This window comes from Vipera berus, assembly GCF_964194415.1.
Source record: "Vipera berus genome assembly, chromosome: 4".
Classification (NCBI taxonomy): domain Eukaryota; kingdom Metazoa; phylum Chordata; class Lepidosauria; order Squamata; family Viperidae; genus Vipera; species Vipera berus.
Genome location: NC_138206.1, coordinates 4,054,257 through 4,181,189, shown reverse-complemented (window position 1 = coordinate 4,181,189; position 126,933 = coordinate 4,054,257). Strand labels below are relative to the sequence as shown.

The 126,933-nt window shown below is 45.9% G+C and overlaps 2 protein-coding genes across 2 annotated transcripts; both read left to right on the top strand.

Moving 5' to 3' along the window:
• The first annotated feature begins 17,927 nt into the window (after positions 1-17,927).
• Positions 17,928-100,668, top strand: CAPN5 (calpain 5). The gene is made up of 13 exons (XM_081327827.1): positions 17,928-17,981; positions 32,528-32,704; positions 55,588-55,719; positions 75,103-75,311; positions 83,155-83,347; positions 85,897-86,090; positions 87,774-87,851; positions 89,265-89,460; positions 91,578-91,700; positions 93,009-93,205; positions 94,468-94,589; positions 95,467-95,603; positions 96,953-100,668. The coding sequence occupies exons 2-13, from the start codon at positions 32,543-32,545 to the stop codon at positions 97,133-97,135; spliced, it is 1,926 nt and encodes a 641-aa protein (XP_081183953.1). The 5' UTR covers positions 17,928-17,981; positions 32,528-32,542; the 3' UTR covers positions 97,136-100,668.
• On the top strand, positions 64,194-64,676 carry OMP (olfactory marker protein; the record flags this gene model as incomplete). The annotated part of the gene is made up of 1 exon (XM_081327656.1): positions 64,194-64,676. The coding sequence occupies one exon, from the start codon at positions 64,194-64,196 to the stop codon at positions 64,674-64,676; it is 483 nt and encodes a 160-aa protein (XP_081183782.1).
• Positions 100,669-126,933: the final 26,265 nt, after the last annotated feature.

Here is a 126,933-nt window from a genome sequence, read left to right as displayed (position 1 = left end):
GCAGGCTGCTAGTCCTCAAATCTAGTTTTGCCAGTTTTTCCGCTAGGTCTGCCCTCCGGCAACAATTAGTTACAATTAGACAACGGTTCACCAGCTGCCTAATTCTTTGCTTTCTCGGCCAAGGAGCCATCAGTCTTCTAGATCTGCTCCATTAATTACTATTATTATTATTATTATTATTGAAGCTGCAGTTAACACAATATTCAGCAGACGCGCTTCTTCCCAAGTCTTTCGTTTGGAATTGTGCAATGTCACACATAACCATCGGGATTTTCCTCCTGAAATCCGGGGCCCTTAAGATTGTGGAAAGTCCATAAATTGAAATGAATGTACGCTGAAACAGCACAAAGTACCTGCCATGTTAATCCTATGCCTTAACAATCCACCACTGTTGTTGTTGTTTTAAGTGAAATTCACCACAGGTAGTCCTCAACTTACAACAGTTTGTTTAATGACCGTTTAAAGTTACAACAGGGCACCTGGAAAAAGCGAGTTAGGACCGTTACGGCCGTTGCAGCATCCCCAGGGTCACATGGTCAAATTTTAAGCCATTTGGCAGCTGACTCGTATTTAGGACGGTCGCAGCGTCCCGAGGAGGGGGGGTGTCTCACATGATCCCCTTTTGCGACCTTCTGACCAGCAAAGTCAATGGAAGAAGCCAGATTCACTTAACAACCGGGTTACTGATTTTAACAGCTGCAGTGATTCACTTAACAGCTGTGGCAAGAAAAGTCGTAAAATGGGGCCAACGCTCACCTATAACAAATTTCTCGCTCGGCAACTTAAATTTGGGGCTTAATTGTGGCCGTAAGTTGAGGACTGCCTGTACTTAACGTGGAAATATGAAATTCCTCCGTCTGGCCCCACTAAAATTGCCCTTGGTATTCCTTGGATGAAAGATTTGGGTTTGTTGGTTTGTTTTTAATAATATTTTATTAATTTTCCAATTTTACATTTTAAGTATTTAAAAAGCCACGTGGTGACTGGGTTAATCCATAGTTCAATAACAAAATCCTTAGTACAAATCAAAGAGTTGGAGTTTTGAAGCTTGCTAATTTCTCCCTAGGGACGTGGTGGCTCAGTGGGTTAGGACGCTGAGCTTGTCGATCAGAAGGTCGGCAGTTTGGCGGGTCGAATCCCGAGTGCCGCGTAGCAGAGTGAGCGCCTGTTACGCGTCCCAGCTTCTGCCAACCCAGCAGTTCGAAAGCACGTAAAAATGCAAAGTAGAAAAATAGGGACCACGCCGGTGGGAAGATAACAGCGTTCCGTGCGCCTTTGGCGTCTAGTCATGCCGGCCACGTGACCACGGAGACGTCCTCGGACAAGCGCTGGCTCTTTGGCTTTGAAACGGAGATGAGCACCGATCCCTAGAGTTGGAAAAGGCTAGCACGCATGTGCGGGGGAACCTTTACCTTTTAATTTCTCCCTCCGCCCCCCCAAAAAACCTAGTTACTCTTAAGACAAGAGGAAATATGGCTTTTCTTCTATAATTTGGACCCCCTGATTTACTACCAGATTTACTAAGCTGTCCCTGCAATTAATTCTAGGAACAACATAGGTAATCCTTGACTTACTACCATTCAGGGTTACAGCAGCACTGAAAAAAGTGACTTTTGAACTGCTTTTCACACGACTCGCGGCGTTTGCCTGATCAAAAACCAGATCCTTGGCCACTGGCTCGTGTTGATGACGGGTTGCAGTGCCCCGGGGTCAGGTGATTCCCCTTTTGCGACCTTCCGACAAGCAACGCCAACGGGGAATTCACTGGCGCGACCGTGTTCCTAACTTAACAACCGCAGCAATTTGCTCACTTAACAAGCGTCTCGCTTAGCAACAGGAATTGTGGGCTCAGTTGCGGTTGTAAGTCGAGGACTCCCCGTACAATGTTAATCACACACCTTGTTGTTTTCTTTTTTCCTTTAAAAAATAATAATAAAATGCACTCCTTAACAGGGAACTATGAAATTCTTCTATCTGGCCTCATTAAAATGCTCTGTGCGTTCCTTGGGAGCTTGCGAGAAAGTGTTGGGTTTTTGAGGCGACTTTTAACTGCTCTGCCCCCTCCCCCAAAGCCCCTTACCCTTAAGAGAAAAGGAAATAGCTGCTTATCTCCTGTAATTTGGACCCCCTAATTAATAATAATAATGTTGGAAGGGACCTTGGAGGTCATCTAGTCCAACCCCCTGCTAAGGCAGGAAACCCTATACCATTTCGGACAAATGGCTGCCCAGTCTCTTCTTCAAAACTTCCAGTGTTGGGAGCATTCACCACTTCTACCTTCACCACTTCTACCTACGTTCACCACTTCTAATTTACTACCAAAGTAGCAGACACTGAGCTGGCCCCTGCAATTAATGCTAGGAACAATAGAAGCCGCACTGGGGGGGGAAAAAAGTGACTTTGGAGCTCTTTTCACACTTAACGACCGTTGCAGCATCCCCCAACGGTCCCGTGCTCAAAATTCAAAGGCTTGGCAACTGGCGTGTACTTAACCACGGTTGCCCCTGTCCCTGGGGGGGGGGGGGTCAAGCCGATCCCCTTTTGCGACTGTCTGAGAAGTCAAGTCGAACCGGGCAAACCAGATAAACGTAACCGCTGCAAACCGCACGATTCCTCCCCCAAACGAAATGGCTGGCTGCATCGAAAGGAAGCGCTCGCCATTTCCGCGCACTTGCTTGCCGAACTGGATCGTCTTTCGAGTGCGGTCCATTGGATCTTAAATAAGCCAGATCTCGGCCCTTCCCGGTAGGGCTAGTCAGGAAACGGACACCCCCCCACACACACACACACATACACAACAGATGTGGCTTGAGCGACCTAACCTTGAAGTATTTTATTTTTTTTCTTCCTTTCTCCTCCAGAAAGGAAAATCAAGGCGTTGACAATCTTGAACTTTTTTTTTTCCTAATGTCCTCTCCTCTTTTATCTTGGGCTTAAATCGTGTTTTGCTAACTGGCTCCAGTTTCCCCCCCCCCCAAAATAAGACCCAATCACAAAATAATCCCTAAGCGTGATTCTTTTTTTTTCTTTTTTCAGGACGCTCTTAATATAAGCCCTAACCCCCCCCCCAAATCAGCCCCAGTTAAGAGGGTCAGCCAGACGGACGCATTTAGTACCGTATTTCCACCCACCCCCCAAAATAAAACCTAACCGCAAAATAAGCCTTAAGGCGCCTTTTGGAGCAAAAATTAATCTAAGACTCGGTCACATTTTTGAAATCAAGTGCTTCTCAACCTCAGCAACTTTTAAGCTGCATGGACCTCAACTCCCAGAATTCCCGTTTTGTCCACGGATGTGCGCAAGATGAAATAGGAGGTGGTGATCCACTTCATTCTGTTCAGAGAAACACTTCAGCTCTGCAGCTCGGGACACTTAAATCCTATGATGAGCCCAAGCCAATCAAACCCACCAGAATAGAGCTGGAAGGGGCCCTTGGAGGTCATCTAGTCCAACCCCCTACTAGACCACGCCAGGCAAGTGGCTGTCCAGTCTCTTCTTAAAAGCCTCCAGCGTTGGAAGCACCCCACCGTCTTCTGGTGGCAAGCCTGTTCCCCTGGTTAATTGTCCTCGCTGTCGGGAAGTTTCTCCTTAGTTCCAGGTTGCTTCTCCCCTTCCATTAGTTTCCATCCGTTGTTTTTTTTTTCTCATCTTGCCTTCTGGTGCTTTGGAAGAAAAGAAAAAAAAAGTTGAAAATAAACCAGTTAAGTATATTCTTGGCTGTTTCTGTTCGATTAGAATTTCATTTCTAAACTTCGGAATTGGAACCTATTGGAAGGCTTTTAAAAAGCTAGCATCGTCTGGGGCGGGTGGGGGTGGGGGGCAAACTTTATAATGCACTGATTTTGAAATAGTTTACTTTGAAACACAAGTCTGGATTCAGGCTGCCAAAAGGAATAAGCGATATCTTTTTTTCTTTTGTTTTTAATGGAAAGCAACCAAACCATTATTTTGTGTGTATGGTTTTTATTTAATCTAGATCTGTGGAGGTTGTGGGTTGGGTTTTTCTGTTTTTTTTGTTTATCCTATTTTCCAGGTAAATTTTCTGTGACTGAATTATGGAAACAGCAGCTAACTGTGTGTGTGTGTGTGTGTGTGCGTGTATATATATATATATATATATATATATATATATATATATATATATATATATATATATATATATATATATATATATATATATATATATATATGAGACTGAATTATGGAAACAGCAGCTGTGTGTGTGTGTGTGTATGTGTATATATATATATATATATATATATATATATATATATATATATATATATATATATATATATATATATATATATATATGACTGAATTATGGAAACAGCAGCTAACTGTATATGTGTGTGTGCTGTATATGTGTGTGTGTGTATATATATATATATATATATATATATATATATATATATATATATATATATATATATATATATATATATATATATATATATATATATATATATATATATATATATGAAGACCAATGTAATAAATAATGTGGAAGCATTTTGATACATTGAAATATTTCTATGGGATTCGTCTTACCCGTATCTATAGATACAGATATCCAAAGTCAACCTCATGGTTTTTTTGGAGAATAATGTATTTAATCTGTTTATTCTTAAAACATTAATTATGAATTTATAGCCAATCAACACAATTAAAGGACTTCTGTTTTTAATAAAAAAATTTCATTGTGGTCTCTTTTTCCCTTTTCCTCTAGCACCTGCACTATGTGCTATATCTTAATATAAATTAAATTGCACTGAATGTAACTCCGTACACAACTAGCCATCCAGTTCAATAGTAACAACTGCGAGAGGGATCTCGGAGTCCTGGTGGACAATCCCTTAAATAGGAGCCAGCCGTGCGCTGCAGCTGCCAAAAAAAGCCAACACTGTCCCAGGTTGCAGAAGGATAGAATCAAGATCAGGTGAAGTGTTAATACCACTTTACAAGGCCTTGGTAAGGCCACACTTGGAATACTGCATCCAGTTTTGGTCGCCACGATGTAAAAAAAGATGTTGAGACTCTAGAAAGAGTGCAGAGAAGAGCAAGAAAGATGATCAGGGGACTGGAGGCTAAAATATTATAAGGAACAGTTGCTGGAATTGGGGATGTCTAGTTTAATGAAGAGAAGGATGAGGGGTGGACATGATAGCAATCTTACAATATCTCAGGGGCTGCCCCAAAGAAGAGGGAGTCAAGCTCTTCTCCAAAGCACCTGAAGGCAGGACAAGAAGCAGCAGATGGAAACCAATCAAGGAGAGAAGCAACCTGGAACTAAGGAGAAACTTCCTGACAGTGAGAACAATCAACCAGTGGAACTCCTTGCCTCCAGAAGCTGTGAATGCTCCAACACTGGAAGTTTTTAAGAAGAGACTGGCCAGCCACTTGTCTGAAATGGTATAGGGTTTCCTGCCTAAGCAGGGGGTTGCACTAGATGACCTCCAAGGTTCCTTCCTACTTTATGATGATGATAATGATGATGATGATGAATGAGATTGGTGGCCATAGAACTAATTAAGTATGACCAGTCGGTTAACAACCATTCCAAGTTACGACAGAACTCCTAAACTTACTTATGACTAAGTTTCAAAGTTAGGACAGCCACACATGCAAAGGCACACACAAACATCTGCAATCATGTGATCACATCACTGAGATAGTCCACATTTTTTTTACCCTTCCAGGCATTTCCTTCTGGTTTAGGGCAAAAATCTCCCCTTGAGTAAAAAAAATGGAGTCATTTAAAAGACAGCAGTGTTCTCTTAATGACGGTGACGTTCGATTAGCAGTTCCGGTAACAACCCAGGAAAAACGTCCAAAAAAAAAAAAAGGACCCAGTCACATGATGTCTCAACTTATGACCACAATAATTTGCAATCATAATTCCGGGCTGTCTATGGAGATTTTCCATCATCCAGGTTGCAGTTATCCCAAATATGGGTTTTCAGGAGGCAACTGGACTTGCTTGTTTTTCTTTGAAGACGTTTCGCTTCTCATCCCGAGAAGCTTCTTCCACTCTGACTGGATGGTGGGGAATGAAAGAATTTATTTATTTATTTATTTTTGGGACTTATATGCCGCCCTATCTCCCGAAGGACTCAGGGCGGCTTACAACAATAAAAAACAACAATACAAAAATTAAAAAAGAATTAAATAGCCCCAAAATAAATTAACTACAGTTAAAAATTAAATATATTTATATTCCTTGCAGAAAAACTGGTCATTTGCATCCTTTTAGAGAGTCGTTGAGGCCACTTGGAGGTTTATCTGTGTCCTCAGGGTCACCTGAGTGGTCCAAATGGGTGATCGATCGATCGATCTCCAGTCTATAACACCGTCCTTTCCGCAGTCCCAAGTAGGCTCCACACCCATTTGCACCACTCAGGTGACTCTGAGGACACAGATAAACCTCCAAGTGGCTTCAACGACCTTCTAAAAGGATGCAAATGACCAGTTTTTCTGCAAGGAATATAAATCCTCCCATTCCTCACCATCCAGCCAGAACCTGAAGAAGATTCTGGGATGAGAAGCGAAACATCTTCAAAAGAAAAACCGGAAAGTCCAGTTGCCTCCTGAAAAAGCATCTTTGGGATAATTCTGGGCTCAGTACATGCTGGTTACCAAGTGCTTGAAATTTTACCCTGTGACCCTGGGGATGCTGCAAGAGTCATAAATGGGAGGACCACTTTTTTCAGTGCTGTCTCTTAACTTCAAAGTCAAGGACTACCTGTATTGGGGAGAGCTAGTATCTTACTCTCTTGTTGTCATCTGCAATTACGTGCAATTACAGTTCAAGCTTTAGCATCCCGGTTTTACTTCACGGAGTCCCAACACTTAAGTCAAGGCTGCCACCTGCTGGGATGGGAAGTTTGAATTTTGCAGTCCAAAAAACGAAGTTCGGAAAGGACTCGTTGAACAACTACTGCCTCGCTTAGCAAAGGAAACGCCGGCCCAAGGCAATCTGTAAATGAGTCACACCCAATTTTATGACCTTTTGCCACAGTTGTTAAACGAATCCATGAGGTTCTTAAGCAAATCCGGCTTGCCCTGTTGACTTGGCCTGTCGGAAGCCGGCTGCAAAGTTTACAAATGGCGATCACAAATGCACGCCGGTTGTCAAGCATCCAAATTTGGATCACATGACTGTGAGGGAGGCTGGGATGGTTGTAACTGTGTGGAGAAATCATAAAAATGAGAAAGGTGGAAAGAAAGAGAATGACAAGGTGGGTGGGTGGGTGGGTACATGGATGGATGGGTAGATGGACAGGTGGATGGATGGATAGCTGGGATGGATGGGGGGATGGATGGATGGGGGGATGGATGGATGGGGGGATGGATAAATGGATGGTTGGATGGATTGGGGGATGGATGGGATGGATGGATGGATGGATGGGATGGATTGGGGGATGGATGGGATGGATGGATGGATGGGGGATGGATGGATGGATAGATGGATGGATGGATGGGTGGATGGATGAATGGGTGGATGGATGGATGGATGGATGGATGGGTGTGTGGGTGGATGGACAGGTGGATGAATGGATGGATGCGTGGATGGATGGATGGATGGATGGATTGACGTGTGGATGGATGGATGGGTGGATGGATTGGGGGATGGATGGGATGGATGGATGGATGGGGGATGGATGGATGGATGGATAGATGGATGGATGGATGGGTGGATGGATGGATGGATGGATGGATGGATGTGTGGATGGACATGTGGATAGATGGATGGATGAATGGGTGGATGGATGGATGTGTGGGTGGATGGATGGGTGTGTGGGTGGATGGACAGGTGGATGAATGGATGGATGGATGGATGGATTGACGTGTGGATGGATGGATGGGTGGATGGATTGGGGGATGGATGGGATGGATGGATGGATGGGGGATGGATGGATGGATGGGTGGATGGATGGGTGGGTGGATGGATGGATGGATGGATGGATGTGTGGATGGACATGTGGATAGATGGATGGATGAATGGGTGGATGGATGGATGTGTGGGTGGATGGATGGGTGTGTGGGTGGATGGACAGGTGGATGAATGGATGGATGCGTGGATGGATGGATGGATGGATTGACGTGTGGATGGATGGATGGGTGGATGGGTGGATGGATGGACATGTGGGTGGATGGATGGCTGGGTGTGGGTGGATGGACAGGTGGATGAATGGATGGACGGGTGGACGGATGGATGGTGTGGGTGGACAGATGGATGGGTGGGTGGATGGACAGATGGATGGACGGGTGGGTGGATGGACAGGTGGATGGATGGATGGATGGATGGATGGATGGATGGATGGATGGATGGGGGGATGGATGGGGGGACGGATGGGTGGGTGGGTGGGTGGGTGGATGAATGGACAGATGGATGGGTGGGTAGATGAATGAATGGACAGATGGATGGTTTGGTGGATGGACAGGTGGATGGATGGACAGACTGACTGACTCAGTTCCTATAGTGTTGATTGCACCATTAGAAGATCTAAAGGACCAGGTTGGGGACACCTTTTCATGGAGAAAATCTATCTGGTCACTAAGAGTTAACATTGACCTTATGGCCCATAATTAACAAGGACAATGGCGCTGCTTCTACACTGAAACTCCTCCATGTTGCCTGTGCTGTGCCTGTCAAGGTTGGCATTGACCCTGAGGAGTGGGCCTGTACTTGGAGGTCTTCCTGGACTCATGGCTCCTGCTGGATCAGCAATGGAAGACCTGGCAAGGGGTGGGGGCTTTGCCAAATGGTGGCTAGCATTCAGGACACTGACCGTGGTGGCTCACATGCCCATCGCTACATGGATAGACTACTGCAGTGTGCTGTACATGGTGCTGCCTTTGAAGATCACCCTTCAATTGGTGCAGAATGACTCGGGTGCTCATGGAAGCTTCTGACACCTGTTTTGCAGCCCCTAAATTGGCTTCCTACCAGCTTCAGAGGACCATAAAGTCCTGGTTTTAACCCATCCGCTCTTTTATGGCCAGGGTACCGTTGGGACGTCATCTCCCCAGTGGAATTGGTACCCGACCATTTCAATCATGCTGGAGAAAAGGAGCTGGGAGGTCAAGGTACTCTGAGGGTCGTTGACCTGGACCTTGAGAATGGCCTTCCCCAAGAAGAGGGTTGCGAACTTCTTAAGATGGAGTCAAGGGATTGAATCTTATGTTGTAGGATGGGGGTCTTCAAACTTGGCCACTTTAAGACTGGTGGACTTCAACTCCCAGAATTCCTGGCTGAGGAATTCTGGAAGTTGAAGTCCACAAGTCTTAAAGGGGCCAAGTTTGAAGACCCCTGTTGTAGAACCTCAAGTTGTAATTTGGCATCCTGGTTGGAATGTTTAGTGGCCAGGAGGGGGCAGTAGATCCTCAGTAGTTCTCTAAGGTGTATTATTTTGTCTTTCTTTCTTTTCTTTCTTTCTTTTTTCTTTCTTTCTTTCTTTCTTTCTTTCTTTCTTTCTTTCTTTCTCTTTCTTTTTCTTTCTCTTTTTTCTGTTTTTCTTTCTTTTTCTTTCTCTTTCTCCTTCCTTCCTTTTCCTTCTCCCTTCATTCCTTCTTTCCTTCCTTTCCCCCTCCCTCCCTTTTTCTTTTCAACCCACGCCTTCCTTCTTTCTTCCCTCCCTCCCACTTTCTTTCTCTTTTTCTCCTTCCTTCCTTCCTTTTTTCCTTTTCCTTTCCTTTCCTTTTTCCCCCCTTTTTGTAATTTTCTTTTTTTGTCACTATGTTAGATATCATTAATATTGGCCCGACTCTTTCGGAACACATGGACAAATCCTTTTGTCCTCTTCCCAGAGAAATCCGCAGGGAGGTGTGATTTCCGGGGCTCTGCCAGCTTCCCACAAAGACTCCGTGGGGAAGCCAGCAGGAAATCAGACGTTCTTCCCACTGCCTTTTTCCTTACTTGTGATTCTTCTGTTTGGCTGTTTAGATAAGGAAATATCTCTGAAACAACAACCCAACAGCTGGGTAATGTTGGACTCATCCCCACCCACCTCACAGGGTGATTGTTGCAGGGTAAATATCAGGAGGAGGGAACATTAGGTGTGTTTGCTGCCTTGAGCTATTTAGAAAAATAAGCTATAAAAACGAATAAATAATGCTCACTGATTTGCACATTCTAATTTCTCTGTTTTCTCCCATGAGTTTACTCGTCTCATCCCGGAATTGTGGAAACACACAAAACAGCACCGATACGAAAGCAAACTTATTGTCTTTAGGCATCGACATCTTCTGAAATTCTCCACTTTCATTTCTGCTCTTTCGTCGGCTGATTTTCGGCAAAACGGCATTTATTTTTCGCCTTTCACAGCTGGATTTCTTCAAAACTATCAGGAATCGGTTGGATTATTGTTATTTTTTCCCCCCAGCCAATTGGCAATTTTTCCCCCCAAAGAAACCCCAGAACTGAAACCTTTTCCAGTCGTGAAGCGACGCGATGAAATGTCTTCCATTCCTTGAAGGAATTACTTCTTTGGAAACCCTCAGTCGCTAATCCTCGACATACAATCACAATTGACACACATATATATACACACACATGGGGAAGCTCTCTCCGATATTTTAAGAGAAGGTAATCGACTATTAAAACTACATATTTCTGCTGAAGCGAACAATCCTTTCTTTATATATTTCTTCTCTGTTTCTTCACTCTGTTCTTTTTTCTTTCTTTCTCTCCCCCCCCCCTTTTTATTCTTTTCATTTTCTTTCTTTGGTATCGGCGTCTACCTTTTTCTTCTTTGTGATTTTTAATCAAGTTACTGTAAGGTTTCCCACTTAGCCTCACAATTGCCCCAGCGCTACTCAGGAATTGAAAAGAGCCGAAAGAAACTCCTGAGCCGAGGTTTCAAACAAAGAATTACACCTTTGTTTTGATCAAAACAAGGACACGGTGGCTCAGTGGGTTAGGATGCTGAGCTTGTCGATCAGAAGGTCGGCAGTTTGGCGGGTCGAATCCCGAGTGCCGCGTAGCAGAGTGAGCGCCCGTTACTCGTCCCAGCTTCTGCCAACCTAGCAGTTTGAAAGCACGTAAAAATGCAAGTAGAAAAATAGGGACCACTCCGGTGGGAAGGTAACAGCGTTCCGTGCGCCTTTGGCGTCAAGTCATGCCGGCCACATGACCACGGAGACGTCCTCGGACAAGCGCTGGCTCTTCGGCTTTGAAACGGAGACGAGCACCGGCCCCTAGAGTCGGAAACGACTAGCACGCGTGTGCGGGGGAACCTTTACCTTTGATCAAAACAGAGAGGGGCTAGCCGGTAGAGGAATGAAGGCAACAACCAGGAAAGATGTCTTCCACCTTTTATACCTTTCCAAAACAAAAAGATCAGTTCTTTGTATCAGCCACGAAAAGGGACAAAAAAATAATTCCAAGATGACGACTCGTACACAGCAACCCAGGCTCCATCCGTAACATAATAATAATAATAATAATAATAATAATAATAATAATAATAATAATAATAATAATTATTATTTATTTATTTATTTGTTTTATATACCGCCCTTCTCCCGGAGGACTCAGGGCGGTGTACAGAGCAATAAAGTAAGAATACATTAGATAAATAATTTTAAAACCCAAATCCATCAGGCCAGGCCGGCTTGTTGGAATAGATAAGTTTTAATAATAATAATGTTGGAAGGGACCTTGGAGGTCATCTAGTCCAACCCCCTGCTAAGGCAGGAAACCCTATACCATTTCAGACAAACTTCTTTTCCCCCCTCCCCTTTAAAATGAGGCTTTTATTTTTCCAATATAGGTAAAGCATTTATTTGCTCAGGCAATTGTCTACAGAATAATGATTACAAAATAACAAAACTATAATCCCACGGTAAGGTTACAAGTATCAATATAAAATGGTTACTATATATAAAATATCGGCTAATGTCAAACTTATACCGAAACCCGTAAGCCCAGTAAAATCCTTTCATTGCTATTAAAACAAGAAAGGAAGGCTTCTAGGCTAGGGGTAACTGGTGTGGGTTCTCCCCTGTGCAACCCAGAGATAAGAAACGGCAGTTCAAACCACGATAAACTCTACTTCCTGGCCTGCTTCAGATCAAAGAACAGGCAAATTAACATAACGTGAACCTGAAACCGCTTGGCAAAGCATGTAAGTTATGCAATGGGATTCCACCTTGATTTCTCACACCGATTATATATATATATATATATATATATATATATATATATATATATATATATGCAAATTATTCAAATTGCTAATAAAGAATTTGGGAGGCTAAGATGATCATTTCGAACTCTTTTATGTTCTCATCAGTTAGTCATACCCTTTATCTGAGATTCGAACCCGGGCTGATTATATATCAGGCAGTGTTTTAACCTCCTGAGCCACAGGTTCTGTCTCTCTTATATTAGCTGGAAGGCAAGGCAAATGTATGTTTAAGTATTTGTCAAGGCTTTTTGAATCTCAGATAAAGGGTATGACTAACTGATGAGAACATAAAAGAGTTCGAAATGATCATCTTAGCCTCCCAAATTCTTTATTAGCAATTTGAATAATTTGCACAAATAATGAGCTGTCATAAGTTGACTAGTTCCTGTGGATAAGCCCTGAGTCGGGCCAAAACAGGAATGAAAGAGTTAATTAGCAAGGTCCATTCAAAAAGCCTTGACAAATACTTAAACATATATATATATATATATATATATATATATATATATATATATATATATATATATATATATATATATATATATATATATATATATATATATATATATATATATATATATATATATATATATATATATATATATATATATATATATATATATATATATATATATATATATACACATACATACATATACATACATACATATATACATATATATACATACATATATATATATATATATGTGTGTGTGTGTGTGTGTGTGTGAGATATGTTAACTCTTAGATTACCTTGGGGTATAATAACATGGGGCAAATCTTTATTTCCTGTTTTCAGCCTTATCTCAAAGGCCATCGAACAGGCTGTAGTCACACCGGACAGTTCATATATTTGTGTAATTTACACACACACACACACACACACACACACACACACATATATATATATATATATATATATATATATATATATATATATATATATATATATATATATATATATATATATATATATATATATATATATATATATAGTTTCAAATGTTAACTATTTACATATATACACAACCTCTTATGCAATACAGGGAACTAAAACTGCTATTAGGCCTAAGGTTAACTGGTTTCTATCCTCCACACGTGACATGACGGAAGGATTTTCCTGCTCATTAACTCTTTTAATTTTTTTACCCCAGATTTCTTGGAAAATGCAAGGAGTCCCCGACTTACAAGAATTCATTTAGTGACCACTCAAAGTTACGACGGCAGTGAAAAAAAAAGGACTTACGACCGCTTTTCACCGTTACAACCTTGGCAGCCTCCCCATGATCAAAATTCAGAGGCTTAGCCACTGACTCACATTTACGACGGTCGCAGAGTCCCAAGGTCAGGGGTGATCCCCTTTTGCGACCTTCTGACAAGCAAAGTCAATGCGGGGTGGGGGCGGGGGTGGAGCCAGCTTCACTTAACAGCCGGGTTACTAACTAATGAGCTGCAGTGATTCGCTTAACCACGGTGGCGAGAAAGGTTGTAAAACGGGGCAAAAGTCACTGAACGAATGTCTCACTTAACAAAAGAAATGTTGGGGTCGTTAAGTCGAGGGCTACCTGTACATGATGTGCAATCATGTATTTGCAAAGAGAGTTGCAAAACACCTGAAGGCAGGACCAGAAGCAACGGATGGAAACTCATCAAGGAGAGAAGCAACCCGGAACTAAGGAGAAACTTCCTGACAGTGAGAAAAATTAACCAGTGGAACCACCCGCCTCCAGATGTTGTGGGTGCTGCAACACTGGAGGTTTTTAAGAAGAGATTAGATACTTACTTGTCTGAAATGGTATAGGGTTTCCTGCTTGGGCAGGGGGTTGGACTAGATGACCTCCAAGGTCCTTTAAAACTCCGTTATTCTGTATTTTAAAACATATTTAGAGCGGCTATTATTTTTTCCATATCCTCCAGTTAGACAGCCAGTTTGGTTAGTAGTTAAGGCACAGAAAGCTAGAAAGTGGGAGATTGTGAGTTCTAGTCTCACCCTAGCAATGAAAGACAATTGGGTGACTTTGGGCCAATCACCAGGAGGCTTGTGAGTTCTAGTTCCACCTTAGGCGTGAGAGCTGGCTGGGAGACTTTGGACCAATCTTTCTTTCTCTCCTTCCTTCCTAGGTCAGTAAAATGGGGACCCAGATTGTTGTGGGGCAAATAGGCTGACTCTGTAAACTGCTTAGAGAAGGCTGTAAAAGCACTATGAAGCGGTATATAAGTGCTATAGCTTTCTTTCTTTCTTTCTTTCTTTCTTTCTTTCTTTCTTTCTTTCTTTCTTTCTTTCTTTCTTTCTTTCTTTCTTTCTTTCTTTCTTTCTTACTTTCTCTCCTTCCTTCCAAGATCGGTAAAATGGGGACCCAGATTGTTGTGGGGCAAATAGGCTGACTCTGTAAACCGCTTAGAGAAGGCTGTAAAAGCACTATGAAGCGGTATATAAGTTCTATTTCTTTCTTTCTTTCTTTCTTTCTTTCTTTCTTTCTTTCTTTCTTTCTTTCTTTCTTTCTTTCTTTCTTTCTTTCTTTCATTCTTTCTTTCTTTCATTCTTTCTCTTCTTCCTTCCCAGATCGGTAAAATGGGGACCCAGATTGTTGTGGGGCAAATAGGCTGACTCTGTAAACCGCTTAAAGAAGGCTGTAAAAGCACTATGAAGCGGTATATAAGTTCTATTTCTTTCTTTCTTTCTTTCTTTCTTTCTTTCTTTCATTCTTTCATTCTTTCTCTTCTTCCTTCCAAGATCGGTAAAATGGGGACCCAGATTGTTGTGGGGCAAATAGGCTGACTCTGTAAACCGCTTAGAGAAGGCTGTAAAAGCACTATGAAGCGGTATATAAGTTCTATTTCTTTCTTTCTTTCTTTCTTTCTTTCTTTCTTTCTTTCTTTCTTTCTTTCTTTCTTTCTTTCTTTCTTTCTTTCTTTCTTTCATTCTTTCTTTCTTTCATTCTTTCTCTTCTTCCTTCCCAGATCGGTAAAATGGGGACCCAGATTGTTGTGGGGCAAATAGGCTGACTCTGTAAACCGCTTAAAGAAGGCTGTAAAAACACTATGAAGCGGTATATAAGTTCTATTTCTTTCTTTCTTTCTTTCTTTCTTTCTTTCTTTCTTTCTTTCTTTCTTTCTTTCTTTCTTTCTTTCTTTCTTTCTTTCTTTCTTTCATTCTTTCTTTCTTTCATTCTTTCTCTTCTTCCTTCCCAGATCGGTAAAATGGGGACCCAGATTGTTGTGGGGCAAATAGGCTGACTCTGTAAACCGCTTAAAGAAGGCTGTAAAAGCACTATGAAGCGGTATATAAGTTCTATTTCTTTCTTTCTTTCTTTCTTTCTTTCTTTCATTCTTTCATTCTTTCTCTTCTTCCTTCCAAGATCGGTAAAATGGGGACCCAGATTGTTGTGGGGCAAATAGGCTGACTCTGTAAACCGCTTAAAGAAGGCTGTAAAAGCACTATGAAGCGGTATATAAGTTCTATTTCTTTCTTTCTTTCTTTCTTTCTTTCTTTCTTTCTTTCTTTCTTTCTTTCTTTCTTTCTTTCTTTCTTTCTTTCTTTCTTTCATTCTTTCTCTTCTTCCTTCCCAGATCGGTAAAATGGGGACCCAGATTGTTGTGGGGCAAATAGGCTGACTCTGTAAACCGCTTAGAGAAGGCTGTAAAAGCACTATGAAGCGGTATATAAGTGCTATTGCTCTCTCTCTCTCTCTCTCTCTCTCTCTTTCTTTCTCTCCTTCCTTCCATCCATCCAAGATGGGTAAAATGAGGACCCAGATTGTTGTGGGGCAAATAGGCTGACTCTGCAAGCCGCTTGGAGAGGGCTGTAAAAGCCCTGCGAAGCGGTACGTAAGTCTAAGTGCTGTTGTTATTGCTAGAAAGATTTCTCTTCTGTGGGAGCTCCCGCTTGCAAGTGTGGACCGCAGCAGCAGAAACACCAACCATCCCTGGAGCTGAAAGCATTTTAAATCCGCAGCCGATTCCTGAGATGGCTGGATCCCTGGTCGATCCACCCAGCAACCCACAGCGCACGAGGTTTCTTCGGCTGGAGGGACCGATCCTAATCCCGTCTACCCAGTGCTTTTTTTGTAGAAGAAAAAGGTGCCGGAACTCACACATGTCATACAACCCGCCTTGCCTACCCTACAAGGTTCCATCCAAAAAAGGTGCCGGAACTCCGTTCTGAGCGTTCTGTGAGAAAAAAAGCCCTGCGTCTACCCCCTACAGCAGGGGTCTTCAAACTTGGCCCTTTTACGACTTGCGGACATCAACTCCCAGAATTCCTCAGCCAGCGTGCCTGGCTGAGGAATTCTGGGAGTTGAAGTCCGCAAGTCGTAAAAGGGCCGAGTTTGAAGACCCCTGCCCTACAGCTTAATGAAAAGGAGGAGCAGGGGTGACCCCATAGCTGCCTTCCGATATTTGAGGGGCTCCCCCAAAGAAAAGGGAGGGGGGATGTCAACCTCTCCTCCAAAGCCCCTGAAGGCGGGAGAAGAAGCCCACGGATGGCAACTCAGCCAGGAGAGAAGCAACCCTGGCATTAAGGAGAACCTTCTTGAGAGTGAGAACAATTTTTTTTATTTAATTTTAATTCCATTTATATCCTGCCCTTCTCCGAAGACTCAGGGCGGCTTACAAGCTTAGCAGTAGTGAATTAACGAACCAGTGGAACCCCTTGCCTCCAGAAGCGCTGAACGCTCCCACACTGAAAGCTTTGAAGAAGAGACTGGACAGCCGTTTTTTCTGGAACGGTACAGGGTTTCCTGCCTGAGCAGGGGTTGGACTAGATGACCTCCAAGGGCCCCTTCCAACTCTGTTACTCTACGATTCTAAAAACTCAAGATCCAGATCCAAAGGCACCAACCACTTAAGCCAGGGGTTTTCAAACTTGGCCCTTTTATGACTTGTGGACTTCAACTCCCAGAATTCCTGAGCCAGCCATGCTGAGGGGAAAGGGAGAGGTTTCCAAGCTGAGCCATGCTGGCTCATAAATTCTGGGAGTTGAAGTCCATGAGTCATGAGGGGGCCAAAGTTCCCCCATGCTGGCTGAGGAATTCTGGGAGTTGAAGTCCACAAGTCATGAGGGGGCAAACCGCCCTGAGTCTTCGGAGAAGGGCGGGATATAAATGGAATTAAAATACAAAAATACAAATGCTGGCTGAGGAATTCTGGGAGTTGAAGCCCACAAGTCATGAAGGGGCCATAGTTCCCCCAGGCTGGCTCAGGAATTCTGGGAGTTGAAGTCCACGAGTCATGAATGGGCTAAAGTTTCCCCCATGCTGGCTGAGGAATTCTGGGAGTTGAAGTCCACAAGTCATGAGGGGGCCATAGTTCCCCCAGGCTGGCTCAGGAATTCTGGGAGTTGAAGTCCACGAGTCATGAAGGGGCTAAAGTTTCCCCCATGCTGGCTGAGGAATTCTGGGAGTTGAAGTCCACAACTCATGAAGGGGCCATAGTTTCCCCATGCTGGCTCAGGAATTCTGGGAGTTGAAGTCCACGAGTCATGAGGGGGCCATAGTTTCCCCATGCTGGCTCAGGAATTCTGGGAGTTGAAGTCCACAACTCATGAGGGGGCCATAGTTCCCCCATGCTGGCTCAGGAATTCTGGGAGTTGAAGTCCACAAGTCATAAAAGGGCCAAGTCTGAAGACCCCTGATTAAGCGCTCTCCACCCAGACACCTTCCTCCCCCCCCCCGTGGATAGGGAAGCGCAAGCGCGGGCTGTCGCCCCTCCCCCTGATCCAAGCCCCTCCCCTTTAAAAATCCAGAGTTGCGGAGTGGCGCTGGTGGTGGGAGAGCTTCTGCTGGGAACGAGGTGAGGTTCGCTGATTGTGGGTTTGTGTGTGTGTGTGTCAGTGATTCCTGGGGAGCCTGGCAGCAGCGGCGCCCGCGGGCGACGTCTTGCAAAGCCGGAGCTCCCTCCGCCGTCCCCAGTTGCAGAAGACGGGGAGTATAAAGCTGGTTTAGCCCGAGGCTGCCGCGCTCAGCTGGCTTGCGGGGGATCGAGTGGATCCAGGCGTGCATTCCCAGCTCTCGCAGACAGATCCGGGTGCAAGGATTCCCCCCCCCCGTTTTTCTTCTTTTTCTTTCCTCCTCCTCCTCCTCCTCCTCCTCCTCCTCCTCCTCCGCTTGGTTTTCCTTTGGGTTTTAATCTTGCAGCCCTGGGGGGTTTCGTTCCCTCCTTCCGTTCGCTGCTTTTGGGGGTGTCTCTGCTCCGGGATTTGGGGGGGGCGCGTGCAATTGAGGCTTGCCAAACCACGGGCCATCCTGGGTTGCAAAGGAGCCGCTTTTGGTTTGCTGGCAAAGAGCCTGAGATTGCAGCTTGCAGGTGTGCAGAGTTGAAAGGAAGGCGGGGTGGGGGTGGGGGGGTGAGAAATAAACTGGGTTTGGGAAGAGCCTCCCAAAGGGACCTCGGCTTCTTTATTTAAAGAGAAATGTCAGCCCCCCCCCCCTCTTTAGCTGGCCGGCTTCCGCTCTTTTCTTCGCCCTTCCCCTCTTCATTCAATGCTCTAGTCCCTGTGGCAAAGTGGGGGGGGGAGCTGTTTGGCCAGGAGGAAGGAGGAACTTGTTGGACCTAGCCCCAACCTCCTCCTGAAGCAGCCTAGTTCAAACAAGTTCCTGGTTTTCTGCTGGCCACCACTTTGCCACAGGGACTAGAATCTTGAATGGGGGGGAAAAAATAAGGGCAAAGTGAGCAGCAGAAGTCTGAATCAAATGATGAATCAAATGAATCAGAATAGGAGCTGGAAGGGACCTTGGAGGTCTTCTAGTCCAGCCCCCTGCTCAAGGAGGAGAAGGTATACCACGAGTGACTATCCAGTCTCTTCTTGAAAACCTGAGTGATGGAAGGACCCACAACGTCTGGTGGCGAGCTGTTCCACTGGTTAATTGTCGGATAGGAGTAGTAACTTTAAAAGGACCCATCTTATGCCTGCTTGGGCTGGGCTGGTCCTTTTCTCTAATGCTAAACTGTGGTTTGTAAGCCATGGTGGCTGGGTTTACCCTTCCCGGCCGCTAAGCCATGTTTGGAAAATCACAGTGGGACTTGTTGCGTTGCGTGAGATCAACTGTGGAGTTGTGCTTTGATGTCAAACAAGGGACCAGTCCTAACTTCCCATTTTTGTAGGCTGGTTCCTTTTTTCCCCCCTTCAAATGCCATCGCTTTGTTGTTTCGTTTCTCTTCCCCTTCCCTAAAATCTCGCCAAGTTGCTAGAACTCATGAGATAAAGCATCAAGGATATAGATTAAAAAAAGTCTCTGCCTGAACAGGGGATTGAGATCTAGATGACCGCCAAGGTCCTTTCCAACTGTCTTAATCTGTATTCTCAGCCTTGGCAACTTGAAGATGGGTGGACTCCAGTTCCCAGAATTGTGGGAGTTGTAGTCCACTCACCTTCAAATTGCCAAGGTTGAGAAACACCAATGTCGATACGCAGGGGAATTTAGGAAAACCTTGTAACAGACTTGCCAATCAAAGGAATAGGGTTTCCTCTTCCTTGTTGGAGATTTTCACACAAAGGCTGACAAGTCATCTGTAAGTAGGGAATCCTGTATGCAAGGGGCTGGACTTGATGACCTTTGAGGTCCTTCCAACTCTTGGATTCTAGGAGAAATTGAAAGAGCTTGCCAAAAGAGCAGTGATGGAAAAAATACGATAAACCTCTCCAGGTATCTGAAGCAAGTGAGAGAGAGAGAGAGAGAAAGGAAGGCCAAAAGCTAATATAAATATGAAATATAAATAAATAAATTTTATTTTCTTTCAGGCTATTCTGCTTTAAGATGCAGGAAGTCAGATTCCAACTTTTTTTTTTAAAAAAAAGACAAACCTGATCAAGGGTGTGCTGAGCTGTCCAATCTTTTATAGATGTCTCCGTGCAGAAACTGGTCAGCATCTTGATGGGCAGCCATCCAATCTGATTCCCGTTGAGCAGGAGGGTGGATTAAATGGCCTCTCGGAACCCAGCCAGCCGTACGATTCTGTGTTTAGCCAGCGTGAAATCGCTTGTGCATAAAACATTGGTTCTTAGCATGGTTTGCGTGTCTCGGAGGCAGAGTGTACGGGTGGCTGGTGCCATGTATAAATAGGTACACAACTTTGAATAAATTGGGCTTGCAGTAGGAAGTGCTGCCTCAGCCTGAGTTTTGCCCCATATTACAACTTGAAGTGAATCATTGCAGCAGATAATTTAATCTTTTTAAATTTGTTTTAACGTTTGTATTGACTTTCTTTTAAATGCCCTGTAAACCGCCCTGAGTCCTTCGGGAAAGGGCGGTATATAAATCTAAATAAATAAAATAAATAAGTAAGTAACCCAGTTAAGTGGCTCTAGCGTCACCCACTGACATTACTTGTGAGAAGGTCGCAAAAGGGGATCACATGACCTTGAGATACATAAGTATGAACCAGTTGCCCAGCATCTGAATTTTCAGCACATGTTCATGGGGATGCTGTAAAGCAGGGGTCTTCGAACTCGGCCCTTTTATGACTGGTGGACTTCAACTCCCAGAATTCCTCAGCCAGGAATAAAAGGGCGGAGTTTGAAGACCCCTGCTATAAAGGTAACTGAAAACTGGTGATGTCACTTTTTTCAGTGCCGTCGTAACTTTGAATGGTCACTAAATGAAGTGTAAGTCAAGGACTACCTGTGGTCCTCGATTTTGCTGAAAACGTGACATTTCTTAGGCTGGATCAGCTTTTGCTGTCCCCTGGGTAATTCACATCCAAGTGTCTTACAAATGACTTCACCGTTAGTCCTCTATTTATGGCTGCCCTGGCTGGTAAATATTTATGGCTTTAGTAATGGAACAGCAGGGAAATTTACTGTTTCAGCTTATCAGAGGACGTGCAACTACTAGCTGCTAATCCTTCTTTGTGGATCCAGCTCAGGACATTGGTTTGCAATGGGAGCAATTGAGCTGTAGGCCTTGCATTACAACCTCAAATGAGCTCAAAATTTCTGTTGCTCAGCGAGTTTTATTCCATTTTATGACCTGTCTTGCCAGAGTTGTTAAGTGAATCATTGCAGTTAAGACAATAACGTTGGAAGGGACCTTAGAGGTCATCTGGTACAACCCCCCCTGCTCAGGCAGGAAACAAATGGCTGTCCAGTCTCTTCTTAAAAACCTCCGGTATTGGAGCATTCACAGCTTCTGGAGGCAGGTTGTTCCACTGGTTAATTGTCCTCACTGTCAGGAAGTTTCTCCTTAGTTCCAGGTTGCTTCTCTCCTTGATGAGTTTCCATCCATTGCTTCTTGTCCTGCCTTCAGGTGCTTTGGAGGATAGCTTGACTCCCTCTTCTTTGGGGCAGCCCCTGAGATACTGGAAGACTGTTATCCTGTCCCCCCTCGTCCTTCTCTTCATTAAACTAGACATACCCAATTCCAGCAACCATTCCCTATATGTTTTAGCCTCCAGTCCTCTAATCATCTTTGTTGCTCTTCTCTGCACTCTTTCTAGAGTCTCAACATCTTTTTTACATCGTGGTGACCGAAACTGGATGCAGTATTCCAAGTGTGGCCTTACCAGGGGTTTGTAAAGTCGTATTAACACTTCACGTGATCTTGATTCTATCCCTCTGTTAATGCAGCCTAGCACTGTGTTGGCTTTTTTGGCAGCTCAAAATCCTTCTCACAGTTACTACTATTGAACAAGGTACCACCTATACTAGTTAAGTTAGTAACATGGTTGTTAAGTGAATCTGGCTTCCCTGTCATAAATATGAATGAATTGCCAAGCATCCAGATTTTGATCATGTAACCATGGGGATGATGCAATGGACGTAAGTGTGAAAAACTGTCAAAAGTCACTTTTTTCAGTGCTTTCGCAACTTCAAACAGTCCCTAAACAAATGGTTGTAAGTCAAGGACTACCTCTGCAGGGAAAGGACGAATACAGGTAGTCCTCGACTTACGACAGTCATGTGCTTTACATTTTGATACTTGACAAGTGGTTCATATTTATGACTGTTGCAGTGTCCTGGGATCATGTGATCCCTTTTTGTGACCTTCTCACAAGCATGGTCAGTGGGAAGCCAGATTCACTTCACAACTGTGGTACTAATTTGACAGCTGCAGTGATTCACTTAACAACTGTGGCAAGAAAGCTCGTAAAATGGGGCAGAACTCACTTAACAAGTGTCTAGCTCAGCAAAATAAATTTGGGGCTCATTGTGGTCGTAAGTCGAGGACTACCTGTAATTAAATTCCTTTTCCCATAGGAGATATATCAGGTTGCGTGTATATCTGCACCAGGATTTCTTAACTTTGGCAGTTTTAAGATGGATGCACTCCAACTCCCAGAATCGATTGGGTTAGGGCTTTCTGGGAGTTGATGTCCACACATCTTTATAACAATCAGTGGAACAACTTGCCTCCAGAAGTTGTGAATGCTCCAACATTGGAAGTTTTTAAAAAGAGATTGGACAACCATTTGTCTGAAATAGTATAGGGTTTCCTGCCTAAGCAGGGGGTTGGACTAGAAGACCTCCAAGGTCCCTTCCAACGTTGTTTTATTCTGTTCTGTTCTGTTCTGTTCTGTTCTACTCTATTCCCATTCCATTCCATTCCATTCCATTCCATTCCATTCCATTCCATTCCATTCTATTCTATTCTATTCTATTCTATTCTATTCTATTCTATTCTATTCTATTCTATTCTATTCTATTCTATTCTATTCTATTCTATTCTATTCTATTCATCTTAAAGTCGCCACAGTTGAGAAACCCTGGTGCAGATACACAGAAAACATGAGGAAGGCAATGAGCTTGACACCCAGCAACATTTACAAAGTCACATGTGGTCTGCCCTTGGACTGGATTCAAACTAAGCCAGGTTTCTATAACAATGCTTTCTCAAATAAGCCACCGTTGACTGGATTCCTCTATTATTGCATAAGTCATAAGTTACGCTTCAGAAACCACAAGAGGAATGTGTGCTTAGTAGGCCTGGGAACTTAAACAAAGTCAATCCCAGGATAGTTGAGTCTAATGTGTGAGCAAACTGCCCTATTAATGCTATACAGGTAGTCCTCGTCATACAACCACAATTGAGCCCAAAATTTACGTTCTTAAGTGAGACAGTCGTCAAATGAATTTTGCCCCGTTTTACGACCTTTCTTGCCACAGTTGTTGAATGAATCACTGGAGTTGTTAAATTAGTAACATGACCGTTAAGTCAATCTGGCTTCTCCCATTGACTTTCTTGCCAAGGTTGTTAAGTAAATCATTGCAGTTGTTAAGTGAGTCACATGGTTGTTAAGTGAACCTGGCTTCCTTATTGACTTTGCTTGTCGGAAGGTCGCAAAAGGGGATTGCACAATCCCAGCGATCACGGCAACCGTCATAAATATGAAACCACTTGGCAGGCATCTGAATTCTGATCACGTGACCCTGGGGATGCTGCAACGGTCATGGGAAAACTAGTCACAAGTCACTTTTTTCAGTGTCTCTGTAACTTTGAACAGTCACTAGATGAACTGTTGTATGTCGAGGACCTTGCAATTCCTCTTCGTTTGAAAAAAAAAATCTCATTTGCAAAATTTGTCAGAGCAGGGCAAGTGACATGTACTCATTTGCATCATTGCATGAGGATGCCATGACTTGTGTGACAAGATTGGAGATGTATTGGGATGGTTTTAATAAACGAGATCAACCTGAAAATACAATCCTCTCTTCCCCAAGATAATTTTATTTATTTTTTTGAGCCTCCGTGCGTTTCTTCCTTAAAATTTCTCTTGGCTGAGTTGATTGGTAGTAATAAGGTTCACACATTAGGCTAGCTAGGATATGTTGGTTTGATTTGGAGTTGAACCCAGCCATTCTGGTTTAGGGGCCAAGGCTTAGGCCTTAATTGGATTCACACGATATTCATAAACAAGTCAGTTATACCTAAATAGTTTAACCCACTTTATTAGTTTTAACTTTCGTTCATTGGGAGCATCGCTTAGAATACTGTGTGATCTGGCTGTCTGGAAATCCAGAGGGTGGCTTAATTCAGGAACCAGGTTAAGTGTGTTGTGTGAATGCAGCAAATATGGGGCCAGACTGATGAGTTTTGCTAAGTCACGGAATTTTCCTGACAATTAATCAGTGGAATGGCTTGTCTTCACAAGTTGTGGGTGCTCCATCATTGGAGGTGAGGTTTTCAAGAAGAGTTTGGAGAATTATGTGTCTGAAATGGCATAGGGTCTCCTGCTTGGGGGGGGGGGTTGGACTAGATGACCTCTGCAAGGTCTCTTCCATCTCTGATATTTTGTATTCTTTATGGTTTACTCAGTGACCCATGGTTATTGTCAGAGAATTGTGCAGCAAATGGAGTCAGAGACGCTGACACAAAGTTGTAGTTTTATATAAATAAATATATTTTACATTTACATTTAGAGCAAACAAAATAGGCACATCACTACATCATGAGGTAAATCACAGAACAACACAGAGCACACAGAACAAAAAGGCGGGAAAAAAGGGAAACTCCCCCTTTACACCTAGCAACCAATCATAACGTAGATTGCCTCATGCAGGAGCCCACCCTCTCCAATCAATCAGCTGCAACTGTGTTCTGGCCCATTATACATTTTACTCTTCCAACTATTTAAATATCTTAACAGTTATTCAAACCTCAGCCTGATTCACCTACTATGTTAAACCAAGCAAACCACTTTTGGCCTTGTGTGATGTGTGAATTGACCCCAGAGTCAAACTGCTGCGTTGCTGTTTTTTTTTCCTCATGAGCATTTTAAAGAATCGGGAGATCATGAGGACTAGAAGCATTGTTGGCCCGCCTTGTTTCCTTGTGGTTGAAAAACGGACAGTTTGCTCAGCGGCGGCTTTCATTAACCCGGATCTGCCCTGAACACCTGTGTGTGTGTGTGTGTGTGTGTGTGTTTTCCTGCCAAAAGAGTTTCTCTAGTTTGAGTCATGGTTTTCTTATTTGCAAAGCTTTGCAAAGTATCGGGGAGGAACCTCGCCCCTTTGAAGGGAAAAGGAGAGAAATCTGCGTGCCTCGCCTTTATTGACCTATGTTTACAGGCACTCCGCGACTTACAACCTTTCATTTAGCCACCATTTAAAGTCACAGTGGAAACTGAAAAAAAAGTGACTTGTGAGCCTTTTTCACACGTAGACTGTTGCAGCATCCCTGTGGTCACGTGATCCAAAGTTTGGGCAACTGACTCATATTTATGACCGTCGCAGTGTCCTGGGGTCATGTGATCCCCTTTTGCCACCTTCTGACCGGCAAACCCAATGGGGGAAGCCGGATTTGCTTAACCCCCTTGTGATCCCCATTTATGACTGCAGTGATTCGCTTAACAACCATGGCAAAAACAGGTCATAAAGCGGGGCGCAACTCAGTTAACAACCGTCTTTCTTAGCAATGAAAATTGTGGTTGTCGGTTGAGGATTACCTGTATTCCATAGGAGGAGGCAGAGAGGAGAATTCTCCCTACAATTCCCCCCCCACCTCCAAAGTCAATGTTTCATTGAATTATACGTGGCGAATAAAAATATATTACAAAATTCAGATTTCTCTGTATCATCGTGACTCAACTGGGGAGATTTTTCTCTGCTGGAGCCACGTTATTTCAGCCAAGTGTTTTGACAGCACGGATGGATTAGAAAGTTTCAGAAACCAGTGGAGCAAGAGGGATTTGCAGACAAAACTATTTCTTTTTTTGTGTTTGTGATTATTGTGTTTCTTTTACGGCGTTTAGTGTCCACCCTAGTCCAAAGAGACTCTGGGCGGGGTGCAGGGAAAAGATGCTGACATCATAGCAAAAATCCACAATGCAGATGTGGTATTGTAGAAGGAGAGCTGTGTTGCAGGTAGTCCTCAATTTCCATTGCAAAGCAAAGTGGCTGTTAAAAGATCTTACTATCTTTTTTTGCTGTAATTAAGGAAATGGATAGGATAGGATAGGATAGGATAGGATAGGATAGGATAGGATAGGATAGGATAGGATAGGATAGGGCTGGAAGGGGGCAAATGGGGGGAAATCTTTGCCATCCAGTGGAAGTAAATCAATTTTTTGTGCTTTCTGTAACGAATGTAGAACATAGAACATCAGAGTTGGAAGGGACCTTGGAGGTCTTCTAGTCCAACCCCCGGCTTAAGCAGAAGGCCCCATATGGACATTTTTAAGAAGAGACTGGACACTCATTTGTCTGAAATGGTATAAGGTTTCCTGCCTGAGCAGGGGGTTGGACTAGATGACCTCCAAGGTCCCCTCCAACTACTACTACTACTACTTCTTCTTCTTCTTCTTCTTCTTCTTCTTCTTATTATTATTATTATTATTATTATTATTATTATTATTATTATAATTATTATTATTATTATTATTATTATTATTATTATTATTATTATTATTAATTTATTTATTTTTATTTTTATTATTTTTATTTTTATTTTTATTTTTATTTTTATTTTTATTTTTATTATATATTCTGGATAAATAGCTGTCCAGTCTCTTCTTAAAAACCTCGAGCGATAGAGCACCCACAACTTCTGCAGGCAAGCAGTTCCACTGGTTAATTGTTCTCACTGTCAGGAAGTTTCTCCTTAATTCCAGGTTGCTTCTCTCCTTGACTAATTTCCATCCATTGTTTCTTGTCCTGCCCTTTGGTTAAAAATGAATCATGTAGTTGTTAAGTGAATCTGGGTTTCCTCTTTGATTTTGCTTGTCAGGAGAAGATTGCAAATGGCTTTCTGACTGCAGCTGTTGTACATACATGCTGATTTGATCACAGGTTGTAATGGTTGTAAGGATGAGGACAAGTTGTAACTTCGAACAATCACTAAGCAAATGGTTGTAAGTTGAGGACTACCTGCAATCTAGGAGAGGTCAAAATTAGGAGGAGAATGGGAAACCTATTCCAACGAAGACGTTTTATTCAAAGGGGTGCGCTTTTGTGAGCGGCAGCTCCCTCCATCAAATGCATGGGGAGGCAAGAGCAATAATTTTTAATCTTGGCATCTGTAAGGTGTGAGGAGGAACTAAAGAGCTTCTTGATGCGGGTGAAGGAGGAGAGTGCAAAAGTTGGCTTGAAACTCAACATTAAGAAAATGAAGATCATGGCATGCGGTCCTCTCATTTCCTGGCAAATAGATGGGGAAGAAATGGAGGTAGTGACAGATTTTATTTTCCTGGGCGCCAAGATCACCGCAGATGGGGACTGCAGCCAAGAAATTAAAAGACGCTTGCTCCTGGGGAGGAAAGCCATGGCAAATCTAGACAGCACACTAAAAAGCAGAGACATCACCCTGTCAACAAAAGTGCGTATAGTCAAGGCTGTGGTCTTCCCAGTTGCATTGTATGGCAGTGAAAGCTGGACCATAAGAAAGGCTGAGCGCCAAAGAATTGAGGCCTTTGAACTATGGCGCTGGAGAAGACTCCTGCGAGTCCCTTGGACTGCTAGGCGATCAAACCGGTCAGTCCTAGAGGAGATCCACCCTGACTGCTCTTTAGAAGGCCAGATCCTGAAGCTAAAACTCAAATACTTTGGCCACCTAATGAGAAGGAAGGACTCACTGCAGAAGAGCCTAATGCTGGGAAAGATTGAGGGCAAGAGAAGAAGGGAACGACAGAGAAGGAGGTGGCTGGATGGAGTCACTGAAGCAGTAGGCCTGAGCCTAAATGGACTCCAGAAGATGGTAGAGGACAGGAAGGCTTGGAGGAACGTTGTCCATGGGGGCGCGATAGGTCGGACACGACTTCGCAACTAACAACAACAAAGATGTGAGGATTTCAGCTCCCAGAATTCCCCAGTCAGCTGAAGTCTACGTATCTTAAAAGTTGCCAATCTTAAGAAACACAAGTCTCGAAAGCAGTATGGTGGAGACATGGTTCACATCAGTTGCTCATTGTTGCAGGATGCACATTTTTGGGATGGGGTGGGGGATATTAAGGAACCCACTCAGGGTTAGAATGATGGGCCATTGACTGCTAACCCAGTCAAGGAAGTAAAAATAGTAGAAATAAGGCAAAGAAATTGATGGTTCCAGGATAAAACATCTCACCCACCCATATTTTTTTTTTAAAAAATTAATGTTACTTTTGAAAGTTAACACAGGCATTTAACAAAAATTCCCAAACTATAATGAGCAAATTTTGCAAGGGCCTGGAGCCACCCTTTTTTTTAAACCATCTGCATTGCTGCAAAGTAAATAAGGATAGTCCAAAAAAATCCATTTAGCTGAGCAGATCTGCCCAGGTGCTGACATACATACTTTTTGCATGTATTATTAGGTTGTCAGTTTTATAGGGACGTGGGGTCTGCTTCTATTTTTCCCCTAATATATAAATTTCCTAGCAGTGCAGACCATTTCTAGCTGTGAACCGTCTTCTGATCTAGAATATTGCAAATCCTTTATCGTTTGTGCAGGAGCCAAAATTCTTTTTTTTTTTTTGCCGCATTGAAAATGAAGCCTGGGAATAATGGCTTCTGTTGTATTCATCTCTTTGGGTTTAATGCTGGCTAGCTATCTTGTTTTAGGTGATATGTATTTTTACTTCATAATGTGATATTTTAGTTTTACGCTGGCGCAGGGAATTGACGCTGCCTTCCAATTCCATTTTTCTGTTAATACCATTATAGCAATGCATGTTGCATTCTGTTATTTTATATTTGTTATCTCTTGTTTTGTTTCCTCTGTTCGATTACTTTTTGTGTTGTATTTTTTTTCTTTTTTGCAAATTTTTGCTGGTCATTAACTGAATAAACAGTCCTCTATTTACGGCGGGTCGCTTTGCAAACCACAGCTCAGCCCATAATTTGGGTTGCTAAGCAAGACAGTTAAAGAGAGTTGTGCCCAATTTTAACCACCCTTTTTTGCCACAGATGTTAAGCCAACCGCTGCAGTTGTTAAGTAAAACATGCAGTCCTTAAGCGAATCTAACTTCCTCCTCTGACTTTGCTCCTCAGAAGCCATCTGGGAAGGTTGCAGATGGCAATCGGATGATCCTAGAATGTTGCAATCATCGTAATTGTATTTAGGAAGTCCTTGATTTATGTCCAGACCAGAATTTCCATTATTAAGCAAGGTGCTGGGACTCGGTGAGGTTAGATTAGCCCTATTTGCCTGTAATCCTTGACTTACGACCACAGTTGACCCCAAAATTTATGTTGGTAAGCAAGGAAGTTGTTTAGTGAGAGTTCTCCCCTCCCACACCATCACATTTTACAACCTTTTATGCCACTGTCGTTAAGTGAATCATGCAGTTGGTAAGCGAATCTGGCTGTCCCACCCCATTGACTTTGCTTGTCGGAAGCCAGCTGGGAAGGTCAAAAAAGGGAATCTCATGATGCCAGGACAATCCAACTGTCAGACCTACATGCCAGTTGTGAAGTGTCTGAATTTGGACCAGGAGGATGCGACAACGGTCGGAAGTGTGAAAACCTTCCCATTTGCCAGTCCCTTTTTTTTCAGGCTTCTGTAACTTTGAACAGTCACTAAAACAAATCGTGGTTAGTACCCATGGCGACACTGCCGCCTCACTTTCTCTTTCGCCCCAAACTCTTCCGTTGGGGTGGACCTGATGATCTCGTTGAGGCCGGAGGAAGGTTTTTTTCACCTGTTGTTATGAAGCCATTTCCTGCTGGGAAAAAGTAATCCCTCAGGAAAACGTCGGCTTAGATCCAAGCAGCCTAATTTATTAAATCAAGGGAAAAGGAAGGGGATTTAAATCAGCAACGAGCTGATTCAATAGCAAAAAAAAGTGACTTTCTGCACATTCTCTAAGTTTGCCCAGGACGCTTTTCAAATGATCCCTATAAGGGGCAAGTCTTTGCCACCCAGTGGCAGTAAATCAGATCATTTTTTCTGTGCTGTCTGTAAAGAACGTAGAACGTAGAATATCAGAACTTGGAAGGGACCTTGGAGGTCTTCTAGTCCAGCCCCCTGCTCAGGCAGGAGACCCTATACCATATCAGACCAATGGCTGTCCAGTCTCTTCTTAAAAACCTCCAGTGATGAAGCACCCACAACTTCTGGAGGCAAGCTGTTCCACTGGTTAATTGTTCACACTGCCAGGAAATTTCTCATTAGTTCTAGGTTGGACTTCTCTTTGCTAACATATGAAAGAAACCAGATTATCAAATTGCTTTGTTTTGTCCTTGAGGATGTTTTTGGAGCTTGAAGTCCATTCCAGGTTGCTTTTCTCCTGGATTAGTTTCCATCCGTTGTTTCCTGTCCTGCCCTCTGGTGCTTTGGAAATTAAGTTGACCACCACCCCCCTCTTTGTGGCAGCCTCTCAAATACTGGAATACTGCTACTATAGTCTCCCCTATTTCTTCTTTTCTCCAGACTGGCCATACCCAAGGTATCTGTATTCTATTTTTTTTCCTCCTTGTGGTTTTGTCTTGTTGCAAATTGTGATTCCCCTATGAAGAAGGTCCAAAGAGCAAGCAAGAAATGGATGGGTTTTTTTTCTTGAAATGGACATTCATTCCATCGGCCAAAATCACTGGACTAGATCCAGGCTGGAGAAGAGCAGATTAGAAATCCACTAATGCTCTTTGTTAAATCAGGAAGCGTTGATTTCAAGTTCTGGAAAAGCAGCTCTTTTTTAATTTTTTTTTTAATTTTTGTTCCTTCCTCCTAAATTAGTTTAGTGGAAAAGAGCACCATGGCTGCATGCACGCAACAACATTAATTGTGCAGGTAGTTCTCGACTTACGACCGACCGGTGGTTTAGCAAACCATAATTGAGGCCCAGATTCCTGTTGCTAAGCAAGACAGTTGCTAAGTGAGCTTTGCCCCCATTTTACTAGCTTCCTTGCCATCGTTAAGTGAATCACGGCAGTTGTGAAGTTAGTCACAGGGTTGTTTAGCGAATCTGGCTTCCCCCATTGACTTTGCTTGTGAGAAGGTCTCAAAAGGGGATTGCCTAACCGCGGGACGCTGCGACCGTCGTAAATATGAGCCAGTTGCCAAGCGTCTGAATTTTGATCACGTGCTGCAACGGTCATGTGAAAAATGGTCCTAACTCACTTTTTTCAAGACCGTTGTAACTTTGAACGGTCACTAAACGAATAGTTGTAAGTCGAGGACTTACCTGTCTTATGACTTTCCTCTCACACCAAGGAAAAGACGACAACCTGGTTTCTGTGATCGGCCTCTGTTGATCAGAGAGATAATTATTATTGGATATTATTGAATGTTATTGATCCGTGGCCAAATCAAAGAAGCCTCAGGAGGTGATGATATTTAAGAACAATGTAAAATTCGAAGAGCATTTGGAAGGCAGATATTGCTGGGTAGCTGAACGTGTGATTTATATAATGGCTTGTCGATCAGAAGGTCGGCAGTTTGGCGGGTCGAATCCTGAGTGCCGCGTAGCAGAGTGAGCGCCTGTTACTCGTCCCAGCTTCTGCCAACCTAGCAGTTCGAAAGCACGTAAAAATGCAAGTAGAAAAATAGGGACCACTGCGGTGGGAAGGTAAGAGCGTTCCGTGCGCCTTTGGCGTCTAGTCATGCCGGCCACATGATGACCACGGAGATGTCCTCGGACAAGCGTTGGCTCTTCGGCTTTGAAACGGAGATGAGCACCGGCCCCTAGAGTCGGAAACGACTAGCATGCATGTGCGGGGGAACCTTTACCTTTACCTTTTTTAGAGGTGTGTACAAATCTTGACTCCCCACGAAGATTTCCAGAGTTGCTGCAGGAATATTGGTTCTGCTGGTGGGCAAAATGGCTGCGTTCATACATCCCTGTGCAAGTCAGAGAAAGGTCTTGCAGCTACGCAGAAAGCTCGGCTAATTTGAATCTGGGTTCGGTTTATTTTGTGGATGAATGCACAGTCCAAATCCAGCATTTATGGTCGAGTGTATTGTGCAAATGCACAACATGGTGCAGCTGCATCACCAAGGGGATGCTGTGTTTTGAGAACTCCGCCAACCAGATGAGGTTGCAGGATTAAATATATATGTATGACTGGGCCCCAAACCTGTTAGAAATTCTGTATATAGCCCTACAGAACACAAACAATGCACCGTCGACATGTGCTTTACTTCTCGCAGTTCAGCAGAAAAACACATGTGGACAGTGCACTCTGTGTCCCGTAGGGCTATATACAGAATTTTAACACAGACAAATGCTTGTCCAGTCTCTGCTTAAAAAAAAACCTCCAGTGTTGGAGCACCCACGACTTCTGGAGGCAAGCCGTTCCACTGATTGATTGTACTCCCTGTCAGGAAATTATGAGCCTTCTTTGGTGTCTAAAAATCATCTCGACTGCATCCGTCACAGATGGGCAGGATCTTCCCCATCCTTCTGTCACCTTCTGGACATGTTCAGAGTGCAACGGTTTTCCTGTCTGTTGCCTGTGAGTCTTCTTATTAAGGTTTTGCCTTCTCTCCTTCTAGGAGTGACGGGGAAGGATGTTCTCATCCGTGAAGCCATATGAAAATCAGCGGTACTCCTCTTTGAAGAAGGACTGTCAGAGGAGGAAAATTCTGTTTGAAGATCCGCTCTTTCCAGCCAACGATGACTCGCTCTTCTACAAGACTCGGATTCAAGGGATACAGTGGAAGCGACCCAAAGTAAGGCCAAGTTGGGGAGATGGGTCCTGAAATTTGTTGGGGTCTTCATCACTTGAGATGTTTAGTGCTCAACCACGCTTGATGGGACAGGGTCACGGAGACCTGTGAACTTGTCTTTTTCTCTCTCACTTCCTTCAGCCTTACATCTGGTTCCCTAATCGAAGGAGCTTGATCACAATCAGCAGAAGGGAATATTTGTAGCTCAGGGTTGAACTGTGTGGGGTCCCTGGTGCTCTCTGAGCTTGGTGGTTTTCTTGGGGACCTTTCATTGCCAACCTAGGTAACATCATCTGTACTAGAAAGGAGGGGGTTTTGTGGAGACAGAGAAAGGAGGGAGGAGGAGGAGGAGGAGGAGGAGGAGGAGAACTATGGGGTCCTTGGTGCTCTTTGAGATTGGTTGTTTTCTTGCAGTTCATTACCCTGCTAGGTAACATCAGTGCTAGAAGGGATTTCGGGGAGGAGGAGGAGGAGGAGGAGGAGGAGGAGGAGAAGGAAGAAGAGGAGGGGGAGGAGGAAGAGGAGGAGGAGGAGGAGAACTATGGGGTCCTTGGTGCTCTTTGAGATTGGTTGTTTTCTTACAGGCAGTTCATTACCCTGCTAGGTAACATCAGTGCTAGAAGGGATTTCGGGGAGGAGGAGGAGGAGGAGGAGGAGGAGGAAGAGGAGGAGGAGGAGGAGAACTATGGGGTCCTTGGTGCTCTCTGAGCTTGGTTGTTTTTCTTACAGGCAGTTCATTACCCAACTAATAACATCATCAGTGCTAGAAGGGAGGGGGGTTTCGGAGGAGGAGGAGGAGGAGGAGGAGGAGGAGGAGGAGGAGGAGGAGAACAGTGGGGTCCTTTACACTCTTTTGAGCTTGGATATTTTCTTGTAGACATTTCATTGCCCAGCTCGGTAACATCATCAGCGCTAGGAGTGGGGTTTGGGAGGAGGAGGACTATGGGGTCCTTGGTGTTGCAGACATTTCCTTGCAGACATTTTACCACCTAATTAAGTAGCATCATCAGTGCAAGTGAGTGTGGGATTTGGGTCCCTGTTTATATCCAGTAGTTTGACCCTCCAGTATAGGTGGGGATGTGGTTTTCTTCTTGAGAGTTTTCTGCTTGTTGGTTTGTCCAGTGTTAATCCTTGCTTCTCCAATTTTGGCCCTTTTTGCAAACTTCCTTGCCGCAGTCGTTAAGCGGATCCCTGCAGTTGTTAAGTCAGTAACACGGTTGTTAAGTGAATCTGGTTTCCCCCATTGACTTTTCTGGACCAGTAGGTCACAACACATGATCCCGTGATCCCCGGGACACTGCCACCGTCGTAAATACGAGTCAGTTTGCCAAGTGTCTGAATTCTGATCCCACGACCGTGGGGAGACAGAGACGGTTGTCTGAAAAGCATTTGTAAGAGGCTTCAAGGCTGTTGTAACTTTGGTCACTAAACCAGTGGTCGTACGTCGAGGACTACCTACCATTCCCAGATGTAGGCTATTTTGCAAGCTTCCTGGGAGAATGGCATCCCCTCCAGTGTCCCGGGGATCATGGGATCATGTTTTGTGACCTACTGTCCAGCAGGACAATGGGTCCTGCTGTTGTGATCTCCTTGGGAATCGCCCAGCCTTTTAATGCGTGGATTGCAAAGCCCGGATGACTGCATTTTTGTTTCTTGTGGGTTTTTTTTTAAAAAGAAATGATGCAATTGTTCATCTGAAAAGAGAAATGTCATCTCTCTCAGCTTCACCCTCCAGACAAAAATCATTTCAAATTCGGAGAGAACAACACAGCCCTTGTCTGGTTTTTGGTGGGGAATGTGAAGGCTGGGGGAAGAGAAGGTCCCACGTGAACAGACCGTAGTTTGATGTCAGGTCTAATTTAAGGAGTTTCTGCATCACTGGTACTTTCTCCGATTTGTTTAGCGTTCCTGCTGTTATCACGTTTTTAATGTTTTTACATTCTTGTGCTTAAGAGGTGGTAAGCCGCCCAGAGATGATGGGGGAGATATAAATTTAATAAATTTAAAGGACGAGGGGGGACATGATAGCAGCCTTCCAATCTCTCAGGGGCTGCCCCAAAGAAGAGGGAGTCAAGCTATTCTCCAAAGCGCCTGAAGGCAGGAGAAGAAGCAACGGATGGAAACTCATCAAGGAGAGAAGCAACCTGGAATTAAGGAGAAACTTCCTGACAATGAGAACAATTAACCAGTGGAACCACCTGCCTCCAGAAGCGGTGAATGCTCCAGCATTGGAAGCTTTTAAGAAGAGACTGGACAGCCATTTGTCTGAAATGGTAGAGTGTTTCCTGCCTGAGCAGGGGGTTGGACTAGATGACCTCCAAGGTCCCTTACAACAACAACTTCTTCTTCTTCTTCTTCTTCTTCTTCTTCTTCTTCTTCTTCTTCTTCTTCTTCTTCTTCTTCTTCTTCTTCTTCTTCTTCATCATCATAAATACATACATACATACATACATACATACATACATACGCAATATTTCCCCCCCTGTCCTTCCAATCAGATGCTTTCTTGGGAATCAAGAAAACAACTGCCCTCACCCCTAGGTAAAATGACCATTGGTTGGGAAAGGGCTTTGATGATCATTTTACAAAATCATTTTGTCCCTCCTTTGGTGCCCTGAAGGAATACAGGGAGTCCTCAACTTACAACGGTTCATTTAGTGACTGTTCAAAGTTACAATGGCGCTGAAAAAAGTGACTTAGGACCGTGGTTGTTTTTTTTTTTTGCGGCATCCCCAGGATCAGTTGATCCAAATCCAGACGCTTGGCAACCGGCTCGTATTTATGACGGTTGCTATGTTCCGAGGTCATGTGATCCCCTTTTGCGACCTCCCGACAAAGCAAAGGCAATGGGGAAGCCAGATTCACTTAACAACCGGGTTACTAACTTTTATCAGCTGTAGCGATTCGCTGTTACAATTGTGCTAAGAAAGGTCGTGAAGTGGGGCTAAGCTCTCTTTGCAAATGTCACACTCAACCACAGAAATCTGGGGCTTCGTTGTCGTCGTACGTTGAGGACTACCTGTAGAGAGGGGTGGAAAAAACCGGGAAGTTGTTCAGAAGGCGGGCTGCGGAGATTTGTGGTTTAGCGTCGCTTCTCCTGGTTCACACAATCAAATTCCACAACTGCCTTAGAGCTCAGTCGTTGGCTGTGACTGTGAACCACCGTGTGTGGTTAATGAATGGTGATGGATTGCCACAGTTCTCAAAAATTGCCAAATGAAAGGGAAGCTGGCTTGGCAGATAAACAGATTCGGAGTGACTTGCCACTGTTTACTCCAGAGGCAGCTCTCCAGATGTTCAACAGCTGCTGCTGTGTACCAAACTTTTTAATATTTTAAATATTGAATGCCTGAGGCCTGAGGCAAGGATTCGTTTCCCAGCATGGCTGGGTATGAAGTTCTAGAAAATGAAAACATTTGTACTGGGAGAGAGAGAGAGAGAGAGAAGGAGGAAGGAGGAAGGGTGGGAGGAGAAGAAGGGAAGGGAAAGGATTGATAGAGAGGACAGGAAGAAAGAAAGAAAAAGAGAAAGCGAGAGTGAAAGAGGAAGAGGGAGAGAAAGAGAGAGTGAGAAAGAGAGAGAAAGAGGGAAAGAAAGAGAGAAATAGGGGAAGAAAGAGAGAAAGGGAGAGAGAGAAAGAGAAAGGGAGAGAAAGAGGGAGAGAAAGAGAGAGGAAAAGGAAAAGAGAAAGAAGGAGAGAAAGAGAGAGACAGGAAGAGAAAGAGGGAAAGAGAGAGGGGAAGAAAGAGAGAAAGAGAGGGAGAGAGAGAGAGAAGGAGGAAGGGTGGGAGGAGGAGAAGGGAAGGGAAAGGATTGATAGAGAGGACAGGAAGAAAGAAAGAAAAAGAGAAAGCGAGAGTGAGAGAAAAAGAGGAAGAGGGAGAGAGAGAGAGGAAGAGAGGAAGAGAGGAAAAGAGAAAGAAAGAGAAAGAGTGAGAAAGAGAGAGAGAAAGAGGGAAAGAAAGAGAGAGAAATAGGGGAAGAAAGAGAGAAAGGGAGAGAGAGAAAGAGAAAGGGAGAGAAAGAGGGAGAGAAAGAAACAGAGGAAAAGAGAAAGAAGGAGAGAAAGAGAGAGACAGGAAGAGAAAGAGGGAAAGAGAGAGGGGAAGAAAGAGAAAGAGGGAGAGGGAGAGAGAGAGAAGGAGGAAGGGTGGGAGGAGGAGAAGGGAAGGGAAAGTATTGATAGAGAGGACAGGAAGAAAGAAAGAAAAAGAGAAAGCAAGAGTGAGAGAAAAAGAGGAAGAGGGAGAGAAAGAGAGAGAAAGAGAGGAAAAGAGAAAGAGGGAAAGAAAGAGAGAGTGAGAAAGAGAGAGAAAGAGGGAAAGAAAGAGAAATAGGGGAAGAAAGAGAGAAAGGGAGAGAAAGAAAGAGAAAGGAAGAGAAAGAGGGAGAGAAAGAGAGGAAAAGAGAAAGAAGGAGAGAAAGAGAGACAGGAAGAGAAAGAGGGAAAGAGAGAGGGGAAGAAAGAGAAAGAGGGAGAGAGAGAGGGAGAGAGAGAGAGAAGGAGGAAGGGTGGGAGGAGAAGAAGGGAAAGGATTGATAGAGAGGACAGGAAGAAAGAAAGAAAAAGAGAAAGCGAGAGTGAGAGTGAGAGTGAGAAAAAAGAGGAAGAGGGAGAGAGAGAGAGGAAGAGAGGAAAAGAGAAAGAAAGAGAAAGAGTGAGAGAGAGAGAAAGAGGGAAAGAAAGAGAGAGAAATAGGGGAAGAAAGAGAGAAAGGGAGAGAGAGAAAGAGAAAGGGAGAGAAAGAGGGAGAGAAAGAGAGAGGAAAAGAGGAAACGAGAAAGAAGGAGAGAAAGAGAGAGACAGGAAGAGAAAGAGGGAAAGAGAGAGGGGAAGAAAGAGAGAAAGAGGGAGAGAGAGAGAGAAGGAGGAAGGGTGGGAGGAGAAGAAGGGAAGGGAAAGGATTGATAGAGAGGACAGGAAGAAAGGAATGAATGGGAAGGAAGGAAGGGGTGGAGAGAAGGACTGGAAGGAGGGAATGGGAAGAGGGAAGAGGGAAGGAAGGAAAGAAGGAATGAGTGCATGGAGAGAAGGACAGGAAGGAGGGAATGGATGGGAAGAGGGAAGGAAGAAAGGAAGGGAGCAAAGAAGGAAGGGGTGGATGGACAGACAAGGAGAGAAAGGAAGGAGTGGATGGACAGAAGGAGAAGAAGAAAGGGAAAAGGGAAAAGGGCGGGAAGGATCTACCGTTATTGTATTCGTCAAAGAGAAAAGTTGAACAGATTCCAGAGTAGCAAAACATGCATGAAGTCCAAGAAAAGGGGTTGGGAACAGGAGCGGGAAATCAGGATCAGATCAGCAAAACTAAAACCATCCTGGCTTGGAGATACTTCAGCCTTGAAAACCAGCCTTCTCTCACACCCCCCACCCCCCCAGCAGATGCTTGGAAGATTTTGACACCTGGAAAGCAGCCAGCGGCAGGGAACAGTTTGAAGCCTTACAAGAGCCCAAACAAGGAAATTCAGGCCTGAGTGAAAAATAGCCCAGCAACGGTTGCTGGAATTGGGTATGTGTAGTTTAACGAAGAGAAGGGTGAGGGGTGACATGCTAGCAGTCTTCCAGTATCTCAGGGGCTGCCCCAAAGAAGAGGGAGTCAAGCTATTCTCCAAAGCCCCTGAAGGCGGGACAAGAAGCAACGGATGGAAACTAACCAAGGAGAGAAGCAACCTAGAACTGAGGAGAAACTTCCTGACAGTGAGGACAATTAATCCGTGGAACCACTTGCCTCCAGAGGTGGTGAATGCTCCAACACTGGAAGCTTTTAAGAAGAGATCAGGCAGCCATTTGTCTGAAATGGTATAGGGTTTCCTGCCTGAGCAGGGGGTTGGACTAGATGACCTCCAAGGTCCCTTCCAACTTTATTATTATTATTATTAACTGTGGACAATTTGCAATAGATTGACAAAAATGTCCCCCCCTTCCTTTCTTATAAGAAGGGAACAATGATGAGGTCTAAATAAAACTGCTTTTAAGCCGCCTTGGATCCTGGATTATTTCCTTCATGCACAAATCTGGGCAGATTTTTTTTTTCCTCGGAATTAGCAAAATGGCTTCCGTTGGCCAGATGTTCTTTCCGACTTGGAAACTAATCAGGGTTGGACTAGATGACCTCCAAGTTCCCTTCCAACTACTACTACTACTACTACTACTACTACTACTACTACTACTTCCTCTTCTTCTTCTTCTTCTTCTTCTTCTTCTTCTTCTTCTTGTTATTATTATTATTATTATTATTATTATTATTATTATTATTATTATTATTATTATTATTATTATTGATAAGCTTGTAAGCCGCCCTGAGTCTTCGGAGAAGGACGGGATATAAATGGAATTAAAAATTATTATTATTATTATTATTATTATTATTATTATTATTATTATTATTATTATTATTATTATTATTATTATTATTATGGAGAGAAGCAACCTAGGACTACAGAGAAATTTCCTGACAGTAAAAACAATTAATTAAGGAAAGGATTTGCTTCCAGAAATTGTGGATGCTCCATCACTGGAAGTTTTTAAGAAGAGACTGGACAACCATTTGTTTGGAATGGTATAAGGTTACCTGCCTGAGCGAGGGGTTGGATTAGAAGACCTCCAACGTCCCTTCCGACTCTATTATTCTGTTATATTCTGTTACTTGTCCTATTGTAGCATCCTCTGAGATCTCCTGGTGGTCTCCAGTCCAAATAGTAATCAGGTCTGGCCCTGCTTCACTTTTTAAAATCAGCCAAAATCCACTCAGGCCTACACTGAATTAGCCTGCAAAATCAACTGCTGAATTTTTTTTTAATCCCATTTATATCCTGCCCTTCTCCGAAGACTCAGGGCGGCTTACAATCTAAGCACAAATCAACATGCTTAGCAGTAGCCTTCATTCTATGTATATGCCTACTTATTAGGGCTTTCGGCCCCCCACAGCGGCATTATTACAAAGCTTATTGCCCCCAACAATCTGGGTCCTCATTATATTGTTGAGTTAAAAATCAACAACCATGCAGGTGTGGAGTAAATTGTTTTATTAGCTGCTTAGTACAGAATGCCTTAACTTTTTGAATCACACTTTGCTTTCCAGTGTAATGCAGGTTGTGAACCAGAGTTGATGGCTTGGCCTGTGCACAAAACTCATCCTGGTGTATTTGATCAACCCCAAAGGGTTGTGACGCGTGAAGGCATGAAAAGTTGTCCTAGTTCAGTGTTTCTCAAGGTGGGGCGACTTTTAAGAGGCGTGGACTTCAACTCCCAGAATCCCCCAGCCAGCCTCGCTGGGGAATTCTGGGAGTTGAAGCCCACGCCTTTAAAAGCTGCCCTCCTTGAGAAACCCTGCATTAGATGGTAGATCTAATTACGGTAAGCAGAAAGAAAAAAAAAAGGCAGATTCAGAGTTGCTGTGTTTCCTCCAGCAATTTTAGAAAAAAAGATCCAAGGCGAAAGATTTATTATTATTCTTAAACCCTTTCTTAGTACCCTAAAAGCAGGGTTGGCTTTTAAGGGAAGTTCTTCTTCAACAGAGCCTACCAGCGCTTGAGCTTCACGGTCTCAGGTATGCAGAAAATCCGGTCGGACCTGGGGCCAAAGGCTGCAAAGAGACAATCGATTGCTAGAAATGAATTCCTGGTAAAAGTTCATCTGCCTTTCCCAGGGGTTGCCAAGTCCATTTTTCTCAGCTTCAGGCTGACGGGGGGAACCAACAACCAACTGGACCGAAAGTGCATCTGTTGTCTCAAGAGATTGCAGTTCTACATTATATTCAATAAAGAATAAGCTTGCTCCATTAGACAAGGGGCGCTTCCCGGATTAAATGTGATGATAAGGTGACTTCCAAGGGCAGAGTGAGTTTCTTGGAAGTCCTTTATTTTAGCTGGTTTATCAAATCCAGAATGAGCTGCCCGGAAGTGTGTGAGCTTCTCGTGGAAGCCCCTTGTTTCAGTTGGTCTACTAAATCCAGAATGAGTCGTTTGGAAGTCCCTTGTTTTAGCTCGGCTACCAAAGCTCAAAGGAAGGACTCACTGGAGAAGAGCCTAATGCTGGGAAAGATGGAGGGCAAGAGAAGAAGGGGACGACAGAGAATGAGGTGGCTGGATGGAGTCACTGAAGCAGTAGGCGTGAGCCTCAGTGGACTCCAGAAGATGGTGGAGGACAGGAAGTCCTGGAGGAACGTTGTCCAGGGGGTCGCGATGGGTTGGACACGACTTTGCAGCAAAGGAGGAGGAGGAAGAGAAAGAGGAAGAAGAAGAAGAAGAAAGATGGAGGCAAGAGAAGAAGGGAACGACAGAGAACGAGGTCGCTGGATGGAGTCACTGAAGCAGGAGGCGTGAGCTTAAAGGGACTCCAGAAGATGGTGGAGGACAGGAAGGCCTGGAGGAACGTTGTCCATAGGGTCGCGATGGGTTGGACACGACTTTGCAGCAAAGGAGGAGGAGGAAGAGAAAGAAGAAGAAGAAGAAGAAGAAGAAGAAGAAGAAGAAGAAGAAGAAGAAGAAGAAGAAGAAGAAGAAGAAGAAGAAGAAGAAGAAAGATGGAGGCAAGAGAAGAAGGGAACGACAGAGAATGATGTAGCTGGATGGAGTCATTGAAGCAGTAAGCGTGAGCTTAAATGGACTCCAGAAGATGGTGGAGGACAGGAAGGCCTGGAGGAACGTTGTCCATGGGGTCGCGATGGGTTGGACATGACTTCGCAGCTAACAACAACAACAACCAAAGCCAGAATGAGCTTGTTGGAAGCCCCATGTTTTAGCTGAGTCTATCGAATCCAGAATAAGCTGCTTGAAAGTAGAGGGAACTTCTTATGGAAGCCCCATATTTTAATTGGTCTACTAAATCCAGAACAAGCTGCTCGGAAGAATTCGGAATAGAATAGAGCTGGATGGGACCTTGGAGGTCTTCTAGTCCAGCCCCCTGCTCAAGCAGGAGAACCTATACTGTCTCAGACAGGTGACTGTCTAGCCCAGGGGTCAGCAGCCTGAAACAGTGAAAGAGCCACTTGGAACCGGTTCCCTCACAAAAGGAAAAACTGGGAGCCGCAAAAAATGTGTGCACATGCGCGTACATGCGCGCATGCACAGAACAGGGTTTTGACTGAAGAGTGGAGCCAAGACGAGATATGAACCTACCCTGCATATTTGAATTGATTGGTTGAACTTTTTTAGTCCCACTTCTTTTTTTTTTTTTGGACTGCACATAGCAGAGGACTGGGAGCCGCAGGAGACGGCTGAAAGAGCCGCATGCGGCTCCGGAGCCGCGGGTTGCAGACCTGTGGTCTAGCCTCTCCTTAAAAATCTCCAGTGATGGAGCGGCCACGATTTCTGGTGGCAAGCTGTTCCACTGGTTAATTGTCCTGATTGTCAGGAAGTTTCTCCTTAATTCCAGAATGAGCTTCTTGGAAGCCTCTTATTTTAGCTCGGCTACCAAATCCAGAGTGAGCTTCTTATGACTTTTTATTTTAGTTGGGCTACCAAATCCAGAATCAGCTTCTTGCAAACTGACAGATTTTAGCAGGGTTACCAAAGCCAGAATTTACAGCTTTCATTCAGTACTGGGGGGAAAAAAGCAATGTAAGATAAAATAAAATAAAATAAAATAAAATAAAATAAAATAAAATAAAATAAAATAATAAAATAAAATAAAATAAAATAAAATAATAAAATAAAATGATAAAATAAAATAAAATAATAAAATAAAATAAAATAAAATAAAATAATAAAATAAAATAAAATAAAATAATAAAATAAAATAAAATAAAATATAAAATAAAATAATAAAATAAAATAAAATAAAATAAAATAAAATAAAATAAGTGAGGAACAGAAGCGGAGAAAATACGAGACGCCTGGCTTCCTCAAATTAGTTTTCTTTCCTCGTTCCAATTTGGGCTGAATTCCAAGCAAATACTCTGATGGAATTTAAAGCTGTCTTAAGGATTCAGCTCACGGCTTTAGAGGCTGGCGGATATTTTATTGGTGGAAAACTGATAAGTTGCAGCTTGCTGAAGGAGGCATACTACATTTAATCCCCAGCTTACAACCATTCGTTTAGCAACTGTTCCAAGTTACAACAGTGCTGAAAAAAGTGATTAACGATTGGTCCTCACGATTTTGACCGTTGCACCATCCCCAGGATCAACGTTTGGAGGCTTGGCAAACAGCGTGCATTTACGAAGGTTGTAGCATCCCAAAGTCATGTAATTACCACTTGCAACCTTCCAAGCCAGATTCCGACAACGAAAGGGGTTGTCGGATTCTGTTAATGACTGCGTGATTCACTTAAGAACTGCAGTCTTAAGTTAGCCCAGGGGTCTTCAAACATGTCCCTTTTATGACTTGTGGACTTCAACTCCCAGAATTCCTCTGCCAGCATGGGGGAACTATGGCCCCCTCATGACTTGCGGACTTCAACTCCCAGAATTCCTCAGCCAGCATGGGGGAAACTTTGGCCCCTTCATGACTCGTGGACTTCAACTCCCAGAATTCCTGAGCCAGCATGGGGGAACTATGGCCCCTTCGTGTCTCGTGGACTTCCAACTCCCAGAATTCCTCAGCCAGCATGGGGGAACTATGGCCCCCTCATGACTTGCGGACTTCAACTCCCAGAATTCCTGAGCCAGCATGGGGGAACTATGGCTCCTTCATGACTCCTGGACTTCAACTCCCAGAATTCCTCACCCAGCATGGGGGAACTATGGCCCCTTCATGACTTGTGGACTTCAACTCCCAGAATTCCTGAGCCAGCATGGGGGAAACTTTGGCCCCTTCATGACTCGTGGACTTCAACTCCCAGAATTCCTGAGCCAGCATGGGGGAACTATGGCTCCTTCATGACTTGCGGACTTCAACTCCCAGAATTCCTCAGCCAGCATGGGGGAACTATGGCTCCTTCATGACTTGCGGACTTCAACTCCCAGAATTCCTGAGCCAGCATGGGGGAACTATGGCTCCTTCATGACTCCTGGACTTCAACTCCCAGAATTCCTGAGCCAGCATGGGGGAACTATGGCCCCTTCATGCCTTTTGGACTTCAACTCCCAGAATTCCTCAGCCAGCGTGTCCCCCTGCAGGGCCGAGTTTGAAGACCCCTGAGTTAGCCTCTTTATCACGTGACCCCCGGGACATTACAACTGTCATAAATACGAACCAGTGGCCAAGCACCCAAATTTTAATTCTACGACCGTGAGGAGGCTGCAGCGGTCGTAAGTGTGAAAAACAGTCATATGTCATTTTTTTCAGTGCCCTCGTAACTTTGAACGGTCACTAAATGAACAGTTGGAAGTTGGAAGACTGCCTTCTCTAATTATACCTATTTTATAAACAATTCAAGGTGGGGAACGTAGCTAATACACCGTTGTGGCAAAATGTGTGGTGTGAAGCGACACAACCCTCCACAGCCTATTTTATCCAGAGTTCCAATTATTTTTTTTTAACGCCCCAAACTTAGTTGGAAATCGAGGTCGAAAAGCTGGGTTTGCCGCATTTATTGTGCAGTAGCTTGTAAGTCTGCTTGGCCCCGTCCTCTCCTCAGCAATGCTGGGTTGTCTTCAAACTTGGCTGCTTCCAGGCTTATCTTGAGGCCCCTGGATGGAAAGCATCCCGGCTTCTCAGCAATGTTGGGTTGTCTTCAAACTTGGCTGCTTCCAGGCTTATCTTGAGGCCCCTGGATGGAAAGCATCCCGGCTTCTCAGCAATGTTGGGTTGTCTTCAAACTTGGCTGCTTCCAGGCTTATCTTGAGGCCCCTGGATGGAAAGCATCCCGGCTTCTCAGCAATGTTGGGTTGTCTTCAAACTTGGCTGCTTCCAGGCTTATCTTGAGGCCCCTGGATGGAAAGCATCCCGGCTTTGTTGGTTGACTCGACTTGGGGGTAATAAACTTTTCCTTGCTTTCTCCTAGCAAAACGTTGCTTACAATTTATGACCCGTGAAATGGATTAGCTCAAGAAAGGAGTGACCTGTAAGCAAACACAATGGATGGCTTCAAACCAGGCGGAGCGGAGCCTGAGCAACTCTTTAAAAAGTCAAGGAGACGGGAGAAGCAGGCCCGTCCTTTGTAACTATCAAATTTATATAGCAGCATACAACAATAAATAAAAAACAGTACCTACCTAAAGACAGTCATTGTTAAAATTTAAAACAGATATCGTTGATTTTTAAAAACAAAAAAACGGGGATCCTTTGGTTCTTAATGCAAAAATGGTGTGTGAGAGAGACTCTGTGTGTGTGTGTGTGTGTGTGTGTGTGTGTGTGTGTGTGTGTGTGTGTGTGTGTTTGTGCCTGGATGCCTATGGCTCCTTAGTTAGTGTATTTATAAAGGGCACGCTGGCTGAGGAATTCTGGGAGTTGAAGTCCACAAGTCATGAAGGGGCCATAGTTCCCTCATGCTGGGTGAGGAATTCTGGGAGTTGAAGCCCGCAAGTCATGAAGGGGCCATAGTTCCCTCATGCTGGCTGAGGAATTCTGGGAGTTGAAGTCCACAAGTCATGAAGGGGCCATAGTTCCCTCATGCTGGGTGAGGAATTCTGGGAGTTGAAGCCCGCAAGTCATGAAGGGGCCATAGTTCCCTCATGCTGGGTGAGGAATTCTGGGAGTTGAAGTCCACAAGTCATGAAGGGGCCATAGTTCCCTCATGCTGGGTGAGGAATTCTGGGAGTTGAAGTCCCCAGGTCATGAAGGGGCCATAGTTCCCTCATGCTGGCTGAGGAATTCTGGGAGTTGAAGCCCGCAAGTCATGAAGGGGCCATAGTTCCCTCATGCTGGGTGAGGAATTCTGGGAGTTGAAGTCCACAAGTCATGAAGGGGCCATAGTTCCCCCATGCTGGCTGAGGAATTCTGGGAGTTGAAGTCCATGAGTCATGAAGAGGCCATAGTTCCCTCATGCTGGGTGAGGAATTCTGGGAGTTGAAGTCCGCAAATCATGAAGGAGCCATAGTTCCCCCATGCTGGCTCAGGAATTCTGGGAGTTGAAGTCCACAAGTCATGAAGGGGCCATAGTTCACCCATGCTGGCTCAGGAATTCTAGGAGTTGAAGTCCACAAGTCATAAACGGGCCAAGTTTGAAGACCCCTGGTTTAGGGGATGGGAGAGGCCTGGGCAGGCCCAGGGTAGGTTTTGCACTATGTCTCCCAGGGCATCCCCCACCGCGAGGCACCCTGTGTTCCTCTTAACAACCTGCACGTTCATTTAATGACCACACCCGGGAGAACAGGGATGGGGAGGGAATGTTAGTATGGCGATCACATGAACGCTTCACTTAATGGACATCGTGACTTTCAACCATAATGGGCAGGCTTCATTATGGTCGTTAGTCACGGATACCTGTCAGTATGATTCATTTGTGATTCCACTTTTTGAGGTAGAAAATAATGGAAACCCTGACCGTGAGGACAATTCACCAGTGGAACCACCTGCCTCCAGAAGCAGTGAATGCTCCAACACTGGAAGTATTTAAGAAGAGACTGGACAGCCATTTGTCTGAAATGGTAGAGGGTTTCCTGCCTCAGCGGGGGGTTGGGCTAGATGACCTCCAAGATCCCTTCCAACTTCTTATTCTGTTATTCTGGAAGCAATTAAGGAATAAAGGCTAGCTGTAGATTAAGAGCCAGTAGCCAACTTTCAGGAAAAAAAATAGAGAAAAACCACATTTGTGTCCCTGTGGTTGCCAAGAAAACGACATGGCTGAGTGTACGAAGACAGAAGAATCCAGCGTGACTCCGAAGAAATTTAATCTTATCTTTATGACCCGAGAGTTTGTACTTGACCGACTCCCGCAAAATAAACAAATACAGCAAAAGAAAAATCATTTCCTGCTAGGAAAAAAAAACCTGGCTGAAATACAGTCTGTGGTGGTGGAAAAGGAATTCTCTTTTCCAAGCATCTGGGTTTCATTAGCTGTTTGCGTTTTGTTTTTTTAACAATTAGCAATTAAGTTACTGGTCCTTATTGGGGTACAGATTTGCTCAAGCATGCAGGGTGCTACAGTCTTGGGGCCTAAATGGGTGAGATGTGCAAACTTCCCCCCCCCCTTTTGTCAAAATATAATATAAAAGAAAGCAGGGGAAATAAGAAGATCATTGTTGAAAGATCAGGATAAGAACAACAAAGATTAAACTTTCGCCTCTTTGCGGCATGTTTCCGGTTCAATTTATTTTCTGTTAGCCTTCGTCAGCCACTCTTTGAGGCACACCGATGGTCAGGCTTGTCCTTGTTTCCGCCTGCATGCTGGCTGGGGAATTCTGGGAGGGGAAGGCCATGCAAGCTGGTTGGGGGATTCTGGGAGTAAAATCCATAAAAGGAGAATATTTGTCTCTCAGGGCTGAACTGTGTGGTCCTTGGTGCTCTCTGAGCTGGGTTGTTTTCTTGCAAACGTTTCGTGACCCAACTAGGGAACGTCATCAGTGCTAGAAGGGGATGGGGTTTGTGGAGAGGAGGAGGAGGAGGAGGAGGACTGTGGGGTCCTTGGTGCTCTTTGAACTTGGGTGTTTTCTTGCAGACGTTTTGTGACCCAACTAGGTGACGTCATCAGTGCTAGAAGGGAGGAGGAAGTGGGGTTCTTGGTGTTCTCTGAGTTTGGTGGTTTTCTTGCAGATGTTTCAGGACCCAACTAGGGAACATCATCAGTGCTAGAAGGGAGGGGGGGTTTGTGAGGAGGAGGAGGAGGAGGGGGTGGGGGAGCAAGAGGGGGAGAAGGAGGAGGAAGAGGAGGAGGAGAATTGTAGGGTCCCTGGTGCTCTCTGAGCTGGGTGGTTTTCTTGCAGACGCTTCATCACCCCACTAGGGAACATCATCAGTGCTAGAAGGGAGCAGGAGGAGGAGGAGGAGAACTGTGGGGTCCTTGGTGCTCTCTGAGCTTGGTTGCTTCCTTGCAGATGTTTCATGACCCAACTAGGTAAGATCATCAGTTCTAGAAGGGAGTGGGGTTTGTGAGGAGGAGGAGGAGGAGGAGAACTGGGGTCCTTGCTGCTCTCTGAGCTTGGTTGTTTTCTTACAGGCAGTTCATTACCCAACTAGGTAACATCCTCAGTGCTAGAAGGGAAGGGGGCTTGTGGGGAGGAGGAGGAGGAGGAGGACTGTGGGATCCTTGGTTCTCTCTGAGCTTGATGGTTTTCTTGCAGATGTTTCATGACCCAACTAGGTAACTTCATCAGTGCTAGAAGGGGAAGGGGTTTGTGGAAGAGGAGGAGGAAGAGGAAGAGGAGGAGGAAGACTGTGGGGTCCTTGGTGCTCTTTGAACTTCGTTGTTTTCTTGCAGATATTTCATGACCCAGCTAGGTTACATCATCAGTGCTAGAAGGGAGTGGGGTTTGCTTTCCATCTATATACAAGTGGCTTGCTTGCAGAAGACAAACCCCACTCCCTTCTAGCACTGATGATGTCACCTAGTTGGGTAACGAAACATCTGCAAGAACACCACCCAGCTCAGAGAGCACCAGGGACCCCACAGTGAAGGTCCTCCCTGGGGAATTCTGGGAGTTGAAGTCCACCCATCTGAACGTTGCCAAAGGGCTGAGAAACAAGCACTGCGCTAGACTGTCTTTCCTGATTGATGATCCTGAAGGAGATTTTAGCTTGGCAGCGTCCCTTGAAATAATTTCTACTCTTGTAATGTCTCCTTAATGAAAAACAGACTCTCCTGCCTGAGCCTCCCAAATGGAATTTCTCATCCGTGTTAGCTACCCTCATTTTGCTGTGCGACATCTGGCGTGATGTGAGCCGGCAGGCTTTAATCGAACGAAATTGGGAGCATTTGACCCCAGGACGAGGGCGCCCTCTCGACAATCTCGGCATCCGTTCCTTTGCATCCCAAAAAAGGCTGCAGATAGTCCTTGACTTATGTCCGTTGCAGCAGCATCACCGTTGGCGACTTTCGGACCAGCAAAGTCAATGAGGGAAGCCAGATTCACTTAACAACCATGTTAACTAGCTGAACAACTGCAGTGATTCACTTAACCACTGTGGCGAGAGTGGTGGTAAAATGGGGCCAAACTCACTTAACTAATGCTTAGCAACTGAAATTTGGGTTCGGTTGTGGTTGTAAGTCGAGGACTTCCTGTAGTTAATTTTGATAGAGGCTCATACTTCACCTACAGGATAATAAGAGTAGGCTAGGCTAGGCTAGGCTAGGCTAGGCTAGGCTAGGCTAGAATAGAATAGAATAGAATAGAATAGAATAGAATAGAATAGAATAGAATTACAGAATAGAATTACAGAATAGACTAGAATAGAATAGAATTACAGAACAGACTAGAATTACAGAATAGACTAGACTACAATTACAGAATAGACGAGACTAGACTAGAATAGAATTACAGAATAGACTAGAATAGAATTATAGAAGACTAGACTAGACTAGGGACGCGGTGGCTCAGTGGGTTGGGACGCTGAGCTTGTCAATCAGAAGGTCGGCAGTTTGGCGGGTCGAATCCCGAGTGCCGCGTAACAAGAGTGAGCGCCTGTTACTCGTCCCAGCTTCTGCCAAGCTAGCAGTTCGAAAGCACGTAAAAATGCAAGTAGAAAAATAGGGACCACTCCGGTAGGAAGGTAACAGCGTTCCGTGCGCCTTTGGCATCTAGTCATGCCAGCCACATGACCACGGAGACATCCTCGGACAAGCGGCTTTGAAACGGAGATGAGCACCGGCCCATAGAGTCGGAAACGACTAGCACTCATGTGCGGGGGAACCTCTACCTCTACCTAGACTAGACTAGAATTACAGAAGAGAACAGAATAGAAGAGAATTACAGAAGAGAAGAGAAGAGTTGGAAGGGACCTTGAAGGTCTTCTAGTCCAACCCCCTGTTCAGGCAGGAAACCAAAAACCACACCTGGAGCACTTCTGAGTAGTTTCTTTATTGCTCTTCACCTACGGACTGAATCTTGCCGGACTAAAACAATTATCCACATACTTATTAGATCTACTTTGTGAACTGCTACGGAGGGTCCCGCCTTGCCCTCTTCCTGCCCACCAGACATTCCCAGCTCCATATTTCTTTGCCCTGTTGGAAAGCCACTTCGGACTGGGCAATAGAATAACAAGAGTTGGAAGGGACCTTGGAGGTCATCTAGCCCAACCCCCCTGCTCAGGCAGGAGACCCTATACCGTTTCAGACAAATGGTTGTCCAGTCTCTTCTTAAAAATGTCTTTAAGTGTGGCTGTGTGTTTGGGTGTTGTTAGCGATGTCCTTCAGTATCTGCCACCACTTCGGTGGCTTTTGCCAAGCTGCCGGCGCTACTTGGTTGTCTGTAAAGTGAAAAGGGATGAACTAAGGATTCTTTCAATCCTCTGATTTCTCCTTTCCCGCTTGCTAAATGGGGTGCGACGGCCGAGCGGTTAAAGAGACTGTCAGCTGGAGATCTGACAGCCCAGGTTCGAGATCTGAGCGCCAGGCCACAGGGTGAGTTCCCGTTCTATTGCTCCAGCTCCTGCCCACCTGGCAGTTGGAGAGCATGCAAATGCGAGTAGACAAATAGGCACCACTTCGATGGGAAGGTCACAGTCATCCATAAAGTGACGCTGGCCACATGACCACGGAAAATGGACTATGCTGGCTCCCTCAGCCAACAAACGGAGGTGAGCACCGCCCCCTAGTGTCGGTCGGACACAACTGGACGGGGGAACCTACTTTTTTACACATTTTGCTAAATGTGTCAGATTCCTACAGTGGCAGGTGGAAACCCGGGTTAGCTTTTGCAAAGCAATGCATTCCCAAGTGAGGGACGTTTGCTGGTGTTTCTCCCCTTAGAAACAAAACAAAGCAAACCCAATAAAAATCCAGTCACTTTTATCTGACAGATTTCCTGACAGTGAGAACAATTAACCAGCGGAACAACCTGCCTCCAGAAGCAGTGAATACGCCAGCACTGGAAGCTTTTAAGAAGAGATTGGACAACCATTTGTCCAAATTGGTATAGGGCAGGGGTCAGCAACCTGAAACAGTGAAAGAGCCACTCGGAACCGGTTCCCTCACAAAAGTAAAAACTGGGAGCCGCAAAAAATGTGTGCGCATGTGCATACATGCGCGCATGCGCAGAACAGAGTTTGACTGAAGAGTGGAGCCAAGGCCAGATATGCACCTACCCTGCATATTTGAATTGATTGGTTGAACTTTTTTAGTCTCACTTTTTTTTTTTGGAGTACACATAGCAGAGGACTGGGAGCCGCAGGAGACGGTTGAAAGAGCCGCATGCGGCTCCGGAGCCGTGGGTTGCAGACCTGTGGTATAGGGTTTCCTGCCTGAGCAGGGGGTTGGACTAGATGACCTCCAAGATCCCGTCCAACATTGCTGCTGCTGCTGCTGTTGTTGTTGTTGTTGTTATTGTTGTTGTTGTTGTTGTTGTTATTATTATTATTATTATTATTAATATTATTATTATTATATCAAGCTTCTTCTCAATCTGCTTAGTTTTTCTTCAAATTATTGGTTTCAGATCCTCTCTGCATTTGGGAGGTGCTTTCTTGGTAGAAGTTATCCAAACTATTTGTGATGCTGTCTGGAAGGGACCTTGGAGGTCATCTATTCCAACCCCCTGCCCGAGACAGGAGACTTATACCATCCCAGACAAATGGCTGTCCAGTCTCTTCTTAAAAACTTCCAGTGTTGGAGCATTCACCACTTCTGGAGGCAGGTTGTTCCACTGGTTAATTGTTTTAACTGTCAGGAAATTTCTCCATAGTTCCAGGTTGCTTCTGTCCTTGAGGAGTTTCCATCCGTTGCTTCTCAGCCTGCCTTCAGGTGCTTTGGAGAATAGCTTGACCCCCCTCTTCTTTGGGGCAGCCCCTGAGATATTGGAAGACTGCTATCATGTCACACACACACCCAGTCTGTTTCTTTTTCAGACGTGCCTACTTCCCTTAGCAATTCATCCTACAATTTAGCCCCCAGACCCCTGATTATCTTTGTGGCTCTGCTCTACATGCTTGGCTGAAGTTTGCATGAAGCCCTTTTCAGCTCTGCCTGAATTCGCAAGAGAAGGAAATTTTTGATGACTCACTGCTTTTGGAATGCATCTGCAGACGTTTGGTAGCCTTCAGTGTCATAGTGAAAAAGGAGCTTTCTCAACATCCTCTCCCAAATGGGGTGGTGGTGATTTTCCAGACAAGGTGGGGTGGGGGTGGGGGGGAAATTAGCAATAACTTGAGATTCTGCATTGTTGGTCTCCCAAAGCAGATGTTCTCCATTCTTGCCAATGCGCAGACCATGTTTTGCAAAGAGAAGAAGAAAATTAGGGGGTTTTTTTTCCCCCCTGCCCTGCAACCTTTCTGGAAAATGATTTATGACAGGACAAGAGGTCACTTAATGTTGGACAGAAAAGACATTGTTCTCCAATTCGTCATCGGTCGCCAAATTGCAGAACTGCATTCATTTCTGTTCTCCACCACCCATTCAGCTTCCCTGTATGTGCGATAATTAAATTATTCCTCCCCCCCAATACAACAATAAAAATTTAGAGGAAGTGGATTTAGCCCAGGGGTATTCAAACTTGGCCCCTTCATGACTCGTGGACTTCAACTCCCAGAATTCCTCAGCCAGCAAGGAGGAACTATGGCTCCTTCATGACTCGTGGACTTTAACTCCCAGAATTCCTGAGCCAGCATGGGGGAACTATGACCCCTTCATGACTCCTGGACTTCAACTCCCAGAATTCCTGAGCCAGCATGGGGAAACTTTGGCCCCTTCATGACTCCTGGACTTCAACTCCCAGAATTCCTGAGCCAGCATGGGGGAACTATGGCCCCTTCATGACTCATGGACTTTAACTCCCAGAATTCCTGAGCCAGCATGGGGGAACTATGGCTCCTTCATGACTCGTGGACTTCAACTCCCAGAATTCCTCAGCCAGCATGGGGGAACTATGGCCCCTTCATGACTCCTGGACTTCAACTCCCAGAATTCCTGAGCCAGCATGGGGGAACTATGGCCCCTTCATGACTCATGGACTTCAACTCCCAGAATTCCTGAGCCAGCATGGGGGAACTATGGCTCCTTCATGACTCGTGGACTTCAACTCCCAGAATTCCTCAGCCAGCATGGGGGAACTATGGCCCCTTCATGACTCACGGACTTCAACTCCCAAAATTCCTCAGCCAGCATGCCTGAGTCATAAAAGGGCCAAGTTTGAAGACCACACACCCCCCATTTAGCCCATGAAGATGGTTTTAAAGTGGGGAGGGCCGCTGCTAAGGAGAGGGAGCCTATTTTTGCAGTGTGCCGAGTCTGGGAAAGAAATGAAAGTAAAAAAAAAGCTAACAATCCTAGGCTGCATTAACAGAGGGACAGAATCAAGATCACGCGAAGTGTTAACACCGCTTTACAAACCCCTGGTAAGGCCACCCTTGGAATCCTGCATCCAGTTTTGGTCCCCACGATGTCAAAAAGATGTCGAGACTCTGGAAAGAGCAAGAAAGAGGATCAGGGGACTGGAGGCTAAAACATATGAAGAACGGCTGCAGGAATTGGATATGTCTCGTTTAATAAAAAGTAGGACTAGGGCTGATATGATAGCCGTGTTCCAGTATCTCAGGGGCTGCCCCAAAGAAGAGGCAGTCAAGCTATTCTCCAAAGCACCTGAAGGCAGGACGAGAAGCCACGGTTGAAAACGAATCAAGGAGAGAAGCAACCTAGAACTAAGGAGGAATTTCCTGACAGAGCAATTAGCCAGCGGAAGGACTCGCCTCCAGAAGTTGTGGGTGATTCGTCGCTGGGAGTTTTCAAAAAAAAAAACTGGGCAGCCATTCGTCTGGAGACCCCTATGGGGTCTCCTTCTTGTGCAGGAAGTTGGACTAGAAGACCTCCGAGGTCCCTTCCAACTCTGCTACTCTGTTATGAAGGGGTGGAGAGCCTTCCAGAATTTTATTTCCTTCCGTTTGCTGGTTCTCCCAAACTCGATTACCAGAAGCGTCTGAAGGAAATCCACAGGCTCTGTGGCCATCTGACCACCATCGCACCTGTTCTTCTGTCGTGGGAAACAGTCAAAAGATATACTGTAAAATAAGCTGGGTGTAATTTCCTTTCCTTGTTTTCCCCACCCCTTTGAAGTAAACCTACATTTCTGTCCCCAAACGGAAGGATTTTCACCCACCCACCCACAAACACAGACACAAAAATAGGATCGCCAGCCCCTGACTTATCCTTGATCAAAACCAGCGGGTTCCACACCAGTGTTGACCAACCCAATAAGCTTCCAAGTGCTAGCTCACTGCTTTACAACCTTTAACGACTTTTAAGGTGTGTGGGCTTCCGCTTGGGAATTCTGGGAATTGAAGTCTGCACATCTTAAAGTAGCCAAGGGTGAGAAATCATGTTCTGCCTCTCTGTAACTAGCTCTCCCAAGCAAGGGAGAACTGATATTCTGAGCTGCTACCTCTCCAGAGTCTTCTGGTTGGGATCTTCTCCTTTTCCTTCCTCCTAAAATGAGTTGATTGTACTCAAGATGCTGGGCCACCAAGCTGGGATCTTTTTGCACACAAAGTGGGCGAGATCTCCAAAGGGACCAACTTGCCATGTCTTTTGACTACCAGCTTTGTGCACCAGGCATGAAGGCAGACTTTCTAGCCACCGGCTGGATATCTCTGCTATGCAAGAAACAGAAATACATCCATTACATCACTGATCCAGGTGGAGCCCATTAATCTATACATTACTGGCTTCCACTTAAATGCCGTATATATCATTGGCTCAGTAAAGTGAATTGTTGGACTAGGACCACATCATTGACCCGGTTGAGTAAGTTCTTGGAACAGAATCATGTCATTGGCCCAATTGAGTTGGTTGTTGGAAGAAGACCACATTATTGACCCAGTTGAGTTGGTTGTTGGAACGGTACCATGTCATTGGTCCAGTTGAGTTGATCGTTGGAACGGGATCGTGTCATTGACCCAGTTGAGTTGGTTGTTGGAAGAGGACCACATTATTGACCCAGTTGAGTTGGTTGTTGGAAAGGGACCATGTGATTGACCCAGTTGAGTTGGTTGTTGGAAGAAGACCACATTATTGACCCAGTTGAGTTGGTTGTTGGAACAGGACCATGTCATTGACCCAGTTGAGTTGGTTGTTGGAATGGGACCATATTATTGACCTAGTTGAGTTGTTTGTTGGAACAGGACATGTCATTGACCCAGGTGAGTTGATTGTTGGAACAGGACCATATTATTGACCTAGTTGAGTTGGTTGTTGGAAAGGGACCATGTGATTGACCCAGTTGAGTTGGTTGTTGGAAGAAGACCACATTATTGACCCAGTTGAGTTGGCTGTTGAAAGAGGACCACATTATTGACCCAGTTGTGTTGGTTCTTGGAACGGGACCACGTGATTGACCCAGGTGAGTTGGTTGTTGGAACAGGACATGTCATTGACCTAGGTGAGTTGATTGTTGGAACAGGACCATATTATTGACCCAGTTGAGTTGGTTGTTGGAAAAGGACCATGTGATTGACCTAGTTGAGTTGGTTGTTGGAAGAGGACCACATTATTGACCCAGTTGAGTTGCTTGTTGGAACGGGACCACATTATTGACCCAGTTGTGTTGGTTCTTGGAACGGGACCACGTGATTGACCCAGTTGAGTTGATTTTTGGAACTGGACCACATCCTTGATTCAGTTAAATTTTTTATGGGAATAGGGCCACGGTCCAGTCTACTTTGCATGGTTGCTGTTGGGAGGGAGTGTTCAAATTTGAGGAGAGAGAGGGCTTTTATGTTTCCGTAAACTAGACCAAAAGCCGCGGCACAAACCTCTCGCCATCAAATAAATCCATCATGCTTTCTTCCCAGGGTCACGTGCCGAAGAGGAAGATTGGGGCAGAAATGACCTAAGGAGGTCTTGAACTTCCGCATCCACGCTTTCCCACGCCCACCTTCTCCTTGGCTTCCACGAGTAACCTGTTTTGCTTCTCTCCCTGCAGGACATCTGTGAGGACCCCCACCTCTTTGTGGACGGAATCAGCTCCCATGACTTACACCAAGGGCAGGTGGGCAACTGCTGGTTCGTGGCCGCCTGCTCGGTGTTGGCGTCCAGAGAGGCCCTGTGGCAGAAGGTAACCATTTTGGGAATTGTCGGGGGGAAAAACCCGATCGGCTTTGCTCCCGTGGCTGTGATGGCACCATGAACTCAGCGGTCGTGTGAACGGGGCCTTTACAGCTAGTCCTCCATTCACAACCACAGCCGAGCCTCGCATTTCTGTTGCTGAGCAAGATGGTGGTTAAGCGAGCTTTGCCCCATTTTACGACCATCCTTGCCGCAGTTGTTAAAAGAGAATCGCCGCAGTTCGTTAAGTTGGTCGCACGCTTCTTAAGCGAATCTGGCGTTCCCCCCCCTCCCAAAATCGACTTTGCTGGTCAGATGGTCGGAAAAAGCGGTCACTTGATCCCGGGACACGGCGACCGTCATAAATATGAGTCGATTGCCAAGAGTCTGAATTTGGATCCCGTGATCCTGGGGAATCCTGCAGTGGCCATCACTGTGAAAAGCAATCCTAAGTCGCTTTTTTTCAGCGCCGTTGTAACTTTGAACGGTCACGAAATGAAGTGTTGTAGCTTTATTTATTTATTTAATTGATTTTTATATACCGCCCTATTCCCGAAGGACTCAGGGCGGCTTACAGGGCGAATTAAAACAATACAAATAAATACAATTAAAATAGGATTAAAGTTGAGGACTATCTGCACTTTATAAGTAGGTAACTCAAGGCGGCCAATATTCCTAATGTTCCTTCCTTCTCCCCCCCTCCTCTTTTCCCCACAACAACAACCCTGTGAGGTGGGTTGGGCTGAGAGAAAAAGGGACTGGCTTAGAATCAGTGAGATGCATACAAACAAAAAAAAACAACAACCCCAGCATATTTTATTCCAGCGTGCACGTTCTCTAATATCCATAGATTTGCAAGCAAATTTCTCCCCTTGGGATGTAATCTTGTGCTCCTTTTCTGATGGGAAAACTTGTTGGGAAAAAGATGGATATTGATAAATGGTTGGGTTGCACAGTACTTTGCAAGTCATTTGAGGAAAATACCCAAGAGGCCAAATTTGCTTTTACTTTTCTTCTTCCTTACCTGGAGGGAACGTGCTGCCCTCTAGTGGATGACGGGTGAAATTCTTCCTCTGCAAAATGATACTGTTTGTGGGGTTTGGTTTGGTTTTTTTTTATAATACTTTATTGATTTTCTCATTTTACAATTGAACATTTAAAAAGCAACGGGATGACTGGGTTAATTAATAGTTCAATAGCATACGTAGGTTCTTTAGTATAAATCTCATGTTACAACATCAACTATTTCCTCTCTTTTCCCATTAATATCTGCTATCTCATATTGGGCTAGTACAGGGGTAGGCAACCTTGGTTCTTTTATGACTCGTGGACTTCAACTCCCAGAATTCCTGAGCCAGCATGGGGGAACTATGGTCCCTTCGTGACTTGTGGACTTCAACTCCCAGAATTCCTCAGCCAGCATGGCTCAGCTTGGAAACCTCTTCCTTTCCCCTCAGCATGGCTGGCTCAGGAATTCTGGGAGTTGAAGTCCACCAGTCATTAAGGGGCCAAAGTTCCCTCATGCTGGCTCAGGAATTCTGGGAGTTGAAGTCCACCAGTCATGAAGGGGCCATAATCTCCCCCATGCTGGCTCAGGAATTCTGGGAGTTGAGGTCCACAAGTCATGAAGGGGCCATAGTTCCTCCATGCTGGCTCAGGAATTCTGGGAGTTGAAGTCCGCAAGTCATGAAGGGGCCATAGTTCCCCCATGCTGGCTCAGGAATTCTGGGAGTTGAAGTCCACAAGTCATGAAGGGGCCATAGTTCCTCCATGCTGGCTCAGGAATTCTGGGAGTTGAAGTCCACAAGTCATGAAGGGGCCAAGGTTTCCCCCATGCTGGCTCAGGAATTCTGGGAGTTGAAGTCCATGAGTCATGAAGGGGCCATAGTTTCCCATGCTGGCTCAGGAATTCTGGGAGTTGAAGTCCACGAGTCATAAAAGAGCCAAGGTTGCCTACCCCTGGGCTAGTATAATTCTTATTATTATCAACTAAATAAAAGCATTTTTCTTACAGTTATCAATAATTTGTTTGTGGTTCTGAATTCACTGATGTATAAGTAGCCCTCAACGTATGACCACAGTTTATGAAAGAAAGTTGTTAAGTGAGTTTTGCTCTATTTTACGACCTTTCTTGCCACGCCGGTTAAGTGAACCACTCCAGTTGTGAAGTGGATCTGGCTTCCCCCTTTGATTTTGCTTGTCACAAAACGGGATCACTTGACCCCCGGGACTCTGCGACCGTCATAAATATGAGTCAGTTGCCAAGTGTCTGAAAATTTCGATCACGTGACCGTGGGGAATGCTGCAACAGTCATTAGGTGTGAAAAACAGAAGTCACTATTTTCAATACCATTGTAACTTTGAACGGTTACTAAACGAATGGCTGTAAGTGGTTCTCGTGGGGGGGGGGAAATGGAGGAGGAAGAAGTGTTGGATATATTCACTGCCTTGAGTTATTGGTAAAAAATAACCCAGGCTGGATACAAATAAAAAAAATAAACTATTAATTCATAGCCACGGGGCGCTGCAACCAATCGTAAAATGAGCGCCCGAAATGCAATCATGTGAACGTTGGGTGCTCGTGTTTGGGTGTATGTGTGTGTGTGTCTGTGTGTCTGTGTGTGTGTGTGTGTGTGTGTGTGTGTGTGTGCGTAGCGGTTGTAAGTTCAAGAATGGATCGTAAAATTGGGAGGGGGGAGAGGGTTGAAGACTATTGTAACCTAGAATGTTCATTAAGTGACCCGTCGTAAGTCGAGGACTAACTGTATCTTGCTTCAGACCCCCTTCCTCTACATCCTCACAGCCTCCCTGTTTGGTCCTGGGGGATCTTATTCAAGCAGAGGAAGAAGCTCCCCAGCGTCTTATTATTTGACGTCTTCCTTTTCCTCTCCGGACTCCCAAATCCCTTCAGGCTTGTTTGCTCCACGCTGATTTTCCGTCGTGGCCTTTTGAGCCGAAGGGGAGGGAAAACGCTCGACTTTCTCCTGGTGCCTGTTGGCCTGAAGGGAAAAGCTTGCAGAGCATTTATGAATGTGGATGTTTTGGAAATGGCTTGTTAGAACAGGTGGACCTCGACTTGCAACAGTTCGTTTAGTGACCAGTCAAGGTTACAACGGCACTGAGCAGGGGGTTGGACTAGAAGACCTCCAAGGTCCCTTCCAAGTCTGCTATTCTATTCTATTCTGTTCTGTTCTATTCCATATTTTCTATTCTATTCTATTCTATTCTATTCTATTCTATTCTATTCTATTCTATTCTATTCTATTCTATTCTATTCTATTCTATTCTATTCTATTCTATTCTATTCTATTCTATTCTATTCTATTCTATTCTATTCCATTCCATTCCATTCCATTCCATTCCATTCCATTTTCTGTTCTACTCTATTTTCTATTCTATTTGCAAGTCCCTTTTTTCAGTGTTGTTATAATTTCAAACGGTCACTTAACGAACGGTTGCAAATTGGGGGATACCTATGGTCAAAACAGTCATAAATAACCAAATTCCAGAGCTTCCACGTGTGCTAAATATCAGGGAAGGTTGACTAGATGCCACCAACTTGCCCACTGACTAGCTTGTCCGGCAACATCCATTGTGTGCAATGCAACTTAGAAATGAGTTGTTGTGCTTCTACAGCTGTGTTGCCATCCTCCGTTGCCTGGATCTCCAGAGAACCTCCTAATGAATGAAATTCGGAAGGTGGCACAGCGAGGGATTTTCATCTTTCCATGATCATATTCGCCAAGGGCTGTATCACGTGCCCTCCTCCGTTCATGAGACAATAATAATAATAAAGTTGGAAGGGACCTTGGAGGTCATCTAGTCCAACCCCCTGCTCAGGCAGGAAACCCTATACCATTTCAGAAAATGGCTGCCCAGTCTCTTCTTGAAAACTTCCAGTGATGGAGCACCCACGACTTCTGGAGGCAGGTGGTTCCACTGGTTAATTGTTCTGTCAGGAAATTCCTCCTTAGTTCTAGGTTGCTTCTCTCCTTGATGAGTTTCCCTCTGTTGCTTCTTGTCCTGCCTTCAGGGGCATTTTGAGAATAGTTTGACCCCCTTGTCTTTCTAGGAGCCCTTCAAATATTGGAAGACTGCTATCATCTCTCCCCTAGTCCTCCTTTTAATTAGACTAGACATACCCAGTTCCTGTAACCGTTCTTTGTATGTTTTACCCTCTAGCCCAGAGGTAGGCAAACCTTGACTCTTTTATGACTCGTGGACTTCAACTCCCAGAATTCCTGAGTCAGCATGGGAAAACTTTGGCCCCTTCATGACTCGTGGACTTCAACTCCCAGAATTCCTGAGCCAGCATGGGGAAAACTTTGGCCCTTTCATGACTCGTGGACTTCAACTCCCAGAATTCCTGAGCCAGCATGGGGAAAACTTGGGCCCTTTCATGACTCGTGGACTTCAACTCCCAGAATTCCTGAGTCAGCATGGGGGAACTATGGTCCCTTCACGACTCGTGGACTTCAACTCCCAGAATTCCTGAGCCAGCATGGGGGAACTATGGTCCCTTCACGACTCGTGGACTTCAACTCCCAGAATTCCTCACCCAGCATGGGGGAACTATGGTCCCTTCACGACTCGTGGACTTCAACTCCCAGAATTCCTGAGCCAGCATGGGGAAAACTTTGGCCCTTTCACGACTCGTGGACTTCAACTCCCAGAATTCCTGAGCCAGCATGGGGGAACTATGGTCCCTTCACGACTCGTGGACTTCAACTCCCAGAATTCCTGAGCCAGTATGGGGGAACTATGGTCCCTTCACGACTCGTGGACTTCAACTCCCAGAATTCCTGAGCCAGCATGGGGGAACTATGGTCCCTTCACGACTCGTGGACTTCAACTCCCAGAATTCCTGAGCCAGCATGGGGGAACTATGGCCCCCTCATGACTCGCGGACTTCAACTCCCAGAATTCCAGAGCCAGCAGGGGGGAACTATGGCCCCCTCATGACTTGCAGACTTCAACTCCCAGAATTCCTGAGCCAGCATGGGGGAACTATGGCCCCTTCACGACTCGTGGACTTCAACTCCCAGAATTCCTGAGCCAGCATGGGGGAACTATGGCCCCCTCATGACTCGCGGACTTCAACTCCCAGAATTCCAGAGCCAGCAGGGGGGAACTATGGCCCCCTCATGACTTGCAGACTTCAACTCCCAGAATTCCTGAGCCAGCATGGGGGAACTATGGCCCCCTCATGACTCGTAGACTTCAACTCCCAGAATTCCTGTGCCAGCATGGCTCAGCTTGGAAACTCTCCCTTTCCCCTCAGCATGGCTGGCTCAGGGATTCTGGGAGTTGAAGTCCACGAGTCGTAAAAGAGCCAAGGTTACCTACCTTTTCTCTAGCCTAAGCCTCTAATCTAAGGTTAACCTAATCTAACTAAGGTTGGTTCTCAGTGGAACTATCTTCCCAGTTCTTTCTCCTTCACGTTCCTCGCTGTCTTTGGGCCAGCTTTTTGGAGGCACTTGGTGGCGTTCTTCTTTCATTCAATCCAGATGGGTGTTTCTCCACTGGGGCTACTTCAAGAGGTGAGGACTTCAACTCCCAGAATTCCTGAGCCAGTCTGAGAGAAACTTTGGCCCCTTCATAACTTGTGGACTTCAACTCCCAGAATTCCTCAGCCAGCATGGGGGAAACTTTGGCCCCTTCATGACTTGTGGACTTCAACTCCCAGAATTCCTCAGCCAGCATGGGGGAAACTTTGGCCCCTTCATGACTTGTGGACTTCAACTCCCAGAATTCCTCAGCCAGCATGGGGGAATTATGGCCTCTTCATGCCTTTTGGACTTCAACTCCCAGAATTCCTCAGCCAGCCATGCATGGTGGACTCCACGTATCTCAAAGCTGCCAAGGTTGAAAAACACTTGCAGAATACTGACATTCCTTGACTTAACGACCATAACTGAGCCCAAACTTTCTGTTGTTAAGTGAAGTAAGTACGTTTTGCTCCAGTTTACGACCTTCCTTGCCACAGTTGTTAAGTGGATCACTGCGGTGTTTAAGTTAGTAACACAGTTGTTAAATGAATCTGGACACGGCGACCGTCCTAAATAGGAACCAGTTGCCAAGCATCTGAATTTTGATCATGGCACCCTGGGGATGCTGCAACGGTCATAAGTGTGAAAAACGGTCATTCTTTTTCCAGCGCCCACGTAACTTCGAACAGTCACTAAACGAGCTGTTGTAAGTTGAGGACCACCTGTAATGCAGACCTATCTGTCCTCTCTGGTGGGTTGATGTTCCTCTGGAGCTTTGATTATGGGTTTTGCCGATCGGATAGAGTTGTTGTTATAGAAATCACTAGGTAGGATATACAGGTAGTCCTTGACTTACAACAGTTCATTTAGTGACCTTTCGAAGTTACAACGGCACCGAACAAAGTGACTTACGGCCGTTTTTCACACTTACGACCATCGCGGCACCCCCGCAGTCACGTGACCGCTTGGCATCTGGTTCATATTTATGACGGTCGCAGCCGTCGCCAAGTTCACGTGACCCCCTTTGGCGACCTTCTCACAAGCAAGAATCAATGGGGAGGCCAGATTCACTTGAACAACCGTGTTACTAGTTGAACAGCTGCAGCTGTTCACTTCACAACTGTGGCAAGGAAAGTCGTAAAACGGGGCAAAACCCACTTCACAAATTTCTCACTTAGCAACATAAATTCTGGGCTCCGTTGTGGTCGTAAGTCGAGGACCACCTGTTTACTATATAAAAGCGAAAAGCTGAGGCTGTAGGTTATCACCTTATTCTGTTGCACTACCTCCTTCAAAATTCAGCCGCGTCAAAGCCTCCAATCCTGACCCCCCCCCCATTTATTTGGCAAAGCCGAAAGCGTTTTGCCAGCCACCGACTTAAGGTCGGACAAATCCCTGGGTGGAATTGCCGAGTGCTTTGTTTTCTGTAAACCATTTTTTTTAAAAAAATCCTGCAATGATCTGGAGCCAGAATCATTTGGCAGACTGCCTGGGTTCAGTCCCCATTAAGAAAAATATTTGCCACATTATGAATTTGGTTAATTGTATATTATGCATAATTTTTATTTAGAATATGATAATTGTAACTATAATCCTGTATTTAGCTCTGGGAAGTGGGGGGGGGAAGTGGGCGGGTTTGGGGTGGGGGGGATTTGGGGATATATTGTAAAATTTTGTTTTTGTAAAACTCTTTAATAATAAAAAAAAGAAAAATATTTGCAATTGCCTTCGTAAAAAAAAAAAGCTTTCTTCTCCTTTCTCTCGCCCTTTCACAACGGGGCTGGTTGGGAAGTATGGGAGTTGAATTTTTAGCCAGTCTTGAGAGGGCCAGCTTGGTGGGACGGCTGTTCCAAGTATCTTCCTTTGCCATTCAGACACAGCCACCTTTTTCTCCATCCCTGGATGGTTTGCAACACAGTCCTAGCCTGCATTAACAGAGGGACCAGAATCAAGATCACGTGAAGTGGTTAGTGCCACTTTACAAGGCCTTGGTAAGGCCACACTTGGAATGCTGCATCTAGTTTTGGTCGCCACGATGTTAAAAAGAGGTTGAGACTCTAGAAAGAGTGCAGAGAAGAGCAACAAAGATGATTAGGGGACTGGAGGCTAAACCACATGAAGAACAATTGCAGGAATTGGGTATGTGTAGTTTAATGAAGAGAAGGACGAGGGGGGACATGATAGCAGTATTCCAATATCTCAGGGGCTGCCCCAAGGAAGAGGGAGTCAAGCTATTCTCCCAGAGCCCCTGAAGGCAGGACAAGAAACAACGGATGGAAACTCAGCAAGGAGAGAAGCAACCTGGAACTAAGGAGGAATTTCCTGGGAGTGAGGACAGTTAACCAGTGGAACTCCTTGCCTCCAGAAGCGGTGAATGCTCCAACACTGGAAGTTTTTAAGAAGAGACTGGCCAATCATTTTTCTGAAATGGTAGAGTTTCCTGCTTGAGCAGGAGGTTGGACTAGATGACCTCCAAGATCCCTTCCAACTTTATTATTAAACTAATCAAGGAGAGAAGCAACCTAGAACTAAGGAGAAACTTCCTGACAGTCAGAACAATTAACCAGTGGAACCACCTGCCTCTGGAAGTTGTGGGTGCTCCATTACTGGAGGTTTTTCTAGAAGAGATTGAACAACAATGGTATGAGATCTCCCGCTCGAGCAGGGGGTTGGACTAGAAGACCTCCAAGGTCCCTTTCCAGCTCTGTTATTCGGTTAAGCCTCTCCCTACTTGGGGACGGTTGTTAAGCCAGGTTGTTAGGGCTGCTGATATCAAGAGACTTAGCTCAGGGAAACGATCGTAGCGTCGGTGAGCGGTTTGTCCCTCCCTGGAAAAATGAGACACCCAGAGGCAATCCCCTCGGGCCCCAGGTTGCTTAGCATCACTGGGGTGCTGGCGAGTGAGCGAAGACGCAGGAATTCATTTCCTTTTGCCTGCCAGACGTCTCAGACGCTCGTCAAGCCGTGCAGAAGCTCCCCGAAAGGAAGAGGCACGATGGGTTCCGAGGGGGCTGAGTTGGAGTTGCATTTGGTCCAGGATGTCCAGTTGACCGAGTTCATGAGGATCCGGGTGAAGACCCTCCGACAGAAGAAGGAGAAACCTCAAGACGGCGAGAAGCTCCTGCGGGACAACGAGTTTGTCTTCCGACTGGACTTCTCCCGTCAGCACGGTCTCCATTTCCTGCGCTGGAAGGTGGCCCTGAGCCAACCCGGCAAGGCCACCATCATCGGGACGTCTCAACACTGGACGCCGGATTTGACCAACCTCATGCGAAGGCAGCTCTTGGATCCGGTGGGGGTCTTTTGGAAGAAACCCGAGGCTCCCGAGACGGTAGAGTGCAACGAAGCGGACGCGCTGGAGTTTGGGGAAAGGCTGGTGGAGCTGGCCAAAATCCGGAAGGTGATGTATTTCCTGATAGCCTTCACCGAGGGTCTTGACCCGTCTCACCTGGAGTGCTCCGTGGTATTCAAAATCTGAATTCTTCTCCCAGCTCTCCTGGGTGGCCTTTTCTGCCCTGAAATATTCTTCCTTCCTTCCTTCCGTTTTCGGCTCTGCGGCTCCGGCAGTGACTTAGTTTTTGAACCAGGTGGGGTGCAGTTTTTGAAATACAGCATGAAGATCGTCTTCTTTCTTGACCTTTCTTTGGCCTTCAGCCTGACCTGATGCTGAGGACAGGAGGACTTAAGAAACACCTTGATCAAGGATATGTCAGGGGCTGGCGATCCTATTTTTTGGGAAAATCTGCTGTTTTGAAACTTCGGAAGACTTTCCCCCCTCCAGAAGTTTTTTTTTATTTTAAAAAAGATTCCATTTATATAGGCCCTCCATCTGGCTGTCGCCTCTCCCGACCAGAAACCCAGCTGTCTTGCGCTGGAAGGGGTCTTGCATCCCCTCTTTGAAAATTTGGAGCGTTTCCCTGCACTCCAGAGAAAGGGAAATAAGCCCGGCGGATTGTCTCAGAAGCCTACCTCGCAGGGCAGGATGTGAAGAAAACGGGCATATCTCGATATTCCTTCGATCCGATTCACGGCGATAATTTGCACGACGGTTCTCATTGCCGAAATCCAGGCTCCTGATAATTTTAATCTTTTTTTTCTTCTTTCTTTCTTTCAAAGTAAGCCCTAATTTTCATGGATGCCGAGAAAAACGTTGCTTTTTCTTAAATCAAAAGCTTTCCTAGCTTGTTTTGTTCTCTCCAGCACTGCCAACCCGCCATCAGTTCGAGCACGTTAAGCACGCAAGTATTAAAACGAGCGCCCTCTTTTTCCCTCTTCCTTCATAATTTTGCAAAAAAAAGAAAAAAAATTAGCACCGTTTACTAAACTGGGAAGTGAAGACCAGAGGTAACAGCTTGACTTTCTGGTAGATCCATAGCTAGATTTGGATCTGAGCTTCAGGATCTCGGGATCACTTCCATCCCCTAGTTTGCTTTTCCAAAAAAAAAAAAACAAGATTTGCCACCTCCCAGTATGAGTGCCCTGCTACACAGAGAATTAAATTCCTTTAAACGAAAAGCGGTGGGGTTTCCCCCCCCCTTTGTGCAAATCTGAGGTTTGAAAGAAGCTTTTTAAAACTTTTTCCGCTTGGTTGACGGAGTAGAATGGAAAGCTCAACACAACACGTTTGCCAGATGGGAGGAATGTTTTGCTTGGAGGCGCCCAAAACGTGGCTGCTTTTGCTGGAAGCCACTTGGAATAATACAGAACAGAGAATAACAAGAGTGGGGAGGGACCTTGCAGGTTTTCTAGCTCTAGTAATCACGTGAAGTATTAAGTACCGCTTTCTAAAGCCTTAGTAAGACCACATCTGGAATGCTGGATCCAGTTTTGGTCACCACCTTGCAGAAAAGATGCTGAGACTTTGGGAAAAGTTCAGAGAAGAGCAACTAGGACGATGAAGGGCTTGGAGACTAAAACATACCAAGAACAGTTGCGGGAATTGGGTAGGTCTAGTAGTTCAATGAAAAGAAGGACTAGCAGCATTCCAGTATTTGAGGGGCTGCCACAAGGAAGAGGGGTCCACCTATCCTCCAAAGCCCCTGAAGGCAGGACAAGAAGCGACGGATGGAAACTAACCAAGGAGAGAAGCAACCTGGAATTAAGGAGGAATTTCCTGACAGAGAACAATTAACCAGTGGAACAGCCTGCCACCAGAAGTTGTGGGTGCTTCATCATTGGAGGTTTTCAAGAAGAGATTGGACAATCATTTGTCCAGAATGGCATAGGGCAGGGGTCTTCAAACTTGGCCCTTTTATGACTTGTGGACTTCAACTCCCAGAATTCCTCATCCAGGCATGCTGGCTGAGGAATTCTGGGAGTTGAAGTCCACAAGTCATAAAAGGGCCAAGTTTGAAGACCCCTGGCATAGGGTCTCCTGCTTCAGCAGGGGGTTGGACGAGAAGACCTCTAAGGTCCCTTCCAGCTCTATTCTGATTGATTGATTGATTGATTGATTGATTGATTGTTCAACCCCCTAGGGGATAATGTTCTTTTTGTTGTAGTTTTGTTTTTGTTTTGTTTTTTTGCTCCTCTGAGCTTGGCCAAGTGCTTGGGACTTTTGATGACTCTTCCTTCTCACCCAAGCTTTGGGGAGCCCTTCCAAACGGAAGATCATGAAGTGGGACTGAATGCTGGAATCCACTGGAGTTATCCAAGGGACTTTGTTTGTTGGAGGGCCTTTCTCCTTATGAGCAGGTTCCAAAGTCCTAGCACTGATGATGTTAGCTCGTTGGGTCATGAAAGGTCTGCAAGAAAACCACCAAGCTCAGAAAGGACCAAGGATCCCACAGTCGTCGTCGTCCTCCTCCTCCTCCTCCTCCTCCTCCCCCTCCTCCTCCTCCTCCTCCTCCTCCTCCTCCTCCTCCTCTTCTCCACAAACCCCTTGTCCTAGCACTGATGATGTTCCCTAGCTGGGTCATGAAACATCTGCAAGAAAACCACCCAGCTCAGAGAGGACCAAGGACCCCACAGTCGTCGTCGTCGTCGTCCTCCTCCTCCTCCTCCTCCTCCTCCTCCTCCTCCTCCTCCTCCTCCTCCTCCTCCTCTTCTCCACAAACCCCTTGCCCTAGCACTGATGATGTTTCCTAGTTGGGTCATGAAACATCTGCAAGAAAACCACCCAGCTCAGAGAGGACCAAGGACCCCACAGTCGTCGTCGTCGTCGTCGTCCTCCTCCTCCTCCTCCTCCTCCTCCTCCTCCTCCTCCTCCTCTTCTCCACAAACCCCTTGTCCTAGCACTGATGATGTTCCCTAGCTGGGTCATGAAACATCTGCAAGAAAACCACCCAGCTCAGAGAGGACCAAGGACCCCACAGTCGTCGTCCTCCTCCTCCTCCTCCTCCTCCTCCTCCTCCTCCTCCTCCTCCTCCTCTTCTCCACAAACCCCTTGCCCTAGCACTGATGATGTTTCCTAGTTGGGTCATGAAACATCTGCAAGAAAACCACCCAGCTCAGAGAGGACCAAGGACCCCACAGTCGTCGTCGTCGTCGTCCTCCTCCTCCTCCTCCTCCTCCTCCTCCTCCTCCTCCTCCTCCTCCTCCTCTTCTCCACAAACCCCTTGTCCTAGCACTGATGATGTTTCCTAGTTGGGTCATGAAACATCTGCAAGAAAACCACCCAGCTCAGAGAGCACCAAGGACCCCACAGTTCTCCTCCTCCTCCTCCTCCTCCTCCTCCTCCTCCTCCTCCTCCTCTTCTCCACAAACCCCTTGTCCTAGCACAGATGATGTTCCCTAGCTGGGTCACGAAACGTCTGCAAGAAAACCACCCAGCTCAGAGAGGACCAAGGACCCCACAGTTCTCCTCCTCCTCCTCCTCCTCCTCCTCCTCCTCCTCCACCTCCTCCATAAACCCCCCTCCCTTCTAGCACTGATGATGTTCCCTAGCTGGGTCACGAAACGTCTGCAAGAAAACCACCCAGCTCAGAGAGGACCAAGGACCCCACAGTCGTCACAGTCGTCGTCGTCGTCGTCCTCCTCCTCCTCCTCCTCCTCCTCCTCTTCTCCACAAACCCCTTGCCCTAGCACTGATGATGTTTCCTAGTTGGGTCATGAAACATCTGCAAGAAAACCACCCAGCTCAGAGAGGACCAAGGACCCCACAGTCGTCGTCGTCGTCGTCGTCGTCCTCCTCCTCCTCCTCCTCCTCCTCCTCCTCTTCTCCACAAACCCCTTGTCCTAGCACTGATGATGTTTCCTAGTTGGGTCATGAAACATCTGCAAGAAAACCACCCAGCTCAGAGAGCACCAAGGACCCCACAGTTCTCCTCCTCCTCCTCCTCCTCCTCCTCCTCCTCCTCCTCCTCCTCTTCTCCACAAACCCCTTGTCCTAGCACAGATGATGTTCCCTAGCTGGGTCACGAAACGTCTGCAAGAAAACCACCCAGCTCAGAGAGGACCAAGGACCCCACAGTTCTCCTCCTCCTCCTCCTCCTCCTCCTCCTCCACCTCCTCCATAAACCCCCCTCCCTTCTAGCACTGATGATGTTCCCTAGCTGGGTCACGAAACGTCTGCAAGAAAACCACCCAGCTCGGAGAGCACCCAGGAGCCCACGTTCTCTTCGTCATTAGGGTGCTAACGAGAGAGGAAGGGACGCGTTCTCCTTATGCGCTGAGATTGTGGCTGCGGGAATAAGTTTGTGGTTCCTGAATTGCCGTGTGGAAGAGCGCATTAACTCTCTTGGGATTGGGTCCTTAGCAGCTTAAGGGAACACTGAACATAAAAGAGAGAAGAGAGAAAACATAGTTTGGGTGTGTAACTGTGTGTCTACGGCAGGGTTGTTTGAAACATCCCTTCCAGAAAATTGCTGGATTATTATCTTGGAACGAATGGAGTCCAGCATATGGATAAATTGCCAGGAGCCTGGAGTCATTTTTTGGGGTGTGTGTGTGTTTGTGTATTCCTTTATGCATGGCCTTCTGCTTAAAACTACAGCTAGCGCTCGACTTACTACAAGCCAGCAAGGCGGTCATTAAGTGAGCTGAGCCTGATTTTACGCCCTATCTTGCAGCGGTCGGTAAGTGAATCAGGCGGTCGTTAAGTGAACCCGTTTTTCCCCATTGACTTTAGTTTTCAGATGGCCAGCTGAGAAGGCCATCCTGGGATGCTGCAGCCCTCAGAATTAATAACATGCTTTTTGCCAGGCGCCGCCCCCCCATTTTGATCACCAGGCAATGGTCGTAAGTGCAAGGAGCGGTCGTAGGTCACTTTTTTCAGTGCCGTTGCAACTTTGAACCATTGCTAAACAAATGGTCGTAAGCTGAGGACTATCCGTAAAGGATGATAGTTTTCAGCCCTCTCTTCATGCCTCTTAAGAAGCCCAGGGATAACTGCTCGGGTCGCTCTGCAAGTTGAACCTTGGTAGTTGCCCTTCCTTCCTTCCTTCCTTCCTTCCTTCCTTCCCTCTTTCCTCCCTTGCCCATTCCTTCCCTCCCTTCCTCTTTCCTTCCCTTCCTCTCTTTCTGTTATCTCCTTCCTTCCTTCCTACCCTTGCTCTCCTTCCCTTCCTCCCTTCCTCTTTCCTTCCTTCTCTTCCTTCCTTCCTTCCTTCCTTCCTTCCTTCCTTCCTTCCTTCCTTCCTTCCTTCCTTCCTTCCTTTCCTCTTTCCTCCCTTGCCCATTCCTTCCCTCCCTTCCTCTTTCCTTCCCTTCCTCTCTTTCTGTTATCTCCTTCCTTCCTTCCTACCCTTGCTCTCCTTCCCTTCCTCCCTTCCTCTTTCCTTCCTTCCCTTCCTTCCTTCCTTCCTTCCTTCCTTCCTTCCTTCCTTCCTTCCTTCCTTCCTTTCCTCTTTCCTCCCTTGCCCATTCCTTCCCTTCCTCTCTTTCTGTTATCTCCTTCCTTCCTTCCTTCCTTCCTTCCTTCCTTCCTTCCTTCCTTCCTTCCTTCCTGTCTTCCTTCCTTCCCTTCCTCTCTCTCTGCTATCTCCTTCCTTCCTTCCTTCCTTCCTTCCTTCCTTCCTCTCTCTGCTATCTCCTTCCTTCCTTCCTACCCTCTCTCCCCTTCCTCTTTCCCTTCCTCTCTGCCATCTCCTCCCTCCCTCCCTCCCTCCCTCATTTTGCCAAACCTGACCTGTTCAATGAAAGCCGTCTGCTTGTATGTTAAGATGCGTGTTGCTAGAGCTGAGGGGCTTCTATTCATGCAGTTCCGAAAATCAACTTTTTCAAGATACGAAGCGATGTCTCTCTTAGGAGAAAAGTCAAGCTCAGAAGTGGTTGGAGTGCTGGGTTTTTCGTTTTTCGTTTTGAGGTGTGCAAGCTGCTCTGTCTGGCTTTTTTAGAATAAGTTTAGGAAGACAGTATTCAGCGCTGCTTGTCGTGTTTCTCATCCTTTGCAACTTGAAGACGTGTGGGGCTAGCATGGGGAATTCTGGGAGTCGTAGTCCACCCTTCTTAAAACTGCCGATGTTGAGAAACACGGGTCTAGACGCTTTGAAGGAGCAATAATATCAAAGTTGTTTTCACTTCGGAGACACGTAAACTGGTCCAGCTCTTTGACCACGTCAGATAAAGCAAACCTCAGAAAAAGGCAAAAAAAAACAACCCACAACCCACACGGACACATATTTGAAAGGTAATCTGCAGATTGCTTTACAGGTAATATAATTCAGCGTAATTATTACATTATTACTAATATAAAAACAGCAAACAACCTCCCAAGAACGAATATATTAGCCACCTGCACGTGTCTCTCATGTATATGACAAAATGTGTTCAAATTAGCCATAACAATTATCTATTGTATAATATTATGGGATCGATAACCAAAGAGAAACCTTGTGTCATATTTTGATCGGTAGAGGGGGGAAAAAAAGGCTTTTTGATAATTGATAAATTACAGGCGGTCCTCGATTTACAACCACAACGGAACCCATAATTTCTGTGGCTAAGCAAAACAGAATTGCTACGCGCGATTTGCCCCATTTTACGACCTTTCTTGCTTCAGTTGTTAAGTGGCTCACCGCAATGAGGCTTCCCCACTGATTTTGCTTGTCCGAAGGTCGCAACAGGGGATCACAAGTCCCCGGGACACTGCGACCGTCATAAATAGGAGCCCGTTGCCAAAGTGTCTGAATTTTAGTCACGTGACCGCCGGGATGCTGCAAAGGTCGTAAGTGTGAAAAAAGTGTCGTAAGTCACTTTTTCCGGTGCCGTTGTAACTTTGAATAGGTCACTAAGTGAACTGTTGTAAGTCGAGGACTGCCTTTATAGATGTCTTGAGTCCTCAGCTTAACGTCTTTAACTTAGATTTCCTTGATTACAATTTTAAACTCTCTTCCTGGATCATAACAAAGTCACATTCTTCTCTTTAATATCAGAGGCTTTTTTCTTTCTTTGTCCTGGAAAATAAAAATGGATTCTTGCGCTCTTCAAGTTTTCCACTGTACAAAAAAGCACTCTCTGAAATAAAAACGGGGGGAAAAAAGACAAATATTTCTGACTTGTGTTTCATTGCCGTGTTCACACGACGCGCCTTGCCCAAAAGATACAGGTCTTACTCGATCCGTCGTCATAACTGGGACCAGAAGCTCGGTCGCTAAGCAAGGTGGCGCTGTTAACTGAGTTGCACGCCCCAGTTTAAAACCTTTTTGCTTGCCACGGTCGTTAAGCGAAACACTGCAGCCGTGAAGTGAATCCTGAGGTGGCTTAAGTGAATCCAGCTGACCACTTGGACTTTGCTCGTGGGAAGGTCGCAAATGGTGATCATGTGACCCCGGGATGGTGCAACGGTCGTAAATACGGGTCGGTTGCCAAGAGTCCAAATTTAGACCACGGGGATACTACAGCCGTCAAAAGTGCGAGGATCAGTTGTAAGTCACTTTTTCCAAGGGAGTTGTAACTTTGAACGGTCGCTAAACGAATGGTTGTAAGTCAAGGACTGCCTGTAAACCAAATTAGAGCTTCAGATGATGGCTTAATTCACACTTTGCTGAGCCCTGGAATACCCAATGTAGTTGTAGCCTGGTTAGAATAACAACAACAACAACAATAACAACAAAAACAACAATAAAGTTGGAAGGGACCTTGGAGGCCATCTAGTCCAACCCCCTGCTCCGGTTTGTTGAACCCTTTCAGACAATATACAGGTAGTCCTCGACGTACGACCACAATAGAGTCCAAAATTTCTGCCGTTAAGTGAGACATTTGTTGAGTGACATTTTGCCCTGTTTTATTTATTTATTTATTTATTTATTTATTAGTTTTTATAAACCGCCCTTCTCCCGAGGGACTCGGGGCGGTGTACAGAGGAAGGAAGGTATACAGATCGAACAATAAAAATAATAAGAAACACTAATGAACACAAACTGGGACCCCAATTAACGCTATCATGCCAGGCCAGCCTGCTGAAACAGGAAAGTTTTTAAGTCGCGACGGAAGGTACGGAGGTCAGGGGCCATCCGGATTTCTGTTGGTAAGGTGTTCCAGAGGGCTGGCGCACCCACTGAGAATGCCCTCCCCCTGGGGGCCACCAGCCGACATTCCTTGAGCGGTGGCACCCTGAGGAGGCCCTCTCTGTGGGAGCGCACAGGACGGTGGGGTGCTGACATCGGCAGAAGGTGCTCCCGAAGGTAGTCCGGACCCATGCCATGTAGGGCTTTGTAAGTCATCGTTAGCACCTTGAACTTCACACGGAAGGCAGCCGGAAGCCAGTGCAGCGCACGGAGGAGAGGTGTGATATGGGAGTATCGGGAGGCTCCCAAGAGTGTCCGTGCCGCCGCACTTTGCACCAGTTGAAGCTTCCGAGTGGATCTCAAGGGCAGCCCCATGTAGAGAGCGTTACAATAGTCTAGGCGAGATGTCACAAGGGCATGGGTGACTGTACGTAAGGAATCCAGGTCCAGATAAGGCCGTAGTTGGCGAATTAGTCGAACCCGGGAGAAGGCCCCCTTGGTCACAGCTCCAATGTTTTACAACCTTTCTTGCCACCGTTGCTAAGTGAATCGCTGCAGTCGATCAGGGAAAGCGAATCTGGCTTTCCCCATTGACACTTTGCTTGTTGGAAGCCAGCTGGGAAGGTTACAAATGGTGAATCACGTGACCTCCGGGGACACAGCAAACCGTCATGCCAGTTGCCAAGCCTCTGAATTTTGATCACGTGACCGTGGGGATGCTGCAACGGTCGTAAGTGTGAAAAATGGTCATAAGTCCCTTTTTTTCAGTGCCGTTGTAACTTTGAATAGGTCACTAAACCAACTGTTGTAAGTTGAGGACTTCTTGTAATTGAATCTGAAACAAATGCAAGGCACTGGCTGTGGTTGCACAAGGCACCAATACACACACACACACACACACACACCCTGCTAATCATAATTAGCACCGTCTAAACATAACATAAAAGGGACGCGGTGGCTCAGTGGGTTAGGACGCTGAGCTTGTCGATCAGAAGGTCGGCAGTTTGGCGGGTCGAATCCCGAGTGCCGCGTAGCAGAGTGAGCGCCTGTTACTCGTCCCAGCTTCTGCCAACCTAGCAGTTCGAAAGCACGTAAAAATGCAAGTAGAAAAATAGGGACCACTCCGGTGGGAAGGTAACAGCGTTCCGTGCGCCTTTGGCGTCTAGTCATGCCGGCCACATGACCACAGAGACGTCCTTGGACAAGCGCTGGCTCTTCGGCTTTGAAACGGAGATGAACACCGGCCCCTAGAGTCGGAAACGACTAGCACGCATGTGCGGGGGAACCTTTACCTTTACTTTACCTAAACATAACATGTTGTGCGAATGCAAGGACTGTATCACAAACTGACCTGACAAAGCAAGCTTATCTGTGGATGCAATATATTAAATTAAGGGATGCATATATGGACGCCATATATTAAATTAAATTAACACATTATATTCAAATATACGTAACCTTATCAAGTAGTCTTGGTGAAGGGTCTATGTATCACGGATGCTAACAGTCTGCCGTAAATCACTGCTTGAAACGCCCAGATTTCTTTAAAAATATCTTTTTATTTATTTTTTCTCATCGGGCACCAAAGGAAGATAAAATTACAGCATTGACTTCTAAAGAGGCAACAATCCTTCTAAGATTTGATTTTTTTTTTCTAGCTCAAATCATATTGGATGTTTTTTTTTTTAAATTGGAAGAAAAATTCTTTTAGAATTTACTCCCGGTTTGCCCCTACTTATTTTGACAGCTCTTACGTGAAAAGAGATCAGCGTAAATATTAACGTTGGTATTTTTTTATGCTCAACTCTGTTCCACCGAGGGCTTTCATTCTTTTATTTCTTTAAGTGGTGTTTATAGCACGTCAAGGGGCTAATCGACTTTTAAGGAGAGATTTTGGTAGAGTTTGTCCCATTTTTCCCCCCCCAGCCACGAAAAAGGAATTAACACTTAATGTGTGTTTACCTTCATTCAGCTTGGAAAAAAAATACTGAGGCAGTGCGGTTGTGTTATACATTGTCTGGATTCTTAGAGAGTCTGTAACAGGATTCACACAGCACATTAATTAATTACAGGTAGCCCTCAACGTACGACCGCCATTGAGCCCCAAAATACTGTCGCTAAGTGAGACAGTCATTAAGGGAGTCTTGCCCCATTTTACAACCTTCCTTGCCACCGTTGTTAAGTGAATCGCTGCGGTGGTTAAGTTAGTCACGCGGTTGTGAAGTGAACCTGGCTTCCCCATCGAGTTTGCTTGTCAGACGGTCGCAAAAGCGGATCGCGTGATCTCGGGACACTGCGACCGTCATCTGTACGAGTCGGTTGCCAAGCCTCTGAATTTTGATCACGCGACCATGTTCGTAAGTCTGTGAAAAACAAGTCACTTTTTCCCCCAGTAAAATCGGGGTGCGACTCACTTAATGACGGCTTTGCTCAACAATGGACGTCGTGGTCGTAAGTCGAGGACTGCCCTGTATTCTTAAGAGCGCCTTCTCTTGTCTGTTCCCTTCATTCCTGCAGGTAATTCCGGATTGGAAAGAGCAGGAATGGTCGTCGGAAAAACCGCAAAGCTACGCCGGGATTTTCCATTTCCAGTTCTGGCGTTTTGGCCAGTGGATCGACGTGGTAATTGACGACCGCCTGCCGACGCTCCATAACCAACTCATCTACTGCCATTCCAACTCCAAGAATGAACTCTGGTGCGCCTTGGTGGAAAAAGCGTATGCCAAGTAAGGAGATCCGGATTCCTCTTCCTTTGCACCGGCAAAAGGCCGCTGATTTCTTGCAGTCTTCCAATCTGGTGAAAAAGGATTAGGCCGTGATTGATCAGTTTACCAGATTCTGCAGCTTAATTTCTTAGAATAGAATAGAGCTGGAAGGGACCTTGGAGGTCTTCTAGTCCAGCCCCCTGCTCAAGCAGGAGAACCTCTACCGTCTCAGACAAGAGACTGTCTAACCCAGGGGTCTTCAAACTTGGCCCTTTTATGACTCGTGGACTACAACTCCCAGAATTCCTGAGCCAGTCCATGCTGAGGAGAAAGGGAGAGGCTTCCAAGCTGAGCCATGCTGGCTCAGGAATTCTGGGAGTTGAAGTCATGAAGTCATGAAGGGGCGGTAGTTCCCCCAGGCTGGCTGAGGAATTCTGGGAGCTGAAGTCCACAAGTCACGAAGGGGCCATAATTCCCCCATGCTGGCTCAGGAATTCTGGGAGTTGAAGTCCACGAGTCTTAAAAGAGCCAAGGTTGCCTACTCCTGGTCTAGCCTCTTTTTAAAAATCTCCAGTGATGGAGCGCCCAAGATTTCTGGAGGCAGGCTGTTCCACTGGTTAATTGTCCTCATTCTCAGGAGGTTTCTCCTTAATTCCAGGTTGCTTCTCTCTTTGGTCAGATTCCAACCATTGTTTCTCATCCTTCTTGATAATGGAATAACAGAGATGGAAGGGACCTTGGAGGTCTTCTAGTCCAACCCCCTACTCATCCAGGAGACCCTAAACCTTTTCAGAAACTGGCTATCCAGTCTCTTCTTTAAAGCTTCCTCCAGTGACGAAGCACCCACAAATTCTGAAGGCAAGCCCTTCCCCTTGTTACTAGTCCTCACTGTCGGGAAGTTTCTCCTTAATTCCAGGTTGCTTCTCTCCTTGGTTAGTTTCCATCCGTTGCTTCTTGTCCTGCCCTCAGGTGTTTCGGAGAATAGGTTGACCCCCCCCTTCCCTCTTCGTTGTGGCAGCCCCTCAAATCTTGGAAGACTGTTGGTCCTGTCACCCCTAGTCCTTCTTTTCATTAAACTAGACATCTCCAATTCCCGCAACCGTTCCTTATATGGTTTAGCTGATCATCTTTGTTGCTCTTTTCTGCACGCTTTTCCGAATCTCAGCCATCGATAAAATTAATTAATGAAAATCTACGCGGTGCTCGCTTCCTGATGATGCTCTGATGTTAGGAGGTCCAAAGAAGCTTTTGGCGCAGTCCTCGGTGCTCTCTGAGCTGGGTTGTTTGCTTGCAGACATTTTATGACCCAACTGAGGAACATCCCCAGTACTAGTAGAGGAGAAATATTTATAGCTCAGGGTTGAATTGTGGAGCCTTTGGTGCACTCTGAGCTTGGTGGTTTCCTTGCAGTTGTTTTATTAATTTTTTTTAATTATTTTAATTACATTTATATCCCGCCCTTCTCCAAAGACTCAGGGCGGCTTACAAGCTTAGCAGTAGCCTTCATTCTATGTATATGCCTGCTTGTTAGGGCTTTTGCCCCCCCAAGCGGCATTATTACAAAGTCAGCTTATTGCCCCCAACAATCTGGGTCCTCATTTTACCTACCTGGGAAGGATGGAAGGCTGAGTCAACCTTGAGCCTGGTGGGACTCGAACCTGCACTAATTGCAGGCAGCTGGTGTTACTTAAGGAGGCATTAGCCCACTGCTCCACCAAGGCTCTTTACATTAAAGCCAGCTACCGTATTTTCCGGCGTATAAGACGACTGGGCGTATAAGACGACCCCCTGCATTTCCTGTTAAATTATAGGGTTTGGGCTATACTCGCCGTATAAGACTACCCCTCTTCCAACGCACACCAAATAAAAATTAAAAAACATTAACATGGTTAAAAAGTCGTCTTATACGCTGGAAACTACGGTAGTTACCAAAATGAGTGTTAGAAGGGAGTGGGGCTTGCTGTCTTGTTTATACACGAGTAGCTTGCTTGCAGAGAGCAAACCCCACTCTCTTCTAACACTCGTTATGTTACCTAGTTGGGTAATGAAACGTTTGCAAGAAAACAAACAATTTTATGTCTGCAGGGAGAATGGACATAGGTACAGGTAGTCCTCAGCTTACGACCACAATTGAGCCTCAGATCTCCATGGCTAAAAAAGGGAGCTGCTCCTCATTTTGCTATCTTTTTTCAGCCGCAGTGGTTAAGGAAATCACGGCGGTTGTTAGCTGACACCCTGCCGTCATTAAGCGAGTCTGGCTTTGTTGTGACTCAGGGCCAGCCTGTGGGTCCGACAGCCGGGTCCGATGTATCGGAGGACTCAGATGTGGGGGAGGAGGGAAACGAACCGGCTGATGATGATTTGGAGGCTTTGCAGAGTCCTCAGCCGGGGATCTCTTCTCAGCTGTGTGAGCCCGAGAGTGCGGAGGATGATGACCCACAGCTGGCCCTGTTCAAGGACGCCCGACGCAGGAGGCAGACGAGCAGGGACAAACAAAGAAAGACTATGGGACTCCTCGGGAGGAGGCACAGGGAGACCACGCCCTGAGCTCTCTATAAAAGAAGTGTTTGGGGAGGGGCTGGTTGCTGAAAGCAACTTTTCCGCTTGAGAAGACAAGCTCTTGTGTTTTTGTTAACTGCGTAATTAAATCTTGGCAGAAGCCTTTTAGCCTTGGACGCTTTCCAGACTCTTCTCTTAATTAGGGGTTTGCGAGAAGAGGGCTGGTTCAGAACAGTTTGCTTTCAGCCACCCACCCCTTAATACTACGATGGAGCAGCTTCTTGCCGAGAATGCCCAGCTCAACCAGCAACTCACCTTGCTGGCCACTCAGGTGGCACAACTGCAGGCTCAGGTACATGCTGCCCCCCCACCCAGGAGGAAATGTCAGTTAGCTATGCCGGATAAATTTGCTGGTAAACCAGAACTGTTTCCTGCCTTCCTGGGACAATGCCAGCTTTATATCAGCGTGAGAGCAGCTGATTTCCCCACTGACCGAGATAAGGTGGGATTCGTGTTGAGCCTTCTGTCGGGAGATGCAGCTCGTTGGGGCACGCCTCTGTTGGCACAGCCTAGCCCTTTGTTGGATAACTTTGGGGGGTTTTGTGACCATATGCGCCTCATGTACGAGGACCCGATTAAGGCGCAGACCGCCACCCGACGTCTGAAAGCTTTGAGGCAGGGTCAGCGCCCCCTACAGGCCTATATCAGCGATTTCCGGCTGCTTAGCCAGGATTCCGCCTGGAATGAGGCTGCGCTCGTGGATGCCTTTCAGGATGGCTTGTCAGAGGAGATGTTGGATGAGCTGGCCCGCGTGGACATTCCCTCAGATCTGAATGGGCTGATCCATCTTTGTCTGCGGATCGATGCCCGGCTGCAGCAGCGTAAGAGTCGCCGTGCCACCCCACAGACCCCTGCCGCCCCTGTTGTGCGTGAGCCCCCAGTCCAGAGGGAGGAGCCAATGGAGCTGGGTGCCGCCAGGTCCCGTCTATCGGTGACGGAAATGGACAGACGACGATCGGAGGGGTTGTGTTTTTACTGTGGGGACCCTGGACATTTGGCTGCTTCTTGCCCAAAGAAGCGTCAGCGGGCGTCAGTGACCAAGCCTGCTCCGAGAAAGTCCCCTGCTTTGCTATCGGGAAACGGCCCGAGCCCGATCTAGACGGTGTGAAAGATCGGGCGACCCACAACGATCACGCCGAGCGACGCCGTTCCGACGGTGCCTGTGAACCTCCACGGCATTTGATTTTGGAGGCACGACTGATCCTTCCTGGCAAGCCAGAGGGGATTCCGGTCCATGCCTTAATTGACTCTGGGGCTACCACTAACTTTATGGATTCGGCCTTTGTGGCCAAATGGGCTGTTCCCCAGTGTCCGGTGGATCCGCCCATGCTTGTGGAGACCATCGATGGTCGAGTGCTCCTGTCCGGGCCTATCACGGCCGCCACGCAACCCGTGTGTATGGCCATCAGTACCCATGTGGAGGCCATTCAGTTTTACGTCACTTCGGATCTGCACTTCCCCGTGGTCTTGGGACTGGCGTGGCTCCGGGCGCATGATCCACAGATCTATTGGTCTCAGAACTTGGTCACCTTCCCAAGTTTGCAGTGCGTGGACCACACCCGCCATATCTGTGCCGGCCAGGTGGAGGGTTCCTCAGGGGTTTCCTTGCCTCCCGTACTGTCCGACTTTGCTGACGTGTTCAGCGAGTCAGAGGCGGACCAATTACCCCCGCACAGGCCCTACGACTGCCCCATTGACCTAGTCCCTGATGCGCTTCTCCCAGTGGGGCGTTTGTACTCCATGTCGGAGCCCGAGTTGGCCGCATTGCGGGACTTCCTGACAAAGAACTTGGCTCGTGGATTCATCCGGCCCTCGTCCTCGCCAGTGTCTGCGCCCGTGCTCTTCGTCAAAAAGAAGTCGGGCGAGTTACGGCTTTGCTGTGACTACCGGAAACTCAACGCTATCACGGTGCGTAACCGCTACCCGCTGCCCCTCATCCCCGAGCTCTTGGACCGACTCCGGGAGGCTAAGATCTTCACGAAACTGGACCTGCGTGGAGCTTACAACCTCGTCAGGGTTCGGCCGGGTGATGAGTGGAAGACAGCGTTTGGTACTCGCTATGGACATTTCGAGTACACGGTGATGCCGTTTGGCCTGACCAACGCCCCCGCTGTGTTTCAGCATTTTATGAATGACATCTTTCGGGATCTGTTGGACCAGTTTGTTGTGATTTACCTGGACGACATCCTGATTTACTCCCCGTCGCGTGAAGCGCATCATCAGCATCTCCGTCAGGTCCTGCAGCGCCTCCGGAAACATCGGCTGTTTGCCAAGTTGGAGAAGTGCCAGTTCTACCAGGTGACCATTGATTTCTTGGGCCACCGCATTTCTCCCGAGGGCATCGCCATGGATCCAAGTAAAGTTGAGTCGTTGCAGAGTTGGCAACCCCCGCGTCGCGTGAAGGATGTTCAGCGACTTCTTGGATTTGCCAACTACTATCGGACATTCATCCCTGGCTTTGCTGCCTTGACAGCCCCCCTCACCCGGCTCCTGCAGAAGAAGACTCGGTTCCAGTGGAACGCCCCCGAACAACAGGCGTTCCAAGCTTTGAAGGACGCCTTCATGAAGGAGCCCATCTTGAAGCATCCTGACCTGCAACGGCCGTTTGTCGTGGAGGCGGACGCCTCCGACATTGCCATTGGGGCCGTGTTACTCCAGGCAGCGACGCCCAACGGTACCCTTTTCCCTTGCGCGTATCACTCTCGGAAATTGAATCCCTCGGAGCGCAACTATACCATCTGGGAGAAGGAGCTGCTGGCCATCAAGGCGGCGTTCGAGGCTTGGAGGCATCATCTGGAGGGGGCGCGGCATCAAATCGAGGTCCGGACGGACCACAAGAATCTGGAAAGCCTGCAGACCGCTCGGAATTTGAACCAACGCCAGATCCGGTGGTCCCTCTTCTTTGCGAGGTTTGACTTTCGGGTGCGGTACATACCAAGCGGGCACAACCAGAGAGCGGATGCTCTGTCCAGGAAGCCCGAGTACACCCGAGTGGAAGACAAGCTTCCGCCCAGGACAGTGATCCCCGTCGAGTCTTTTGCTGCGGTACGGGAGCCGGTGGATATACGGGCTCGGATCCGGGAGGCGCAGCAGCAGGAGGCGTGGGTGGCTCAGCGGAAGGAAGAGGTGGGGCCAGATTCGCCTTGGTCGGTCACGGATGGACTCCTGTATTATCGTGACCGGCTCTATGTTCCAGGAGGGCCACTCAGGGGACTCGTCCTCAGCCAATGTCATGATAACCCGGCTGCGGGGCATTTTGGCCTGTTCAAGACTCTGAACCTGGTCTCCCGTACTTTCTGGTGGCCCCGAGTCCGACACGATGTCCAGTCTTATGTCACCTCCTGCGTCCCATGCAGGCAGGCCAAGTCAGCGACAGGGGCCCCGCCTGGTTTACTGCAGCCTTTGCCAACGCCCAAGAGACCCTGGGGGGCTGTGTCCATGGACTTTCTGACGGATCTACCCCCATCCTCCGGCTTCACGACAGTGTTTGTGGTGGTGGACATGTTGACCAAGATGGCGCACTTCATCCCCTGTCGCGGCTTACCGTCAGCTCGCGCCACTAGTCGCATGTTCATCCAACAGGTGTTCCGGCTGCACGGCCTTCCCGACAGGGTCGTCTCCGATAGGGGGGCCCAGTTTACAGCCCGCTTCTGGCAGGAGTTGATGCGGGCGTTGGACATTAAGGTTTGCCTCTCGTCCGCGCATCATCCTCAGACCGACGGGGGTACCGAGAAGGTCATCGGCATCTTAGAGCAGTATCTGCGCTGCTATGTTAACCTGCAGCAGGACAACTGGGTGGACTATTTGGCCATAGCCGAGTTTGCCTTTAATAACTCGCAACACACCTCCACGCAGATGACACCGTTCTTGGCCAACGTGGGTTATCACCCCAGGTTCTTCCCTCTTTCTCCCGTGGACTCACCGGAGCCGGCAGCGAACGAATTCATGGCGGAGTTACAGGCGATCCATCGGTTGGTGCGACGGCAGCTGGAGAAGGCCAAGGCCGACTACAAGAGGTTCGCCGATCGGTCGAGAAGGGATACGCCTCCACTATCGGTGGGGGATCGGGTCTGGCTGTCCACCAGGAACCTACCATCCACTCGGCCGGCGAGGAAGCTGGACCACCGTTACCTTGGACCGTTCCCAGTCGAGGCCGTCATCAACCCGGTCGCCTATCGTTTAACTCTGCCACGTTCCCTGCGCGTGCACCCCGTCTTCCATCGGTCCTTGTTGGTCCCCGAACAACCGGCCTGTCCACTTCGCCAAGCGGAACCTCCCCCATCAGGAACTCGTGATGGAGGCAGCACCCCCGAGTACGAGGTCGCCAGCATCAGGGATTCCCGCTGGCTGAAAGGTCGCTTCCAGTACCTGATCGAGTGGAAAGGGTACGGGCCGGAGGACTTCACATGGGAAGACGCGACCGCCGTTCATGCCCCTGCGTTGGTGACTGCTTTTCACGAACAGTTCCCATCCCGACCGCATCCGGATCGGCAGACCCGAGGGAAGGGCCCTGCGGTGCGGGATAGTGTTGTGACTCAGGGCCAGCCTGTGGGTCCGACAGCCGGGTCCGATGTATCGGAGGACTCAGATGTGGGGGAGGAGGGAAACGAACCGGCTGATGATGATTTGGAGGCTTTGCAGAGTCCTCAGCCGGGGATCTCTTCTCAGCTGTGTGAGCCCGAGAGTGCGGAGGATGATGACCCACAGCTGGCCCTGTTCAAGGACGCCCGACGCAGGAGGCAGACGAGCAGGGACAAACAAAGAAAGACTATGGGACTCCTCGGGAGGAGGCACAGGGAGACCACGCCCTGAGCTCTCTATAAAAGAAGTGTTTGGGGAGGGGCTGGTTGCTGAAAGCAACTTTTCCGCTTGAGAAGACAAGCTCTTGTGTTTTTGTTAACTGCGTAATTAAATCTTGGCAGAAGCCTTTTAGCCTTGGACGCTTTCCAGACTCTTCTCTTAATTAGGGGTTTGCGAGAAGAGGGCTGGTTCAGAACAGGCTTCCCCACTCATTTTGTTTCTCAGATGATCGCCAGAAGGGATGACGTGACCCCGGGGGGGGAGGGAAACACCGCCCCCGTCATAAGTAGGTGCCAGTGGCCAAGCGCCTGAAGTTTGACCACATGACCACGGGCACGGCGCAACAGTCGTAAGAGTGAGGAACGGTCGTAAGTCGCTTCTTTTCCGGTGACGTGTCACTTCGAGCAGTCGTGAAAGGAAAAGTTACAAGGTAAGGACAGCCTGTATTGGGTTGAATTTTCAATGGGAAAAAAAAGAAATCTCTTTTCTTATTCTCCCTGTTTAGACTCTCCGGATGCTACGAAGCCTTGGATGGAGGCAACACGGCCGATGCCTTGGTGGATTTTACCGGTGGGATCTCGGAACCTATTGACCTGGTGGAAGGAGGCTACGCCAATGACGAAGCTAAGCGAAATCTGCTTTTTGAAAGGGTGCTGAAAGTCCATAACCGAGGAGGCCTCATCAGCTGCTCCATCAAAGTAAGCGTCAGCGCTGCTAACGTCTGATGTTTTTTTGCATTGACGACAGATGGAGATGTAGCCATCTTTTTCCCTTTCGCTTTTAAGGTTAGATGATGCTGGGGGGTGGGGAATGTGAATGAGAGTCCAGCTAGACACGACAACACTAAACTTAGGGTGAGAATCAAGGTTACTGAGCTCAGAGCTGATAAAAGAATTGGCCTGGCTGGAGAGCATGCCCGGTGCTTCAAGCTAATTGGGGAATGTGATTTATGACTGTTAATTGGAGGAGGGAATTGTGCTTTGCTATACTAGGTGCCCAGGGGAGGGGAATTCAGTTTTTTGCCTTCGGTTAACGTAAGTGCCGATATTATGCTACTCGAATAAAAGGTAAACAATGCCTCGAAGTTCTTTGGAAGAGTTTCATCTGTCGGCACCAGGACAGATGAAGTAAGCAGGTCTTGTCAGTACAAAGAAGAAAGAAGAATTTTATTTGATGACTGAGGTGGGAAATTTTGAGGTGGGCTTTAGTAATAATAATAATGATAATAGTAAAGTTGGGAGGGACATTGGAGGTCATCTAGTCCAACCCCCTGCTCAGGCAGGAAACCCTATACTAGGCACGTCAAACTCGTGACGTATTGCGACTTTTTCCCCAATGGGAAAATGGGGTGGGCGCAGTTTGGTTGTGATGCATCCAGCAGTTTGACATGCCTGCCCTCTACCATTTCAGACAAGTGGATGTCCAGTCTCTTCTTAAAAATTTCCAGTGTTGGAGCATTCACCACTTCTGGAGGCAGGTGGTTCCACTGGTTAGTTGTCCTCACTGTCAGGAAGTTTCTCCTTAGTTCCAGGTTGCTTCTCTCCTTGGTTAGTTTCCATCTGTCGCTTCTTGTCCTGCCTTCGGGCGCTTTGATGATGATTATTGTCACTTTGAATGTACACCAATCGGCATACATCAAAATGAAATTTCGTTGCATACCGCTCTCAAAGGGTCACCACCTCCGATATATACTCCTTGTTCGGGGCCCGCTCAAATTTCACATTGTCCATTTTAGTCTCTAGGGAGTGAACGATGGCACACAGGGCAGATGGAAATGGGGCTCCATGTGGATTAGCCCTCAAATTCGCTTGTATTCTGACAACCTCGCCTTCTTTCCTTTTTCTGATCCTGACTCTTCCACCCTTTCCTTAAAGAGGCCTTGCTTCTTTTCGCCCCTGGAGCACGCTGCTGCCGCCGCCACCAACTCCTCCAAAAGCCTCTCTCTCTTCCTCTGGGCCTGCCGACAGCCTCATCCAGTTCCTTCGCCCCATAAGCTCCAGGTCCTCTCCTCCTCTGCCTCCTCTGGAAACAGCCCTGATTTGCAATAGAATCCATCACTGGGCCAGCAGTCAGATCTTGCTGCGGGTAGAACAAATTCAAACAGCGCCAACGACTTTTAACGGTCTCACCAACAGTTCCAAAACAACTAGCAACTCGCCATGCCAGCAAAGATTGTCGGTCGTATGTTACCTTAGTTCCACCATGTTGCTCAAACACATTAAAATCTTCTTGATCATGTGGCCTATAGCCCTTACTATCCCCCCAAAAAACTATTCGCCTTCAAGAGCCAATGGAGAATAGCTTGACTGCCTCTTCTTTGGAGCAACCTTTCTCTTACTCTACCTTAAGGGTGGGGAACTGTGGCCCTTTTATAACTTGCAACTTCAACTCCCAGAATTCCTGAGCCAGCCACGTTTTCAAAGATACAACAATACTGGGGGGAAAAAGGGACTGATGATGGTTTTTCACACTTAGGAACATCGCGGCATTCCCAAGGACATACGATCAAAATTCGGGTGCTTGACGACTGGCGTGTAATTTATGACGGCTGCACTCTCCTGGCGTTTGCGAACTTGCCGGCCGTAATACATAAATACATCCCAGTTGCTAAGCATCTGAAGTTTGATCACGTGACCCGGGGATGCTACAGCGGTCAAAAGTCTGAAAAACGGTCCTAGGTCATGTTTTTCCCGTGCCGTTGTAATTTTGAACGGCCATCAAACCGTTGTAAGTTGAAGATTACCTGTAGGTCCTCATTTGTCCCAAGGTTTTTGCTTTTGATAGTGGGTAAAGCAATATCTAAACTTGAATTGTTACCTGAGGCTTGCAACTTTTTACTTCTAAGGCAGGGGTCTTCAAAACTTGACCCTTTTATTATGACTTGTGGACTTCAACTCCCAGAATTCCTCAGCCAGGCATGCTGGCTGAGGAATTCTGGGAGTTGAAGTCCACAAGTCTTAAAGTTGCCAAGACCCTTGCCTCAAATCAGAGGTCTTCAAACGTGGCCCGTTTATGACTTGTGGACTTCAACTCCCAGAATTCCTCAGCCAGATGCCTGGCTGAGGAATTCTGGGAGTTGAAGTCCACAAGTCATAAAAGGGCCACGTTTGAAGACCCCTGTTCTAAGGCCATCCTTATCTCCCCATATTTCACCATCCTTGCTGGAGATTCCTGACAAGGGTCTCTGGATCAATTTTTAACCAGTTTCCCACCCTGAAACATCCAATTCATGTGTTCTCTTTCCAAGGCTGTGTTGGCTGCCGATATGGAAGCTCGGCTGGACTGCGGCCTGGTCAAAGGACATGCCTATGCAGTCACCGATGTCAGGAAAGTCCGCCTTGGCCACGGCCTGCTGGCCTTCTTCAAGTCCGAGAAGCTGGACATGATCCGGTTGAGGAATCCGTGGGGGGAGCGAGAGTGGAACGGCCCATGGAGTGACACGTAAGTTTGGCTGGGGCATCATCCGTCTACATGGACATCAGATGTCTTGTATCCATCCATGTTTTCTTCTGTCCGATGCAGGCACAAACGCAGGTTGGCGGGGAAGATTTATTGTAATTTTGTTGATTTACAACCTGCCTTTATTATTTTTATAAACAACTCAAGGTGGAATATATACCTAATATTCCTTCCTCTGCCTATTTTAACCACCAAAGCATGGGATGAGAGAGAGGGATTGGCCCAAAGTCACCCAGCTGGCTTTCATGCCTAAGGCAGGACTAGAACTCACCTCTCCTGCTGATTGGCCCAAGGTCACCCAGCTGGCTTTCATGCCTAAGGCGGGACTAGAACTCACCGTTTCCTGCTGATTAGCCCAAGGTCACCCGGCTAGCTTTCATGCCCAAGGCAGGACTAGAACTCACTGTCTCCTGGTGATTGGCCCAAGGTCACCCGACTGGCTTTCATGCCTAAAACGGAACTAGAACTCACCGCCTCCTGCTGAGTGGCCCAAAGTCACCCAGCTGGCTTTCATGCCCAAGGCAGGACTAGAACTCACTGTCTCCTGGTGATTGGCCCAAGGTCACCCGACTGGCTTTCATGCCTAAAGCGGAACTAGAACTCACTGTCTCCTGATGATTGGCCCAAAATCACCCAGCTGGTTTTCATGCCTAAGGCGGAACTAGAACTCACCGTCTCCTGGTGACTGGCCCAAGGTTACCCAGCTGGCTTTCATGCCTAAGGCGGGCCTAAAACTCACCGTCTCCTGGTGATTGGCCCAAAGTCACCTTTTTGCCATGATGTTAAGCGAATCACATGATCATTAATCCAATCAGGCTTCCCCAATTGATTTTGCTTGTTAGAAGCCAGTTGGGAAGATTGCAAATCACAACCGTGTAGCCACAATTCTACTGCAACCATTGCAAATGCCAGCTGGTTACAACTTTTCTTCTACCAATTGTTAAGCAAACCACTTCAGTTATTAAGTGAGTCACGATTACGAATGATGATCTTATGACCTTGAGACACTGCAGCTGTCACAAATACATCGCAGCTGCTAAGTGCCTGAATTTTGATCCCTTGATCTTGGGCAGGGGTAGGCAACCTTGGCTCTTTTATGACTCGTGGACTTCAACTCCCAGAATTCTTGAGCCTGCCAAGCTGGCTGAGGAATTTTGGGAGTTGAAGTCCACAAGTCATGAAGGGGCCAATGTTTCCCCATGCTGACTCAGGAATTCTGGGAATTGAAGTCCACGAGTCATGAAGGGGCCAAAGTTTCCCCCATGCTGGCTGAGGAATTCTGGGAGTTGAAGTCCACGAGTCATGAAGGGGCCATAGTTCCCCCATGTTGGCTGAGGAATTCTGGGAGTTGAAGTCCACAAGTCATGAAGGGGTCATAGTTCCCCTATGCTGGCTGAGGAATTCTGGGAATTGAAGTCCACGAGTCATAAAAGAGCCAAGGTTGCCTACCCTTGATCTTGGGGATGCTGCAAGGGTCGTAAATGTGAGGAGTGGTCATAAGTGACTTTTTTCATTGCCTTTGTCACTTTCAAACAGTTGCTAAACCAACGGCTGTAATTCGAGGACTGAACGTAAAGGCTTGTTCCCAGAATGTAGAATTAACTAACCTGTCCCTGGAGCTCCTCTGTGTTCTCCCCATTCCAAATCTTATTTTGCTTTCTCCAGCTCGGAGGAATGGCAGAAAGTCAGCAACGGTGAACGCGAGAAACTAGGGATGATCGTGGAGGATGACGGAGAGTTTTGGTGAGCATGTTGTGCAATTAAAACGAAAGGGGACGATTTGGTGAATCAAACCTAGGGGATATTCTAGCAAAGGTTCCTTCCAGGAAGAATAAAACTTTTTTCCAATCAAATTCAGCTTCTGCTTGACTTCACGGACACATCCAGGGTGTCCATCTGGATTGACCCATCTAGGGGTGACTTGACAGCAATCTTCCAATACTTGAGGGGTGTCCCAGAGTGGAAGGGGGTCCACCTCTTCTCCAAAGCGCCTGAAGGCAGGACAAGAAACAACGGGTGGGAACTCATCAAGGAGAGAAGCAACATGGAATTAAGGAGAAACGTCCTGACGGTGAGGACGATTAACCAGTGGAACGGCTTCCCTCCAGAAGTTGTGAACGCTCCCAACACTGGAGGTTTTTAAGAAGAGACTGGACAACCATTTGTCTGAAATGGTAGAGGGTTTCCTGAAGAGAACCTGAAGTCTTCTAGTCCAACCCCCTGCTTGAACAGGAGACCTTAGTCCCTTCCAGTCAAATGGCTGTCCAACCGCTTCTTAAAAGCCTCCAGTGATGGAGCACCCACAACGTCTGGAGGCAAGGAGTTCCCCTGATTAATCGTCCTCACCGTCAGGACGTTTCTCCTTAGTTCCAGGTTGCTTCTCTCCTGGATGAGTTTCCGCCCGTGGCTTCTTCTCCTGCCTTCAGGGGCTTTGGAGAAGAGCTTGTCCCCCAATTCTTCTTTATGGCAGCCCCTCAAATATTGCAAGATTGCTAGGGTGTCACACACCCCCACTAGTCCTTCTCTTCATTAAACTAGACAAACCCAACTCCTGCAATCGTTCATGGTACGTTTTAACTTTTTGTATATTTGGTAGGAGTTGTACGTTTGAGATCAATCCAGCTGGAGTACCCCTTAGTTCAGGGGTGTCAAACTCAATTTCATTGAGGGCCACATCAGCATTGCGGTTGCCCTTGGGGGGCCGGGTGGGTATGGCCAGGGTGGGCGTGGCCTACTGGGTGGGCGTGGCTAGAGTGCGTATGGCCTACTGGGTGGACGTGGCCAGCTCTACATCGTTCGCATCAAGGGTGCCTGTGGGGGCCTGGGCAGGAGTGGGACAGATCTGAGGGTCTCTGGCAGAAGGAGGGTCTCTGGGCCAGGGCCAAGGCAGTGGGGGCCGTTCCCTCACTGTTTCCAGGATGGCTTCGCGGGCCACATGAAACCACTTCGCGGGCCGCATCTTGTGTTTGACATGTCTGCCTTAGTTAGTGGGAAAATGTGTGATTTCCTTCTGGGCCCACCGAAGGAAGACAACCGCAGGCTTTTGAAAACAGCGTCCACTTTGCCTAGCCAAGGAAAGAGGACCAGAAAGAGGACAGAGTAAGACAAAAGTGACATGTTCCAGAACTGAGTTGTCAGTAACTTCTCCTCTCCTAGGATGGCCTTTGATGACTTCTGTCGGTACTTCACCGACATCATCAAATGCCGCCTGATCAACACGTCCTACCTGAGCATCCATAAGACGTGGGAAGAAGCCTTCTTGAAGGGCGCCTGGACGCGGCATGAAGACCCTTTGAAGAACCGCTGCGGAGGCTGCATCAACAACCGGGATACTTTCCTGCAAAACCCCCAGGTAGGAAAGTCAAGAGCAGCGGTCTGTCTTCCAACTTGGACCTTGGATGACTTGTGGACTTCAACTCCCAGAATTCCTCAGCCAGCATGTCCCCACGCTGGCTCAGGAATTCTGGGAGTTGAAGTCCACCAGTCATGAATGGGGCCATAGTTGCCCCCTGCTGGCTCAGGAATTCTGGGAGTTGAAGTCCACGAGTCACAAAGGGGGCCACTGTTCCCCCCATGCTGGCTCAGGAATTCTGAGAGTTGAAGTCCACCAGTCATGAATGGGGCCATAGTTCCCCCCTGCTGGCTCAGAAATTCTGGGAGTTGAAGTCCACGAGTCACAAAGGGGGCCACTGTTCCCCCCACGCTGGCTCAGGAATTCTGGGAGTTGAAGTCCACAAGTCATCAAAGGGCCAAGTTGGAAGACCCCTGATTTGAGGCAAGGGTCTTCAAACCTGGTGACTTTAAGACTTGTGGACTTCAACTCCCAGAATTCCCTAGCCAGCTATGCCGGGTGGGGAAATCTGGGAGTTGAAGTTCACCTATCTTAAAGTTGCCGCAGCTGGGAAACACTACAACAGTATAAGAATATTTCTATGTTCATCCAAAGAGATCTCCATTGTACGTACTGTATAACTGAGATTTTGATTCTGTTTCTTACCTGGGTTTCTTTTGTGACTTTATTGTCTTGAGTTGCCTTTTTCTGGTGTCAAAACTGTTCGATTGCAGGTTTATTATTTATTATTGACAATTAACAGCTGCTTCACACACCAACCCTGGCCGCAGGATTGCATTTGGGGCATCTGTCGTGTCACCGCAATTTGCTGTGTTTTTTTTTAACCTTTTCCAGCAGAAAGTGGCAAAAAAAAAGCGCCATGTGATTCACTTAACAACTGATGGCAACTGGCTTTATGGTCGGGAAAGCAAAATCCGCTGACGTGGTGCCTCAACTTCCAACTGCAACAATATATGAGCAGAATTTCACCCTCCATTGCGGTCCTAAGCCGAGGACTGCCTGTAATCATGTCATCCGCTTTTTTTGCTGCTGTGCTGCCACTGTTGTCAGCTCTGTGGCTGAGGAGCAAGGACAGCCTTGAAAAAAAAATGCAGCTGAGACCACCACTGAGCTCCAAATGTTTGTTGTTAAGTGAGACCTTTGTTAAGTCAACTTTGCCCATTTTATGACCTTTCTGGCCGCAAGTGAATCATGCAGTTGTTTAGTTAGGAACACGGTTGTTAAATGAATCTGGCTTCCCCCATTGACTTTTGCCTTTGTCAGAAGGTCGCAAAAAAGGGCAGCATTGGAAAAACGAAGAAACACCGTCTGAAGAAGGGATATTTAAGAAAATACGAGACTGTGCAGAAATGGGGAGACTTACTCTGAAAATTAAAAGAAGAAGATACAGGATGTTTTCAAATTTGGGATGCATTTTATCAGTGGCTGAAGAAACGGGGTTGAGATTAGGAATTTAATGTGTATTATTAAGTAAAACAAATGGACCCAGTCAAGGAGGAGGGGGGGAGGAGGAGGAGGAGGAGGAGAGGAGGAGGAGGAGGAAGAGGAGAAGAGGAGGAGGAGGAGGAAGAGGAGAAGAGGAGGAGGAGGAGGAGAAGAGGAGGAGGAGGAAGAGGAGGAGGAGGAGGATGACAACGATCTTCTTGTTCTTCTTCTCCTCTTCCTCCTCCTCCTCCTCCTCCTCCTCCTCCTCCCCCCTCTTTTTCCTCCTTCTCCTCCTCCTCCTCCTCCTCCTCCTCCCAGCACTGATGATGTTACCTAGTCAAGTCATGAAATATCTGAAAGAAAACAGCCAAGGACCCCACAGTCATTTTCCTCCTCCTCCTCCTCCTCCTCCTCCTCCTCCTCCTCCTCCTCCTCCTCCTCCTCCTCCTCCCAGCACTGCTGATGTTACCTAGTCAGGTCACGAAACGTCTGCAAGAAAACAGCCAAGCTGAGAGAAGCACCCAGGACCCCTCATTTCAGCCCTGAGCTACAAATATTCTCCTTTATTGAAACTGCACCAGGCTTTCAAGACTCTGTCATTATCTCTTCTGACAATAGCTTTTGAGCTTTTCTCTTCTCGGTTGGCTCACCTGGCTGACTTCAAAAGGTCTGATCCTCTCTTTTTCACCCAGTACGTTTTTGATGTGAAGAAAGCAGAGGACGAAGTGCTGGTTTCCATCCAGCAAAAGCCCAAACGGACCAGCCAGAAGGAAGGGAAAGGAGAAAACCTCGCCATAGGATTTGACATCTTCAAGGTAAGCTGGACAAGGAACTTCTTACTAGATCTTTGGATGGGGCCAGAATGGACCTTTCCGATTAACTGTAGAGCAGGGTTTCTCCACCTTCGCAACGTGCAGATGGGTGGACTTCAGCTCCCACAATTCCTCAGCCAGGAGTTGGCCCTCCCATGCCCAGGTTGAGAGAGGTTGAGAATCCTGGGAGTTGAAGTCCTCCCATCTTCAAGTCTCCAAGGTTGAGAAAGGTTGAGAATCCTGGGAGTTGAAGTCCTCCCATCTTCAAGTCTCCAAGGTTGAAGAAGGTTGAGAATTCTGGGAGTTGAAGTCGTCCCATCTTCAAGTCACCAAAGTTGAAGAAGGTTGAGAATTCTGGGAGTTGAATTCCACCCATCTTCAAGTCTCCAAGGTTGAGAAAGGTTGAGAATCCTGGGAGTTGAAGTCCTCCCATCTTCAAGTCACCAAAGTTGAAGAAGGTTGAGAATTCTGGGAGTTGAAGTCCTCCCATCTTCAAGTCTCCAAGGTTGAGAAAGGTTGAGAATCCTGGGAGTTGAAGTCCTCCCATCTTCAAGTCACCAAAGTTGAAGAAGGTTGAGAATTCTGGGAGTTGAATTCCACCCATCTTCAAGTCTCCAAGGTTGAGAAAGGTTGAGAATCCTGGGAGTTGAAGTCCTCCCATCTTCAAGTCTCCAAGGTTGAAGAAGGTTGAGAATTCTGGGAGTTGAAGTCCTCCCATCTTCAAGTCTCCAAGGTTGAGAAAGGTTGAGAATCCTGGGAGTTGAAGTCCTCCCATCTTCAAGTCACCAAAGTTGAAGAAGGTTGAGAATTCTGGGAGTTGAATTCCTCCCATCTTCAAGTCTCCAAGGTTGAGAAAGGTTGAGAATCCTGGGAGTTGAAGTCCTCCCATCTTCAAGTCTCCAAGGTTGAAGAAGGTTGAGAATTCTGGGAGTTGAAGTCCTCCCATCTTCAAGTCACCAAAGTTGAAGAAGGTTGAGAATTCTGGGAGTTGAATTCCTCCCATCTTCAAGTCTCCAAGTTTGAGAAAGGTTGAGAATTCTGGGAGTTGAAGTCCTCCCATCTTCAAGTCTCCAAGGTTGAGAAAGGTTAAGAATTCTGGGAGTTGAAGTCCTCCCATCTTCAAGTCACCAAAGTTGAAGAAGGTTGAGAATTCTGGGAGTTGAAGTCCTCCCATCTTCAAGTCTCCAAGGTTGAGAAAGGTTGAGAATTCTGGGAGTTGAAGTCCTCCCATCTTCAAGTCGCCCAGGTTGAGAAACACTGTTGTAATCCTTCTCCTAATTCCTTCTCTGATTTTTTTTTAATTACACCCAGGTGGAGCTCAACCGGACGTATCGAATGCACACTTTACAGACCAAAGTTGCCACCTCCATCTACATCAATTCTCGCAGTGTCTTCCTGAGGACAGATCTGAAAGAAGGTCGCTATGTCATCATACCAACCACTTTTGATGCTGGCCACGTGGCCGAGTTCCTGCTCAGGCAGTTCACAGACGTGCCTTCTGACTGCCAGTAAGGACCAGGGGGGCTTCTCTCTGTCGAAAGAGGTTGTGGGAGGGAGCAGATCAGGGAAAACAGGGTAGAAATCACCTTTGGAATTCACTGCCTCATGATGTTTTGCTACCATCTGGGAGGCATTTGATATTCTCCAAAGCACCTGAAAGCAGGACAAGAAGCAACGGATGGAAACTAATCCAGGAGAGAAGCAACCTGGAACTAAGGAGAAACTTCCTGATAGTTAGAACAACTAACCAGTGGAACTCCTTGCCTCCAGAAGCTGTGAATGCTCCAACACTGGAAGTTTTTAAGAAGAGACTGGACAATCATTCTTTCCCCTTTTCTTTCTCTTTCTTTCTTTCTTTCTTTCTTTCTTTCTTTCTTTCTTTCTTTCTTTCTTTCTTTCTTTCTTTCTTTCTTTCTTTTTTCTTTCTTTTCTTTCTTTTTTCTTTCTTTCTTTCCTTCCTTCCTTCCTATTTCATGCAAGAAAATTTTACACCTATGTATGAATATATTAACCTACTGTACTTCTATTATTATTATTTTTTTGCTAAATTATACAATGAAACCTTGCCAGAAGTAGCTCAGATTGTAGAAAGTGGGGGGCGGGGGGGGGGCTGCATGGTGGTCAAAAAAATAAAAATAAATCAAGATTATAGGCACAGGTTGTGCCCCATCATCTCAACTTTTTTTTTTAGTTTCCTGTGGATGATATCCCTGAGATGGTACCACAAAGTTTGAAAAAAAATAATAGGACATCCGGATTTTCAATATTTAAAATGATGTTGGGAGGACCTCAGGATATGGCTTCATGCCCTCCAACAATTTTGCAGCAGCTGAAATGTATAAATATAGTTTATCAATAGCAATCAAGATACGATTAACGCATGTTCAATCCTGGTCAAGGACCTTCGCAACATTCACACAACCGAATCAGCTGCTGCTCCAAATTCACCTAAGCTGTCGATGTGCAAACGCAGGTTTGGTTAGAGTCTGGATAAGCTGCAAAAACCTAACCAGGGCTAAAACTCTGCAGGTTGTGCGAATGCAGTCACTAGGTCTTCCCTTGATCTGGTTGCGCATGTTGTGTGAAGCCCACCATGTAACCCCTTTGCATTTTACAGTTTCTTGTCTTGCTTAGCTACGCTTCAGAGCAGTTTTTCTTTTGGATTGTGCGTGAAGGTTGGCCATTGTGGCTCCTTGCTTGTAAAGCAGGTCCTTTTCCTGGTCCTCGAAATATCTGATGTCTCTTGGGTTTTTCATCTTCTTTTCCCCAGAGAACTGACCTTGGACGAGCCCCCTCACACCTGCTGGAGTGGAATATGTGGCTATCCCCAATTGGTGTGCCAGGTCCATGTCATCTCAGCTTCTGGGCTCAAGAACCAAGGCTCCGAAGAAGGTGCCAATACTAGTTACAATCCAATCGTGATCAAAGAGAAGGGAAATCACGAAACAGATGTCTTCTTCTAAGTCAGTGTTTCTCAACCTTGGTGACTTTAAGATGGATGGACTTCAACTCCCAGAATTCCTCAGCCAACACAGCTGGCTGAGGAATCCTGGGAGTTGAAGTCCTCCCATCATCAAGTCACCAAGGTTGAAGAAGGTTGAGAATCCTGTGAGTTGAAGTCCTCCCATCTTCAAGTCTCCAGGATTGAGAAAAGTTGAGAATTCTGGGAGTTGAAGTCCTCCCATCATCAAGTCACCAAGGTTGAAGAAGGTTGAGAATCATGGGAGTTGAAGTCCTCCCATCTTCAAGTCTCCAGAATTGAGAAAGGTTGAGAATTCTGAGAGTTGAAGTTCTCCCATCTTCAAGTCACCAAAGTTGAAGAAGGTTGAGAATTCTGGGAGTTGAAGTCCTCCCATCTTCAAGTCTCCAGGATTGAGAAAAGTTGAGAATTCTGGGAGTTGAAGTTCTCCCATCTTCAAGTCACCAAAGTTGAAGAAGGTTGAGAATTCTGGGAGTTGAAGTCCTCCCATCCTAGTCGCCAGGATTGAGAAAGGTTGAGAATCTTGGGAGTTGAAGTCCTCCCATCTTTTAAGTTGTCAACCCCGAGCTACAAATATTCTTTTCTATTGGTGGAATTTCTCCTTCACCTCTGTGTTCCTCCTAGTAGTAGAAGAAGCTTGGTCCAAGGACATACAGAGATATTTGGAGGATTTTGGAAACAAATCGAATTTTAAGGAAGGAAATTTAGAATCAAGAAGACAGGATAGACTTGCTTAAGGGGAACAGGAAATGTGGGCTGACAATTCCTTTTGTTTCCCTGGTGCCTCAGGAGTGGATCCCTATGTGATCATAAAGTGCGAAGGGGAGAAAGTCCAATCACCGGTCCTGAAGAACACTCTGACGCCGGAATTTGATGTAAAAGGCCTTTTCTACCGCAAGAAACCGGGGCAGCCGGTCATAATTCAGGTAAAGTTGAAAGAGTCACTTTGGCCAGCAAGAGGAGTGACATATAAATAATAAAATGAAATGAAATGAAATAATAAAATAAAATAATAAAATAAATAAAATAAAATAAAAAATAAAATAAAATAAAATAAAATAAAATAAAATAAAATAAAATAAAATAAAATAAAATAATAAAATAAAATAATGAAATGAAATGAAATGAAAAAAAATAAAAAAATAATGAAATGAAATGAAATGAAATGAAATGAAATAATAGTCCTAGGCTGCATTAACAGAGGGATAGAATCAAGGTCATGTGAAATGTTAATACTGATTTATACAGCCTTAGTAAGGCCACACTTGGAATATTGCATCCAATTTTGGTCACCATATTGTAAAAAAGATGTTGAGACTCTAGAAAGAGTGCAGATGAGAGCAATAAAGATGATTAGGGGACTGGAGGCTAAAACATATAAGGAACGGTTGCTGGAATTGAGTATGTCTAGTTCAGGGGTCAGCAACCTGAAACAGTGAAAGAGCCACTCGGAACCGGTTCCCTCACAAAAGGAAAAACTGGGAGCCGCAAAAAATGTGTGTGCATGCGCATACATGCACGCATACACAGAACAGGGTTTGACTGAAGGGTGGAGCCAAGGCGAGATATGCACCTACCCTGCATATTTGAATTGATTGGTTGAACTTTTTTAGTCCCACTTTTTTTTTTTGGACTGCACATGGCAGAGGACTGGGAGCCGCAGGAGACGGCTGAAAGAGCCACATGCGGCTCCGGAGCCGCGGGTTGCAGACCTGTGGACTAGTTTAATGAAGACTGACATGATTGCAGTGTGGGAACTGCCCCAAAGAGGAGGGGGTGGGTGGGGTGTCAAGCTATTCTCCAGAGCGCCTGAAGGCAGGACAAGAAGCAACGGATGGAAACTCATCAAGGAGAGAAGCAACCTGGAATTAAGGAGAAACTTCCTCAAAGTGAGGACAATTAACCAGTGGAACCACCTGCCTCCAGAAGTTCTGGGTGCTCCCATCACTGGAGGTTTTTAAGAAGAGACTGAGCAGCCACTTGTCTTTCCTATGTAATTGCACTTAATAAAGTTGGAAGGGACCTTGGAGGTCATCCAGCCCAACCCCCTGCTCAGGCAGGAAACCCTGCACCATTCCAGACAAATGGCTGTCCAAGTCTCTTTCTTAAAAACTTCCAGTGTTGGGAGCATTCACCGCTTCTTGGAGGCAGGTTGTTCCACGGGTGAATTTGAGCAGGGGGTTGGACTAGAAGACCTCCAAGGTCCCTTCCATCTCTGTTATTCTGGTTATTTCTTGCCTGAACTAACTTCCTTCCTCCCTCTCTCTCCATCCAGATCTGGAACCACAACCTGATCACAGATGAGTTTCTGGGTCAAGTTACTTTGGCTGGAGACCCCAACGAGCTTCACCCTTTGCACATTCTCCATCTCCAAGACAGGGGGAACAAACGGGTTTCGGAACTGCCCGGCATTCTTAAGGTGCAGGTGCTGAGTAGCAATGTTCTCACTAGCATCTGAGACAAGACGAGGTGGTGGCCTTTTTCTGCTCTGCACCGTCTTCCATTATTCCTTTACATACGTCTCTCTCTCTCTCTCTCTCTCTCTCTCTCTCTCTCTCTCTCTCTCTCTCTCTCTCTCTCTCTCTCTCTCTCTCTCTCTCTCTCTCTCTCTCTCTCTCTCTCTCTCTCTCTCTCTCTCTCTCTCTCTCTCTCTCTCTCTCTCTCTCTCTCTCTCTGTCTCTCTCTCTCTCTCTCTCTCTCTTTGTGTGCCTGTCAGTGTCTCCATACTGTGCATGCCTTCCCTTTGGAAATGAGACCAGCCTTTCTAAGTTCAGTCTGGGTTGTTTGACACAAAAGGTGCCTTTTTTTCAAGAAGCCACAATGCGGCGTTTCGTTTTGGTTAAGAAGAAAAAAAAGAGAGAGAGAGAGAGAGAGAGAGACTGGGACATCATCTGTCAGAAGGTCAGTTCATCCAGAAGAGACTTCCAAGCCAACACTCTGAGCCAAACACCGTGAGACTGGTTGTTTACACGGAAAGACACAACTCTTCTCCACGCGCAGGGGGGTGACCGGCCTGTGAGTCTCACCTCGGTGTTTGCCAAACGGTCACTTCTTAACCGATGCGCCGTGCCTGCCGTCGACATCTTGGGAGAACAAAGATTGGGAACGAGAGATGGACCACCGCCGCATCGGACATCATAGTGTGTGAGATTTGTGTTGCGCTGTTGCGCCTCTGCAGGGATCGCATAATATCTCAAGTTAGGCACGGAAGTCTCTCCGCAAGCTTCGTTTGTGTTTCGTTAACCATTCCAGTCCTTTAAACCTCTTCGGTCCTCCCTTTGATTTCAGCTGGATTTCAGCAAGAGTTTGATTTTAACGGGGATTGCTGTCGTGTTCCTGGGGTTTTTAAAAGACACTTTTTGGAAAATAAATCAGGAAGTTGAGTGTTTCAGAAGCCGAATCCCATCTCCAGAATCCTATAGAACAGTGTTTCTCAACCTCAGCAACTTTTAAGCCGTGTGGACTTCAACTCCCAGAATTCCCCAGCCAGCCAATTCTGGGAGTTGAAGTCAACACGGCTTATATTACTGATATGCCATAGATTTGTGATTCACCCACAACCAGTAGATCAGGGGTCTTCAAACTTGGCAAGTTGAAGACTTGTGGACTTCAATTCCCAGAATTCCCCAGCCAGCCAATTCTGGGAGTTGAAGTCAACACGGCTTATATTACTGATATGCCATAGATTTGTGATTCACCCACAACCAGTAGATCAGGGGTCTTCAAACTTGGCAAGTTGAAGACTTGTGGACTTCAATTCCCAGAATTCCTCAGCCAAAGACTTCAATTCTGGGAGTTGAAGTCCACAAGTCTTCAACTTCCCAAGTTTGAAGACCCCTGCAGTAGATCTTTCCAACTTGCCATAAGTTCTTGAAACAGAGCAGGGACAAACACCTCTAAATAACAGTATTGCAATAAGGAACAATTTTTCCAAATCAGCTGTCTTCCCCAAACATTGTGGTGGTGGTGGGGGGTGTTGCTGTTAAATTCACACCCCTATTTGTAAGTCTGTGGCTGCAGAATGGGAAAGTGAAACGACTGGACTCTCTGCCATTATTTTTAAGAGTATTTTTCCATAGAAATGTCTCGGGGGCCACAGAACACGTTTTGAGTGCCATTGAAGTGCCACTGGCTTCCTTGTTCGTTTGTTTCGTTTTTTTTAAATTATTCTTCCTGTAGAAATCTCCCGTGCAAAATAACCTGAGAGTTTTAAAAAGTTAGCTGGATTTCTGTCACGGAACAGGCTCTATCTGTAGCAGCGTTCGAGATGGAATGGGTCAACTCGTCCTGGCTGACTCGCCCCAGTCATTTTGCTGCGGCTGACTCGCACGGACAACTCGACAACTCGTTGTATAACTGTCAGACGCTGGAGAAATCAGGAAATTCAGGCAGTTCAAATGAGTGCAAAGATTTATTGCAAGCTTAAAGCTTGCAAGCTTTGCCCAGAGGGGAAGGGAAGGAGAGGCGCCCTTACGCACAAGCGCGAACAGGGCCACGAGCGTCCGCAGGTGACACAGCGACACTAGGGCGCGAGCAATGCGGCAACACTGGCAGTGGCGCTAAGGCCCGTGCGACATGTTGATGTAGCACCCATGCGACGCTCACAGCGACGCTTGCATGAGTGTGTGTGTGTGGGGGGTGTGATTGCATGCCCGCAGGCACTGGCCAGCCAGTCACTGTTTTCCACGCTGTTGTAACTTTGAGTGGTCACTAAACGGAACAGTGTTAAGTCGAGAACCACAATTTATCCATCAGGAAATACTTCTCGCCATTTTTTCTGCCCTCGTGTTTCTTTTTTCCAAAAATTGGATGGTTATTTAATCTTCTGTTTATTTCCGTCTTCTCAGATCTTAGCGTAAACCCATCCATCCCCTTTTAAAATTCCAAATTGTGGATCAAACCACGGGTACCCTCAATGGGAACGTTGCGTCCCTTTCACGGTGCGCTAGTGTTGCGCACCCTTTTATGACATTGGTTGAATGATTCTTTACAACCGTGTTCCTCAACCTGAGCAGCTTTAGGGTGTGTGGACCAACTCCCAGCATTCCCAGTTAGCATCCCGGCTGGGGAATGCTGGGAGTTAAAGTCCGTAGATGTCAGTTGTGGAATTACGGGAGTTAAAAAGTCCACACAACCTAAAAAGGCAGAAATTGAGAAACGCTGCTTTTCAATACATTGTTTTTGTATCTTTTTGTGTGTGTGTGGTTTGTCACGTTGTGTGTCTTTTTTAAATACATAACCTGCATTTTCTTCCTTGCATTTCTAATACCTTGAAGGAAAGATGACTTGGGAAGCTATTAACCTATGATTGTCCTTGAAATTATGATGTCAGGTAAAACTGAAGAGCTTTGATTTCTGATTTCGCTGGTTCTGTCAGCCATTTTATAAGTCAGGGGGTCATCAACCTCGGCCAGTTTAAGAGGTGTGGACTTCAACTCCCAGAATTCCTCAGCCAGGATGCCTGGCTGAGGAATTCTGGGAGTTGAAGTCCACAAGTCATAAAAGGGGGCCAAGTTTGAAGACCCCTGTTATAAGTTATGAAGTCTTTTGTCACTTGCACTTTATTCAATGGACGCTTCGTGAAATATATGAATGCAAATCTTGGGGAGAATCTCTTGATTATATGGGATTTTAAAAGCATTGAAATAAGCTGGCTGTATGAGATTTGTAATTAAAAGCCAAAACAGAACCAACTCTTGGATTGTTAATAATTGTTTAGTTTTGACTACCGTTTATGTATGACCTCCTTTTCAGGAATCTGTGCCTCATTTTTTTTTAAAAAAAAATAACCTATATTGAAAGCTGCGAAGAATGGGAATAAGAAAATAAATACGTTTGTATGAAAGATCGGGTAGAAATTGTAAAATTAAAAAAAAAAAGAGCAGGGCCCAGCCAAACAAAATCATAAATACACACCAGTTTTGGAGCCTTCTTGATTGGTGATTGAATTATAAATTCTTTTGAATTATATTTTTCAAAATAATGGGTGATTATTTTAACAGTATAACAGAGTAACAGTTTGAAGGGACCTTGGAGGTCTTCTAGTCCAACCCTGTGCTCAAGCAGGAAACACTTAACATTTCAGACAAATGGTTGTCCAATCTCTTCTGAAAAACTTCTAGTTTTTAAGCATTAGAGCATTCACCACTTCTGGAGGCAAGTTGTTCCACTGGTTAATTGTTCTAACAGTCAGGAAATTCCTCCTTAGTTCTAGGTTGCTTTCCATCCGTTGTTTCTTGTCCTGCCTTCAGGGGCTTTGGAGAATAGCTTGACCCCCAACTCTTCTTTGGGGCACCCCCTAAGATACTGGAAGACTGCTATCCTGTCCCCCCTCGTCCTTCTCTTCATTAAACTAGACGTACCCAATTCCAGCAACCGTTCCTGATATGTTTTAGCCTCCAGTCCCCTGATCATCTTCGTTGCTCTTCTCTGCCCTCTTTCTAGAGTCTCGACGTCTTTTTTACATCGTGGGGACCAAAACTGGATGCAGTAATCCAGATGGGGTCTTACCAAGGCACCTCTTGTGATTAACCAATTCAAAATATTTCAAACGTGAATTATTTGAGCCTTTGTGTGATGAGACAATTGATGAGACAATTCTTTTTGGCTAAGAATAAGATCGGTGTTTCCGACAGCCAAACTCCATTCTTTCCCCCTCCCCTCAAGAATGAGGATAGAGAAATCAGCAAGGGTTGTGTCGAAGCACATCTGGAGAACCCCAAGGAGAAGGAGGGTATATACGACAAAAAGCAGAAAGCTGGCTTCTGAAACAGCTGCATTTGCACAAAATTTCTCAAGTCAGAAAGTTGCCCAGGACGGTTGGGAAGGTCTTAACAATAAAGTAGTGGAGATGTATTCTGCACTGCTTTCATTAAGAATTAAAAATTGTGAGGTCAGTTTAAGAAACTCCTCTCTCCCTTAATATTAATTCCCAATTAATAATAATTTCCTGCTTGCAACCACTAGGGGGAGCTGACACCACTTCGGGCTTTGAGTTTGAAAAATTCTTCCTCCAATTCTATTCTTGCATAGGTGGTCCTTGACTTGCGACCGTAATTGAGCCCAAAATGACAAGTTGTTAAGCGAGTCACCGCATGGCTGCACCCGATTTTTTTCAACCTTCATTGCAACTGGTGAACTGATTTTCACCAATGGGTATTTTTTCCCTCCCCCCCAGAAAGCGGAAATCCAGAAATCAGCAAAAACTGCTGAAAATCGTGGTCATATAACTGGGGGATACTGCAAAGAGCCGTGAAGTTGATTGCCAAGTGCCCAAGATATAATCATGTGACTACAGGGGTAGTCATCAGTTGTTGTTATTTTTTTTGTAATATTTTATTATTTTTCTCATTTTACAATTGGATATTTAAAAAGCAACGGGATGGCTGGCTTAATCGATAGTTCAATAGTGTGCATAAATCTGTAGTATAAATCCCATAACATCAACTATTTCCTCTCTTTTTCCATTAATATCTGCTCTCTCATTTGGGCTAGTACAGGGTTAGGCAACCTTGGCTCTTTTATGACTCGTGGACTTCAACTCCCAGAATTCCTGAGCCACCATGCGGGAAGTATGGCCCCTTCATGACTCGCGGACTTCAACTCCCAGAATTCCTGAGCCAGCATGGGGGAACTATGGCCCCTTCATGACTCGTGGACTTCAACTCCCAGAATTCCTCAGCCAGCATGGAGGAACTATGGCCCTTTCATGACTCGTGGACTTCAACTCCCAGAATTCCTGAGCCAGCATGGGGGAACTATGGCCCCTTCATGACTCGTGGATTTCAACTCCCAGAATTCCTGAGCCAGCATGGGGGAACTATTGCCCCTTCATGACTCGTGGACTTCAACTCCCAGAATTCCTCAGCCAGCATGGAGGAACTATGGCCCTTTCATGACTTGTGGACTTCAGCTCCCAGAAATCCTCAGCCAGCAGGGGGAAACTTTGGCGCCTTCATGACTCGTGGACTTCAACTCCCAGAATTCCTGAGCCAGCTTGGGGGAACTATGGCACCTTCATGACTCGTGGACTTCAACTCCCAGAATTCCTGAGCCAGCATGGCTGAGCTTGGAAACTCTCCCTTTCCCCTCAGCACGGCTGGCCCAGGAATTCTGGGAGTTGAAGTCCACGAGTCATAAAAGAGCCAAGGTTGCCTCCCCCTGGGCTAGTACAATTCTTATTGTTATCAACTAAACAAAAACATCTTTGTTAGAGTTATCAATAATTTTTAGCTTAGACATATCTTAATTGCGTTTGCACTTAATCCTTGTATACAAACAATATCCTGTTATTGTTGGTTTTTTTCCGGGCTTTAATTTCCCATCAATATTCAAGGTAACGCTATTATTTATGATTTCCAAGTATTTTTCTGTTTAGGTGGCCAAAAGTTTCCCTTATCTCAACTTCTCCCTTCTCCCCCTTTTCATACCAAAGTCTGGTTACACATCTTATCTCTGATTATAATAAGTTGAGGACTATCTGTATGAGGACAAGAGAGGCAAAGTTACATGTAGCCTTTGCTTAACAAACATTCAAAGTTATGACGGATCCTCCCCAGGGCTACTTAGGACCCATTTTGTGGCCATCAGAACTACAAAAACGGGTCCCAAGTAGCCTTGGGCAAATTGGTCGTAACTTTGAATCGTTGTTAAGCAAGGACTACATGTAGCTTTGACTTATCTTGCCCTCATAGAGGTAATCCTCAACGTACGTCCACGGCTGATCCCAAAATTTTTGTAGCTAAGCAAGACAGTTTGTTAAGTGAGTTTTGCCCCATACCTGTAATGTGATGGATGCTCCATTGCTGGAGGTTTTCAAAAATACTGGATAATCATTTGACCAGGGTGATACATAAAGTTTCCTACCTTCAGCAGCGGGTTGGACTAGAGGACCTCTGAGGTCCCTTCCAGCCCTACCATTCTTTGTTCTATGATTCAATGTTCTAATACCTCTTCCTCCTATTTTCCCCGCAATAACAACCCTGTGAGGTAGGTTGGTCTGAGAGAGAGGAACTGACCAAAAGGCACCCAGCTGGCTTTCATGCCTAAGGCAGGACTAGAACTTCGGGTCACCTGGTGATCAGCTCAAAATTACCCAGCTGGCTTTCATGCCTAAGGCAGGACTAGAACTCCCTGTCGCCTGGTGATCGGCTCAAACTCACCCAGCTGGCTTTCATGCCTAAGGCACGACTAGAACTCCCGGTCGCCTGGTGATCGGCTCAAAGTCACCCAGCTGGCTTTCATGCCTAAGGCAGGACTAGAACTCCCTGTCGCCTGGTGATTGGTCCAAAGTCACCCAGCTAATTTTCATGGCTAAGGCAGGACTAGAATTCACCATCTCCTGGTGATTGGCCCAAAGTCACCCAGCTGACTTTCACGGCTAAGGCAGCACTGCAATTCACCGTCTCCTGGTGATTGGCCCAAAGTCACCCAGTTAATTTTCACAGCTAAGGCAGGACTAGAACTCACCGTCTCCTGGTGATCGGCTCAAAGTCACCCAGCTAAGGCAGCACTAGACACTCACCGTCTCCTGGTGATCGGCCTAAAGTCACCCAGCTGGCTTTCATGGCTGGTGTGTGTGTGTGTGTGTGTGTTTGTGTGTGACTTGAACTCCCGGCCTCCCTCCCGTTTTCTATCTCGATGCCTTACCTACTGGACCAAACAGGCTCCTTCCGCAAAGCTGGCATCTGCTGCCTTTCTGGCTTGTTCTCCGCGGGCGCCCTGAACTCCTCCTCCTCCTCCGAGCAGGATCAGCCTGGCATGAATGGAAGGCTATTGAAGCGAAACAGGTACGGAATGCCAACGGGGAGCGGAAGGCTGGAGGAAAGGAGATGGGTGCCTTCCTTTCCCCTCCGGGCCACGGCTGTTATCCTTTGCTTGGATCCCGCCCTGGCTGATTCCTGAGCCTGCTTTGAAAGGATCCCCCAAAAAGGATCCCCCATTCGAGTAAAAAAAAGGAAGATTGCATCTGTCACTAAGGTAAGGAGGTGGCAGAGGCGGGCAGTTTCAGCTGCTGGGGAGGTTTCATTTTAATTCCTGTACATTGGCTCAAAAGCCTTTGGGTTTTGTCACTTCCGAACAGCTTTCGCCGCTTCCTTGAGCCCGGTTGGATATTTGAAGTTATTTTTGACTTACTTAGCTGGGGGGTGGGGGTGGGTGGGGGCTCCACTGAAAAAGATAATTTTCAAAAGAAAAATAACTTTATTTCAACCCCGGGGGGTGCCTTGCGCACGACCTATTCAGAGGTCTTTAAAGTAAGAGCTCCTTCCCATGAGCACCTGTTACCATTAATCTCCATTAATGGCATCCAGATAGATGAATCTGGTGATTTTTTTTTTCTTACCAGGTGGCTGGGCCCCTGAATTTTCAGATTATTTTTTTCCCCTCCTTGAATGTGCAAAGCTTTTAGGAATGTGCAGAGTTAAGGCATGTGCTTTGTTTTCAAAGGATGCCAGCATCTTTTGTGGCAGGCATCAACAAGGTCTAGAGACGCTTAGAAGCAATAAAGGTGAATCTGTTTTTTGAGTGAGGGTCTGTGATGTGCAGAATTTCCTTCTTTCTTTCTTTTTCTCTTTCTTTCTTTCTTTCTTTCTTTCTTTCTTTCTTTCTTTCTTTCTTTCTTTCTTTCTTTCTTTCTTTCTTTCTTTCTTTCTTTCTTTCTTTCTTTCTTTCTTTCTTTCTTTCTTTCTTTCTTTCTTTCTTTCTTTCTTTTCTTTCACCACCCATCTCAGTAAATGACTCTAGCCAAGTATTTATTATATAAAAAATACTTAACTAGTTAATGGACTAAGAAGTGATGCTTTCAGGCTGCAGAAAACTCAGTTTCCACTTGCAATGATTTGACTGCTGTCATACTAAGCCATCATTTGCTAATAATAAGCCAGAATTCACTGCTAACTTAGTAATATGCTAAGCCCCAAGACCTGGCTTCTAAATCACGACGTCTGAGTTTGCCTAAAACGTTAAGCCCCAAACTTCAAATAGATTATGGAAATCTTTGTGGAAATCTAACCCAGTGAATAAGGTGTAAAAGCAGATATTCGGATGTTTGGGTATATCGCATGATTGGACAATGGTTAGTGCTCAATTTTGTGGGTCTACATTGAACCATGGAGAAAACATTCTGGTAGATTTCCACAAGAAGCTAAAGACATGTTTACAGGTAGTCCTCACGACCACAATTTAATAATAATAATAATAATAATAATAATAATAATAATAATAATAATAATAATAATAATAATAATAATAATAATAATAATAATAATAATAATAATAATAATAATAAGAAGAAGAAGAAGAAGAAGAAGAAGAAGAAGAAGAAGAAGAAGAAGAAGAAGAAGAAGAAGAAGAAGAAGAAGAAGAAGAAGAAGAAGAAGTTGGAAGGGATCTTGGAGGTCATCTAGTCCAACCCCTCCCTGCTCTGGCAGGAAACCCTAGCCTATACCATTTCAGACAAGTGGTTGTCCAGTCTCTTCTTAAAAACTTCCAGTGTTGGAGGATTCACAACTTCTGGAGGCAGGTTGTTCCACTGGTTAACTGAGCCCAAAATTTCGGTTGTTAAGTAAGGCAGTCGTTAAGCAAATGTTGCCCCATGTTACGACCTTTCTTGCTAACAGGGCAACCCAACTGATAAGTGAATCGGCCTTCCCCATGGACTTTGCTTGTCAGAAGGTCGCAAAAGGGGACCACGTGACCCCGGGAACACGGCAAACTGCCATAAGCACCAGTCAGTTGCCCAGCCTCTGAATTTTGATCACGTGACCCTGGGGATGCTGCAACGGTCGTAAGTGTGAAAAACGGTCACAAGTCCCTTTTTTTTCAGTGCCATTGTAACTTTGGTCACTGAATGAACTGTTGTAAGTCAAGGACTACTTGTCATAAGTGAAGATTCCTTTGTCGTGCACTCACAATTATTTCTGCTAGGATAGGAGTGAACACTGAGGCTATGGCGGTCCAGCCCTCGATGGGTGCATTCATCCAAATTACAGCATCCCAGACGGTGTGACACTTGCAGATGATTTTAGACGAAGTACAGGGTAGCTGGATAATTGTTTGGATGAGTTTTGCCCCACTTTACGACCTTTCTTACTAACACAGCAACAGCGTTGGGAAGTGAGAACTCAGCTCTTGTTTCCTGGTATGGAATAGGCCATCTTGACAAGCTATAATATGGTGTGATAGCCGGAGACCATGTTTATTAACCGTTTTCTCTGAAGCCAAGTAGGTTTTTGATTTGGCCTGGCTGGCAGAAGTTAGATCAGGTTAAGAGACCGATGGTCTGAAAATTGTGCCCTCTGGGTGTGTTGTGTGTCATCTTGCATAAAGGTATAATATAAGCTGGGGGTTTTGTAAACTGAAATCAGGTGTGTTTTGAGAAAATGTGAGTTATAATGCAAAGTTGCATTCTACAGAGCGAGATGTCTCAATCTTGACAACTTTAAAATGTGTGGACTTCAATTCCCAGCATATTTTAAGATAGGTAGACTTCAACTCCCAGAATTCCCCAGCCAGCCTGCTTTAAAAGGTGTGGACTTCAACTCCCAGAATTCCCCAGCCACCATATTTTAAGATATGTGAACTTCAACTCCCAGAATTCCCTGGCCAGCCTGCTTTAAGTTGTGCAAACTTCAACTCCCAGAATTCCTCAGCCAGCATGCTTTAAGAGGTGTGGACTTCAGTTCCCAGAATTCCCCAGCCAGCAAATTTTTAGATATGTAAACTTCAATTCCCAGAATTGTTCAGCCAGCATATTTTAAGATATGTGGACTTCAATTCCCAGAATTCTTCAGCCAGCATATTTTAAGATATGTAGACTTCAACTCCCAGAATTCCCCAGCCAGCATGCTTTAAGAGGTGTGGACTTCAGTTCCCAGAATTCCCCCGCCAGCATATTTTTAGATATGTAGACTTCAATTCCCAGAATTCTTCAGCCAGCATATTTTAAGATATGTGGACTTCAATTCCCAGAATTCTTCAGCCAGCATATTTTAAGATATGTGGACTTCAACTCCCAGAATTCCCTAGCCAGCATATTTTAAGATGTGACCGTCAGTTCCCAGAATTTTTCTGCTAACATGCTTTAAGTTGTGCAGACTTCAGTTCCCAGAATTCCCCCGCCAGCAATGGATCTTAAAAGTTGTCAAGGCTAAAAAATTCTGCTAGAGAGGCTACCTAAAATCACAGAATATGGAAGGGATCTCGGAGATCATATAGTCCAACTGTTTAATCAGTAGAGAAATCTACTGCAAAAGTTCCTGGGAGATCATCCACCCTTCATGTAAGTCTCAGTTAAATGTTATTTTGTCCGCAGAACACCTAGATTCATACAAACCCTTTGATGTGTTAAGGTGACAACCGAGTGCCTGATTCACATAAATAAATGAAGGTTAGTTTGGTGTTGGTTTAATGTTTGTGATTGTTTCAGACAGTGCTTTTTTTTGTAAAAGAAAAAGGTGCTGAAACTCACACATGTCATACAACCCACCTTGCCTATCCTACAAGGTTCCATCCAAAAAAGGTGCCGGAACTCCGTTCTGAGCGTTTTATGACAAAAAAAGCCCTGGTTTCAGAAGAAATAGATATGGAAAGAAAGGCAAAAAAGTCATTTATGCTTCTTATGTCCCACTCTGTCTAACTGCCTCTCTACAGTCCTGCCCGGCTTCATAATCATCTATAACAGGGGTCTTCAAACTTGGCCCTTTTATGACTTGTGAACTTCAACTCCCAGAATTCCTGAGCCAGCATGGGGGAACTATGGCCCCTTCGTGACTCGTGGACTTCAACTCCCAGAATTCCTGAGCCAGCATGGGGGAACCATGGCCCTTTCGTGACTTGTGGACTTCAACTCCCAGAATTCCTCAGCCAGCATGGGAGTACTATGGCCCCTTCATGACTCGTGGACTTCAACTCCCAGAATTCCTCAGCCAGCATGGGGGGAACTATGGCCCTTTCATGACTCGTGGACTTCAACTCCCAGAATTCCTCAGCCAGCATGGGGGAACTATGGCCCTTTCATGACTCGTGGACTTCAACTCCCAGAATTCCTCAGCCAGCATGGGGGGAACTATGGCCCTTTCATGACTCGTGGACTTCAACTCCCAGAATTCCTCAGCCAGCATGGGGGGAGCTATGGCCCCTTCGTGACTCGTGGACTTCAACTCCCAGAATTCCTGAGCGAGCATGGCTCAGCTTGGAAACCTCTCCCTTTCCCCTCAGCATGGCTGGCTAAGGAATTCTGGGAGTTGAAGTCCACAAGTCGTAAAAAGGCCAAGTTTGAAGACCCCTGGGCTATGTGAAACCACGACATCCTTATTCACCTTTACTTTGCTTTACAGACCTGCAAAGGTCGTAAACACGGGTCACGTAGTCCATTGTCATCACCTTTGTAACTGGAGGGTCAGTGCATATGGCAGTCGCTAAACGAGGACTAATTGTAAGCCAGTTCAGAGATGCAACAATCCTATACAAGCTTGTCATTGTCCCTAGCTTTAACCTTCCCTTTATTCCTTCCACTTGCCGTCTATATTTTACTGAAATTTAGGAATCTTAACATACACTCAATTTGCCAGCAAATTTGGAAAACTCAACAGTGGCCACAGGACTGGAAAAGATCAGTTTACATTCCAATTCCAAAGAAAGGCAGTGCCAAAGAATGTTCAAACTATCGCACCATTGCACTCATTTCTCATGCTAGTAAAGTTATGCTTAAAATTCTACAAGCTAGACTCCAGCAGTATGTGGATCGAGAACTACCAGAAGTACAGGCAGGATTTCGAAGAGGCAGAGGAACTAGAGATCAAATTGCTAACATACGCTGGATCATGGAGAAAGCTAGAGAGTTCCAGAAAAACATCTACTTCTGCTTCATTGACTATGCTAAAGCCTTTGATTGTGTGGATCATAACAAACTGTGGCAAGTCCTTAAAGAGATGGGCATACCAGACCATCTTATTTGTCTCTTGAGAAATCTATATGTGGGCCAAGAAGCAACAGTGAGAACTGGACACGGAACCACTGATTGGTTCAAAATTGGGAAAGGAGTCCGGCAAGGCTGTATACTGTCGCCTTGCCTATTTAACTTATATGCAGAGCACATCATGAGAAAGGCAGGGCTAGATGAATCAAAAGTTGGAATTAAGATTGCCGGAAGAAACATCAACAACCTAAGATATGCAGATGATACCACTCTAATGGCAGAAAGTGAAGAGGAACTAAAGAGCCTCTTGTTGCGAGTGAAGAAGGAGAGTGCAAAACTTGGGTTGAAACTAAACATTAAGAAAACCAAGATCATGGCATCTGGCCCTCTCAATTCCTGGCAAATAGATGGGGAAGAAATGGAGGTAGTGACAGATTTTATTTTCCTGGGTTCCAAGATCACTGCAGATGGGGACTGTAGCCAAGAAATTAAAAGACGCTTGCTCCTGGGGAGGAAAGCCATGGCAAATCTAGACAGCACACTAAAAAGCAGAGACATCACCCTGTCAACAAAAGTGCGTATAGTCAAGGCTATGGTCTTCCCAGTTGCAATGTATGGCAGTGAAAGCTGGACCATAAGAAAGGCTGAGCGCCAAAGAATTGAGGCCTTTGAACTCTGGTGCTGGAGAAGACTCCTGCGAGTCCCTTGGACTGCAAGGCGATCAAACCGGTCAGTCCTAGAGGAGATCAACCCTGACTGCTCTTTAGAAGGCCAGATCCTGAAGCTAAAACTCAAATCCTTTGGCCACCTAATGAGGAGGAAGGACTCACTGGAGAAGAGCCTCATGCTGGGAAAGGTTGAGGGCAATAGAAGAAGGGGACGACAGAGAATGAGGTGGCTGGATGGAGTCCCTGAAGCAGTAGGCGTGAGCTTAAATGGACTCCAGAAGATGGTAGAGGACAGGAAGGCCTGGAGGAACATTGTCCATAGGGTCGCGATGGGTCGGACACGACTTCGCAACTAACAACAACAACATACAAATACTTATTAAACTTATGATCACGTTTAGCAGCAATTCAAACTTACAACCACCCTGAAAAAAGGGACTTACAACCGTTTTTCACCCTTATGACCATTACAGCATCCTCATGATCACGTGATCAAAATTCAAAAGCTTGGGCAACTGACTCGTATTTACGACGGTCGCAGCGTGCGTGATCCCCTTTTGTGACCTTCGGACTGGGGGAAAGTCCGGATTCACTTAACGACCGGGTCGCTAACTTAACTGTAGTAGTTCCCTTAATGGTGGCGAGAGAGGCCGTAAAACGGGGCAAAACTCACTGAACCACAGTCTTGCTTAGCGACGGCTCAACGGTAGTCGTAAGTTGAGGACTACCTGTATCCCTTTTGTGAGGAATGCTTTTTGAAATAACCTTTTAACAAGCGATGCCTCTTTTGTCTTCCTTTGCCTGGTGAGAATCAGCACGGGACATAACTGAACAACAGTCTTGCTTAGCGACGGCTCAACGGTAGTCGTAAGTTGAGGACTACCTGTATCCCTTTTGTGAGGAATGCTTTTTGAAATAACCTTTTAACAAGCGATGCCTCTTTTGTCTTCCTTTGCCTGGTGAGAATCAGCACGGGACATAACTGAACAACAGTCTTGCTTAGCGACGGCTCAACGGTAGTCGTAAGTTGAGGACTACCTGTATCCCTTTTGTGAGGAATGCTTTTTGAAATAACCTTTTAACAAGCGATGCCTCTTTTGTCTTCCTTTGCCTGGTGAGAATCAGCACGGGACATAACTGAACAACAGTCTTGCTTAGCGACGGCTCAACGGTAGTCGTAAGTTGAGGACTACCTGTATCCCTTTTGTGAGGAATGCTTTTTGAAATAACCTTTTAACAAGCGATGCCTCTTTGGTCTTCCTTTGCCTGGTGAGAATCAGCACAGGACATAACTGCGTCTCCTGTCAATTGTTTGATTCTTCCCGACAAACCGGCTTGCGACAAGGAGTTCCAAAGTCCATCGGTTCAGTCTGAGGCGGAGGAGGATACACCGTTTTTGACCTGTCCTGCCTTGGCTGCCCGTCTGGCCTTTTTCCCTTTTATATTTTATAGCTTGTGATCTCGCAGTGGCCACGTTGCCATGGAAAGGATTAGTCTGGCATGAACGAACCCGCCCGTTTATTAAGTCCTCTTAGCAGCCAGAAGTGGTTTCAGAGGACTGCAAAGAAAAGGGAAAGAATGTGAACGCAAACCGAGGCCGGCAGCGAATTCCTTCTTCGGCCACCCTCAGGGTGAATTCACAGGTTCAAAGAAGACTCCGAGCAATCCGGACGACGCGAATTCTTAAGCTCCCTGAATAAGGTAGAAAAACGGAAGCCTCTTTTGCAGAAAAAGAAAAACAGAATTTAGGCCCAAATCGCCCAGTGGGCTTTCATGTCGAAGGTGGGACTAGAACTCTTTGTCTCCTGGTCATTGTCTTCCAGAGTCAGTCAGCCAGCTTTCCGGCCTTAAAGCAACAGATTTTTAGGGATTTGGCCCAAAGTCACCCAGATGCTTTTTGTGCCTAATTTGGGACTAGAAGTCACCGTCTCCTGGTGATTGGCCCAAAGTCACCCAGCTGGCTTTCATGCCTAAGGCGGGACTAGAACTCACCGTCTTCTGGTGATTGGCCCAAAGTCACCCAGCTGGCTTTCATGCATAAGGCGGGACTAGAACTTACCGTCTCCTGGTGATTGGCCCAAAGTCACCCAGTCAACTTTCATGCCTAAGGCGGAACTAGAACTCACCACCTCCTGGTGATTGGCCCAAAGTCACCCAGTCAACTCTCATGCCTAAGGCGGGACTAGAACTCACCACCTCCTGGTGATTGGCCCAAAGTCACCCAGTCAACTGTCATGCCTAAGGCGGGATTAGAACTCACTGTCTCGTGGTGATTGGCCCAAAGTCACCCAGTTAACTTTCATGCCTAAGGTGGGACTGGAACTCATAGTCTCCTGGTGATTGGTCCAAAGTCGCCCAGCCATCTTTCGTGCCTAAGGCAGGACTCGAACTCAAGGTCTCCCACTTTTTAATCTGATGCCACAACCACTAGATCAGACTGGCTGTTTTTGAGACGGCACCGCCCTGGCATATCATAGCTTTTGCGGAAATACAGCCATCCATTAATGCAACTAAGCACAGCTACTGGCAGTCCTTGCCTTACGGACGTAATGGAGCCTGCCCTTCATGGTCATATATTGTGACAGTCGTAAAGACAATACAACGGGTGTTATTAACTGAAAAACTGCAGTGGGTCACTTAATCAAGAAAGGTCGCAAGGTGGGGCAAAAGCCACTTAATGACTGTCTCGCTTAGCGGTGGAGATTTGGGGCTCAGTGGCAGTAAATTGAGGGCTGTCTGTGTGTTCTTGAAGCCCTGGTTTCACTGAGCAAGGAGGTCCAGGTTCGAGTCCCCATCTCGGCCACAAAACCCCAAACACTCCATCCCCACAACCGGAGTCACAGGGTTGTGAGGATAAACCGAGAGAGGACAGACCCTTGGAGCTGATTAGATAAGATGCAGCCCAAATAATTCTCTAAATTCTGTTGCTGTCGGGCCCAGATCTTGCATCCACCCTTTACAGGTAGTCCTATAGGTTCTCCTGCTTGAGCCAGGGGGCTGGACTAGAAGACCTCCAAGGTCCCTTCCAGCTCTGTTCTGTTCTATTCTGTTCTGTTCTGTTCTGTATTTCTGTTCTAATTCTATTCTATCCTATTCTATTTTCTATTCTATTCTGTTCTGTTCTATTCTATTCTATTCTATTCTATTCTATTCTATTCTATTCTATTCTATTCTATTCTATTCTATTCTATTCTATTCTATTCTATTCTATTCTTATTTCTACTCTATTCTATTCTGTATTTTTATTCTATTCTATTCCATTCCATTCCATTCCATTCCATATTTTCTATTCTATTCTCTATTCTATTCTATTCTATTCTATTCTATTCTATTCTATTCTATTCTATTCTATTCTATTCTATTCTATTCTATTCTATTCTATTCTATTCTATTCTATTCTATTCTATTCTATTCTATTCTATTCTATTCTCTATTTTCTTTTCTATTCTATTGAGTTAAGCAGCTCTGCTTTTTCTCTATTGCCTGTTACTTCCCTGCCATCTTCTCTCTTTAGTGCTGGGGTTCCCAACCAGGTGTGAAAACTTGGGTTTTCAAAATTATAGCGTCTATGCATAATTTGTTGCCGTTATTTCGAACTTTCGTAAGGGCTGCAAGAATATATCAGAAGGCTTCTAGGGCTGCAGGGTATAAAAAAGTTTTGGAACCCCTGCTTTAGTGGGCCGACCGTTTTCTTGACTTTTTTCTTGTTATTTATGTGTTGAAAGAAACTTTTATTATTATTATTTTTGACTTTTGTTGCAAGACTTTGTTCATTCCTTCATTCTCTGTTTATACCCATATAGGTCATCCTCGATTTACAACCACGATTGAGCCCAAAGTTTCCGTCGCTAAGTGAGACAGTTGTCAACTGAGTTTTGCCTCGTTTTGCGACCTCTCTTGCCCCGGCTGTTAAGTGAACCACTGCAGTTCTTCAGTTAGTCACCACGGTTCTTTTTAGCGACTCAGGCCTGCCCCAGTGATTTTGCTTGTCAGAAGGGGGCCCCAAATGATCACGTGACCCCTGGGACACTGCAACTGTCGCAGGTACATGCCAGTTGCCGAGCCTTCAGGTTTGGGTCACGTGACCGTGCGGAGGCCGCCACGCTGGTAAGTGTGCAAAACGGTCCTCAGTCGCTTTTTTCAGCACCGTCGTAACTGCATATGGTCACTATATGAAGTGTTGTGAGACAAGGAACACCTGTATCGTGTGACTGGCAGCAAAGTGGGAAGGGCCCTGGGTGGCCCACACCTGTCTTGCCCCAAAGGCCTCCCCTAAGTGAAATGATACCTGTGCAAAGTGCAGAATTAACCGTCCTTGGTTCGCATGCAGACATGTAGCCAGGGAGACCTTTGCAAAACCTCGATCGGATTTCAAAGACTGGGCAATTATCTCCGGCCCATTGTTGGGAGGCATAAATTCGGCAGGAAGGTTTCTGGTGCCTCCATTTGCCAGAGCAGCCTGATCAGCAGGCCCATTAAACATTAATTCTGGGTTTGCGCGAGGCGAGGCGGCAGCTGGCCCCGAAAGCAGACGAGGCTGTAAACCCGAAGGAGGAGAAATGAAAAGGGAATCGAAGAAATACATTCATTGAGATGAATGAAGGAATGAGTAAATGAAATGAGCTTTGAGCTGACTTCTGCTCAGGGTGGCGGCACCGGGAGGTCCCTGAGGGCTTTATTTATTTAGTTTTGGCAATCTTCCTTTTGCTAAAAAGTGCTTCTTTCGAGAAGGTAGCATTTTTCCCAGTCTAGGGTTTTCTCCTGTGGTTTCTGTGTGGTCTCCCATCCAAACTCTAATTAAATTCAGCCCTGCTGTGCTCTTTGAGATCGATTTTCCCCTGAAGCCTTGCTGGGTTGCCTCACTGTGACTACATTTGGGTGGTAATGGTGATGTACACCAAGGGTGTGTGTGTGTGTGTGTGTGTGTGTGTGTGTGTACACCTACATATGCATACACATACATACCCATACACATATATACAGGTAATCCGGGACTTGCAACAGATAGAATAGAATAGAATAGAATAGAATAGAATAGAATAGAATAGAATAGAATAGAATAGAATAGAATAGAATAGAATAGAATAGAATAGAATAGGTAATGAATAGAATAGAATAGAATAGAATAGAATAGAATAGAATATAGAATATAGAACATAGAATATATAATAGAATAGAATAGAATAGAATAGAATAGAATAGAATAGAATAGAATAGAATAGAATAGAATAGAATAGAATAGAATAGGTAATGAATAGAATAGAATATAGAATATAGAACATAGAATATAGAATAGAATAGAATAGAATAGAATAGAATAGAATACGTAATGAATAGAATAGAGTAGAATATAGAATATAGAACATAGAATATATAATAGAATAGAATAGAATACGTAATGAATAGAATAGAGTAGAATATAGAACATAGAATATATAATATATAATAGAATAGAATAGGTAATGAATAGAATATAGAACATAGAACATAGAACATAGAATAGAGTAGAGTAGAATAGAATAGAATAGAATAGAATAGAATAGAATAGAATAGAATAGAATAGAATAGAATAGAGTAGAATATAGAAATGAAATGGATATTAGAATAGAATAGACTAACCACCATTTTTCACACGTATGACCGCTGCAGCATCCCCACAGTCACATGATCAAAATTAAGGTGCTTGACAACTGATTCATATTTATGACGGTTGGCAGTTTCCCGGGGTCATGCAATCTCCTCTTGTGACCTTCTGATAAGCAAAGTCAATGGGGGAAGCCAGATTCACTTAACAACCGGGTTACTAACTTATCAACTGCAGTGATTCACTTAACAGCTGTGGTAAGAAATGTCATAAAACGGGGCAAAACCCACGTAACAAAGGTCTCACTTAACAACATAAATTTTGGGCTCAGTTGTGGTCGTAAGTCGAGGACTACCTGTATAACATGTACAGATTGTCCTTGACTTAAGAACCATTTGTTTAGTGATCATTCCCAGTTACAGCAGCACTGGAAAAAAAGTAGCGTATGAGCCTTTTCCACATTTACGACCATTGCAGCATCCCCATAATCAAGTGATCAAGTTTTGGACGCTTGGCAACTGGTTCGTATTTATGACCGTGGCTGTGTCCCAGGGTCACGTGACCCCCTTTTGAGACATTCTGACAAACACAGTCAATGGGGAAGCCAGGGTCACTTAACAATCATTTTACTAACTTAACAACTGCAGTGAGCAACTGTGGCAGGAAATGTCGCAATATGTTGTTGTTTTCTTGCCGACGTTTCATTACCCATCTAGGTAACACCATCAATGCCCCATGTAGTCCTCATTGTGATTAGATAGGCAGGACTGTTGCCTGCAAGGGGATCCTAATCTCCTTTAATAGCAGTGCTTTTACAGCCCTCTCTGAGCAGTTTTACAGAGTCAGCGTATTTGCCCCCAATGATCTGGGTCCTCATTTTACTGACCTCGGAAGGATGGAAGGCTGAGTCAAACTTGAGCTGGTCAGGACTGAACTTCTGGCAGTGGGAAGAGTTAGCCTGCAATTACTGCATTCTAACCAGTGCGCCATCACGGCTTCCTTCCTTCCTTCCTTCCTTCCTTCCTTCCTTCCTTCCTTCCTTCCTTCCTTCCTTCCTTCCTTCCTTCCTTCCTTCTTTTCCTTCCTTCCTTATTCCTTCTTTCCTCCCTCCCTCCCTCCCTTCCTTCTGCTTGTTTTCCTTCCTTCCTTCCTTCCTTCCTTCCTTCCTTCCTTCCTTCCTTCCTTCCTTCCTTCCTTCCTCCTTCTTTCCTTCCTATCTTTCCTTCCTTCCTCATTCCTTCTTTCCTCCCTCCCTCCCTCCCTTCCTTCTGCTTGTTTTCCTTCCTTCCTTTCCTTCCTTCCTATCTTTCCTTCCTTCCTTCCTCCTTCCTTCCTTTCCTTCCTTCCTATCTTTCCTTCCTTCCTTATTCCTTCTTTCCTCCCTCCCTCCCTCTCTCCCTTCCTTCCTTCCTTCCTTCTGCTTGTTTTCCTTCCTTCCTTCCTTTCCTTCCTTCCTTCCTATCTTTCCTTCCTTCCTTATTCCTTCTTTCCTCCCTCCCTCCCTCCCTCCCTCCCTTCCTTCTACGTATAGGCCGCTCCAGTGCTTGAAAGCCCCCTCTTACTGAGTCAGCATATTTGCCCCCAACAATCCAGGTCCTCATTTTACCCACCTCGGAAGGATGGAAGGCTGAATCCACCTTGAGCCAGTGAGGATCGAACTGCCGGCAGTGGGAATGCAGAGTTTGCCTGCAATACCACATTCTAACCACTGCGCCACCACGGCTCATCCTTCTTCCCACATTAAAAGAGAGGGAGAATATATTCTCTGAGCATAGATCTTTATGCCAGGCAAGACGGAATAAGTATAAGATTTGGAAGAAGTGTTGTTTCCTTTCTACAGGTGGTCCTCGGCCTACGATCAAAGCCGATCCCAACATTTCTGTCGCTAAGCGAAACATGGGTTGAGTGAATTTTGTCCCCGTTTTATGACTTTTCTCGCCACAGTTGTTAAGGGAATCACTGCGGTCGTTAAAGGAGTAACGCGGTTGTTAAATGAATCTGGCTTCCCCCGCCGACTTTGCTTGTCAGGAGGCCGCGAAAGTTGATGGGGACGCTGGAACCGTCATAAGTACATGTCAGTTGCCAAGCATCCGAATTTTGATCACGGGACCCCTGGGGAATGCTGAAATAGTCGTAAGGGTGAAAAAGGGCCCTAAGCCACTTTTTTTCAGTGCCGTTGTAACTTTGAATGGTCACTAAACGAACGGTTGTAAGTCGAGGACTTCCTGTCTGGGAATGTTTCTTGCATTTTTTTAAAAAAAATCTCTATGTCCCTCTCCAGCTTTCCTGTCCCTCTCCTTGGAATTTAATTGAAAATGATTTTATGTTTGACTAGCGTTTCTGTGCCACTTGAGAGCAACCAGCTCTGGCGCATGAATCCGTTCAGCCTGAGATTCTTACAGAGGAATTAACTGCAACTAAAATTTAACCGTAAAGTTTGAATTCCACTCCGTGACTTTCATTTGCAACAGCCACCATCCCAAAAGTATCGGGATCCAGTTGTTCTTCATGAGCACTGAGTTAAAATCCGTCTCCTTGCGTACAATTAATAAGTTGATTCCTGGCGCACTTAATAATTTCCCTCTTTTTGACATGTTTTTTTAAATAAAAAAAACAGACAATACACCCACAAATTATTAGGAGGCACATGTAGCCCTGGGAAAACACAGATTAGGCTGTTTATTCTGTAACAACCTTTCTGGCTCCCGAGATTGTTTTTAAACATTCGTGGTGCCTTCCCGGCTTGTCTTCTGAACCATGAGGGCTAGAAGCATGCTCATTTTTTAATTTAAAAAGCTGAGGTTCCCAGGGTGCGAAGTTCCCGGTCTGCTCTTCCCCCCCCCCCCACTTTCTTTGTTCAAAAATACAAATTCAACTCCTTCCAGGTAATTAACAAGTTGATTCCACGTGTGTGCCTTAATGATTTCCCCGTTTGACATGTTACCATGTACAAATTGTTAGAAGGCACATGTAGCCCTGGAGAACTGCAGATTAGGTTGTTTATCCTATAACAACCTTTCTGGCTTCTGAGATGATGATGATGATGATGATGATGATGATGATTATAATTATTATTATTTATTACTATTGTTGTTGTTGTTGTTGTTATTATTATTATTATTATTATTATTATTATTATTATTATTATTATTATTATTATTATTATTATTAGTTTAGCATTCCTGGTGCCTTCCCAGCCTGAATCATGAGGGCTAGAAGCATGCTCGCTTGTTTCAATTTAAAAAGCCGAGCTTCCCAAGATGCCAATTTCTCCAGTCTGGTCTTTCTTATTCTATTTTCTTTCTTTCTTTTCTTTGTTCCCAGCAGACAAGGCATAACCTTACCAGCTTATCCCCTGAAGGATTCTGCAACTAAAGTCTTCCCGTCCAAGCATTAACCTGAATCGTATGGATTATCTTTTCCCTGTCTCCAACCGATGGTCTGTGCCATTTATAACCACCTACCACCGGAAAGGAAGCGTGCAATTTTACCAAATAATATTATAAATATATACACACACACACATATATCTCTCCCTCCTGAAATTGCTGCCTTTTGACACCTACAAATTGGTTTATTCTTCTCTCTCTCTCTCTCTCTTCTCTGCCTTCTTTCATTGCGCAGGTTTCCTGCCTCCGACGGCCACTGATGCGTTTCTGGAACAATGGTCATCCTACAGCAGGTGAGTTGTTTAAGCCGGGGTTTGCTAGCTGGGTTAATGTGAGAAGGTGGCTGTTGAATGGGTGTTGCGTATGTGTGTGTGTGTGTGTGTGTGAACAGTCTACAGCTTGAGGGGTTGGCTGAGGTCAAGCCGTTTGGACAGGGCTCCTCTTTCTGGGAAAAGGGGGATGGAAAAGTTGACATTTTGTTCCTTACGCAGCTTAAGTGGTACAATCGGAACACGTTGTACAGATTAAACAGATTTACTGGAGCAAAGAGCCCGTTGTGACTCGCTTTCTTTGCCGGCCAGTTGTGCGTTGGAGAGAAAAGCCGTAAAGGGGCTCATGTTGAAATTGTGAGAATTGAACGCACTGCTTTTTTCTTTTTTCTTTTTAAAATTAAGGAGTTTGATAATTTTTTAACGATTTCCCCACCCCCACCCCTAAAAGGCACCGATCAAATAGAGCTTCTGATGCCGTTCAACATATTAGCAAACCAGGAAATTATAAATTAACGGTATTGTGTTGTTTGAGAAATTAAACCTGGAGAGGGAGGGGGCCACGTGGGCAAAATAAGGAGGAAAGGAGCTGTGTAAAGAAATTAATTCTGGTTTCGGGTGGGAGGGATTTGGGGATATATTGTAAAATTTTGTTTTTGTAAAACTCTTTAATAAAAAAAAAAAGAAATTAATTCTGGAATATTTGACTTGAGGGTTTGAAAAATCTCTGCGAAAAGGAGGCCGGCGTTGTATTCCCCGCTATGCCTCGGAGGAGACTTATCCTCGATTATTTAATATTCCAGTTTGCTGGAAACGCCACAAAGGGAACTGAACGGCTCAGAACATAAATTCTGAGTTTATGACACCACCTCTAAATGGATCGGCCGTTCAGACAGATCTAAATCCCAGGCTATGATTATAAATCCTTGCAAAGGAACGGGTGAAGCATTTTGTTTGTCGAGATGGTGTGTGTATGTGATTGGGGGGGGGGAGGTGTTTAGAGAAATTCATTACCTCCAGATGTTTTGGATCCCCGTCCCCCCAAATCACAGAGAGTTCCTGCTGGAGGCTCTGCTACCAATTTGTGAGATGGCCTCACGAGACCGATGGTTCGTTAAGGTGCTTCCAAGTAAAAAAGGCAGCATGCAGGGATGCAATCAGATAAAGCTTTATTTAACGATAGAGTAGAGAGAAAGAGTTCCCTGGCATGGAGGCATCCATGCCTGGATTGAGCTCATGGATCATTCCCCACAAGAGAGAGCAAGCAAGCAGAGCGAGAGAGGGAGAGCAGCCCCTGAGCAGAGGTTTTTATGGGGGTCCTCAGCCCCTCCCTTACCATGCCTCTTTGCTCCCACTGGTGGGTCAGGGGTCCCCGGCCCCTGCAGCCCCATTGGAGAGAGTTAATTGGTAAGGGAGGGGCTGAGCACCCCCATAAAAACTCTCTGCTCAGGGGCTGCTCTCGCTCTCACTCTCTTGTTGTCTGCTTGCTTGCTCTCTTGTGGGGAATGATCCATGAGCTCAATCCAGGCATGGATGCCTCCATGCCAGGGAACTCTTTCTCTCTACTCTATCGTTAAATAAAGCTTTATCTGATTGCATCCCTGCATGCTGCCTTTTTTACTTGGAAGCACCTTAACGAACCATCGGTCTCGTGAGGCCATCTCACAGGAATGATGCTTGAAATCCCTGGGTGACACCCCTTTTACACATTCAGGGTTAAATGGGGTTCTGCCCACCGGTCCTGATCAGAAAATTGCTTGAATGTGAGAGTGGGTAACTTGCTGCGTGTCGACAAATATGGTTTGATAGCGAAGGAGGGAGGCACAGCCAAATGGCTTTTAAATATCGTTTGCAGCAAGGAGAAAATGCAAAAAAAAGGAGAACTGGAGGAGGAGGAGGAGGAGGAGGAGGAGGAGGAGGAGGAGGAGGAGGAGAACGGGAAGAAGAAAGAAGGGGAAGGGAGGGAGGAGAAAGAGAAGGGGAAAGGAGGAAGGAAATGGAAGGAAGAAGGGAAGAGAAGAAGGGAGGAATCAGAAGAAGAAAAGAAAGAGAAAGGAGGAAGGGAGGGTGAAGAAGAAAGAGGAGGGGAAATGAAAGAAAGAAGGAGAAAGGCAGGCTGGAGAAGGAAAAAAAGAGGGAAACTTTGAATCTAAGTCTCGTTGCTTAATTCAGAGTCCAACACATCTGATCCAACTATAGGTTCTCCTGCTTGAGCAGGGGGCTGGACTAGAAGACCTCCAAGGTCCCTTCCAGCTCTGCTCTATTCTATTCTATTCTATTCTATTCTATTCTATTCTATTCTATTCTATTCTATTCTATTCTATTCTATTCTATTCTATTCTATTCTATTCTATTCTATTCTATTCTATCCTATCCAAAGTTCATTCCAAGGTAAATGGGCCATTTCTCTAAGGAAGCAAAGGCTTGAAGTAAACTTTTTGGGAGGCTAAACTTTTGGGGAGACTAAAGAGAATCAGACTGCAGGGCAATGAGGAGTCTGGTGAATTTTTCCTCCACTGTCCCAGTTTAATTTGAATTTTTGTATTTATTATTAAATGTACACGTGAATATACGTGAGCGCCGCACCATTGCATCCCACTGATTTTTCTCACGGTAGCTTTTTCAAAGACGCGGCACGGTTGGCTCCGTTGAAGAAGGTCCAAACTTTAAAGAGCTGAGAAAAAAATCAGTCGACGCCATCTCTCCTTTAGGCTTTTGGCTTCCAAAGAAAAGCAGAATGTTGTTGAGACTTTGTTTGGCAAGTTGTTTGTGACACCCGTTTGATCCTGGGTTTTCTGAGGGAAGAAAGAAACAAAGAGGTTCCACAATCGGGCAATTGGAAAAATACGTTTAGAGGCAGACAAATCTCCCCGTCTTTCTTTAGACATGATTTTAATTCCAAACCAGATTAAGGATTAGTTTGAAATCAGCAGGCAGTGTGTGTTTGTGGGTGTGGGTGTGGGTGTGGGTGTCGCCATGTATTTTGAGAGCCAGGAAAATCTACATGGTTCTCTGGCTGCCAGCCGTTGCTAGCTTGTTTAGTGGTGGTGTGTATGCGTGTGTGTTAATGAGTTCGACAAACCCGTGGTTGCATTCACAAAATACGCTTATCTGAGATCTACAGCAGTGACCAAAATTGTGGAAACCTCTTGGGAAAAGTGTGCTGTAGAAATGCCACCTTTGGTTAAGTTTCCACCCATTTTTCTTCTAATTTCTTTATAACTGTAGGCTTGTTCACTTAATAATACTATTTTACATCGCTTTCTGGGCGACCGGTCAACTCTTTGCACCGTTACTTTAATTTTATGACGTTTTACAAGCTCACTAAACGAAAGAACACAGAAAATCCAACCAACTTGATAGCCATCTCACATAACACACTGGCAAATGTCCTCCTCTCGGCTTCGATACACGACATCCATAACCGGATCCTACTGCGATCTGATTGGCTCATTGCCAAAACAAGATGACACCCAATTGGCTCTCTAAACACTCGTGTCCATTGGCTACGGGTGAAGGAAAGCTACCTGAGATCAACCTAAGCAAGTTGTGCTTCCTTTTTCTGCTTATTTGAAGATAGTTGAAGAAACTTTGCTGCATTACGTTATTGATTAAATTATCTTTCCATTGATATTTTGATTTTATGGTACTACTCCCCTCAAAAAAAGTGGTGTTATTAGCCATCAACCCTCAAAAATACACTTTTCCCAAAAGGTTTCCACAATTTTGGCCACTGCTGTATTCGGCTGTCCACTAGATGGCAGCAGAGTCATCTAGATCAGGGGTCTTGAAACTTGGCCCTTTTAGGACTTGCGGACTTCAACTCCCAGGCACGCTGGCTAAGGAATTCTGGGAGTTGAAGTCCACAAGTCATAAAATAGCCAAGTTTCAAGACCCTTGCCCTAGAGCAGGGGTGTCAAACTGCCGGCCCGCGGGCCAGCTGCGACATGCGGAAGCCGCGCCCACCCCATTGCCGGGAATGGCAAAACCGTCCCAATACGTTGCACGACATTATGTGTCGTCGCAAGTTTGACATGTCTGCCCTAGAGCAATGTTTCTCAACCTTGACGGTTTTAAGCTGTATGGACTTCAACGCCCAGAATTCATGCTGGCTGAGGAATTCTGGGAGTTGAAGTCCACAAGTCATAAAAGGGCCAAGTTTGAAGACCCCTGATCTGGATGCTTGCAGCCCACATGTGGTAGCCCTGCTAAATTTTTTCAATATCATTCATGGCTTGCTTCTTTGTGGATGAACGTGTGGTGGCATTCCACCTCACTGGATTAATTTATGGAGTAATTCAGTAACCAGGTTAAAGCAGACCCTGGTTGTCAATGGTACCAACTTTGGATTAGACCAGGGTAGGCAATCTTGGCTCTTTTATGACTCGTGGACTTCAACTCCCAGAATTCCTGAGCCAGCCATGCTGAGGGGAAAGGGAGAGTTTCCAAGCTGAGCCATGCTGGCACAGGAATTCTGGGAGTTGAAGTCCACGAGTCATGAAGGGGCCATAGCTCCCACATGCTGGCTGAGGAATTCTGGGAGTTGAAGTCCACAAGTCATAAAAGAGCCAAGGTTGCCTACCCCTGGATTAGACAGACAACTTTTTTAGATAAAGCATCCATGTTTGAATCAGATAGTCCCAAAGGTGCTTTTTCCAAAAGGCAACTTGACTTTGTTTTTCCTTGAAGACATTTCACTTCTCATCCAAGAAGCTTCTTCCATTCTGACTGTCAGAACTGAAGAAGCTTCTTGGACGAGAAGCGAAACCTCTTCAAGGAAAAACAAAGGCCCTTCCGTCAGAACTGAAGAAGCTTCTTCTGTCTGGATTTGAATCCGCAGTTTCTGGAGGCAAGCCAGGGGAATGACTTCCCTCCAGAAGTTGTGGGTGCTCCATCACTAGAGGTTTTCAAGAAAAGACCGGACAGCCATTTGTCCAGAACAGGGGTAGGCAACCTCAGCTCTTTTATGACTCGTGGACTTCAACTCCCAGAATTCCTGAGCCAGCCATGCTGACTCAGGAATTCTAGGAGTTGAAGTCCACCAGTCATGAAGGGGTCATAGTTCCCCATGCTGGCTGAGGAATTCTGGGGGTTGAAGTCCACAAGTCATGAAGTCCACAAGTCATGAAGTCATAGTTCCCCCATGCTGGCTCAGGAATTCTGGGAGTTGAAGTTCACAAGTCATGAAGGGGCCATAGTTTCCCCCATGCTGGCTCAGGAATTCTGGGAGTTGAAGTCCAGCAATCGTGTTGGGGTCATAGTTCCCCCATGCTGGCTGAGGAATTTGGTAGTTGAAGTCCACAAGTCATGAAGAGGCCAAAGTTTCTGTTATATTTCGGGTTCAGACGAGCAGGAAAGACGCCAGGCAGATGAGTACAGAAGAATAGTTGCTTATTCATAACTAGAACTGTACTGGGGATTAGGGGTATTCATGCAGTCTTTATATAGTCTCCCATAGGCTGAACAACCAATCAAATTAAACCCATCATTCCCGCCAAGTAGACTGCAGCCTGGACTGGAAAGTCCTATCTGTGTTACTGGAGAACCGTTAGCTTTCCAACATACACGTGATAAGGTCTTCCCATAAGCCCAGTACATAACAGTTTCCCCCATGCTGGCTCAGGAATTCTGGGAGTTGAAGTCCACCAGTCATGAAGGGGCCATATTTCCCCCATTGCTGGCTGAGGAATTTGGGAGTTGAAGTCCACCAGTCATGAAGGGGCCATAGTTCCCCCATTGCTGGCTCAGGAATTCTGGGAGTTGAAGTGCACAAGTCATGAAGGGGCCATAGTTCCCCTATGCTGGCAGAGGAATTCTGGGAGTTGAAGTCCGCAAGTCATGAAGGGGCCATAGTTCCCCTATGCTGGCAGAGGAATTCTGGGAGTTGAAGTCCGCAAGTCATGAAGGGGCCATAGTTCCCCTATGCTGGCAGAGGAATTCTGGGAGTTGAAGTCCACAAGTCATAAAAGGGCCATAGTTCCCCCATGCTGGCTCAGGAATTCTGGGAGTTGAAGTCCACAAGTCATGAAGGGGCCATAGTTCCCCCACGCTGGCTCAGGAATTCTGGGAGTTGAAGTCCACCAGTCATGAAGGGGCCATAGTTCCCCCATTGCTGGCAGAGGAATTCTGGGAGTTGAAGTCCGCAAGTCATGAAGGGGCCATAGTTCCCCTATGCTGGCAGAGGAATTCTGGGAGTTGAAGTCCACGAGTCATAAAAGGGCCATAGTTCCCCCATGCTGGCTCAGGAATTCTGGGAGTTGAAGTCCACAAGTCATGAAGGGGCCGTAGTTCCCCCATGCTGGCTCAGGAATTCTGGGAGTTGAAGTCCACCAGTCATGAAGGGGCCATAGTTCCCCCATTGCTGGCTGAGGAATTTGGGAGTTGAAGTCCACAAGTCATGAAGGGGCCATAGTTCCCCCATTGCTGGCTCAGGAATTCTGGGAGTTGAAGTCCACCAGTCATAAAAGAGCCAAGGTTGCCTACCCCTGGTCCAGAATGGGGTATAGGCTCTCCTGCTTGATCGGGGGGTTGGACTAGAAGACCTCTTAGGTCCCTTCCTACTTTGTTATTCTGTTATTCCTGTTGGACTTCTCATTCAGGACCCTAGATCGTATAGCCTCATAAACCAATTTTTCAGTAAGCTGTTGATGCTTACGGTCTCATGTGCGATTTATGTGCTGTCTCCAAGCTCCTTGCAGCCGTGGTAACAGATGAGAGCTACTTTCCGCCATCAGCTGACAACCCATTTGCATATAGATTAAAATATGCTCCATTGGCCTGCTCTGGATGGACCCATTTAGCATCTTAATGGCTCCCGCTGTCAAAAAACCCTGTCCTGAAATTAGGGAATTAAGTCAGGCATGCTTTCCTAGAGGTCAGGATTGGACCATGAGGAACAAACAAGGTTTGCACGTGGAGCGGAAGGTTAGAAACATCTGGAAATGTGTAAATACCACCAGAGGTGTTTTTAAGGTTGGAAGGCTTAGACTGGGGTAACCCGTCAAATGGAGCTCAATGTTTGGTGAAATTTGAGTGTTTCTCAACTCTTGGCAGCTTTAAAACGGGTGGACTTCAATTCCCAGAATTCCTCAGCCAGCCATGCTGACTGAGAATGTCCGTAGGCATTTAGAATTCCAGTCCTTTTTTTCAGGATTCTTCTTCTTGATCTGTCCCACCTCCAAGGGCTGAAAATTGAGTTTGGAAATTGAAATATGAAAATACGAGCCAGCAGTGTGCAGCAGTAGCCCAAAAAGCTAATACAGTCCTTGGTTGTATTGTTGTTGTTGTTGTTAGCTGCGAAGTTGTGTACGACCCATCGCGACCCTATGGACAACGTTCCTCCAGGCCTTCCTGTCCTCTGCCATCTTCTGGAGTCCATTTAAGCTCACGCCTCCTGCTTCAGTGACTCCATCCAGCCACCTCATTCTCT

Excerpts from the sequence above, each read along its gene's own strand:
- CAPN5 (XM_081327827.1), top strand. The coding sequence starts at position 32,543 with ATGTTCTCATCCGTGAAGCCATATGAAAATCAGCGGTACTCCTCTTTG. Across the intron at positions 89,461-91,577 it reads CTTTCCTGCAAAACCCCCAG|TACGTTTTTGATGTGAAGAA; the intron begins GTAGGAAAGTCA and ends TTTTTCACCCAG. Across the intron at positions 91,701-93,008 it reads TAGGATTTGACATCTTCAAG|GTGGAGCTCAACCGGACGTA; the intron begins GTAAGCTGGACA and ends AATTACACCCAG.